Here is a 139,796-nt window from a genome sequence, read left to right on the forward strand (position 1 = left end):
AAGAAAAGAGTTTTTCTTTTAAGTTGCTTTTTAAAATATATATGCATATATATTTTTTAATATTGCACCTGTTTTGGTGTGAGGGCAAAGGCGAATGAAAGAAGGTGATGAGCCAGGAGGAGAGAGCACAGATGGCTTGGTGGTGGTATGGTGTGGTGAGTTGTGGGAAGGAGAGGGGGTCTGGTAGAGGTTGGGGGTGTGCTGAATGAGGACCCTGCTTTCCTCTTTCGTTTTGCTGTGGATGAAGGAGAGAGAGAAAGAGAGAAAAGGGGTGGGGAGAGAAGCGAGACAGATGGCAGAGTGGAGAGGCGGCAGCCAGTGCCGGCACTGCCCAGCCTGGGCGGACCCACCTACCCCCGCCTGCCAGCTTTCCAAATGCCACCCTTCCCCCATCCTCCCCTCTCCCCATCCCCCCAGCTTGGCACTGATCTCAGAGAGAGCGGGAGGGAGGCTGGGCAAAGAGCATCTGTTCCCTCCATTCTCCCGGCTCCATCGGCTGCCAACCTAGGGCCATCGGCTGCCTCCATCTCCCCTCCGCCCGCCCGCCTGCCCGCCGCCTACCCACCCGATCTCAAATGGGTGTTGGATCAGGTGCTGAATCTGGGTGACTCCTCGGGTATACCAGTCACTATGCATTGCTGTGTGTCTGCCACCGCTGCCTGGCACTCATGGGGCCATGTGTGTGTGTGTGCGTGTGTGTGTGCGCGCATGTACATGTATGCATAAGTGCGTGCTGTATGTGAGCCTCCTGGGCATGGGTGGGGGTTGAATAACTGCGGTTGCCAACCTAGTGTCCAACCAGAAGGACAGAGGGACGGAGGGGAAGGAGGGGAGAGGTGTGGGCCTGGGAGGGCGGAAGAGGAAACATGAGCTGCTTCATGCTGCCTGCTTACAGGCATTGGCATTACAGCTGCCACCCTTGTGCCCGAGGAGATGGAAGGAGGCGAGTGGGGAGGGAGCAGCGACGGGAGTCCTGGTGCTCTGGGAGGAAGGCTGGTGCCCGGGAGCCATTGGCATCACATCCATCAGGTTGGTGCCTCGAGCTGGGCCGTGGAAACGGGCCCCAGGAGGTGGGGAGGAGGGGCAGGGACATTGGCTGGTGTCCTCTACAGCTTAGCTCTGAGAAGCGGTTGGACGGTGGGGTAGTTAGTCCTCTTCTACGCTGGGAAGGTAAAGTGGTGGAGGGAAGCCAGGGAAGTGCCAAGAAAGCACCTAAGAGCCAGGAGAAGGGACTGCCATGGCTCCCCAGGGAGAGCCCATGGGGCTGGCAGTCTGGCCCTTTGTGAGAGCACTAAGAAGAGGCCAGGGGACCTGGGTATGAGGTGGGTGGATGCTGGCATTGCCCAAGGAGCCTGGCATGGCTCTGGCATTGTTAGGAATGGGGGACGGTGGCAGTGCCTCTTGCCAATCTGGTTAAGAGGGTTGTGCCAGAAGTGAGACGAGAGGAGGCGAGGTGTGTGCGCGCGCGTGTGCGTGTGAGTGTGTGTGTGTGTGTGTGTGTGTGTGTGTGTGTGACTTTTTTCTGCCAGGACCTCCTTCCCATTCCCTCTTAGGCATGGGGAGTGGGGCGACAGAAGGAGAGTGACGTGAGGACACAAAGGAGGAAGTGCGCCATTGCCAAGACCCCCAAGGAAGAAGGATGGAGAAGCTGGCAGTCCTGCCTGGCCCCCAGCCAGTTCCCGCTGAAGATGGCCAGACCCTCTTGCCCGGTCTGTATCTGTTACTGTGCGGGCGGGTGGGGGAGGGGAGGGGAGGGCTTGCTTGCTGAACTGGGGTCTAGAATGGGATGGGCACCTTTCTGTGGGTCCCATTGGGACTCTCCACTCTAACAAGTGAGGTGTCTGATTTTCTCTCTGGGGCCTTTCTCTCCTCCCACTCCCTTTACCTGACCCCTCTTTCATCACCCTGTCACCGCTTGAGTCTTATTGCTTGGCACCCAACCAACTAGATGCTGCCACGCTTGGCAGTGCTGCACTGGCACGTGAACAGTCTCAGATCCTGGCACTGCGGCAAACCCAAAGCCACCAAACATGCTCACAACCGCCACTTGGTGGCCGTGAAAGAGTGGGCAGCAAAGCCAGGCATTGGGTGGAGCTCTGCTGGGGCCTGGCATCGGAGGGCGATGCCCCATCGGGGGCTGAATCAGCACTCTCCAGCCCATCCCAACTCCGCCTTCCTCCAACTAGGCAGCCACGTCCTGCCTACCCTCACAGCCCCAAGAAAGGGGTTTAGGTGGTGCCACTCTTGGTTTAAACAGCTATTCCAATGGAAGCTGGAGCACAGAGGGACAAGGGCACAGGTGGAAGCCGTACCCCAGGCTGCAGGCCAGTGGGCTATCCATTTTTGGTCAGCAAGGTTAGAAGACAATCCTAGGAGGGCGAAGTGACGTCCTGGAGAGAGGCCAGCCCGCTGTTGTCACAGCGATGGCGCCAGAAGAGCGTGGAAGGGAGGACGCAGGAAGGAGAGACCCGCAGGCCTTGCTGTTGGGTGTGAGGTGGCTTGTTCCTACACGGATTTTGTTCTGCCCTGTGCTTTATGATTGGTTGAGCTGTGGTTGAGATGGACCAGTTCTTTCTCCCTTTTTCCAAGGCCCATATTCCATAACAGTCCTAGGAAGATGGAGAGGTGCTCTGGGTCTAGAGAGATAGGCAGGCGTTAGAATGACAAAGGCACCTCGGACTTCTCCTTCCAGAAAAACTGTTCAAGGAGATTTCGTGTTTAGGAATTTCTCAATGGAACCCCAATTAGAGTAATTATCACAGAAGACTCCCTTATGGAACTCTTTCAAAATGCCCTCTTCCCCTCACCCCAGATCCTGGTGGTTGGCTACTGTGCGTTTCTAAAACCTCACCATAAGAACCACGAGCGAGGAGTTACCAGGAAGCCGCTCTCCGGGATCTGGTCAGATTGGTGTGGATTCTGTGTCTCAGTACGGGACGGGTCCTGGTTACACTTCTCTCGCAGCAGGTCAGGGACCCGGTGTCGGAAGTAGGTGAGCATAGTGCTGGGCCTTGCCGATACTCAGCAAGTTGCAGATGATGCTGTGGTTTGAGCACTTGGTGGGCTGTCCAGGAGTGAGCACAGCGCGGCTCCTCCCAGTGGAGAAGACGTGGTGCGGGCAGAGGTGGGGCGGTGCGCAGCGCCCGCGTGCTTGTCCTGGCGTTGTAGCCATGGTTTGTGTAGGAATGTGTGTATGGTTGGGAAGGATTATGAGTCAATCTCAGGTCACCTCTCCCCCTCACCTTCTTTCTGGTCCACTGATAATCATCTGCTTCCCACTAGCTTCAAGCCAGGTAACCTCTCCCTGGCTAGGGAGCTGCAAGAAACACCGGGCTCACTGACGGAATATTGCCATTTACCCGTCTGTCATTTATGTGGAAGGCTTTCTGGGTCGTCTTTATGGAGCATACACACCACATATATGTTCTTCCCATAAAGTTAGTCTCTCCCTGGGCGTTCCCTGAGGATCACTTCCCATCTTTCTGAAAACTTTATGAGGGTAGTCTAGGTCTTTTACCCACATCCCCTCCCTTGCTTTTCTTTCATCTGAATCTTTTCACAATGTATCCAAGCTATAATGACCCTGAGGCTGGGTCTGTGCCTTTTTTTTTTTTTTTTAATATTTTTTATTATTAATTTCAGAGAGGAAGGGCAAGGGAGAGATGGAAACATCAGTGATGGAGAGAGAACATTGATCGGTTGCCTCCTGCATGCCACTACTACTGGGGATTGAGCCCGCAACCCGGGCATGTGCCTTTGGCTGGAATCAAACCTGGGAACCTTCAGTTTGCAGGCAGACTCTGTCCACCGAGCCAAACTGGCTAGGGCTGAGTCTATACCTTTGTTGTAGCAAGAGCTTTCTTGGTATTGGGGGCGTTTCTTCCTTACTCAGAACTCTAGAAATGTCATCCTCCTGGCTTACAAGTTTCTCACTATTGCTTCTCACTGGTGGTTTGAGCTCCTCACCACAACCTGGGGAGAAATGCTCCCCACTACCTGGCCCAGTTTATGTCAGTGTCGCATATAAGTTTTCCCCAAAGTTTCCTGATTTCTACATCCCTCTCCTCCCTAGTGTCACACTCCAAAGGAATGCAAGGTCCTTTCCCCATGTTCCACGTTCGGTTACTTTTCCTGGCATGTTACACTCCTTGTGTATAACCTTTTTCCTACCTACTGTTGTGTGAAGAAAATATGTACTGGGAGTGTTTCTACTTAGGGGAGCGTTGGTGATGGGTCTGGGACGTGTCCCTTGTGCCCTATACTTGCTACATTTGTGGGTATCCCTACAGCTCTCTCTGCACGGTTCTGCTATTTCTGAGGGTGTGCTTGCTTGTTTTGTTGGTGCAGTTATATATAGAGCTCTGTACTTCAGGTGGGAATATTATACAGGGGTGACTGAATGATTGCCTGAGTGAATGTCTCTCAAAGCAGATCAGGGTGGTGACGATTTTGGGAATCAGTGATCTGGTCTATAAGCCCTGAAAGTGGTTAAGGAACAAATACAAGGAAGTAAGGAGGTAGGTGCTGTTGTGCCCCAAATAATCGTTTTTTTCTGTTCTTGTGCATGCTTCATCTAGTCAGGAGCTAGAGGGGAGGGGAGGGGAAGAACAGGTGTCTTTTTGTGTTCTTATTGCAGACTGTGCCCCATTTGGCCACTGAGGCTTCAGATTTTCTCATGGTCTTCTGTAGACAGACTTTGATTTTGTTCCCACTTAAGAGTTGGGCACCTTAAGTCATCCCTACCCAGACTGATTTAGAGCAAAGACAGCCAAGATCATTTCCACCCCATCTTCTGGTACTGACTCTGGCAGTAAGTAGAGTGGACCAGAAGTTTGATGTTTTAGGACCCACTATATCAGAAACCCTAGGCCTATGCCCCAAGCCATGGAAGACCAATCTTAGGAACCACCAATTTAGGCTCACTTTAGGGCTGTGGCATTATCTACAAAATAGGTGTTGCTGTGTCAGGCACTTGAGCTGGGTTTACTACTGCACAGAAGCACCAGGTGTTCACCTCTAGCATTCTGTCCATCAGAATTGCTCACTGAGCTGCTCTGGAGTGGGAGCGCTGAGGCCTCCTGGGCTGAGGAAGGGTTGGGGGAATGCTTCCGGCCGCTGGGAACATGGAGTGGTGTACCCTCCAGAAGCATGTTGATCGACCCAAGTCAGCAGATGCAGCCAGGCTCTTGTCCCCCAAGTCACAGGTTCCTGGGAAGGACAGCTGCTCCTGACTACAGTTGTGAACGTCCCTGGTATGGCCAGGCCAGGGTATCTGGGTGTAAAAGATGATGTAATATAGCCAGAGGAGGAGGAATTTCTGGCTATATTAACTCCCGGTGAAAGCATTCCTGGTTCTAACTAAAGCCAAGCTATGCTGGCTGCAAATCCCTAAAATGCATGGCAGCACAACTCTGATCATCCCATACCCGGTGTTTGCCAAGGTTTTCTTTAAAATGTTTCCTTTTTTTCCTATTCTTCAAAAAAGATGTTTGGTTTGTTTTCAACTTTTATACACAAGTCACATTCCCAGAAAGCAAAGAGTGAAAAAAAGTTTCTTTCTTCATACACATGCTGCTAAGAAAATAGTTTTATACATAGAATTTCAACAGGAGAGAGAAAAGGGATAGGGAGGAAGGGAAGGATGTGAGAGAGGTGTTGACAGGTGAGAGAAGGTGGCAGCAAGACCACAGTAGGCCAGTTTCTATCCTCCTGCCTGTGTTTATAACTGGCATTTTTGGCATCATCAGAATAACTAATTCCACCCCACCCTGGTTTGTTAGAATTGGAGCTTTTAATTTGAGAAGTGAAGGGGACAGGGACTAGGGACAGCCACTTTCCTTCCTTCTCTCCCCTTCCATCTTTTCTGCATATAAGCCACTGCTTCGGTATTAACATGTCCACAGAGCGGAGTGACAGACTGGGAAATTCAGATACAGGGCTGGCTGAATGTGTGTGTGCATCTGAAACAGAGAATGGGAGTGGAGGAAGCCAGAAGCAGACTCTCTCCAAAGGGGAGTTCTTGGGGGCAAGGGTAGTAGGAGAAGGTTCTGGGGCTTTTCTGTGCTAAAATAAAATACCTGCTTCTCCGCCCCATTTCGCTTTAGCTGGGCTTTGGGGTTGCTGCATTTACCACCTGATTATTACAGAGACAATTAGGATAGAGTGGGAACCTGTCCCAGTTCATTCCTCTAGGTGACATCACCCTATCATAGATTCACCTGTGCTTTAGTCATTGTCCACCCATCACCCTGCGATCATGCTCTGGTCCCCATGGGGCTCACCAGACCCTGACTCCTTTTGGGGTGCTCCCAGCAGATGCTGCTTACTGGAGGAGCTGGGCTGAAGGGAACAGGCGCCAGGGCATACAACAAGGGGGAAGAATACAGGTGGGGAACAAGGCTCCCAAAGACAAGGAGGTTTAAGAAGTGACAACAACGTGAAGGGGCTAGTAGGGAGGGAAAAGGAGTAGGGGTTTATGAAAGTTGTGAATAAGAAATGGTGACTAGCTACATGAAAAGGAAGCATGCCCAAGACTCAGAAATCAAACTGTCCGTCCACCCCTTTCTTCCTGACACCACCAAGGCATTGCTGGCAGCACTGGCTTTTCTAACCCACATCTGGGGATGGGGATGTTACCTCTCCTGACAAATACGCAATTCAGGGGCAAGGATGTGTCTTCCCATCTCCAGGCTTCTCCCCATTACCGCGCCCCCACTCTGCACTGCTTTGTCCCCAGGGCCACTCACCGTACCAAGCAAGGACTTAAAGCCATTTGACCTTCCAAAGATGAGGTGCTTTAAAGAAACCCTTAAAATGGGGGAGGTGACACAAACAGGAGAAAAAAAAAAACACTTATTTGGTGGGAGAGTTTTCAGGTTTTTTTTTTTTTCTTTTTTTCTGTATTTTCCAAGTTTGTTTCTTCTTAGTTCATTCCTCTGGTCTCTCCATCTCTCACTCCTGTGCACATGTGTGCGCTCCCTCTTTTTTGGTTGTGTGTGTGTTTCAGTTTTTGTTTTGTTTTTTAAAGAACTTTGGATTTGCCGTTGGTGGGCAGCGCCGGTCCCAGAGGCTGGACCCCACATGGCAGGGCTGGGACAGGGGCAGGCCCACGGCTGCTGAGAGGATCTCTGTGTTTAAAGCCTTTGAGAATAAGTGACTGCAGTTCTCAGGGTGCAGGGTGGGGGTTGGCAGAGGGACCCCTGGTGGCAGCTTTCCCTAGAATCCAGGCCACGGGGCTCCCTGCCAGGAAGGTGGTGAGGATGTGAGGAGTGAGCCGGGAGCTCCCGGCCAACGTAAAGTTTGGTTAGTTTTGTGGGCTCCCTGCCCATCCCAGTCTCCAACATCGGGAGCCAGCTGGGCTTTTGGAAAGTTTTTGAGCAGCACCGCGCTCTAGACAGGGGGCAGGAAGGAGAAGGGGGAGCGACAGTTTATTTTCCTTCCCCCTTCTCTGTCTTGGGGTTTCCTTTTTCTTTCACCTTTTTTTTTTTTCTTTTCTTTTTTTGGTGTTTTCTCAGTCAGTGGAACAACACGGGAGAACATGTACTCGTGTGTGTTTACAGGAGTTGGGGTGTGACTGGGAATTCAGTGGGGGAAAAGTTGTGGGAAGGTAGATCAAGGACAGATTCTGGGAATGCTGAGCAGAGCAGACATGAGTGAATAACAAGGATGATAAGATGAGGATGTCTGTGAAGTCACAGGGCAAGGAGGAGTGGAGTGTGTGTGGGCAGGGGAGGAGGCAGGACTCTGCTGGAAGTGGGTGTGTGAAGCCCACTGAGGGTGGGAATTGAATCCCCAGGAGGTGGGCGCGCTAAAGGTTGGGGTGAGGGATTTGAGATCCCACGAAACACCCCTTGGGGTAAGAGAGGGAGCCCTGAGGCCCTCCCGCTCCCCAGATCTTGGTTTATCTTTTATCTTGTTTATAAAGCTAGAAGTGTAGAGGTAGTAGTAGTTTTTGGGTTGGAGTCCGTGTGAGGTAATCTTGCTTCCTCTTTGGCAAAAGCCGCGGCGGCGGTGGCGGCGGTGGTGGCGTTGGTGACGATGATGGATGGGCCCCCTGGGGGTGGGGCTGCCTTTCGCCTGTGGGCCGAGGAGCGCAGGTGGGAGGCCAGGGCTTCGCGCCCGCTCAGCAGCACCTCACACGCCAGGCAGTGGTAAGTGCAGATGGGCACCCGAAGTGGGGGGGGCGTGGAACCCCCAGAGCCCCGCCCAAAGAAGCAGAAGGCTCTCTGATGGGCAGTGGCTGGAGCCTCCCCGTCAAACGCCATCTTGCACTGGCGGCACAGGTAGCTGTGGGTCACGTCCACGGTGGAGATGCCAGGGCTGCCTGCCAGCAGCTCATCCGCCTCCCCGCTCTCCCCCTCCCCCGGAGCGGGCAGGTCAGGCGGCTTCGGAGGGGCCGCGGCTGTGGGCTCAGGGGGCTGGGGCGGTGGCTGGAGGAGGGCATTGGGGAGCAGTCCGATGAGGGTCTGAGGTATCACGGGGTTCATTGGAAACAGCCCCTTCTTCATGCCATAAAGCTGCTGGAAGTAGGCTCCTTGTAACTGGGGGCCAAAGACAGTCGGCGGTGTGGCCCCTCCTGCAGGGGGCAGTGGGAAGGGCAGGAACTGGCCCCCCAACAGGGCTGGGACAGTGGCCTTCAATGCTTTGAGGTTCTTGAGGGCATCGGTGGAGGAGTTGGTGGGGGCTGCAGTTGGTTTTCGCTCACCAGACACCTTGTCCCCAGAGGGCTCAGGAGGCGGGCCTGGGGCAGGGTCAGTGGTGCCTGCTGTGGAGGCGTTGATTTGGTCGGGCACAGATCTCTGAGGTAAGGGGCAGCCTGGGCCAGCGGTCTGGACCATTGTGGTAGCAGGCAGAACCGAAGTGGCGAGGCCGAGGAGGCCCGAGGAGGCTGCAGGGCCTAGGAAGATGAAAGGAATGATGAAGGATTAGCTACCTCCCGGCCCCTCCTCCTTCCCGCTCTAGGCCACCTCCAGCCTCACCCACCCATTCCCACAGCTAGCCTCCATGACCCCTTTCCTCCCTTCTTCCCCCCAAGAACCAGAAGCAAAGGAAGACCACAGGTGATTGGAGATGGGAAGTCAAGAAGGAAAAGGACATGTCATTAGAGGGAAATGCTCTCTGAATTCCAGCTCCTCCCAACCTTCCACTCACCTGAACTGAAAGGAGCTAAGCTGCCCAGTGGGGGCTGGGCCAGAGCCGGGCCAGGCAAGAGGACTGGGGCCATGCGAGGCAGGGCTGGGGCAGCCCCCAGGGGCACAGAGGCAGGTGTGGCAGGTGGGGCCTTGGGAGCAGGAGCTGCCTCAGGTGCCGGGACCAAGTCGTAGCACTTGCTTTCACTCTTCAGCTGGGCTTGGACCGCCTCCTTGAGTTTGGCCAGGTGCTGGCGGGAGAAGAGATGGCCTCGGCAGGAGACATAGAAATCGTACTTGACATCGCAGTAGGGGCAGTCAGTGCGCTGGGCTCCCGAGGGGCCCTCACTGCTGCCCCCGGCCCCGCCGACGGCTGCCCCCTGCAGTTTGGCCTTCTTTTCCTTGGCCCGAGCGTTCTGGAACCACACCTGGATGACTCTCTTGGGAAGCCCAATCTCCTCCCCCAGCACTTCACACTCCTGCATCGTGGGGGTGCGGTAGGCTTCATAACAGGCTTTCATGATCTTCAGCTGCAGGCTGCTCATCTGGGTCCGATAGCGCCGCTGCCCCATTCCATCTGGAACCCCAGCCCCACCTGGCCCCCCACTGGCCCCTCCAGCCCCAGGGGATTCTGGTTCGGCCAGGCTGGAAGCAGACGAATCGCTCAGATCACCTGCAGAGGGACTGCAAGCCTCACTCTCTGGAGAAGCTTTTGTGGGTTCCTCTGGGCCCTCATCCTCACTGGGGGGAAGGGGAGGAGGGGGAGGCAGAGGTGGCTCAGGTGGTGGGACGGTGGCCTCTTTCCCAGGAGGCAGGAAAGGCAGGGGCCCTGCAGCAGGGGTGACCGTGGGGAAGGGAAAAGCAGGTGCTTCTCTCTTGGGGGCCTCCCTCCCAGTCCCATCATCCACCTTGCCCAACAAGAGGTTGAACTTGGGGAAGGGCGCAGGGGTGGGTGTGAGGGGGGGCTTGGCCGCCGGATTGGGCACTCCCCCAGGGGTGCCTCGAAACTGGCCCTTCCTCTCCCGGGCCCTGGTATTCTGGAACCAGACCTGCACCACCCGCTTTTTGAGCCCCACCTCCTCGGAGATGCAGTCCAGCATCTTGCGCGTGGGGTTGGAGTCCTGCATGTACCAGCGGTACAGGATCTCCAGCTGCTCGGGCAGGATGGTGGTGCGCAGGCGCTTGTCCCTGGGGGGCTCGCCCTCCCCTCCTCCCCCCGCTTCACTGCCCGTGGGAGACAGGCTACCGTCCTCGTGCTTCCGTTTGAGGGGAGGCCCTGGCACTGGCGGAGTGCCTGCCCCCAGGGGGTTCCGCTCCCCAAACACCAGCAAGGGTAGATCTAGGAGGTGGGGGGCAGCACTGGGCTGCACGGATGGCGGGAAGTGCAGGCGGCGGTGGCTGGTCAGGAGGTCCTGGCTGGGGAAAGACGTGGTGCACTGGTCACAGGCGTGGGCTGGGGAAGGGGAGGGGGAAGCCCTCCCTCCGGGCTCTCTGCCCTCTGGCTTCGTGGCTTCTTCCTGGCTCAGCTCTTCCCTGTCTGGAGGTTCTGGTGATGGGCCCTTGGGACATTTGGGGGGTTCAGGGCCCTGTTCCTCCTCTGCATCTTCCTCCTCTACTTCCTCCTCCTCTTCCCCTCTCTCTGCCTCTTCCTCTTCCAGGGGCTGGTCATCATAGCATTTCTTAAGGTGTCGCACCAGCTCAAACACACAGGAGAAGGCGGTGTGGCAGCGCCTGCAGCCGGAGACTCCCCCGGTGCCTCCCGTGGTGGGTGCGGGCCCGCCCTCGCTGGCATTTTTGCGTGCTTTCTGGCGGGCATTCTGGAACCACACGACCACCACACGGCTGGCCAGGCCCAAGAGACTCGCGAGCCGCTCCACCTCTCCGTCCTTGGGGTAGGCACTGGTCTCAAAGAAAGACTGCAGGGCTTGGGTCTGGAACTCGGTGAACTTGGTTCTGGAGAATCGGCGGCCCGCGGGCGGCAGGGGAGGGGGAGGCCCTCTGGCGCTTTCCTCCTCCTCTGGGGGCCAGTGTCCTGTCCGGCTTCGTTCCTCGGGGGGCGGGGCCACCTCCGTCTCGGGGTCTGGCACCAGGAAGGGCAGCCCCCGCTGGGGAGCAGGTGAGTCCAGAGACCCCTCAGGAGGCTTGGGGGGCTCTGCAGAGGGCGGGTACAGGCTATCATAGCTCTTTCGAAACTGGGCAGCGTAACGGCTCAGGGCCTCGAAGGGCAGAAAGCGGCGGTGCACGTGCTCCTCGTGTGTCTTGAGGATGAGCATATTAGAGAAGAGCTTCCCACAGGTCCTGCAGGCCAGCTTGTCCCCTCCCCCCAGAGCCTCTGGTGGGGGTGGGGTGGGCGGAGGAGGCACGGCCTGCTTCCCTTCGTTGTACTGAATCACCAGCTCAAAACCGAAGTTTTCTAGAAGGGCTTTGGCGGCAGTGTGGGCTGCCTCGTTGGGTGCTGGTTCGGGGGGCGAGGCTGTCCCTGCCTCGGTTCCCTCTTCAGCTGTGGGGGGCCGCTCCCATTCGCGCTCAGCCAGCTCCGCCTTCGGGGGTGGGGGTTGGGGCGGAGGGGTGGCAGCTGGCAGGGACAGCAGGGGCGCAGGCCCAGCCAATGCCAGCTTGGGCCCCACCTTGAGGTCATGGAGGTAGAAGGGCAGGAGCAGCTGTTGCTGCTGGAGCTTAAGCAGTGACTCGGGCACCAAAGGGAAGGGGGGCAGGACCGGTGGGGTGAAGAGAGGGGCTGGGAATCGGTGCAGGTCCAAGGGAGGGGGAGGAGGGGACAGGAAGGGCAACCCAGATATGAAGCCGCCGGGGTCGGGGCCCTTCCTCTCAGCGCCCGCCTCCCCCTCAGTCTCGCCGTCTTTGGGCTCTTCCTGGCCGCGCTCTGGCCCCTCAGCCTTGGCGTCAGTCTTGGCCCCGCGCGAGCGAGTCTGGTGCAGCACTGAGCGCATGTGGATCTCCAGGGTGGAGCTCTGGTTGTAGGAGACCCTGCAGACTGTGCACTTAAAGGGCTTGTCTGTGGCCGCAGTGGTGGCGGGCGCGGAGCCAGCCTCTCCCCGGGCAGGGCCAGAGGGGTCAGCGGCAGCTTTCTTCATCTTGTGCAGGTGGGAGACGGAGTTATAATGGACCAGGAGGATATTCTTCTGTGTGAAGGACTCTTTACACACGGTGCACTTGTAGGGCCGGGCGGGGTCAAGGAACTTGTCCAGGGCGAAGTTGGTGGTCTTCCGGTAGGTCAGAGCGGGGCGCGAGTCCGCTGGAGCCGGCTCTGCAGGGCGGGGCTCCCCAGCAGCCCCCTCTTCCTCCTCAGCCATGGCGGGTAGAGGAGCCATTTCTTCAGCCTGGGCGTCAGGTTGAGGGGCAGGAGATGGGGCTAGAGAGGGGGGTTGGTCAGGGCTTCCTGCAGGCCTGTCTGGGGCCTCGGCCGAGGGCAGAGGAGGCTCAGGAAGAGGCCCGGGACTGGCTTCTGGAAGCGGGTGAGGGCCTTCTAGGGGAGAGAAGGGGTTGCAATGAGAAGGAAACTTTAAGTCAGACCCCACCCACTCAATATCAAGGGCAACTGTTCCCTCCGTTCCTTCAGACCTTCCTGGTCTGTGGAGCCCAGGTCCCCTTTCCTGCCACCTTGGGAGGTTTGCCATCCCCTTCCTTACCTGCTGCCTGGTCTCTGCCGGGTGCAGGCTCTGGCCCGGGAGCCAGGGGCCCGGGCCCATCCCCCAGAGGGCTTAGAGAGGGCCCGGGCAGCACTTTGGTCGCAAAGGTCATCTCTACAGTTGTGGCCTGTAATGGAAGAGACCCCAGTGACTTCCTTCGCGCCCTCTGGTACTGCCGTGCCTATGCCCAGCCCCCTGCGCGGCTCCAGTCTTGTCTCTGGAGAGACCTCCCACCTAAAGTCTGCTTTTCCCTCAGAGGAGAGGGCTGGCAGCCGGGCCTGCTGCTGAACAGCTCTTCTCAGGACCTAATGTGAGTGAAGGAAATGCTTAGCCTCCTCTCAGGCGAGTAAGGCAGCTAGATAAGCCCCACTAGGTTCCCTCCAACTCCAAAATCCACCTTCAAATCTGTGAAATGCTGTTTCCTTCACCAACACCCACCTCCCAACACACACACTTGCCCGGCACCCCTGCCTCTGCCTGCCCTCTGCCCCGCCCGACAGGACTCTCGGACGGGCCCTCACCCAACCTGTACTCACCACAAGCAGCAGCTTCTCAACACACTCGGGCACCACGTTGTGAAGGTGGCTAAGGTGGAAGTGCAGGGCAGGCCGGCCCACCAGCTGCTCCTGGCACAGCGGGCACCTGTACTTAGGCTGCACTGCATGCTGGGAGAGTGCATGAGCCCTCACCTGCTCGGACTCTGGGCTCAGGAAGCTGCAGTATGGACAGCAGTACACCTGGGGGCACATGGGCGGAGCGGGCGTCAGGCACAGGAGGGACCTGCCATCACTAAGCCTTTACGCTCCTGCACACAGCGCAGTCTCCACACCCAGCAAAGAAGCGAGCCCGAGGGGAAGGCATCACTGTGGACCCAGCCACAGTCCTGAAAGCTGGCTCCTCCCTGGTTTCCCACGGACTGGGACGAAGGCCTAAGCCTTCTTTCTTTGTCTTGCCCTCGTACTCCATCCTGGTCTCTGTCTTTCCTTGTCTCTGCTGCCTTACTCGGTTCTCCAGTTGACAGTACGGCCCTGTAGCTCCCTCCCTGGGATTCAGTTTCCTTACCCAGCCTCACACTGCCTGTATCTTCTCCCGGAAATGGTTCCCCTCCCCTCTGGCACTTCCTGCACCCAGAGTCCCCCTTGTCCTGGCCCACTGTGCTCCCCAAGATCCCTTAACTAAGTGTTTTCCCACCTGTCTGTCCAGAAGCCAACTCATTCTCCCTCGGAGGCTCAGCAGTTCCCACTTTCTTTTTTTATTTTTCTTCCCTTCTTAATGCAAACAAGAACCATAGCTTCCTCCGTGGCTCAGGAATTCTGGCTTGACTCTGTTAGTGCCTTCTTGCCCACACCTCTGGAGGACGGGACTGGGGAGCCCGGGGGCCTCTCTAGTTCCCCGAGTCACCGTGCGCCTGATCTCCAGCTTGCATTTGTCTCCCTGGCGCACGCCCTCTCCTGCCCCCTGTGCATCAGTCCAGGCCTGCACAGCAGGAAGGGGTGCTCATCTGGATGCCCCTAGGCCTAGGAGCAGACATCTGGAGTGGGTCTGTCGAGGGAGTAGGGTTAGGAGGAGGGGAAGCTGAGGACATAAGCCACTGCTGCAGCAGTTTGGAGTAAGGCAGTCATGATAAATACTGTATATTGCAGTCCAGTGTGGAGAGCTGTGAGGCATTCACAATCAATACTTTCAGGCCACAGAGCTAGACTACTGGGGCCTGCCTAGGTCAAGCCTGGGTCCAGAGACAGAGATTTGCAGAGCTTGCTGTCGGGATGAATCATCTAGGCTGGTGCCTCTCCCCTCGGGGAGAGGGTGCCAGGACACCCCTCCAGGCTCAGGGCTTCCCGTTGGAGATGAACAGCCATATCTAGTTGCCCTTCTGTTCATACAGAAATAAAGAGCCGGGCGGCAGCTAGTTTTTTGTCTTTGCCTTGCTTCGTTTCTTCACTTCTTTCCTCCCCTCCTCCCTCCACCTACCTCCAATCTTTCCTGCCCTCAGTACAGCTTCTCTCTTCACCTTTCCCTCAGATTCCTGCCACCCTTCCTGTCATCTCCCTCTGTGCTCCATCCTGGGCACCAGCTGTGCCCCCTGTTGGTCCAGAACATCCATAACTGGGCCCAAGTAGGATTTCTTAAATCATGTATTTTGAGTTAAATAAGTCACAAGCGTGACAAAATTAGGTCTACCCTTGGTCTGAAATCTCTGTCAAGCTCTGCTGATTAGAATGTCAGTGTTTAGAACATAAGCAGATCTCAGTAAAACTAGACACACACACACACACACACACACACACCCAGCTCTTCCCAGTTACCCCAGTTCTGACCGTGGTCTGGTTGGCACTGTCTCCAGGAGGCTCAGGCTTGCACTCTGCCTCTTCAGAAGCTGAAGATGAAAGGAGAGGAGATTAAGAGACTCCCCAGACCTCCCTCTGCCTTTCACAGACCCTCAGCTCTTAGGTGACCTGATTTGTAGAGAGAGCTTCCAGGGATGGGGCTGGGCTCCGGGGAAAGGTAGAAAGGGCAGGACCATACAGAGCTATACTGAGCACAGTGAGGGGAGGCTGGCTCAGCAGGGCTGAGCCAGGTCAGTGGGATGGCCAGGTTTGGATCCTCGAAGAGAACAGAAGCACCCAGCCCTCTGTGGCTCTGCCTCCCTCCCCTCTGATGTGTCCTTCCTTTGGTCACTTTGTCTCCTTTATCCCAAGCCTCGCAGGGTGTGTGGATACTGCAAACTCCCAAGAGCATCTCAAAATGTATTAGGATTAGGGATGGGGAGGGCAAGGGATGGAGGGAAATTAACCAGATGAGCAACTCACCTAATTGTTCTGTCTTGTTCTGGGCATCTTCCCCAGGAGTGGGTGGCTCAGTTAAGGGGGCAACAGGAGCCTTCCCTGTGTAGAGGGGAGAGTCAGCTTATAAAGATGAAGCATCAGGACAAGCAGCCAGGCAGTGAGGGAGGAAATGGATGGATGAATCAACAGGCAGGGGAGGACTAAAAAGAAATACAGAGGAGGAGAGCCTAGGAAATCATCCCTGGGAGTCCAGCCCCTGTCACTTGAAGATAAGCAAGCAAGTCCAGCGGTAGGTGATAGAAACAGGACCAAACTCAGCTCCTTGTCTTGACTGATCCTAGAAGCAAGGAGCCCAGAAATGTAGATGGAGGGGAGCTGAAGAAGGAAGGTGAGGTTGCACAGAAGCAGCTGCAGTGAGCAGGAGGCGGCAGGTCTAACTGGGAGAGGAGATTACCACTCAAGTCAGAATTGACAGATGTGTAGGAATTTATTTTCGGTGGCGGCCTAATTAAAGTGTTAAAGTTCCTTAACTCCATTCAGCCTAGCGCCAGGATCGTTAGCTATTGATCTGGGCCCCTCCGGCACTTAACTCCAGCCAGCATATTGGCAATTCAATTAGCACAGTCAATGCTGCCTGTTCCCGGTTCCTGCTGCCTGAGCCCCACCCTCGCCCACCACTGGTCTCTGAATCCCGGATGCTGTGCTCACCTCTGACAGCCCCTTGCAGGCCCCTCTCCTGCACCCTCTGGATCATTGGCACCGGGTGGGCCCCTCCCAGTTTCTGCAGTTACACCCTGCCAACAGCTGCCTTGGGGGACCCTCAGCCCAGCCTTCAGGCTGAAGGCCTTCTGGGAGACAGGAAAAGGCTGGGGAGCTTGTCAAGAGCTTCCCACTTAGGCTGCCTTCAGACATGCCCACAGCTCCATCAGTTTCCCTATGTCCTGGCCCATTCTGTTCTTTCTGCCTCTGCCCTTCCTGACCAGCTCCTGCCCTCGCCCCCTACCCAGCGGTGCTAGGACACTGGTCAGTACTTGGAACCACTGGGTGACTCCTCCTCGCCTCCCTTCCTGTTCTCTGTTTTTTAAATCCTCACCCGAGGACATTTTTCCATTGATTTTTAGAGAGAGGGAAGAAGTAAAGACAGAAATATCGATGTGAGAGAAACTTATAGATTGGTTGCCTCCTATACACACCCCGACTAGAGCCCGGGCTGGGGAGGAGCCTGCAACCAAGGTATGTGCCCCTTTGACCAGAATCAAACCCAGGACCCCTTGGTCCATAGTCTGACACTCCATCCACTGAGCAAACCAGCTAGGATTGTTCTCTGTTTTCCACTCAGCAAAGTCCCTGCCCTTCTCTGCCTCCTCCCTCCAACAGCCTCTTGTTCCCCGCTTCACTCGGCAGCCCCACTGTTCCTGAAATCTGGAGCAGACCTGTTCCCCCTTGTATCACTTTCTCATCAGCCCTCAGCTCCATGCCAGCTGCCCTCGCTGCCCAGCCCTACCGCCCATCCCCTCCGCCTCACCTGGAGTCCGGAGCTGCCCATGGCTGAAGCTAAGGATGCTCTGAAGAGCCGAGAGCCCTTCCTCGGCTGCCGGGCCACTCTGCAGCAGCTGCAGGCGCCGCTGGGCCTGGGCGTCGCGGTGGGCCGGTGCCCGCAGGTGCTGCAGCAGCGCCAGGCGGGAGGGCGTCTCCCAGGCACACAGCAGGCAGCGGAACAGTCCCAGCTCTGCCCCTGCCGCGGCCCCCTCCATCTCCAGAAGAAACTGGAAAAACGGAAAAAGGCGGCTCAGGCCCAGAAGGAACAGGTACCTTCAGATCTCCTTTATCTTCCCCAAGGGAGCCTCTCCGGAGCACCCCCACCAGCCCTTCCACCCTCCTGAGCTGCCCTATTCCTTCCTAAGGCCATCTGAGTATTACTGCCTTTTCTCCCCAGTCTCCTCTTCCTCCTTCCCACCCTGGGCTCTCCTGGTGTGTGAATGGAATCTGGTTCTGTTCTCAGACTTCTGGCAATAAGATGGGCAGAGTCCTCTCTCCAGCCCCAAACACCAGAAAAGCGGAGTAAAATATTGGATTCACTTTGTCCGACTGAGTCCACCATCCTTGGCCTCTTTCTCCGCATCTTTCTTTCCTAAACAATGTATTATCCTGTGCATGATACATGCTTTAAAAAATAACTTTTAATTTTTTTAAATTTTATTGACTTCAGAGAGGAAGGGAGAGGGAGAGATAGAAATATCAGTGATGAGGTAGAATCATTGATCCGTTGCCTCCTACACAACCCACTGGAGATGGAGCCCGCAATCTGGGCATGTGCCCTGAGGGAGAATCGAACCATGACCTCCTGGCTCATAGCTTGATGCTCAACCACTGAGCCATGCCCTTTTCTCCAGTTCTGCCACCTTGGGCTTTCCCCTCCCTCTCTACTTCCCTCTCCCCAAGGCAGCTGCTCTGCCCCTCACCTTGTAGACCTGGCTGTTCTCCTCGTGGGCTGCCCCCCGGGCATGCAGCTGCATCTTCTCCTTGCTGTTGGACTCAAAGTCACAGATGTTGCAGCGCAGGTGCAGGGGGGGCACAGACCCATAAGGAGTCCCATCTCCCAGGGGCATGGGCAAGGGAGTGCCCGTAGCCCCGCTGCCCTCCCTCAGGTGGGCTGCCAGCTGGTACTTCTGAGCATGCTTGTCGGTCTTGAGGTGGAGCTGGAAGTTGGCCTTGAGCTGGGTGCCGTAGCAGCAGAGCTTGCAGCGGTGGGTGTCACCGGCCACCTCCTTCCATTCGGCCTCCGGGAGGCTGCGGCCCACACTGCAGTGGTAGAGCAGCAGCTCCAGGCTGTCGGTGCTGAAGGCCTGGCACACCAGGCAGCGGAACACCTTCAGAGCCGGGCTGTCCTCGGGGGGCGGCGAGGTGGGCAGGCCCTCGGACAAGGAGCCCAGGAGCTGACTCTGAGGCAGGTGGGCGTCCGGGGAGAAGCCGCCAGGGGCTGTGTGGACAGAGACAGGTTAGTGGCCCAAGGAAGGAAGGGAGCAGGGTCAGTTTTGTCTATGGGAATGTGGGTAAAGGAGGATAATGCTGAGGGCGCTGGTGTTACCAAGGGGAGTGGGGGGTGGGGGTGGCCCTTGGGAGAGAGCAGGGAATCGAGTTTGACCTCCGAAGGGGAGTGGAGGGGAAGAGGAGCAGAGCCAGGGAGCTTACCAGGTGCGGGGAACTTCCGGGCAGGCGCTCCGAGGTGGTGGAAGCCGTTGAGAAGCAGCTGGGTTTCCAGGGGCTTGTCCGGCCTCAGCCCAGGGCCAGGCAAGGGAGCCTGCGGCTGCCCTAAGGCCTGCTGCCCGAAGTACTGGAAGAGATCAGGCGGAGTGGCAGGGGCGCCTGTGGGGGGCGGAGGGCTTGGCCCCACCAGCCCAGGCGGCAGGCCCAGCGGCAGCCCCTGGTGCAGCATGAGGACGTTCTGCATGTGCTTCTCGGAGGTCATGTGGATGCGCAGGTTGCGAGAGATGTTGGTCTCGTAGCTGCACACCTTGCACTGCCAGGACGACTTGGTCTTGGGTTCCTTGTCCCCAGAGCAGGGCGGGAGCGGTGCCTCCGGGGGGCTGCCCTGCCCCCCGGACCCAGCCTGGAAGCCCTGCAGGTTGGCCAGGTGCTTGTCGGACTGCATGTGGATGCTGAGGTTGCCCTTGGTGGTGGTGGAGTAGTTGCAGATGTCGCAGCGGTAGGGCTTGTAGCCACAGTTGTAGCTCTCGCCGCGCGCCAGGCGGGGGTGGGCGCCCCCTGCGCTGCAGTAGCTGCAGTGGCTGTTGCTCTCGGGGTGCTTCTCCCGCATGTGCACATCCAGGGTCTGCTGGTACTTGTAGTGCCAGTTGCACTTGGGACACTTGAGCGTCTTGCAGGAATTGCGCGAGTGAAGCAGAGACATGTGGCTGGACAGGCTGAGGCCCTGGAAGGCTGCAGGGGCCGGGGTGTAGTCCTCGGCTAGGCGGTAGGGCTGGGGTGGCTCACTGGGGTCTCCGGGGGAGCCCGCTGGGACGGGGAGAGCGCCGCCCTCCTTGCAGGTGGGTGAGCTTTGGTTAAGTGGGGGGCAGAGCCCTCCATCCTCTTCTTGCCCCTCGGGGAGCCAGTCTGGGCCTGCCTCCCCTGCTGCCCTCGATGATTCTTTGGCTTGGGCTGGGCTGGGATCCCAAGTGGCGGGGGTAGTGGGTGGGGAAGGCGGACTGAGGGGTAGGACGTCTTCTGCAGGCAGAACCGGGGCCTGGGTTTCTGCCTCCGGGCAGCCGCCCTCAGTCTGGACTACATTCGCCTCCAGGCTCCCTGTGCTGCTGTTGTCAGGAGGCATTTCTGAAGTGGGGCAAGCAGGAGGTTTTGGCTCCAGGAAGCTTAGGAGGGCTGTGCAGCCCTCATCCCCCTCCTGGAGCACAGCGGGGTTGCCTCTTAGGCCTTGGTGTTGAGCAGAGGTCAGCTTCACCCCATGAGACTGTGTATGGCCCGTGAAGGCCTGGGACTGGCTGAAACCCAGGCGGCATAGGAGGCAGAGCCAGAACAGTGCCCGGTGGTCTCCCCCCCTGCTCCCGATGGGGCCATCTTTGGGATCGCCGGGTGGGTTTGGTGCTAGCTGGTAGCTCCAGAAGGCTCCATCCCTTTCCTCACAGGTGGCCGGAGATGGCGCTGAGGTATCATGGGACAGAATTTGGTCAGAAGAGCTAAAGCCTTGGATTGGGTCAAAGCCATGTTGGATGTGAAGGGCAGTGAGGGGTGCAGGGGGCGGGAGGGGTAGGCGGGGCTCTTCCTTGGTGCCCGCCTCACCCCAGGGGAAGCCCTTTGGTAACAGCAGTTCACCGCTGCCTGGCAGGGACAGCTTGGCCACTAGGCAGGCCTCTCCGCCAGCTGTGAATAACAAATGGTTACTGAGGTCCACAGGAGGGAGCCCTCCTCCGTCCTCCTCCTGCTCCTTGTCCTCTTCCACCCCCAAGTCCTTTGGTGGGAAGCCGCCACAGCCAGGCCCCTCCTGGGGCTCCCCGATCTCCTTTGGTGGGATGAGGCCACAGCCCGAATCCAGAGGCTGTCCCCCTGGCTCTGAGGGCCTCATGCTCTCAGAGGTGCAGGGGGCAGCAGGGGGATCTTTGGTGACAAGGTCAGGGGGGATGCTGGGGGAGGAGGTGTCCAGAGGCGGGGGCGGGGCATTGTGCCCAGGGGGTGAGGTGGTGCCAGCAGTAGAGGATGAGCTAAGGGTGGCCATGGCAGACGGAGGAGTGCTGGGGGTTCATCTCAGCGTGACAGCCAGGACCCTGCAGGGGAAACAAAGAGAGCGGTGTTGTCAGGGAGCCGGGAAGAGCGCAGCTCACTCTCCTGCTCCTCCAGCCCCACCCTCTTCCCTGAGCACCAGACTCAGGTACCATGTGCCACTTAGTGTCCAACAGGCACTTCAAATTTAACATGTCTAAAATCAGAACTCCTTATTCCTTCCCTGAATGTATTCTTCCCCATCTTTCCTATCTCAGAATTTGGTACAACTATTTATCTGGTTGCTTAAGCTAAAAACCTAAAAATTTCTCTTGCTCCACAATATGCAATTGACAGCAACCTCTCAAACATGTGTCCCATCCCTCCATTTGTCTTCATCTACACCAGCACTCCCCGGCCCAGCCACCCTCACCTCTCTCCTGAGCTAATGCAATGATTCTACCACTGCCCCTCCAGTCCGATTTCCTCCCACCCAGCATCCAGGCGAGCTTTCATTTATTTCTCAATTATGAAAATGTCAAGTAGCCGGGACCGGTTTAGCTCAATGGATAGAGCGTTCGATTCCGGTCAAGGGCATGTACCTTGGTTGCGGGCATATCCCCAGTAGGGGGTATGCAAGAGGCAACTGATCGATGACTCTCTCTCATCGATGTTTCTAACTCTCTATCTCTCTCCCTTCCTCTCTGTACAAAATCAATAAAATATATTTAAAAAAAAGAAAAAGAAAATGTCAAGTAAACCAAACAGGATAAGAAACATCTTTGTACTCATCACGTAATGTCAACAGTCACCAACTCATGGCCCTCATGGCCAATCTTGTTTCATTTCTATCCTTACCCACTTCCCCCTTTTTCTGTATGATTTTAAAGCAAATTTCAGGCATCATAAAGAATTATCTTTTAAGATTTACATCATACTATATTCTACTTAAAATCCATCAATGATTTCTCACTGCTTTGTGAATAAAATCCAAACTCCTTTCCCTGATTTACAAAAGGGCCTATCTGATCTGACACCTGCTTGCCTGTCCTCCCTCCACTGCCTGGCTGGCCAGCTCCAGCCCAGTGGCCTTGCTTCTCAAACACACCGGGTTCATTCCTGCCCTAGAGCCTGCCTAAGCTGTATGCTCTGCCTGGAATGCTCTCCTGGTGGCTCCTTGTCACTCAGGTCTCTGCTTAAATACAGCCTCTGCCAACAGGTTTCTCTCTAGAAGCTAAACAACCCCCCCTGAAGAGGTTATGTCCCTGAGTTAAGGTCCTCTTGCCAGAGAGGCTTCGGTGAAGTTTCCATTGGCCCGTAAGCATCGTGCTGCTCGAAGATACCTTCCAGACCCATCTCTGGCCAGCTGGAAGACAGCAGCTTTTATCTGATTAGCCTCCTCCTCCCCAAAGAGATAAAAAGATAATAAAAAATAGTAGTAATCTTACTAATACCTAGTGATGGTCCTAGCACTGTGTTAAATGCTTTACATCATCTCATTTAATCTCATAACCTTATTTTACATATGCATCAGCCAAGAAACAGACTGAGCGAGCTGTTGATGGTCACGCAGCTCCAAGTGGTAAAACTAGAAAAGGACTGGAGGGCAGAGCTAGAGCCCAAAGCTGTGGCCTGGGCTCCTCCATCCAGTCAGACTGTCCCTCAGACACGGTACAGGCAAAATGGGCCCCCAGAGGTCTAGAAATCAGGATTCCTGGGCTCCCTCTAGCGGTCTAGAAGTACCAAGCCTCAGCATGCTGCTCCCAACCTTTTTATTTTGATACTACACCCCCCTCCCAAACTCACCAGTTCCCCACGCCTCACCATCCTATACTTCTCTCCTGTCCCAAGTGGCCTACAACCTCTCTGGTTCTTAATATCAGCAGATCTCTAATGATTAAACCTTTAGCTCTCAGGCCAGAGTACTTCAAGGAAGGGATGAGGTGTATGGCCTTCTCCGTCCTAGGGCCACCTCCAACCGTCACCTCCAGATTCCTGAGTTTGGAATGGGTCCTTGGTCATCAGCCTGCAGGCCCAATTCTGTCCCCCTCCTGGGGGGCTAGCCAGGCGTGAAGTCAAAGCCATTAAGGAGCTCCAAGTGGGGCTGGACCCGCATGCTAATGGAATGCAAATAAGCACCTGGGCAGGGGTGGAGAAATGGGGGCGGAGTGTGGAGAACCAAAAAGGAAGTAAAGGAATTAGATGGAGGGGAGTCTATCCTCCAGAAATGACCAGAAAGAAGCCCTAACATTGTAGGAGGAAGGCATTCTTCCTACAGAACCTGGGGGTGGGGGTGGGGGGTAAGTGTGTGAGGATCTGACACTGCATGTCCCACTCCCACAGTGGGGCCCAGTGCCATTCACTCACTGCCCCACCTAATGGGAAGGACGAGGCCAGGCAACAGGGGTCTCCCCGGGGCCCTGTCACCAAGGCCAGAACCAAATGCACCGTCTTCCCCTGGCCCACCTGCCTGTATCACATCGACCAGCTCCACTCCTTCTCCCTGGCCCCCGACTTAAACTCCAGATCCAACTTCAGAGGAGAGCTAGGAAGACCCAAGCCCCAAATGCTCTCACCAAAGATGCTACTTCCCAATACTGGGTGGGTGGTGGTTGTGGTGAGGGTGGTTCCTAGCTGATTCATAGCTAGAAAGCAAAGGAGCTTAGCTTTGGGTTAGCCTATGTGAGACTCAGATTGCCTAGGGTAGGTCGGCAGCTGTTTAAACTTGCAAATCTCTTCCCCCACCTCCCACCCTGCCCCTCCTCCTCTTCGGAAAATAATTTCAATTGCAAATTTATCTCTGTCTCAGTTCACACACACCCCCCCCCCACTCCTCCTCCCTCTTCCTTCTCTGTGCTCCTCCCATCACCCACTGTTTATTACAAACCTTTAACTGCAGCAATTATTTTTTCACTTTTTTCCCAACATTTCCCTCCTTCTCAGTCTTTCTTTCCTTCCCTCTCTGAATCTCCAAGTCCTTTTCTTTGCCCTTCGAACCTTGAACTCAGTTTTCATCTCTTTCTGGAGATGATGCAGACCCAGATGACAAGCCTAAGTCCCCCTCACACAGAATCCTGTTCTTCAGACCTCTGCATTCCTCTCTTACTTCTGGGCTTTCCTTAGGGCCTCTTCTCCCTCGGGGCACATCTTAGCAGGGAAAAGGGAAAAGGCAACCCCTCAAAGGCCCTGACATTCCTGCCTCTGGGAGGGAAGGAGGAAGAGGATGGATCAGGTGTAGGGTGGTGGTGGGGCAGTCAAAAGGAAAGCTGGGTAGAGGCAAGGGCTGGAGGGGGGGGGGGGGCAGGAGGAGAGAGTGAGGGGAGACGAGCAGGCAGTGGCGGCGGTGTGATTAGAACGGAGATTGATGTGAAGGGGCGCCACAGCCGGCAGAGAGAGTCAATAAAACGAGAGGATCACATTAGAGGCGACAGAGAGAGCTTTAAATTACAAGGCTGCTGCCACCGAGGGGGATGGGAGGAGGCAGGCCTGGAGCCAAGGGAGGGTGGAGAGTTCTGAGGGTGTAGTCATCCCCCAAGATGAATCTTCCAATCCTAACCTAAAAGGCCCTCGTCTCCAGAGCACCCTTGCTGTCCCTCCATTCCGTCTCCCTCCCCAATGCGCCCTCCCCTCATGGGGGAAGGGAGGAGAAAGCTATGGAGAAACAGAAGATACTTTTATTTTGCTTTGGTATATTCCCACTTCCAGATGGGAAGTATGGAAGGGCTACTTTCACTGAACTGCAAATATTCTTCTTTGGAGGTGGACAGAAAGGTACCCTGTAAAAAGCTGGTCGAGAATCCCTATTTCTTTTAAAAATTTTAAAAAAATTATGTTTATTGATTTAAGAGAGAGAGGAAGAGGGAAAGATAGAGAGAAACATCAATGATGAAAGAAAATACTCGGCTACCTCCTGCCTCCCCCGCCCCACCTCCCACCCCCACCCCACCCCTGGGATCAAGCCCACAACCCAAGCATGTGCCCTGACCAGAATCGAACTGACCTGGTTCATAGGTTGATGCTCAACACCGGCCGGGCTGAGAATCCCTATTTCTTGATATGCACGCCCTGTTCAGAAGGCAGATACACATTACTTAGAACAGGGGGAAACCAGGGAGTTACAAGGCTCCAAGATGCACAGCAGGACCCAGAAAGATACCAAAATAGAGCTGTTATGAGGTGGAGAGAAAGGCTCAATGTGTGGACAGCTGAAAGGCAGGCTCTGAGACCACACAAGCCTTGTGTGACTTCAGAACCAGATCACTGTGAGACTCCAGAACCAGAGAATCACAGAAGCCAAAGGGCAAAGGGCAAAGGGCAAAGGAAGGAGCCTGCCCCTCACATAAGAGGAGCCAGGGCGTGGGTTCAGGTTGGCCGGTAGAACAGGAGGCAAAACTGGAGCCCCAGTAAGCTCAGGACTATGGGTACAGCCCCCTCTCCTCCGGCAGCAGGGAGAGGAAAAACAGGAAAGGACAGGCCCATTGGGGACAGATGGGCTTTCTCCTCTTCAAACAAAAAACAAAACCCCCTTCCAAACCTGACAAGGCAAAGGCTTTCCCAGCAAAGTCTGCCTGAGGGCACCAGCACATTAGCTTAAAATTTGCACACAATGATTTCCACACCAGAGCCTTCCAAACATTTTTCTGCCTTTCACTTTTCCAACTGTTCATTCTATCCTCTTTCCCTAACGCAGAGCCAAATTTTAGGACCTTTCTCTATCCTCGCTGAAATTCTTGCCTGAGGACTGCTCTCCCCTTTCTGACCCAGCCTATTGCTTTCAAGAGGAGGCCACTGTGAAGAGGAAGGGGAGAGAAACAGAAGAGAATGTGCACACTGCGTAGGGGGGATTGCGTGGTGTAAAGAGCAAACAAACTCTAGCTAAATTAGCTATTTAAAAAAATATTTGTATATATATTTGAAATATATATATATATTTCAAATATATATATATATATATATATATTTGAAATATATATATATATATTTGAAATATATATATATTTCAAAAAGGAAGGGAGAGGGAGCAGAGAGAAAGATAGAAACATTGATTGGCTGCCTCCTGCACGGCCCACACTGGGGACCAAACCCACAACCTAGGCATGTGCCCTGACCTGGAATCAAACCCATGACCTCCTAGTTCATAGGTCAACACTAGCCACTGAGCCACACTGGCTGGGCTAAATGAGCTATATTTTTTGAGGTAGTGGATGAACGTGGGCTTTGGATTCATGCAAACTCAATCCTAGCTCCCCCACTCACCAGCTGTGCAACCTCAGTAAGTTGTTTAGTTCTGAGTCTCAGTTTCCTTATGTGGGAAAATGGGAATAAGGATGACTTCCTTAACCAGCTGTGGTGAAGACTACACTAGGCAACCTGTGAATGTGCACATACTGAATGTCAATCAGGTTAGTTCTCTTCCTTCTCTTTTGACTATCTCCTCCCACATAATGGAGCAAGGTGTTTGCAGGCAGGCTGACAGCTTTCCTTCGGCCTTGCCCTTCTTAATTGCTGCCTTTTTCTTTTTTTCTTTTTTTTTTTAGAAGTTGTCCCATTTTATTTTTATTTTATTTTTTAAATATATTTTATTGATTTTTTACAGAGAGGAAGGGAGAGAGATAGAGAGTTAGAAACATAGATGAGAGTCATCAATCAGCTGCCTCTTGCACATCCCCTATTGGGGATGTGCCCGCAACCAAGGTACGTGCCCTTGACCGGAATCGAACCCGGGACCCTTCAGTCCACAGGCCAACGCTCTATCCACTGAGCCAAACCGATTTCAGCTAATTGCTGCCTTTTTCAATCGAGGCAGATTCTTGGTTGGGCAGGATTGAAATCTAGTTTGCTGAGCAGCATAGTTCAGTTCTCACTTGGTCCTCCTGATTGCTGGACTTATAGACACCCCCATTATCCTAAAGCAGATTGAAAGCTTTGACCAAGCTCGCACTTTGCCTGGGTGCAGAAGCAGCTAACACTTTCATCAAAACTAGTATGACCTGGGCCCTGGCCGGGTAGTTCAGTTGGTTGAAGGGTAACCCAGATATATCACGGTTGTGGGTTCAATCTCCAGTCAGGGCACATACAAGAAACAACCAGAATCCAGGCCATGGTGGTCCAGTGGTTGAGCGTCGACTTATAAATCAGGAGATCATAGTTCGACTGCAGGTCAGAGCATATGCGATCATGAGGAGGCAGCCAATCAATGATTCTCATCATTGATGTTTCACTCTCCTTCTTCCTTCCTCTCTGCAATCATTATATATATATTGATTAATATATATATTGATTAATATATATATATATTACATATATATAGATAAATCATTAATATACCCTGTTTCCCCGAAAATAAGACAATGTCTTATATTAATTTTTGCTCCCAAAGATGCGCTAGGTCTTATTTTTAGGGGATGTCTTATTTTTCCATGAAGAAGAATACAGTACACATTTATTGTTAAATGAAAATAAAGGAAATTTATTACCTGTAATCAGTACGGTAGTACGGTAGTTGTCAACACAAACCAGACAAACTGTGAATCCTACAGTATCAAGAATTTACTCATTTATTCAATGACAATCATGTCATCATCTTCTGGAACATCATCATAACAATCCAATTCCTGAATTTCCTGGTGAATTTCTTGTGACTCCATTTCTTTCAGAATCAGTGGACCAAATCTCTCATGTTTAGCAATAGCATTCTGAGACAGAGCCCAGGGGGCCCTTATTTTCGGGAGATGCCTTATATTTCACTCAGAAGGAAACCTGTAAGTAGGTCTTATTTTTGGAGGATGTCTTATTTTCGGGGAAACGGTATAGATTAAAGGCCCAGTGCACAAAATTCGTGCATAGGAGGGGTAGGGCCCCCTCAGCCCAGCCTGCAACCTCTCCAATCCAGGACCCCTCGGGGGATGTCCAATTGCCGGTTTAGGCCCAATCCCGGAGATTGGGCTGAAACTGGGAGTCAGACATCTCCCTCACAATCCTGAACCTCTGGCTCCTAACCTCTCACCTACCTGCCTGCCTGAATGTCCTTAACTGCTCCCCCCCATCAGCCTAATCACCTCTAACCACCTCTGCCTGCTGGCCTGATCACCCCTAACTGCCCCCTCCCCCCCGCAGGCCTGATCACCCCTAACTGCCTCTGCCTGCCAGCCTGATCGCCCCCAACTGCCCCACCCTGACGGCCTGGTTGCCCCCAATTGGCCCACCTGCAGGCCTGATTGCCTCACACAACCTGCTGCTCCATCATTTGGTCACCCCTCACTAACCCCCCCTGCCAGCCTGGTTGCCCCACACAGCCTGTTCAGTCGTCCGTTTGGTTGCAATGGTTGCTTAGGCTTTTATATAGATAAAATATTAAAAAAGAAACAACCAATGAATGCATAAATAAGTGGAACAACAAACTGATGTTTCTTTCTCCCCTCCTCTAAAATCAATCAATCAATATTTTAAAAATATAGTATGACCTCTCCTTGCATTTAAGACTATCATTTTCTCTGACTAAATCTTACCTTCTATATTTAAAAGAAAACATAAGATAGTACTCCTATTCCTCCATTTTAATCTATCTATATCTTTCCTAGACCTCTTCCTCTCCCCACAAAATATTTGGGAAGTGCTTACTTTGTGTAAGATGAATTTTGTCCAAAAGAAAGAAAATGAAAATGGCAGGAAAGGAGTGTCACGGAGAGTAAAGAAAGACAAGGCAGAGAAGCGGGAGGAAGAGAGAGAGGTATGTAAGTGTGTGTGTATATGGAGGTTTGCTGGATCCTGATCTGCATATGTAACTACTGAATCTCACTGAAGCCTCCCTGCATTGGCACAAGCCTGGATGAGTTATCTGTCCCCAGTGAGAGGGATGGAGCAAGGGGGCTGTGTCTTACACCTTGCAAGATGCTTAAGGCATGAGGGAACTGGATGAGGTGTGAGAAGAGGCTGAGAGGAAGACGATAGGTGATGGGTAGGAAGTAGACAGGGAAGCAGACAAGGGTAAAAGGGAAGTATGGGCTAAAACCACAACCTGAGATCTGAACGTCCGTCCACATTTGCATGGCTTTGTTGAGGTATGCTCCAGGGAGGAGTGGAGAATCTTGCCCACGCATCTCCCTGGATGAGGTCAGCAGTATTAAGACAGCAGTGTAGAGCACTAGAGAGACGCAGGCTTAGACACCACCACAAAGCCAACTCTGAACCCTTCTTCATAAGCATTTGGGTGTGAGGGACAGGAAGTTGTACTCTTGAATTCAAATTCAGGATCTTATCTGATCCTGGCACAGGGACTTCTGTAGAAGACCTTGATCTCCCTGAGTTTCAAAGGCATCACATGCAATTCTAGAATTATTTGGAAGGATACCGTTGTAACTGACCGTGTATATAAATAAATCCTTCTGGTTCTTGGTCATTCTACATGACCTCTTGTGATGGTAATGACTCCACTTAAATATTTTACAACAATAACTAATATTAGTAATAAAATAACATCTTTAATTATCATATGCCAAGCACTATATCGAGCCCCCTGCAAGCATCATACACCTAATCCTCCAACACAATCTGATAAAAGTTATTCATTCCCATTTAAAAACATGGAAACAGACTTAGATGGGTTAAGTAATGTTGAAGTCTCACACTTGGAAAAAAATAGAGTTAAGAGTGGACTCAAGTTCAATTCCAGTCAAGGGCACATGCCTGGGTTATGGGCTTGATCCCCAGTTGGGGGGTGTGCAGGAGGCAGCCTATCAATGATTCTCTCTCATCGTTGATGTATCCATCTCTCCCTCTCCCTTCCTCTCTGGAATCAATAAAAATAAGATAAATTTAAAAACAAGATTGGACTAGAACAAAAATAAAAATATTGGACTCAGGTATCCTGACCCCAGGGCTCTGCTCTTGGGTTAATTTGTAAGCTTTTAAACTCTGGCTGGCATGCATTTTGAATGAAGACTTTGAGTTTGTTACTCTGCTCTTATGCATATGTACTGTCATGCTACTCTGAACTTGAAGGTGTTAGCTGGCAGTCTCCCTGTTAGTTTCTTAGTGTAAGTTTGGCCAGAACAGGCCCACCACTTTGTGCAACTCCAGTGGGCACTATCCTCATTACAATTCATGCCGGAGCCATCGTGTGCGTGCTTGTGTGCATGCATGTGTGTTAGGGTTGAGGTGAATAGAGATAGATACAAAAGATTGCGTTATTTAACTGATGATGCATATATTCATTTGTGATGTCTCTTAAAGCTGAAAGTCTACAGGTATGTATCCATAACAAAATATGAACCTCATCAAAGTGGTGTGGTAAAAAAACACACAGCCTTTAGGCCCTAGCCGGTTTGCTCAGAGCACACAGACTGAACGGTAGTGGGTTTGATTCCGGTCAAGGGCATATACGGCAGTTGCAGGGTCAATCCCTGGCCCTGGTCAGTGCACATGTAGAAGGCAACCATTGGATATGTCTTTCTCACATGGATGTTTCTCTTTGTCTTTGCTCTTCCCTTCCACTCTCTAGAAATCAAAGGGAAAAATATCCTCGGGTGAGAATTAACAAAAACAAAACAAAATTTTAAAAAACTACAGCCCTTAAGGGCCAGATAGATCTGGAATAAAATTTAGTTCTATTCTTTATTATGTAAATGACCTCGGGTAGGTTACTTAAAACCTGTTTCTTCATTTATAGAATGGGAAATAGTTCCTCGTGGAGCTGTGTCCACTAAGATGATCATTATTGAGACTGGCACGTTGTATGTGATTAATAAAAACAATAATTATCCAACCACATGCCTTATTTCCTGAGTTAGGGTGTCCGTGTATGTTTATTGCTTTTTGAGGGTGCCTGTGGCTGAGGGCCTGGGTGTAGCCCTGTCTGTACCTCTACCAGGTTAGGAAGGTGCTGTCTCTCAGACACGGGGCTGGGCCTCCCTCCGAAGGCCTGTTATACCCGCGTGGGCGCTGGGCTTCCGTTCAGCGGTGGGGGGCCCTGGGTGTCCCGTGTGAGTGTGCGGCCTAGCGCCTGTTTGTGCTCGGAGGCCCGGCTGGCGGGGGCGTGTTTGGGGTGGTGGTAATTACCGGGATGGCCCAGCCCTAATGAGTGTGATCTCGTTACACTCTCACTGCCTCTAATGGAGCTAACCTCATTTCACAGCCATTAGAGATGGAGATGAGGCCCCGCCCCCTGGCCCCGCCAGCTGCAGCTCTTTCAGCCTCGGCCACGTCCTTTCCCTCCCGCTTCCCCAGTCCCCCTCTTCTCCTTCCCCCTGTTCTTCTGCCCCTTCCAGGCTCCCCTCTCCTGCTCCCCATTGTTCTTTCCTCCTCCCTCCTCTGTCTGCGTCTCCCTTGTCTCTTCTCCTCCATCCCTCTTCCCTCTTCCCTTCACTCAGCACCTCCCTCTTCCCAGGCAGATCTGTCTGTCCTCCCCGTCTTCACCCCCGCCCCCGTCTCCTGCCCCTCCCCCTCCCCTCTCTGCGGCGGTCCCTCCCCACCCCCACGTTGCCCCGCCAAGCCAAAGGACAAATCTCAAGGGGGAAACCAGCAAAGACAAACAAGGAGCAGTGACTTCATTATTGTCGTTAATTTACCACTTCGGTTCCTCCCACAAAGGTCAAAGCCAGCACCGCTTGAACTCAGGACTGACAAGGAGGCCGAGACCACCGCCTGGCTTTGCCCCGTTAGGCCTCCCCCCAAACACAGGTCCTCCTCCTCCTGGTCTTCATTTCCCTGCAGGGGCTCAGGCTCTGGGACCCTCTCTTCCAGGGGTTCACAATCCTCACAGCCTCCCTTCCTTCTCCTTTCTCAATTAAATCGTGGCCTTCTCTCAGTCTCTCTCCCGCTGTAAGTCACGTGGCTTTTACCTTAAACTCCCTCTCTGTCATCCTCTGCGGGTCTGGCTTCTCCCACTCCTCTCTGCCCCATCCATCCCGAACCTCTTTCCTGGCCTTCCTTTTTCCCTCTCTGCTTAACCTCAGATGCACAGGATCATTCCAGTGGGTGGCCCTGCTGTAATTTCAAGGCTAGAAGCACCAGGATTTAACTCTAGATTTCAGAAACCTCATAGCCTGATAAAAAGCTAGAGATTGGAGGCATTTATAACCCAAGCAGGCCAGGGACTCGCAGAACATGGAAGTGGCTGGAGAGAAAGGAAAAAAACTGTGATGTCAGGGGAAGCAATGGAATCCAGACTCAGACAACTGCGACCCAAGCCTCTGGGCTCCAGATCAAACAGCTTCCCCACAGCCAGAGGGAAATGATGGAACCAGGGGGCCTTGGGCCTGAGGCTGAGGGGGGGGGGGCAGTCACCAACAAGACATCAGTTCCTCAGGGAAACACAATCCAACACTCCGATCCCACCCTCTACCCTCCTTCACTGAGAAGCCAAATGACTGGCAATTGACTCTTGACCTTCGGCCCAATCCCAGCCCCAGTGGGAGAAGCTGAGGGCTGTTGGCTGTGACTGGAGGAGGCACTAGGGAAATGTCCACACAGGAAGGAAAAACCTCTGCCCACGCCTATCTTGCCCCGCTGACGGCACATGCCACCCAGGACAGAAGCTGCATACTATAACCTCTCCTCTCTGAAGAGAGCTCTTGCTGCTTATGCCCTGCTAGTAAGGACCATTCCAGGGGGTGGCCCTGCTGTAATTTCGAGGCTGGAAGCATAATCCCATATCCCTGCCCAAATCGCAGGCAAGCTCCTGCTTTCTCATTTGACTTTGAAAAAAATATTTTGAGGGGTGCTGAAGGAATTAGAAAAAGATGTCTTCCTCCAGGTGTATGCAGCTCACATGCCAGGGGTACACCTTGGTGACAGGAGAGCAAGTGGACCTCTGCCCTGTCACCCTAAACAGCCATATACGGAAGCCCTGGCTCTGGACTAGTTCCTACATGAGGGGGACACTGAGAGCCAATGGCATTATCTCAGAGTGCCAGAAGGCACCTCTAAATCTTTTACTCCATTCTGACCAGCCTGGGGTGGAGGAAGAGGGGGCAGGTGGTCCCCTGGAGCTTTCCCCAGAGAAGAGCCTCTGGGAAAGTGAGTGGTGGGATGACTGAGAAGCCAGAGAAGAAAGATGGAAAAATCAATGAAATGAGTTTCTAACGGTGAGGTAAAGGACTGCAGTGTCGACAGCCTGTCGCCTGCTGCAAAATATGAGTTGCCTGAGTCCATGGTGGCCGCTGACAGTGCATCCAGCCGCCATTCTCCTCCCTTCAGGCCCCCAGCCCCCAGCCCCCAGCCCCTTCGCTAGCTGCCCCAGCTCGCTCTCTCTCTTCCTGCTTTTCCTAGAGTCCCCAACCCATTCAGGGTCTTTCTGACTCAACACCAGAGGAACAGGACCGGTTTTAACCCCCCACCCAGTGCAGCTCTCTCCTCTGTGGCTTCTGTTTATTTAGACTTCCCCTCTGTCTTCAGATTTCACCGAGTTGTGGAGAGTTCTACATTTCTTGTCTCCCCCTCTTCTAGATGCTTCTGCACTCATTCAACAACAGGCAGTCAGTGTCAAGGCAATCCCTCACAGGGTTCCTTATACCCCAGCCTGTGCCTCTTTCTGCCTTTTGGCCCACTTGGCCAATGCTGACTTCCTTGTAATTGCCTGGATTAGGACAGAGTGTTTTAGGGGGCTTAGCATTAATTTATGAACTCTTTATTTGTGACCAGTGTATAAATATGGCTATGGCTCATTCAACTGTGGTTCCATGATTGGGGATGGGTGGGGTGGGGATGCTACTCTGAATTCAAATTTGCCAACTCTGTCTTTGGAAATAACTCTCATCCTTTTCTGGAAACCACCTTCTTTTTCTGCCCTCCTCTGCATTCTTTCTCTTGGGCTCTTAAGACTGTTCATTCATGTTTCCTCCCATTATTTCTATAGAGACTCTCAGAGCAGCCCCTAGAGAACACTCTGGCTGCCTCCAACTGTATTCCTAACCCAGTCTGCCCTCAGATCTCACTGCTGCTCAGTTAGCTCTCCTCCAGCCCTTTCCTCAAGTTTCTGATTTCCCAACTTGCCTGTTTATGCAGACTTAGGCCTGAAGGGTGGGTTGAGAGGAAAGCAAGCAACTTTTTCCTTTAGCCTCGTCCTTTAACTCTATATTTGATCAACAGACATTTAAGCATCTTCCAGGTGACACCATGCTAGGTGCTGGAAAACCGGAAGAAACTAGACAGATGCAGCCCTGCTCATACTGCCATCAGGACTAACCCCGGGTCTCTCACCAGGCAGCTTTCTCTGACTCAGAGTCCCATTTTTTCCCCTTCTTTCTCCACAGTCAAATTCCACCAGAATCCTTCCCTTTTCTCTACTTCTGCATCAGTTTACACTCTCACACTGCTCTGATCCCTCCTCCTCTGCATTTCATTCCTAATCCCAAAGAGGTGCATTTTATATTTTTGATAAGCCTTCTCCTGCTCACAAAGCCCTGCTTTCACTTCTGTAACTGCCATTTCCAGTTTTCTTCCTTGCCTGCCTTTCAATCCTACTATCCCATTCTCCAAGGCCCCATCCCCACAGCAAACCTCAAGCACTCACAAACAAAACCTCATTCTGAGCTAGGAACAGTCTCCAGGAAGGCAAGGTCATGCTTCCAGACTCAGAAATCCTACAGATCTGACTCAGGCCCCAGCCCTGTCCATGTACAGCTCCCCAGCAAAGCAGCAAGTTGTTCCTCTTAGTGCCTTCAGATAACACCAGCCGCTCTGACATCATGGAGGGAGGAACCCTGTCAGGTTGTCAAGGCAACACCAGCAATTTATGACATCAGAGGCCTGAGGTCTTTGGTTCTCAGGGGGTTAGAAAGATTCAAGTTCCTGTCTGCTAAAGTAAATAGGAATTCTACTTTTCATCTCTTTGCTTGTGCTCCCCTGGCTTGGGAATGAAATGCAAAGGCCTTTGGTGGGGTCTGAATGATTTGGCCAAAGGAATAATGCTTGTGAGGCTCTGTTTCCCTTTCTCTTCACCGCACAGCTCTGTGTCCTCTCTCTCCCTCTCCTTTGGCATCTCTCTCTTTTGGGGCTTGGCCCAGTGGTATTTCTACTCAGCCCTTTTTTTCCAAATTACCCCTCCTGCAGTGCTCTCCTTGCATCCGTCATGCTGTGTCCTTCTCTCACCAGAAGCATGTTTCCTTTGATACCTCACCCTTTCCTCTTTCCTCCTACCAAGCTCTGTTCTGCTCCAGCAATCCTCCTTTGCCTTCCATTTACCTTCTTTGTACTACACTCATCTTATTCTCCAATTTCTCCCTTCCCCCACTTTACCATTGTATTCATTTCTTATTGCTTTTTTTTTCTGGTGACCTCCTCTTTAGGAATATTCTATCATTTCTCTCCCACTTTCCTTCTGTATTGCTATTAAATCATTTTTCATTTCATTCTCCTGGTTTTTCATTAATCATCCACTGGTTCCTCCCCTGCCCCTCATTCCACATGGATTTTCTTCTCTTCCTTTGCACATTCCTCATGGCATGCATTTTTCTACCCCACGCATTTATTGCAGCCAGCCTCGCCTTCCTTTCTGAAACTCTATTCATCTCTGAAAGCTTCCATTTTCTGTCCATATCTACCTTTTCCTTTTTTCCATCTAAGATCCTGATGTCTGGAAAACAATGATAGGCTTAACACAAGGTAAACTTTCCAGATTCTTTATCCACCTTTCCCATTCTTTAGGCTGAATGAACCTGGCCCTCTGCATAAGGGCTTTTGTCACACTAATGAAAATTGCCTCCAAAAGAAATCATGCTGAATCCAAACATGACCATAGCAGGGCTGCAGGATGAAGACAAACTGGAAAGTGAAGAAGCCACTAGAATAGACTGAAGGCTAAGGGGCAACCAAGCAGGGTGGAGCTCAGAGTCTCAGAGAATGTCCCCTGCCAAAATCGTAGTTGACAGTTAACAGACATAATAGCCCTGACTGGTGAAGGGGTTATATGCCCCTGGAAACCCATTAAATTGATTTCTTGGCCTGTTTATGTGCCTTCACAAGCCATGCTCCCAACCTCCAGACCCTTGCTCTCTGGTACCTTTTGCGGCTGGGATTTTTAAATGCTGGGTGAGAGGATAAGGGAAAAAAGGAACTTAAGAGTAACCAAGGAGAAACGATAGAAAGACCACAGATTATGGGAACAAAGGTGGAGAATAGGCAAGAGAGATCATGGGAGATGGAGAAGGAAAAAAAAAAAAAAAGGATGAACAAAATGAGGAAATGAAAAAACATACAATGGTAAAGTGAGGGTATGGAGGAAAACCAAGTCAGCAAGAAGAGGTTTGTGGTGGGGAGCGCCTGGAGAGGCAGCTGACAGGCCAGAGGTGAGGTCCTGACGGGAGACAGACACATGGCAAAGGGACAGTCAACAAGGCAAAAGCAAGTCCCAAAGCTTCCCAGGGAAGGCGGACATGGAGGCTGTTCTGGCCCTGCTGGAAGGAGTCCTTAGGGGAGATATGTCTGCTCCATCCCTTGCGCTTCTAGGCCCCTGGCCCGAGACTACCACAATCATGACTGATAAGCAAACTCTCAAGTAGCCTGAAAAGGCCAGAGAAATCCACAAGGACCCTGAAGGAGAGGGCATGGAGTCCTAAATGGGCAGAACAGCCAGGCAGCCAAGGCATGGCACATGGTGGCAGGGACGCACAGGGAGAGAGGATCACTTGGATGGGAAAAGCACATGCGGAGACAGTGACATACAGACCCAGAGATGGATGGGTGTGGAGAATGAATGAGGTGAAGAATGGCAAAATCAAGAGGTAGGGACACATGGACAGGGATCAGCTGTGCCTCAGGCACAGCGAGACAACGCGTGGTCAAGTGCTCAGAAATGATAGGGCTACTCAGAGAGAGGGGCAGCCAGAGCGATGGAGACTCAGAGGGCAGGAGAGGCACGCTTCACCTTGAATGTAGCAGTGGCCTCCCCTCACCTCGCACCTTTCCAAAAAAAAAAAACCCAAACCAAAACAAAACAAAAAAAAACCAACTCAACTTCAGGCAAAAAGGAAGATCAAAGATTAAGGGTATCTATGTCCCCTCCCACCCGCCCCCACCCACAGCGCGCTAGCCCATCCATCAGCCCACCCGCCGGCCACGCTTTCTCCCCCATCCTGCCGCCGGCGGGGGGCCGCCGAGGCCCCGGCCCCGCCGGGCTGACTGCTCCGCGCCCTCCACTCACCCGGCCTCCCCTGCCCTCAGGGATCCCTGCTCCCCACACTGCCCGGCGCGGTCCGTCTAGGCTCGGCTACCCTCCGTCTGTCCGGCCGGCTCCCAGTCCAGCCTCCACCTCTATGTCTTCCCCTTCCCCGTCTCTCCTCTACCCCTGCACCTCTCTCTTCCCCCATCCCCGCTCGCAAGCCTCTCCCGCCCACAACCCAGCTCCTTTTCCCCCTCAGGCTCTAGGTCTGTCTGTCCGTCCGTGTCCCCTCCCCCAGCCCCTTCCAGTCCCTCTCCGTGCCCTCCAGCGGCAGGGTCCGAGCGCCTCCTCTCTCCTCCGTCTCAAGCTTCCAAAGAGCAAGGAAGGGGAGAAGAGAGGGAGGAGGAAAAAAAAAAAAAAAAACCAACGGGGGAAAAAAAAAAAAAAAAAGAAAAACAACCAACCCAGCAGCATCGGAAATCGATGCACTTACACCTCAGCTGGAAGCAGGGACGGGAGTCGAACCGCGGCCGCCGAGCAGCGCGAGGCGGGGAGGGGAGGGGGCGGCTCTTGGAAGGGACTTCTCCGATGTGTTGATTCCTTTTCCCCCTCCTCCTCCCTCCCTCCAGCGCTCACTCCGGGGCGTCGGGGATGGAGATGGAAAAAATAAATAAATATATTCACGGCGGTGAGGGAAGTGAAGGAAAATAATCAATGCTATTTGGCTGCGGCTGAAGTGTTTTCCCGGCTTCGTGAGGGGGTTTCCATTGATTCACCCAGGGCACTCGCTCGTTCCCTGCCTCCTCCGCCTCCGCCTCCTCCTCCTCCTCGCCCACCTCCTCCTCCTCTTCGCCCTCACTCCTCCGCCTCATTCACTGGCTGGAGCGAGGCGTCCCACACAATGGAATAATCAATACCCAGGCTCCCAGGGCGACCCCACTGAGCAGGTGCAGCGGACCGCCCGCCGCGGTGGATGCCGGGAGTTGTAGTCCGCCCTCCCGCTAGCCCGGGCGGAATCCGTCCGCCTCGCTGAATCTTGGGAGGGAGCCCAGGCCCCAAGGCAAGGCCCGCCAGTGAGCCTGGCCACCTGCTGGACTCTGGCGCCAGGTCCTAGCCAGTGCCTGCAAAGAGGACAGGCTCCTTTAAACTCTTTTTCACCTTCTCTTCTTCTTTCCGGTTATGAAACCATATGTGTGTTTTGTTTTGTTTTGTTTTGTTTTGTTTTGTTTTGTTTTAAATCATCTCTAGAGCAAGCCCTGGCTTCTACCAGCTTCCCAGAACCGCCTGAGGCCTCTTTTTCCATTCCTTCTCCTGCCTTATTAGCCCCTCCCTTCCAACTGGATACCAGAACATCCTCTTCCGCAGCAATTACTCTGAAGTCTCTGAGAGCCCCCCCACCTCTCTCATCTCAGAGTCCCCAGAGTTATTATAATAACAATAATTGCTAAGATTTATGGAGTGCCAAGGACAGTTTCAAGCACCTTTCCATATATTAACTTATTTAATCCTCACAACTAGTCCCCATTTTACAGTTGAGGAAACAACGGCACAAACAAGTTAATTAGCTGGCCCCAGGTCACATGGTGGGTTACTAATGACAAGCGGTCTGGCTCCAGGGCCTGCCTTAGCTGCTACAGTCTACTCTTTAAAGAGCAAATAAAAACCCTGGAGTTTACAGGAGAAAACAAGGAGAAATTTAACATTCGGAATCTCAAACATGTGACAGTGTGTCAATGAATCCTCACACATAACTATGAGGCAGCCCACATTTTGCCAATGAGAAGCAGAGGTTTCGTGAGACAGAGTAGCTTGCCCAAAGCCAAACGCCTCGAAAGTGAAGCTGGCACCCTGGCTGGTGTTGCCAAATGATGAGAGTGTCTGCCTGACCACCAAAGTGTTGTGGGTTTGATTACTGGTCAATGGAATGTACCTGGGTTGCAGTTTCCATCCTCGGCCCGGTCCTCCGATGGTCAGGGGCAGTTGGGGTCAGTGCAGAAAGCAATCAATCAATTTGATTTGTCTCTCTCATATCCATGTCTCTTCCTCTCTCTCTCTCTTGCTCTCACTCTCGCTCGCTCTCTCCCTCCCTCTTTCTCTCTTTCCTCTCCCCCTTCCCTCCCTTCCATCTCCCTAAAAATCAATGGAAAGAGTATCATTGAGTGAAAATTAACAACAACAACAAAAAGTGAAGCTGGGAGTTTACTCCAGGTCTATCTGGCTCCCAAATATGATCGTTCTTTTCCGTTAAACTCCTCTGCCCACTGGGATTGGGTTTTATAATTCAGGGAAGAAATTAGAGCTTCTTCCCCTTGACAACAAAACTGAAAAGCAGCCAAAACCGGTTTGGCTCAGTGGTAGAGCGTTGGTCTGCAGACTGAAAGGTCCCGGGTTCAATTCCGGTCAAGGGCATGTACATTGGTTGCGGGCACATCCCCGGTAAGGGGTGTGCAAGAGGCAGCTGGTCGATGTTTCTCTCTCATCAACGTTTCTAGCTCTCTATCCCTCTCTCTTCCTCTCTGTAAAAAATCAATAAAATATATTAAAAACAAACAAACAAACAAAAAAACTGAAAAGCAAAGGACAGATGAAAAGCAGGCCAGTGAGAGGAGTTAGTGGCTGCGGGTCCTCCTCTCCCTGCCCATTGGTGCTTGTCATGGCAGGAGCGGGGGGGAGTCTGGGAGGTGGATGCATACAAGACATCCCAGATCAAAATACCGTGTTCGTAAACCAGTGTACTTACCAGGGTTCATGTGTTTTCAGAAGCATGCTGGGAGAGGACAGGTGTTGAGAACCTAGCACTTCTCACCAATCATAGAAGGAATCCAGGAGTTGGTAAGAGCCACTGTTCCTCAGCAAGCCACCACATCCAGGGGGTCCAGCATGCAGTTGACTCCTCCAGGTAACCACAGTCCTCACAGGGACTAGGGAGCAGGAGGGTTCATTTCCCAAAGCAGTCAAAGGGCCACCTCCATGTCTTCCTGTATTTTATTTTATTTTATTTTATTTTTAAAAATATATTTTATTCATTTTTTACAGAGAGGAAGGGAGAGGAATGGAGATAGAGCTAGAAACACACATCAGCTGCTTCCTGCACACCCCCTACTGGGAATGTGCCCACAACCAAGATACATGGAATCGAACCTGGGACCCTTCAGTCCACAGGCCGATGCTCTATCCACTGAGCCAAACCGGTTTCGGCTCTTCCTGTATTTTAAATGACCATGAGTGCTCTCCTGTTCCTGACAAAACCTGCTCAGTGTCCATTGGCAACTCAGTGACATACTCCTCACTCCGTCTGGCACTCAAAACCTTTTCCAACCTGCTCCACAACTTATTTCTAGCTTCATCTCCTTCCACACTGGCCAGGTGCTTTCCAGCTTTTGGGTCTTTGCTCAGGCTGTTCCTGTCTCCATCTGAGTCTCCAACTGTTGAAATCCCATTCCGTCTTTAATTCCCATCCAAAATATCACTTCCTCCTCAGACAGAAAGTTTCCCACCCACCCTTACCCTGGACATTCATGCTGCGGTATGAAAAACTCCAGAATAACTAAGCTTCTTAGTTATGCTTTATAAATAAACGAACAAACAAATAAATAATTTCAGAGGGGGGGGGGGAGATAGAAACATCAATGATTAGAGAGAATCCTTGATTGGCTGCCTCCCATACATCCTGAGCCCAACACCCAGGCATGTGCCCTTGACAAGACTCAAACCCAGGACCCTTCCGTCCACAGGCCAATGCTCTAGCCACTGAGCCAAACTAGCTAGGATTCTTAGTTATGCTTTTATCAGCCCACTGCCAGTGGCCTGCATTTAGTGTCCCCTCCTCATCCCCCCAACCTCCCGCAATAGTCAATATTATTAGTATGTCTGCTGGACAGTGTCTGAATGAGTGGCGTGTATTTCAGGCCCATCTGCTTATGGAGGGAGGGGTTTGGACACCAGACTGGGGCCTCAGCTCCTCCCACCCTACTCTCCCCATAGCCCTCATCAACTTTAGATAGTCTCCTTGGCACTATTCGCAGCCACCATAGCCACGGTGATGGGGGTGGTGGTGGGGACCAAGTCTCCTTTTGGAACTACATCTCCCATCATGCATCCAGGCCCCAGGATGCCAGGCTCGGCCTGAAGCGCGGACCGGGCCGTACCCCGGGATCCAGGAAAGGTCGGGGGTGAAGAGCAAGCGCAGGGGAACGGCCCGTTCCCTTCTCACTGCTGAGGTCCCGGCCCTTTAAACTCTAGCGGCCTCTCGGGCCGGCCTGCCCGTGGCACCACTACTTCGGCCTAATATGGCCGCTCGCGCGGGGACTGGTCCGGAGAGCAGAGCTGGGCCGAGGTCCAGGGCCAGGTTCTGTTCCCGGCATCCCTCGCGGCGTGGCGTGGGCTCTCGTCCCCACCTCCAGGTCCCGCGAGAGGGAGGCTTTCGGGCTCCGAAGTGACAGCCGAGGCTCTGTGGTTGGGGAGGGCTGGTCGGCGGGGTCACCCGGGTAGTGAGCCACCGGCCTGCAGGGTAAGGAGGTGTGTGGGGAGCGCTGAAGGGACACCGGCCATGCGCCTGCTTTTGAAGGAGCCCTTTGGCTTGAGGACATCTTCAGCCATGCAAGGGATCTTACTGGAGACCTGTCACTGTCAGTCTTAAAACATCAAACAGAGGGCGGGGGGGAAGGCGGGGCTTCCAGCACAGGGCGGGGAGAAAGGGCTGCAGCACCAGCAGAGATTCTGTGACAGTGTTGGTGTCTCACAAGTTCTTTCCAGGGTGGTGGTGGTGTGTGGGAAGTGGGGGTGGGGTGTCTTTTCTGAGCTGTCATGCTGCAAGGCAGAGCCCCCTTGGGAAGTCAGCAAATGATTAAAAAAAAAATTTTTTTTTTATTGACTGATTGCAGGTAGTAATGGCCCAGGGATTGATTGAGGTGGAGCGAAAGTTCGTTACTGGGCCTGAAACAGAAGGACGGCTGCAGGAGTTGGGGGGCACCCTGGAGCACCGGGTCACCTTCCGAGACATCTACTATGACACCCCTGAGCTGAACCTCATGCGGACCGACTACTGGCTGCGACAGCGAGAAAACAGTGGTTGGGAGCTCAAAATTCCCGGAATGGCAGGTGTCTCTGGACCCCACAATGTGTACTTGGAACTCACAGCTGAGCCTGAAATTGTGGCCCAGCTCTATAAGGTGCTGGGTGCTGAAGTCCTGGGGGCTGAAGGTGTGGCTGCTGTGCTGGGGCCACTAGGTCTGCAGGAAGTAGCTAGTTATGTGACTAATCGTAGTGTCTGGAAACTGGTGCTTTCCAGAGCTGATCAAGAGGAGCTTCCGCTCAGGGTGGACCTGGACACAGCCGACTTCGGCTATGCGGTGGGTGAAGTAGAGGCCCTGGTGCACAAGGAGGCCGAAGTCCCAGCGGCCCTAGAGAAGATCAACAAGCTCAGCAGCATGCTTGGTGAGGGAGGTGGAACCTTCTGTGCTTTCCCTGTTCCTTTCCTGGGTGTACCCATTAGGACAGTTCGCAGGGAGGGTTTTGGAGTTTTTTCTCTAATGGGAATTGTTTTAGCAACTTTCTAGGAGACTGAGTTTCCTTAGGTTTCTATCACATCCCCTTTCCTCTTTTGCATAGTGCTCTAATGATTTAATTCTGCCAAGTGTCTCTGACCTATCTCAGTCATTCTGATTTAGTTCTCAGACCTCTAGTCTTCAGTTCCATTTGTCAGTTCCTGCTTCAGTCCTTCAGTCCATCCTCCCATCTCCCAATTCCTATCTCCTCATTTTTACAACTATCTAGATCTTCACTGAATGTGTCCTGTTAGCTTTCAGAACAAAGCAATAATGTATTTCTGAGAGACTGGGGCAGGCACTGGCAGACTTGTTTTTCCTGTTCCTAAGCTTAGTGACCTTGTAGACAGCTTGTCCACGCAAGTATGGGGTTGCACATCCCATGGGGCCTTACAGCCCTTGAAAGCTGTTCTCACCATCTCAGCAAACATACACTGAGTTCTAGTTATGTGCCCAGTATGCCATCAGGTACTTGCAATAAGACACTGGCTTATGCCGAAACCGGTTTGGCTCAGTGGATAGAGCATTGGTCTGAGGACTGAAGGGTCCCAGGTTCAATTCCAATCAAGGGCATGTACATTGGTTGCAGGCACATCCCTGGTGGGGGTGTGCAGGAGGCAGCTGGTCGATGTATTTCTCTCATTGATGTTTCTAGCTCTCTATCCTTCTCCCTTCCTCTCTGTGAAAAAGCAATAAAATATATATAAAACACACACACACACACACACACACACACACACACACACACAAAAAAACAAAAAACAAAAAACAAAACAAAACAAAAAAAAACCCAAAAAAAACACTAGCTTATCATGGCTCCACCACAAAGAGGCTAAAAGTCTATGTGAGTCCCATCCCATGGCTATAGCTGCTTCTCTCTCTCTCTCTCTCTCTCTCTCTCTTTTAAATATATTTTATTGATTTTTTACAGAGAGGGAAAGAGATAGAGAGCTAGAAACGTCAATGAGAGAGAAACATCAACCAGCTGCTTCTTGCATACCCCCTACCGGGGATGCCTGCAACCAAGGTACATGCCCTTGACTGGAATCGAACCCGGGACCTTCCAGTCCACAGACCGACGCTCTACCACGGAGCCAAACCAGTTTCGGCTCTCTTTTTAATTTTAGAGAGGAAGGGAGAGGGTGAAGGAAAAACACTGACCAGTTGTCTTCCATATGCACCCTAACCTGGATATGTGCCCTGATCAGAATTGAACCTGTGACCCTTCCATGCACCAGACAGTGCTCCAGCCACACTGGCTAGGGCTCTCCTTTTCTTTCTACATCCCTCTGTTTCCCTCTCTACATGTGCCCCATTACCAAATTAACGAGTTTTTGCCTGTCTAGATGGACTTTAATCTTAATTGGGGGACAGGAGCCACATACTGAAATAGTTGATACTCAGGCCCCCTCTGTCTTCATGGTGCATAAGTGCCTCTTTACCATTTTTCCTTGCTGCCAGAAGTGGCCCTTTTGGGCCCCACTTCTAAACTCGGGGAGTGGGCTGTGGGTTCCGCAAGCTGGTTGGATGGCTGGCGTTCTTCATCCCAGGGCTGCCTTGGAGGCAACTTGGGGGTCCGGTTGCGTGGGCAGGGAATAGACTCAAAGCATTTGTAGCTCTTTCTGCTTCTCTTGTTCTCCTTTTGCCTATAGGTGTGTTGGCACAGGAGAGTGCACCCTCCAAGCTGATCGTGTACCTACAGCGTTTCCGGCCTCAGGACTACCAGTGCCTGCTAGAAGTATACGGCTCCAGAGAGAAGCCGGAGGGGACTAATGATGCTGACAGTGGCCTGGGCTAAGGTGTCACTTCCTCAACAACAGAGAAGAGAACTCTGAGCCTAATGGCGTTCATTCCTTTTCTCACTTGCCTGTTCTCCTGGCTTCCCTTTCCACCGTGACTCCTCTCACCAGCTCTGCCTGTTCCTTCACGCTACCCTCAGTTATCCTGTGGAGCCCTCCCAGGCTGCCTCCTCTCCCTCATCCGTCAGATGCAATCTGTGGGCCGCCCCTCTCCCCTGGCCGCTAAGCAGCCTCCATTGATTTCCGCTCGTGTTTATAGGATTTCCACTTAGCCGTGATCAGTAGTTAAGCACAGGAAAATCCCTTGCCACCCCCCTTCCCTTGGTCGATGCCATTGATTCTGCCAGCGGCTCCTAAACCACCTTACAGCTGAGTTAGAGATGAGGGGAGGCAGCAGGGATTTCCCTGCCTGGGGGCGTTGGGGAGTAGCGGCAGGTTGGGGAAAAGGGTGGGAATCCCTATTGGAAATCTAGAAATTCTGGTTTGATTTTGCCACTGTGCCCTGCTCTGGCCCAAAGGGTAAAGTGCCTCTGTAGGGTCAAATGTGTTCCCGAGCCAGAAAGAAAACGCTTCTTTGTTGAAACCGATTCCAAGGGTACATACTTCCGGTTAAGACTTTTTCTTTGCTGTTATTCATATATTTTCTACTTCAAATATATACAAATATAACTCACTCCCTCAGGCTTTATTGGACTTTCATTATTTGTCCAGGAGAAGGGCGGGCCCCTCCAGTTCTGGCAATGCAAGCACAGGACCAGAGCGCCACCTGCCGGTAGTCCTCAGATGTAGGTTCCAAGAACCTGGGAACCCAAGGGTCTGGGACGCAAGAGGATTTCAGGCTGAGTGGAAGCTGAGCTACTGCCATGTCTCCACAGGCAAGTTGTTCACCTCGAACACCTCCTGCACTGACTGGCCATAGTGGTTGTAGGTGAGGCGCAGCTTTAACCGCAAGGGGGCCTAGGAACAGGAGAGTGGAAACCAGGGTTAGCACAGGTGACTGCTCCCTTCCCTGGGTCTTATTCTCAGGAGACTCCTGAGCTCACCTTGTTAGGATTGAGGACTCGGAGGACCTGGGTCACTGGAAGGCCTCCCTGTGCTGGAACTGTGTCCCCACTGGGGGCCTGTAGCTGCAGCTGGAAACTCTGAACATGGGAGATCGGGCAGGTTCAGGCAAGCCCTGCACACCCAATAGTTTCAAACCCTCTTCCCATAACTCCCCAAGCGATCGTCTCTGCGTGGCACTCCCTTCTCGTCGCATTCTCTTTCCCATCCACCTCCTCCACTCATTGGCCTTTTCTCCTGGAGTGCCCAGGCCACCTCTGAATCCTGGTCTTCTACAAACCTTGGGCACAGCGGCCTGGCAGATGAAGTGGGTGACGTCACCCTCTGAGGCGTTGGTGGCAGTGACAGTGATTACGAGCAAAGTAGGGGTTCCAGGGGGTCTAACAAAAGACAGGTTCAGCTGCAGTCCTTCCCGCTCAAACACTTTAAGATTTGGGATGGGAGCTAGAGGAGGAAGAGAGAAGCAGCTTACTGTATGGACCAACGATGAGTTCATTCATTCTCCCATTCAACTAAGTTTAAGTGAGCTCCCACTGGTGCGGGGCACTGCTTGAGATGCTAGCGACAAAGTGGGCAAGGAGTTGGAGCTGACAGTCAGTCTAGTTTGGGGAGAGAATAAACAAGAAAAGCAAGATAATCACAAGAAGTTGGAGCTGACTGTCTAGTTGCGGGAAGAGAATAAACAAGAAAAGCAAGATAATCACAAACTATAATTGGTGCTAGAAGGAAATAAACTAGGCCAGAGTAACTGGGAGGAACCAACTAAACAGGAGTGGTAGGGGAAGCACCTGACATTTTAGCTGAGGCTTGAAGAGTAAGAATAAGCTAGTCATCTGAGGTGCTAGGGAAAGAATAGCCCATGGAAAAAGAACATGAATTGCCAAGGGCTTGAGGTGAGAGGGTCTGAGGAGCTAAGAGGGGTCAGTGGAGTGGGCAGGAGGGAAGTATATGAGATGGGCCAGGGAGGAAACAGAGTCTTCAGGCCAGGATAAGACATCTGGAACAAAGGGGAGACGTTGAAGGGTGTCTAGGAAGGGAGTACATGCCAGAACCCTGTTACCTACTAAGACGGGCACACAGCAGGGAAGAGGGTACTTGAACCTCAGTGCTTGGCTAAAGAGAAGAAACATCTCTCCCCCCACCCACCGCCCCGACATCTCCCTTTTACTGAGGCTTACCTGGGGCTAGGGGAGCACAGGGAAGGTCGAGCAGGTGTATTAAAGTGCCTTCTGCGGAGGGGTCCACAGGGGCAGGCTGCTGGGAATCCTCAGAGGGTCCATCCAGGAGATCTAACAGATCCAAGAGCTTTGAGGCCTGTGGGGAAAGGGCAGAAGGATCAGGGCTAGGTATGGAAGCCCCACTAAGTCCTCTCCCCCCTGGGCTCCCGCCTCCTTACCTGGGGCTCTGTGGGGACCGGGGCTGGTTCCAAAAGGCGGGTTGCTTCTTGGCTTTCCTTCACTTCCTCATCAGCCTGAGGGCCACCTCGTTCCACAAGAGGCATCTTTTCTAGGATGGCCGCCCTGTGAGGATGGAATGCAGGTTGTCCCTCTGGGTGGCCCTGCGCTTTTTACAAGAGGCGCGTGGCAGGAGGAGTAAGAACATGGAGCCCTGGACACATGGTGGGTTGGAAGGGGCCCTCTGACTTCCTGAGGTGGCACGCTATTGGTGGTTTCCAGATGAGCAAGGAGGGGTGGCAGCCAGCTCAGCCCCAATGAACTGGGAATGGAGGCTCTGGCTGGATGAGGATTGTGACCCTGGCACCCAGAAAGGGACTCTGGGAAGAGGGCATTTGGGGAGAGGGCAGGGACGTGGGCTCTATGCTGGGGCGGGCCGCCAGCCGCACCTCATGTGGTCGTACTTCCGGAAGAGGGTGTTGTACTCCACAGCCCGCTGCTGCAGCTCCACGTCCAGGCAGCTCCCGTAGATGGACACCACCTGGCGGATGCGGCTGGGCCAGAGGGTGGCGTGTGAGTGGGCACGGCCGTCTGCCTTGCCCTGCAACTCCAGGACGTGGCAGGGAAGGGAGAGGCCCCACAGAGCGGGGCGAGGCCCGTGATACTTGGCTCAAAAGGAAGAACCTAAGAATTGGGGGTAATGGGGAGGGGTGTGCCTGGAGAGGAACCAGAAACTGGTGGGCACAGTGAAGGGACTGTCACTGGAGGCACCAAGAAGAGGTCTCTGGGAGAGGCTGGGACCCCTGCTTACTTGTTGTCCCCACGAAGCCGGGTGCTAAGCTTCATGAGGGCCGTGAGGGCGTATCCTCGGGTGGCTGGCAGGGACATATGGGACTGCAGCACCCTCTCCAGTAATGCCAGCACTTCTTCTTCTTCCACCTTTGCAGGCGGGAGGGGCACAGGTAGTGACCCTGGGCCAGCCCTGCCTTCCCCGACAAGTCCCCTCCTCAGTGTACCCTCAATGCAGGTCTCACCTGAAGCGGCTCAGTCTCCTCACAGCTCCCCTCCAGCAGAAGGTCCCCGTATTCCCCAATGCACCAGGCTGCCACTTGCACCAGCGGTTGCTGTGTAGGATAAGAAACATGCTGGGTCAGTGTCTGGGTCCCCCCCCCCTCACTTCCAACCCTGTGACTTCCCTTTAGGTTGGGAGGGATGGGTAAAGGAAAGGGCCTTGGCACAAGGAAGTTATGTTAGTTTGTTCCCCCACTGCCCTGGTTCCTGGGCTTCCTCTGCCCTCTGGTGGCCAGGAGTCAGAACTACATGGTCTGACCACAAAGGGCGCAGCAAGGATGAAGTGAGGGTCCCTACTTAATGTATGGAAAGAGGGCTATGGATACTGACTGGCATCCATTAATTCACTCAGCATTTAATTAATAAAAAAAAAAACCCAAATACATGCAGAAAGAGCTTTTATTGATCTCATTTGATCCCCAAGACAGTTCCGGGAGGGGGGCAGGGTAGAAAGCTGAGTGTGCCAAGCGTAAAGAAGGTTACATTAGAAGGTTACAGCCAGTAGGTACCAGAACCAGGACAGAAATCCAGGTGTTCTTACTAAAAGCAGGGCCCTGCCCTTGAGGAAGTCCTCCACTAAGTAGAAAGTTATGGCTTTGCCCTAGCCGGCGTGGCTCAGTGGATAGAGCATCAGCCTGCAGACGGAGGGTCCCAGGTTTGATTTCCGCCAGGGGCACATGCCTGAGCTGCAGGCTCGATCCTCAGTAGGGACCATGCAGGAGGCAGCTGACCCATGATTCTCTCTCATCATTGATGCTTCTATCTCTTTCTCCTTCCTTCCTCTCTGAAATCAATAAAGAAATATATATATTTTTAAAAGTTATGACTTTGCCAAAACCGGTTTGGCTCAGTGGTAGAGCGTTGGTCTGCAGAATGAAAGGTCCCGGGTTCGATTCCGGTCAAGGGCATGTACATTGGTTGCGGGCACATCCCTGGTAGGGGGTGTGCAAGAGGCAGCTGGTCGATGTTTCTCTCTCATCGACATTTCTAGCTCTCTATCTCTCTCCCTTTCTCTCTGTAAAAAAATCAATAAAACATATTTTTTTAAAAAAAGTTATGACTTTGAGGGGAAAACCATTGGGAACCAGGTGTAAGTAGTTGGCTAAGGAGGGCCTGGGAGGGTTGGGCAGCCTGGGGTCTGGGTGGGGGAAACATTACCTGGGAGATGTCCTGTGCCAGGGCACTGTAGAGGCGGCGCACAGAGTAGGCGTGGAGCTCCTGGGCCCCGCCAATCAGCTGGGTCAGGTTGGCCACCGCATCATCCCGAACATGGGTGCCCGCCTAGAGCAGCATACATGGCCCAGTCAGTGTGCAAGCCCTGCCTGCTCCTGCCCAGCTCTCTCAGACCCGACCCTGCCTCACCATTGTTAGCACTCGCAGGATGGTGTCTATGTGCCATCGCTTGGTCGGGGCAAACCTAGGGGACAGATGGCATTTCAGTCCCAGCACTGACCCACCCTCTCTGCCTCCTGGGCACCGGTCACCTCACCTCTCTGCGGCCAGCAGGATCCCTGAGGCACAGTCTGCCCGCAGGTCAAGGGGGCAGGTCTCCAGGAAGCCCTGAAGCTCTTGTGTCATGGCTCGCACGTTGGAGCTGTTCACCAGAGCCAGGCTCAGTTCCAGGGCCCGCCTGCCGGGACGAAGATGTGTCTCTACGAGTCACTTAGGCCCTCCTCTTCCCCAAGCACCTGTCTTAGTCCCCTTCCTCCAGCTGCTCTGAGCTGGTCCACCAGAGCTGGGCCTTCTGTCTTGCTCACCGGCTGAGAGAGGCGTCAGGTTCCCGAAGACATTCCACCACAGTGGGCCGGTGGCGCTGCACCGCGCTGTGATCGGACTGCACCAGCCGCAGCAACGATGTCAGGGCCACGTATCTGAACAGAATGGGAGAGGCCCCATCGCGCCATGGCCAGCAGCCCTCCTCCCCGCACCATCCTGCCCTGGGTGCAGGCATCAGAATGAATTGGGAGTCTACGGCCATACCACCCTGAACGCGCCCGATCTCGTCTGATCTCGGAAGCTAAGCAGGGTCGGGCCTGGTTAGTACTTGGATGGGAGAATGAATTGGGAGAGTCTGGGAGGAGCAGGGCAGAGGGCCAGGGTTCAGTGGCACAACCCAGCCAGGCACATGGCATTTTTACCTAATATTCTTGTCACTGTTGAGCAAGAAGCGGCCAAGGATGTTGACAGCTAGAACCTATGGAGGCAGAGGTCAGGGACAATTAGGGAAGGAGCAACCTGCTCCTTCAGGAGTGGGGACCGGCTGCCACGGGAACCTGTCTTCCTGGCTGGGGTGGGTGGGGCAGGTAGAGGAGAGGGTACCCGCAGGCCAGCTGCAGAGCGGATGTCCACGATGGTGAGCACCGTCTCAAACAGGACCGCGCTGCCTGCATTTCGGCTGGTGTCTGTGTTAGTGGCCACCTGAATGGGTGGGACAGAAGGTGCATGTAAAATGGGCCCTGTCCTCTCCTCAAGCCGCTGGAAGGTTCTCCACAATGCCACTCAGTCCTCAACCAGCTAACAAAGTTCCCTACGCCCCACACACTACGTGCCAGACTGAGGCAGGCTGTGTCCCTCATGGATATCGCAGTCTGGAGGGAAACGGTGATTATATGGCCACCTCATGGTGAGTTCCCAGCTGCCCAGCTGGGATCACAGAGCAGCATACTTAACCAGCGCCCCTCCCCGTCCCCCACCTGGGCCAGCAAGTCATTCATGCTCTCACTGCTCTCCTCGTGGTTCCGGCCCAGAATCCGAAGCAGACGAAGTATCTGGACCTGCGTTTGGGTCAAAGGTGGAGAAGTTCTTAGGGTAAGGAGCCAAGGGGCTGAGGAGAAAAATCGGACATCGAGGAGAGCGCTGGGAGGGTCTGGCGGATTTTCTATAGCCTCTGTCCCTCTGCCTCGGCGCCCCGGGTCCCGTAGGCCCTGGGAGGGACCCAGAGACATGTGAGGCCAGGGGATTTGGGGACAGGCTGTTTTTTTTACTTGTTAGTAAACTGGATTTTCTGACCTTTAGGCATCCCTTCCCTGCACTGGTCCTCGGGTGACCTGGGCAGTCCTGTGCCTGCCACCCTACCCTGCCCAAGACACTGACTGAGCCAAAGTGTTCTCCGGGAGGTGACCACTGCCACGCCCTCTGTTCCAGGGACACCGCCGAGAAGCTCAGCCCACCTGTAGGAAGGGGTCACTGACTCCAGATATGCTGTGTTCGGCGGAGTATCCCGTCGTCGACACCAGAGTCCGGAGGATCTGCACCAGCTGGGGCACCACCTGGAGGGAGGCACAGCCTTATCTGGGCAGTCTTCCTCGTCTTCTCAGCCATCAGCCCCATCCCAGCCCCACTGCCCCTCTTTTCCTGGCCCAGGGCCTGTCCCTTCACCAGCCCACCTTTCGAAAGTGCTTGAGGGCTGCAGGGCTTCGTTCGCAGAGCTCTGTGATCAGCGTGATGGTGCCCAGCAGGACGCCTGGTGTCGGGGCAGGGGAAGTGAATGGTGGGCCAGGGGCACAGGAGAGTCTGCTGTGTGTGTGTGCACATACTACCCTTCTCCAGGGAGCTACGGTTCCTGTCCCACTTTCCGCCTCTGGCCACAAGCCAGAGCTGAGGAGGGGATGGGGAGCCCCAGGGTCTTACCGTGGTGACGTTCGTGGAGCAGTTTGGCACAAACTGGGAGGAAGGTGTCGGAGAGCTCAGGGACTTTTCGGATCATGTGCACTGCAGTCAGCACAGCCTGCAGAGGTCAGGGGGCTCAGAGAGGACAGGGGTCTGCCAGGAGGGGCCCCCACCTCTGCAAACAGGACAGTTTCCGGAGGGACAAGTCTCTAGAGTCCCGCCATCTCACCTTCTTACGCAAGTAGGGGCTTCGCTCCAGGAGCAGTTTCTCCACCTCGGTGGCCAGGTCCCGGCACATCTCGGCAGAGCCCATGGTGCTCAGAGTGCACAGGGCCAGGCCTTGCACGGCCTGAATACCCTGGCTCAGGTCGCTGCAGAGTTTTGGGAGGACCGTCAGTCCTTCCCTACCTACAACAGGCAGCGCCCAGGGAGCCCCCAGATCCCCTCTCCCCCATCTCCCTGGTCCCAAGTGCTTCCCAGAAGCTCTCACTTCTTGATGCTGTTGGTAATGAGCAGGTGGGCATCCTGCCTCTCATCCAGGAGCAGCATGGCCCCCAGGTAGCCCACCCTCTTGTCTATGAACCTGGGGGAGGCGATCAGTTTCAGGCACTCCATCTATGGGGAAAGAGGCAGACCCGGAAGGGACAGGAGTGAAACTGGAGGCACCAACATCCCTTTTCTAGCTTCCTCCTCAACACCAGGTTAAGTTCTCAGGGCACCAGGTCCCATCACCCTCCCTTCAGCAAAAGGAGAGGCTCAGAACATTCCGAGTTGGTGGGTAGCTTCAAGAAAAGGAAGTTGAGGAGAATGGGAGAAGAGAGGAGGTGCCCCGAATGAGGCTGGCCAGAGAATGCAGGGTTCGGTCCACCTGATGACCAACAGGGGCTGCAACTGGGGAAGGGGGTCGGTGCTGCATGCTGTGAGGGCTTGGCACATTGCAGAATTAAAAAAACAGGGGCAGCACAAATAGGCGAGCAGGCCCAAGGCCCTATCCCACCAGCCGCCCTCCTCAAACGCAGGAGGCAGGCACCCCGGGGCGGTACCTGTCCAAAGTGGGCGGGGTAGCCCAGCATGTGGACATAGAGCAGTTTGGCCAGCTGGCGGTGCCGGTGCAGGGGGTCCCCATCGCGGAAGGAGGCCCGGATGTGGGCGCACTCCTTCTGGATCACTTCCCGCTCCTGCGCCTGCGTCTTGGCCCCTCGAATCTCCTCGATCAGATCCTGAAGCTTCAGCGAAGACATCACCATCCTGGGCGCGGCGTGGGGGGAGCATAGCCCGGGGAGGGAGAGGGCTGTCACCGCCTCCGGCCTTCCTGCCCAGGCTTGCCGGGTGCCAAGACCCCGAAGGCCGGGGGGTCCCCCAAGTCCCCTAAAACTGAGGCTCTCTGCACCTTTCCCCGCGGAAGCCTCCAAGCTCCGCCCCCTTCTCCCCGCGGAGGCGACCCCCACTACGCATGCGTCCCCGCCCCGCCCCGCCCCGCCCCGCACGCGCCCCGACTGAGCATGCGGGGGAGACCCGCCTGTTCGCTCCCCTCCGCCCCGCCGGGCGCCCCATCCCCGGCTCAGCCGGGCCTTTCCTCCCGGGGCTCCGCGCTGCTGCCCCCGCGGGGTTCCTCCCGGCGCTCCATCCAGGGCCCCGGCTCCCCGCACGGACGCCAGCCTCACCTGGCTGCGGGCTCCGCTCGCTCGCTCCGCTCCCCCCGGCGTTTCCTGGTGCAGCGCCGGGCGGGGCTGGGTGCTCCGCCTGGTCCTCCCCTCTCCCCGCCCCCACCGCGGGACCGCCCCCCTCGCGGAGCCGTCTTGGGGACTCTGACCTCGGGCTTGGAGGTTAGGGGAAGAACTCTAAGCTGCACAGGCTCCTTGAGGCTGCCCACAGGCCTGAGGCTCCCCCAGGGGGCCCCACGCGGGGACCCTCAGGGAGCTTAGGTTTGAACACATCGCACCCCAAAGGAGACGTCAGTCCCCCCCTTTTTTGAACTTTTTTATTAATATATTTTTTTTGTTAAATTTCTTTGTATTTTTTTTTTTTCCTGCAAGACTTGGTGTTGGCGGCACTGTTTGTAGTTTAACGTCAATCCCAAATTCCATGAAGTAGAAACCAGAAGTCAAGGTTGAGGGGGAAGGAAGGAAGGTGGCAGGCCAAGGAGTCAACAGAGTTTGACTAGAAAAAACAGAAGAGAAGTGTGTGTGTGTGTGTGTGTGTGTGTGTGTGTGTGTGTGTGTGGTGGGCATTCCCAGGCAAGGCCATTCCTTGAGGGAGTTGTTTGGCAGGCAGCTTGCCTCTGCCTCATGCAGGGGAGGGAGGAAAGATCCCCTGGGGACCACAGTCCCCTCTGCCTAGGGCTTCCTGCCCCCAGGGGAGAAGTTAGTACCAGGGATCTGCCACATCCTCAAACAGGGCTCTCCGCCCACCTCTGCCCTGCCTGGAAAAGCGTATGATACATCGGCTTCCTGTGATCCCCTTTTCTGTTTACCCATTTCACAAGATTCTGATATGATGCAGGAAGATATATAACCTACTTAGAGATAAAGCTTGTCACAACTTTTGCTGCCCTGTGAGTTCCCGTCAACTGGTCGCGCTCCATTCCCCAAAACTGCCTCCCCCAACACAACTGCCGGAGTTGGGGAGTGGTGTCCTTGCTCAAGTGCCTCTAACCGTCTACATGTCTTCTTCAGGCCCCTTAGACATTTCATCAAAGGCCACAAGTGAGTCCAGACCAACCAAATAAACTCAGGGGAGGGAGAGGGTGGGAGAGGTCAGTGGGTGGACTTGGCTGCATTGGGCTCTTCCCTTCCCTCACACGTTGCTCTTGACGCGGCATGCCACCCAGGGGGTTGAGGAAAGAAAGTGGGAGATGCTAGGGAGTCATGCCTCTTCATTTCCCTTCACATCTCTTTTTCAGGGAAGGGTGGAACTAGGGAAGAACCTATCTGAGTGCTTGGAGGGGAGATAGGATCCTCCAAAGTCAGAGGTGGTGACTGTACCTCCTCCAGCTTTTTCATGAGGCCTCAGAGGGGCATCAGGGCCCTGGGTTAGGGAGCCACAGAACTCGATCAGTGCCTTGACCAGTATAGTCCCTCCTCCCTTTTCTTCCTCCTTTCCACTCACCTTCCCGGAGACTCCTCAGGACACCAAAACCCCACCCCCATCCAAGCTCAGGTCTAAAGAAAAGATGGGCAGGGTGTGGGGCAATGGTCTGACTTAGATTTGTGTGTCTCAGAGAAGAGAGAAACTCTGAGCAAGAAAAGCCCTTCATATGTAAACAATCTAGAGAAAGAAAGAGTTGGGGTGGGACCGGGATTGAGGAAGATAGAGACAGATCCAGAATAAATGAGAGAATCTGAAAGGAGAGCAGAAAAGGAAAAAAAAGCAAGAGATAAAAACAAAGGAAAACAGAAAAGGGAAGGGAGAAGAGGGGGAAAAAATATAGGAGAAAACACAAGCAGGAGGAGGAAAAGGAAAAAAAAAAAAAAAAAAAAGGCAGATCAAAGGAGTGAAGAGGCAGCAACCGAAGCCAGAATTAGGCCAGGCAGGAGCCTTAGGTGAGGAGCTGGGAGAACAGGAACGCCAGGCTGAGGTCCAGGAGGGCCACGGCTCCCACCACCAGGGGGTTGGCAGCTCCCTAGAGAGACAGGGAAAATGCAGCTCAGGCCCTGGGCACCAGGTCCAGTGACCCGTCTCACCTTCCTGCCCTGGCCAAGGTGGCAAAGCAGAAGGGCCCCAGACCCCTCTCCTTAGAGGCCAGAGCACAGAGATCATCAACTTTTGTCTTGGATTACAAAACACTCCTCTGCTCCCAGCCAGGGCCCCGCCTTCCTTCTGGCTCCTTTAAGTCAGGAATAACCCTCCCTCCCTCCTCCTTCCACTCTACTCCCACCAGCATGTCACATGGCCCAGGCAGAAGGTGTCTGGCCTTGGTAGCATACATTGGCAGCAGCAGCTGGTACTGCAGTAAAGCAGAAAGGGATGAGGATGTGGTTGCTAGGAAACAGAAGGCCTGGAGCCCAATCAGAGTAGAGGGTTCTGGGGAAACTCCACCCCTCCTCATTTTCTGCCTTTTTTTCCTATTTCCCTTCTTCCCAGAAGAGGGAGGGAGAGTTGGGGCAGGGAGGGAACAAACTTTTCCTTTTTTATTTCTGGGCAGCACCAAAGAGAGAAAGTGTGGAGGTGGGGTGGGGGTGGAGTGGGAAACTGGGAGCTGGAAATGAGATGGAAAGAGAACAGGGAAAGACGTTCTGGCTCTACCGTTAATTGTTCGTTTGTAACCTTGGGCTGGTTACTTTAAGTGCTCTGTGACTCAGTTTCCCCTTCTGTCAAAAGAGGGAGTTAGGCATGATGGTCTGTCTCTAAGGTTTCTGCCAGCTCTCAAGTTTTTAAATATGTCTGAAGCGGGATATAGTGTAAGACTGGGCAGGCACAGGGAAAGCTGGAGCCAAGGCTGTGAGAAGAGGGTCAGAAAGTGAGACTCAGGGCGCAGAGCGGGGCGGGGCGGGGGGGGGGGGGGGGAGGGTGTCTGTCTCACCGGCTGGGCTGGCCTCTCGGTGGCAGGGGGCTCCTCAAGCTCTTCCATCAGGCATCCAGCTTCAGGACTCCTCGAGGAGGGGCCCCGCGGGGCTGGCGTGGCCAGAGGCTCAGGCTCCGAGGCCCCGAGGGTCCTTAGGAGAGGCAAGGGCTCTTCGTCTTCCCCCTCCTCCTCGCGGAGACTTCCGGAACTGTCACTGCAGCCTCCACGGAGGGAGGAACCGTCTCTGGGCCCTGGGCCCTGGATCCCAGCCTCATCCTCGGCCTCATAGCCAGCCAGTTCCTCTGCCTGCCCGCCCGGGCCGCCCCACTCCTCGGGCCAAGTTTTAGGGCTGGAGAAGGGACCCCGGTCCCTCCCAGGAGGCAGTGGGTTCCGGCAGGCTGGGGGTCTCCAGGGCTGGCGGCAGGAGGCAGGGCTGCTGGGCAGTTCAGGGGAGCCCTCGGAGGGGGTCAGTCCATTCTCGTACACTCCAGGGCTGTCCTCGTCCAGGGGCTCTGTGTCCGAACCTTCCGAGTCCTGCCTGGGTCTGCGGCCTGGGGCGGGGAGAGCTGAGAATCAGAGGGGCCAACGTGCCTTGGGCTGCAAAAGCTTTATCCCTCCAGGGGGCACCTCCCAGGACTTTGGGATCCCCAAACTTACAGCCAATCATTGCAAGACTCAACTCCTTGTCCTTATTACCCTATTTCACCAATTCTCAGTTCTGTTCCCAACCCTACCGCCCTCTGTCCTCTCAAACCCTCATATCTGGGCTTTCCCATCCCCAGTCTCCTGTGGGGATTCCCTTCCTTTTTCCCTTCCAGCGCCCCAGGGGGCCCACCCCCACCCCCAGCTGCCCATGCCTCACCTGGGGCCTCTAACATGGGTTGCAGGTCCTGGGCTATCAGTTTGGCCATTCGAGCAGCCTCCACAGCCTTCTCGGCCACACTGCTGGCTGCTACTGCCTTCAGAAGGGCGTCTGCTGCCCTGTCAGGTTCCGGGGACAGGGATTTAGCAGTTCTGCTCAGATGTTCCAGCCCCCGGCCCATGTCCCCACCACAGCACATCCCCTGTCCTTTGGTTTCCTCTCCTAGACCTGGGCTGTGCCTGCTGTCATCATACCCTCCTGGCCCTCTCACCCTCCCACCATGACATTCTGTAGTAACACTTCCCTCCTCAAGCTACAGGCCGGGCCAGGCTCTCCCCTACTGCCCTCAACCCTATTATTCCATTCCTGTCCTGCTCCCTTCCTACTGAGAACTGAGACCTTACTCTTTCAGCACACCCCTTTGCAGTCCCACCTGCTTGGTGCTTACAAGCTCTGCCTGCCTGCCCTCTTTACTATTGCTCCCTCATGTTGTTATAAACTCCCCTCACACTCCCTGGGATCATACATCTTTTTGTGGGGTCCAGGACGTTTTTCTGTATCTCACCTCTGTCCTTCTAACAGCGTTGCCCTCCCCACACCTAGCCTTTACTCTAAGCCAGGGGTCGCCAACCTTTTGGGCCATGGACCACTACCAGTTGGCGGCCGCTGCTCTCAGCCACCCTCTCCCTGTGTTAGGAGCCTTTACCCCCCTCCCCCACCACTGCTAGTCCTTATTGAGGCCTGCCTCTCCTTGCAGATTTCCTGACATGAGAATCTCACATCTTGCTTTTCCGCAGCCTCTTCATTGATTACATTGTTCTCTGCTTCCTCACTGCCACTGCTCCCCCCCTCTCCTTCCCCCACCTCTTGCCCCATCTCATCCTTTCTGCATCTGGAAGTGGAGTAAGGGTGGGTCCCCCCTTTTGCTATTATCTATTCTCTCTTCCTGCCAACAGGCATGCTTTCTCACCGCTGGGTAATTCTGCCTTCTGGGTCAGCTCCTGGTCTCCCTTCTACAGACCCCCTCCCATCCCACCCTGCTCCTTAGGTACCGGGTACCTGGAAGCATTATCAATCTGTTCCCTGCTGATGTTGCCCAGTTCTCGCTCTGATTGATATCAGACACTTTTTAAAAATTTTCCATTCCCGTTCACCCTCTGTCGTTAAGGGTACATGCCTTGTAATCATTAAATCAGTTCTGTAATTCTGACTGATATACTTGCCATGGGTTTGAATAGGTCAAGACCCATGATTCCCTCTTGCCCCAGGCCCCTTTAATCTGGCCTAGGAAGACAGTCTAAGTCTGGGAGTAGGGAGAAGGATGGTGGTGTCCACTGCAGACTCAGGTCCACCTGCTCTGCCTGTCCCTTGGAAAATATGGTCAGCAAACCTGGTGGGTCAAGGACCTTAAGAGCCTGCTTGGAGGGACCTCAGACAATGCTATTTGTCCATCTCGTCCATCTCAGGGCTTTCAGACTCTATATAGCCAGTCCTGTCCTAAAACTGAGCTGGTCTCAGGGTTTAGGGCAGGGGGTGAGGATATCAGTTACATTGAGTTCTGTTGGTGGTAAAAAAACAAAAACAAAAACACCCTCCCTACCCCCCGCAGCAAAGCTGACTATGTTTTTGACTGGGGAGGGTGTGGATGATCAAGTCCAGGCAGCAGACCCAGTCTGTGCTTTGGCATCAGGCCAGGCTCAGGCTACCTGGCAAAGGCATTTGGTGCTAAGGCTCTGCTGTTTCCATGGCAGCTCACAGCCAATCAGGTTTGTCAGGCCTGTTGCTGGGGAGACCAACCAGCCTCCTCCCACTGCTTGATCTTCCAGCTACTGAGATCCGTTGATTTTCCCTGCACATGCCCACTCCCCATCTAACCTGAAGTGCTCCTTGGTGCTCTGCCTTCCCCCTCCCCTGGCTCACACACGTATACAGAGAGACATTCTTTGGCTCAGGCACCTACTCTGGATATGACATGTACACACACATCCCTTGTCACTCATTATACAAATCCACTGAAGTATATTTAGACATATCTTGATCTCTGATCCTCTGGAACAGTCTCAAAATTAAACAAAATCCTTCAACTGTGCCCTCCCCTTTAAATAAAATCCAATATATAAAAACTCATGTGTGAGCTGCATATATCAGGGGCCTGTAGATTTCATTACAAATGGATTTTTGGCTCTCTTTAGATCTGGGCTACCTACTGCAGTCATCACAAGTCATATGTAGCTATTAAACACTTAAAACATGGCTAACCTGAATTGAAATGATGTGCTATAGGTGTAAAATACATACTAGATGGCAAAGATTTAGTAAAAAAGGGGAGGGGATGTAAAATATCTCATTTATAATTATATATTGACCATGGGTTCAAGAGGTAATATTTTGGATATATTGGTCTAAATAAAAACATATTATTTAAGCTCACCTAATCTGTTTCTTTTTCATATGGTATTAGAAGACTAAAAATCATGTATTTGCTTTACATTGTAGAGCCAGACAGCTCTGCTTTAAAGAACAAGGTTCCCGAGGGATGAAAATGTAATCTGATTTGCAGGAAAGAAATTCATTTAGCAGCAAGCCTCCTCCCTTCAAATCTTTATCAGTGGGAAAAGAACGGGAGGCAGAGGAGGCAAAGTTTAGAGGGACTTGGAACATGTAGTCCTTGTAGGTGGGTGGGTCAGCGTACAGACTAGACCTTCCCAAGGCCCCAGGGGGATGCTATGGGACTGCGGGCAGGCTGAAGTGTGGTGAGGAATGCCTGCTCTGTCTCCTTGCCCAGGGCTGCTGCTCACCATCTGAGGCCTGAAGGCTAGATTAGCTGCAAGAAGAGGAAGACTAGGAACATTTCTGAGTTCCAGGGAGGTTCCTGGGCCTGCCCAAGGCAGTGCTCATTGCTAATCCCACACACAGTGACACGTGTCCTCACAAAAGACACTGAGACACACTCACATTCTAACACGGCTTCCCTCAAATTCCCAGCCACCCACAGTCACACCCACATCCACCTGTAGCCTCAGAAAGAAACACTCCCAACACCCAGCGCTACAAAGGCCTGGCCCTAGGCCTGCTCTTCCCCCACTAGGCCCCAGGCCACGCGTCTGGGTCCTCCTTTAGGCGCCAATCCCCTTCCCCGTCCCCAGGGTACCTTCTCCCCTTAGCCCAGCTTTGGCCTCTGCACCCGGTGCCCACCTGGCAGCGGCAATCTCCTGGCGCTGGCGGGCAGCACTCACTGCTCGACGGGCGCCCTCGACGGCCCTGTCCACCTTCTCCTTGATCTTGCCCCGCCGCAGGGCCAGCGGCAGGAGGCTGCGCACGCGACCCCCGTGCACCAGCCGGTTGCGCTTGTACTTGCCCTCCTCACGGGAGCCGTCGGGGCGGGTGGTGCGCCCGTAGCCGTGCCGCCGGTTGCCCAGCCACTCGCCCTCGTAGCGCAGCCCGTTGGAGCGCTGGCTCACGCCATAGCCACTGCGCCGGTCCGCGCGCCATTCGCCCGCGTACACCTCGGTGGCGGAGCCCTCGATGAGGGCGGGTGGCGCCGGGGCCAGGGACCCGCTGGCCTCAGAGCCCGGGGGCCCCGTGCTGCCCACCTCGCTGCTCACCTCGCTGCGCAGGGAGCCCCGCTTGCTGCCCAGGGAGCCGCGGCGCCCGCCCGCGCGGAGCCCGCCGAGCAGCAGCGAGCGGCGGAAGAAGCCGCCGGCCACGGGGGTGCGCTTGCGGGAGGACGCGCGGTCGGCGTCCCCGGGCCCGGCCAGCACGAAGCCGCCCCGGGAGCCGGAGGCCGGGCTGCCGCCCTCGTCGCCGGGCAGGGGCAGGGGCGGGGGAGGCGTCGGGGGGTCGCTGTGGCCGGAGTCCAGGGAGGTGCGGCGGGGCGAGCGCAGCAGCGCCGCCTGGTGGTAGGGCACGCTCTGGCGCACCCCGTAGCCGTGGCGCTTCCCGGCCTGCCACTGGCCCTGGTAGGTGCCTGCGGGCGGGGTGGGAGCGGGAGAGCGAATCAGGACCTGCTGCTCCCCGGACCCCGGGCCCCAAGCACCCCTGGAAGCCTTAGCGTGGAGGCGAGGGAAGGGCACTCGGGCTGGGGACAGGCCGGGCTGGGTCGGAAGGCCTGGGGAAGCGCAGTGGAGGCCGCCCAGCCGCAGAGGTGTGAATCTTGGCAGTGTGGGCAGGCAAGGGAAAGGGCGAGGCGCAGGCAGGCCGTGGTGTGTACTGGAGGACAGACAGTCGGAGGGTGTAGGGGACAGGCGGACGGAGCAGCCATGTGACAAGCAAACAGGACGAGGAGGGGCAAGCCGAGCAAGGCAATGTGCGGGGCCAGGCAGAGCAGGGTGCTAGGGACAGGCAGGTGGAGAGGGGAGTGTGTGGCACATGCAGGGAGGAGTGTGAGGGCTGGCAGGTGGGGAAATGAGGGTCAGGTAGACGGAGGGGTGCGGGGAGAGGGATGAACAGGTAGGTTGGGGAGAGGGAAGAGCAGGCAGGGGGCTGACAAACGAGTAGGGCGTGTGCGATGGGGGAGGAGAGGACGGAGCGATGGGTGCAGAGGTGCCTGTGGATAGGGATGGGGATGTGGATGGGGATGGGAATGGGGATTGGATGAGGATTGGGATGGGGATGGGAAGGGAGCCGGGCGTAGGGGTGGGGAGCTATGGCAGGGGGAGGCATACGCGGGCCAGACCGCCTTGGGGGCGCGGACGGACGAGCAGACAGACAGACGCAGGGGCCGGGCCCGCACCTCCGTCGGAGTAGGTCTCGGTGCCGTAGCCGTCCTGGAAGCCGTCCTTCCAGAGCCCGGCGTAGCGCAGGCCGGACGCGCTCTCCCACACGCCGCTGCGCCCCTTCAGCCCGCCCTGCCACTCGCCGCGGTAGGTCCAGCGGCTCTTGCGCTCCACGCCCAGCCCTTCGCGCTTGCCCTGCTGCCAGTGGCCCTGGTAGCTGTGCCCGCCGGGCCCCGTGAAGACGCCCAGCGACTCGAAGCCGTGCGCCCAGCAGCCGCTGTACTCGCCCTGGGCGCCGGGCCCGGTGCACACGCCGTAGCCATGTGCCCGCCCCGCCTCCCAGCCCCCCACGTAGCAGCCCCCGTCGTCAAAGTCGAACTTGCCCCCGGGGGACATGCATGTAGTTGGCGCGGCCTCAGCCCCCCGGCGGCGGCGGCTCAGCGCATCCCGGGGCCGGAGAGCCGGCTGGGGGCCTGGGAGCCGGGCGAGGCCTGGGGGCGGGGGCAGCTAGACTGGGGCCGGGCGGGGGGGCCCCGGCGCGGGCTGGCAGGGCCGGACCCTCATCCTGAGTGGCTGCGGAGAAAGGGGGGGGGGGAGTGGTGAGCGAGGCCCCTCCTCTTTGCCCGCGGGTCTCTGGCCCAGTGGCTCGGGGGCATTAGCGCCGCCCCCACCCCCCACCCTCGGGAGCATCTCACAGCAGCTCCTAAGCTTTGGAGGCGCGGGGGGGCCCCCTCACCTCCCTGTTCCTGGAGGGGACCGACCCCTCCCATGACTTTGGGTCCCAACCCCGAGCGGGAGTCCCTCTTCTCCAATCTAGAACCCCAACGTGTCCAGGGTGGAGGGCAGTTTTGGGGAGCAGGGTCCTGAGAGGGGGGCTGGGCAGAGTCTCAGGCCCCGAGCTGACTGGGCTGCTGCCAGGACCTATCTGTCTGGTTCTCTGGTTCCCAGGCAAAGGGGCGGTGTGGCGGAGGAGGTCTGAGCAGGGTGGGCGGAGGGTTTGGTGGGGAAAAGGGTAGGGATGGGGAGGCTCTGCAGGGCAAACTCGAGGGTGGGGTGGGCAGACCGGCAGGAGGGAGCGGGTAGGTTACTCACCGTGTGGGCTGGGGATCAGCCTGCCTCCCGGGCGCGGCGTCCATGGCTGGGTACCTCCACGCCGACCTCGCCGGGACACACCAAGCCCCCTCCCCTTCCGGAGAGACTGCTCCAACCCGGAGAGCAAAGGTGGGGGAGCCCAGCGGGAAGACCAGGCGGGGTGTGCGTGTGTGTGTGTGGGGGGGGGGGGGGAGAGGAGGGATGGCGAGGGAAGGGGGGAGAATAGTGTAGGGGGGAAATTCTGCCTCGGAAGGAGATAGGGAAGAGAAGCTGCGAGCTGGGTGGGAAGGGAGAGGGGGCTACCTAGAAGGGGTGTTTTTATTATGTTTTTTTTTTTCTTCTTATGGTTGGGAGAGGGGGGGAAAATATCAAAATACCGATTCCATCCCAGCACAAATCAATGTTTGCTCCATCCCAGCATCACGGGGGAGGCTGGGCCAGGCAGATTTAAAGGGGCAGGGAGAAGAGAGGGGAGGGGAGGGTGAGGAGAGGAGATGGAAGAAGAGATAGCGGCGGCGACGGTAGCGGTGGTAGGAGAAGCGCCGGCAGAAAAGGATGGATGCCCGATAAACCTGCCGTGAGGAGGCGGCAGGGAGACCCTAGAATGAGAGGCACGGAGACCCCCACGGTGGAACCCCCCACCCCCTGAGATTCTGGCCGGCAGTGGGGCGAGGCCGAGGGGAGGGGAGAGGAGTAAGGGGGAGGAGATTAGCTGAAGATGGGGAGGCTGGGGGGAGGCCGAAGCCTGGCAGGGGAGGAGAGATGCTGGCAAGGAGGGCAAGGCGCTGAGAGGGCAAGAGGAATACAAAGGGAGAGGTGCAGGGGTGAGAGCTGAAGAGGAGGATGCTGGCGGAGAGAGAGGAAGGGAGGGAGACCCATTCTGGGGCTGGTGAAGGAGGGGGAGGAGGAGAGGAGAGAATCAGGGGAGGAGAAGGAGGGAGAAAAAGGAAAATTTACATATATATATATATATATATATATAGAGAGAGAGAGAGAGAGAGAGAGAGAGAGAGAGAGAGAGAGAGAGAGAGAACGGTTGTGATGGAGAGGGAAAGCTCTGCAGGGAAGGGCAGAGGGGAAGCATGGAATCCAGGAGGAAGAGCCTGACCCCAGGCTGGAGGGCTGAAGGGGTGTTGTGGGGTCTGGGGAGAAGGATGAACCTGCCAGCTGCTTGGACTGAAGCCAGGAAGCCTGTGATGTCTGTGTCCCCCGAGTCCGCTGTCCTCCCTAAGGAACCACTGCAGGGGGACCCGGAGGCTCCCCACAGCACCTGCTGAGGAAACTTGCTATGGGGCCCTGCCAGGAAGCCTGGCACCACCAGGGCTTTTCCAGACCTCGACATTCTTCACCCCACCAACTATTCCTCTCGGGCAGTGCCTCTGAAGGCGAGGGCTGGCATGAGAGTGCATTGCTTTTGAATGGGGACCAGGGGGTCATGCTTGGTGGTGGTGCCTTGAAGGTGCTGGGGCTTCAGTCTCCTTTCTGCAAACCTAGAGGCAAAGGCACCTAGGCATGGTTGGGGGGCCCTTACTGACGAGGGGTGTGTCCCCCCCCCCCCCACAGCCTACCACCCTTCTCTGACCACTTTCCAGAGGGGTGGGTGGTGCATCGTGGGCCTCACTGTTCACAGCTGGAATAGGCACATGTTGTCTTCCCTGGCCCCTCGGCTCACTTAGATGCTGTATCTGGGCTGCCCCTGAGCATCTAGGAAGAGGACATCGTCTAGTTACACCCATCCGCATGCATAGTGAGGCGCACTCAATTGTCTTCATTTTCGTACCAGGTCACCCCATTATTTTACAAAGAAGAGAACTGAGGCCCAGAGGGGGAAGTCACTCACTGGAGGTCACACAGCAGAGGTGGCAGAGCTAGGATTAGAACATGAGACTTCAGACCTTTTCAGTCCCGTAATCCCTCCCAGAATTCTGTGTGCTCAAGAATCTCCTTTAGATTCAGGAGCTCCATTTAAAAAAATATATTTTACTGATTTTAGAGAGGAAGGGAGAGGGAAAGAGAGAGATAGAAACATCAATGATGAAAGAGAATCAGTGATTGGCTGCCTCCTGCACGCCCCCTACTGGAGATCGAGCCCGCAACTCAGCATGTGCCCTTGGCCGGAATCGAACCTGGGACCCCTCAGTCCGCAGGCTGACGTTCTATCCATTGAGCCAAACAAGCTAGGGCAGGAGCTCCATTTTTAATACTTTGGTAAAATACAGAGTATGAGGTTGGGAATCAACAGGACTTTCCTTACATTTGTTTTCCTGAAGGTGGATATGAGGTTGGAGAAACGTACATTTTAAGCCTCTAGGGCAGGGACTACATCTTAGTGCTTAGTGTGAAACAAGGCAGCTGCGGGTCCATTTGGGACAAGACTGGAGGTGAAGGGGTGCCCTTCTTTCCTTTCTTCCTTCCTCCCTCCCTCCTTCCTCTTCCCTCCCTTCCTTCCTCCCTTCCTTCCTTCCTTCCTTCCTTCCTTCCTTCCTTCCTTCCTTCCTTCCTTCCTTCCTTCCTTCCTTCCTTCCTTCCTTCCTTCCTCAAACATTTACGTTGTTTACTGTGTACCAGGCACATTGCCGGGGACTAGAGCGATACCGTGGTGAACACTGGTGCTTGCTCTCTAGCAGTTTACTATCTAGTAGAGAAGGCAGACAACTAACAAGCAATTCTAGTGCAGTTAGTGCTGTGATGGGTTCAAGGGCTGGTAATAGGGCCCAGGGATGCAACCTAAGTTAGGCGGGCTCCTCAGGGCAAGAGGCGTTTAAGATGAATCCAGAGGGCTCTCTGGGGCAGGTCCCACTGCATCACATCCCTTACCCCTATGTGTTCAAGCCCTCCTTCTTCACACAGTGCCTTGTCTTGTTCAGTCCTCAATATTCTGCTTTTCTCCAAGAAAAGGGAAAAACAAGGAGGAAAAAAAAGACCAGTTTATCAGGCTGGTGAAACCTGTGCCTTTAGAAAAAAAAAATTAAAAAAATATATTTTAAATAAATATATTTTATTGATTTTTTACAGAGAGGAAGGGAGAGGGATAGAGAGCTAGAAACATTGATGAGAGAGAAACATCAAGCAGCTGCCTCCTGCACACTCCCTACTGGAGATGTGCCCGCAACCAAGGTACATGCCCTTGACCAGAATCGAACCAGTTCACGGGGCCTATACTCTATCCACTGAGCCAAAAGCTGGTTAGGTGTTCCCTGTTCTTTAGGGAGGAAGGGTGGCTGGGTAAGTGGAAGGTGGAGTGATGCCTTGCTGGTAGAGTAACTCTATAGTGAATCACCAGCTGCAAATCAAGGTGTGGGGTCTGATGACTCCCTGAGTAAGTAACTGTCAGAACTGTGTTGGAACTTGTGGAGCACACAGTCCCAGGCCCCATGGCTCCCTGAGTAAGGTAGCCTTTCAGCTCCTCTTTCATCTGTTCCTACAGGTCCTGTAATCTCTTCTTCTTCTCCTTCTTCTTCTTCCTCTTCTGCTGCTGCTTCTTCTTCTTCTTCTTCTTCTTCTTCTTCTTCTTCTTCTTAATTTTAATTTTGTTAATCCTCACCAGAGGATTATTTTTAAAGACAGTGTAAGGAAGAATGAGAGACAGAAAGAAACATCGATGTGAGAAACATTGATTGGTTGCCTCTCACATGCAACCTGATCAGGCTGGGGATTGAGCCGGCAACAGAGGTACATGCCCTTGACTGGAATCAAACCCGAGACACTTTGGCCCACAAACTGACACTCTATCCACTGAGCTAAACTGGCTAAGGCTTCTTCCCCCCCCCCCCCTCACCTGAGGAGACATTTTTATTAATTTTGAGAGAGAGAGAGAGACATGGATTGGTTGATTGCTGTATGCGCCCTGACTAGGGATCAAACTCACAACCTAGGAATATGCCAGGACTGGGAATCAAACTCGCAACCTATTGGGGTACAGGATGACACTCCAACCAACTGAGCCACCCAGCCAGGGCTATAATTTTTCCTTTTTGAGCAGAATCCCCTTTTTTCCTGAGAGTATATTGGTTTGTTTTGGCACTATTTACCAATGCACAGTGGTCATGGAAAAGGTAGGCAACACTAAGCGGAACAGCTCTGTGCTTGGAACCAGGCACTGTGTGTGGCACTCCGCCTACATGCCTTCGCTCAGTCCTCACAACAAAGCTGTACCCATAGCTGGGCTTTCAAAGATGGCCAGACCTATGCCTGAGCACTGTTTGAGTTGTGGTTTGTATACTTTTTTTTTTAATGTATTTTATTGATTTTTTTTTACAGAGAGGAAGAGAAAGGGATAGAGAGCTAGAAACATTGATGAGAGAGAAACATCGATCAGCTGCCTCTTGCACTCCCCCCACTGGGGATGTGCCCGCAACCAATGCACATGCCCTTGGCTGGAATGGAACCTGGAACCCCTCAGTCCGCAGACCGATGCTTTATCCACTAAGCCAAACCGGTTAAAGCTGGTTTGTATACTTTTAAGGCGGGAATACTAAAGTTCCTCCAGAGCTTATTGTGAGGATTGAGATGCTCGTGTGAGAGTAGTATGTGTGCTAATAGATTGGGGGCGGAGGGCAGTTAACAACTTGGCATGGTGCCTGCCTAGTGCCTAGTAACTGTCCAGTATATGGTGGCATGAAAAATAAGATGGCATCATGCTAGTTTTATTTATTTATTTATTTTAAAAAATATATTTTATTGATTTTTTACAGAGAGGAAGAGAGAGGGATAGAGAGTTAGAAACATTGATGAGAGAGAAACATCAATCAGCTGCCTCTTGCACACCCCCTTCTGGGGTTGTGCCCGCAGCCAAGGTACATGCCCTTGACTGGAATCGAACCTGGACCTTTCAGTCCACAGGCTGACGCTCTATCCACTGAGCCCAACCAGTTTTGGCAACATGCCAGTTTTACAGTTGGGGAATCTGAGACCTAGAAGTTAGTTAATTTGCTCAGTGTTGCACAGCTAATATGTGACAGTCTTTGGTTTTGAATATATATCAGATTTCTATGTTAGTATTACTTTAACAAACGCAACTTATTGAGTCTATTTATAAAAGTAAGACGCTAATTGTAGAATTAGGAAAATAAAGCACGATATTAAGAATAAAAATCACCCATAGTCTCATTGCATTAAAAAAAAAAAAAAACCCACCACTTTAGTGTGTTTTTATATCCTGGTAATCTTCACTTGTATGTACTTTTTACTTAATACAATTAGTTAAATGCTGCATATACAATTTGTATTCTACTTATTCACTTTGCATTACACTGTAAATGTTTTTCTGTCATTAAAATATCCTTGAATATTGTAACAACTGCATAATATTCCACTATTTGAATGCAGCATAATTCGTTTAACCATTCTAGCATAGCACGTTTATACCATTTGCACAGTTTTTGCTAATATTAAAAATTGATATCTTTTATACAGATCTCTGCATATCTGATGCTTTCCTTTAAAAAAAAAGGAGAGTTGCCCTGATGACAGCAAAGTGGGAGAAGAAAACTGAAGGCTATGCAAGGGACTGAGGTGCCAACATGGAGTCATCTGAAGAAATTAAAGACTGAACTGGAAGCTACTTCTTTAATCATGTTCCTGCTCATGCTAGCATCTGTTAGCTTCCAGTGTTCTGCAAAGTCTTGTGCAGCAAATCCAAGGACTCTGAGTAAATCTACACCAGCAACAAAAGAGACTCATTTAGTAGCTAAAATATTAATATGTCCATAAAAAAGGTTTTATCATGGAAATTTCAAACATATGCCAGAATAGACAAAAAATAGAACAAAGAACTCCCATGTAGCCATTCCCTAGCTTCAGCAATGATCACTTTTGGCTAACCTTGTTTTCTCTTCTGCCATTTACTTCAGATTCCAGGTACAACCCTCTTTCAGTCTATTGATGTCTTAAAGTTGGATTCTTAACAGCAGAATTACTGGGTCAGAGGATAGAAACACTTTGTAAGATTTTGGATTTACTTTGCTAGAACCACTTCCAGAATGGGTGTGCAAATTTGTGCTCTCACCAATGTGCATGAGAGTGCTAGTCTTATTGAGTTCTGACCTGCCTTTTATTATTTATTTTATTTTTAAAATATTTTTATTGATTTCAGAGAGAAAGGGAGAGGCAGAGAGAGACAGAAACATCAACGATGAGAGAGAATCACTGATTGGCTGCCTCCTGCAGGCCCCACACTGGGGACTGAGCCCAAAACCTAGGCATGCGCCCTGACCGTGACCACCTAGTTCGACACCCAACCACTGAGTCACACTGGCTGGACTTAATTTTTATTTGAAAAAATTAAACATTTTTAAGAATTACAGTTGACATACAACATAAGTTTTAGGTGTACAGCATAGTATGGAACTTCCAAAGTGATGCCCCCGATAAGTCTAGTATCCATCCATCTGACAGCATACACAGCTACTACAATGTTATTGACTATATTTCCTGTGCTGCACTTCACATCCTGACTTTTTATCACCCTGATCTTTAGTTGTAACAACACATGCGCGCACACACACACACACACACACACACACATAAACACACACTTTTTGTCAACTTGACAGGTTAAAAAAATGCTTTCTATGTACACGGGTTTGATTGATTGCTGCACTTACACTGAAAAGGCGTCTGGTGACTGCAGTGGAATGAACCCTCCTGGGGACCCTTGCTGGGACCTGTGGGGGTGGGAGTTCATCTTCCCGAAGGGCTGGGACCAGCTGGCTTCCCCTCAGCTCTGGAGCAGGGAGGGGCTTGGGGAGATCTCCCGCCTCATCCCGTGGGCAGCCACCAGGGGTCAGGATGGGCCAGAGATCCAGATGGTGGGAGAGAGGGTAAGAATGGCTGGCAGCCAGACACTCCATTTCCTCTGTCTGGCCTCTGCTGACTGGACACAGCTCCCTTCCACTAATCAGATCGTGACTCCAGGATGTTCTGATGGCTCTCTTTCCCTGCCCCTCCCCGGCCCCTCACTGCTCCCAGGTTTGGCTTGCTGAAAAGGAAAGGGTGTTTGGGAACTCGGTTCCGCTTTTTTCACTACCCTTTCTGTGGGACCAGGTCCACTGTGGAGCAGGGGTTTTGTTATTATTGTTAATCCTCACAGGAGGATATTTTTTTTCCCATTGATTTTTAAAGCATATTTTAAAAAAATATTTCAGAGAGGAAGGGAGGAGAGAGAGATAGAAATATCAATGATGAGAGAGAATCATTGATTGGCTGCCTCCTGCACACCCCCTACTGGAGATCGAACCCCCAGGCATGTGCCCTTGATCAGAATTGAACATAAGATCTTTCATTCTGCAGGCCCATGCTCTATCCACTGAGCCAAACCCGGTAGGGCTTTTCCATTGATTTTTAGAGAGAGTGGAAGGGTCGGGGAGAGACAGAGAAAGAGAGAACCACCCATGTGAAAGAGATACATGGATTGGTTGCCTCCTGCTTGCATTCCTGACCCGGGCTGGGGATTGAGCCTGCAACGGAGGTATGTGCCCTTGACCAGAATCAAACCTGAGACCCTTCATTCTGCAGGCTAATGCTCCAACCACTGAGCCAAACTAGGGCAGGAACAGGGATTTTTAACCTGAGGTTCATGGACTGAGGGACCCAAAGATGGGCCTTAGGGACTCTGAATCCTCAGAAAATGTGGCATAGATGTCCATTCTTCACCCGGCGGGGGAGGGAAGGACAATAGCTTTGTGAGATTCTGAAAGGGGTGGGTATCCATGACCCTCAAAGTTCAGCATCTTCTGATGCCCCCTACTCCCTCCTAAGCTCGTTTGCTTCCTATGGTTGCTGGTGATTGAAACCGGTGGTTTGGGGGTTAAGCTAAGGGGTTGGGCCTTCTCCATCATCCAATGGAGGTGAGGGAAAGAGCCTGGGTGCTCCCTGGGGTGGGATAGGGGGGGAAATACACTATCCACCGGGGAAGGTATGGGGCTGTACCAGATTTATGCACTGAGGTACCCTGCCTCACACAGATGAGCTTATTTGTGTGCTTTAAGGGACTGGTAAGGGGAGCAGAAGGTCAGGGGATCAGGGGGAGAGAGGCTGATCCCAGGCCAGTGTCTAGGAGCACATACCTTTGAGCCATGGGTGACGGCAGGGGTAAGATGTTCAAGAGGTAGAGACCCAGCCAGGTTACTTTCAGCTAGGGCACTGCTGCAAGTCTATTTTATCACAACTTGCTCTAAGTCATAGCCCCTGTGCACATGTGGGTGGGAGGTGGGGTTAGGACCCCGAGATTTTTCAAGCAGTGTAGGCTGGCCCTGCAGCAGAACATGGAGCTGGGGATTGGGGTGGCTGAGAGTCAAGGCCAGAGTCGTCCAGAACATCAGATATGAAGAAACAAAGCTGATCATGTCTAAATTCCACACGACTACTCTGTCTCATCTCGAAGTAATGGTTTGTATTTGTACAAAAAGATAACTGGAGGATACAGCAAATTGGGAACATTACCCACACCCCTGTTTGAAAGCTGCTGGTCAAGACCTAATGGTTAAGCTACAGCTACATGATGTATGTAAATACAGGACATTCAGCTTTACGCCTCTCCATTTCTCATGCTGACTCTGGACGTAGTAGCTTACCCATTTTCTTTTCCAGGGAGGAATTTCACCTCCTGAAGCTGTAATTGCTAATTATCACAGAGCTTCCTTATTAAAGGGGAAATTAGCATGTGTTAAAGACAGATTAAGATCAAGTTGACTGTGCCTGATGAAAACAGAAAAATTGAAAAAATATTTAAAAAGTGACATCTTTGAAGAAAAACAGGAATGATAGTTCAAAATTCTATGTGCTACCCTAGCTGGTTTGGCTCAATGGATAGAGTGTCGGCCTGGGGACTGAAGGGTTCTGCGTTCAATTCCTGTCAAGGGCACATGCCCAGCGTGCAGGCTCGATCCCCAGTAGGGAGCGTGCAGGAGGCAGCTGATCAATGATTCTTTCTCATCATTGATGTTTCTATCTCCCCCCCCCACTTCCTCTCTGAAATAAATTAAAAATATTTTAAAACAATTCTGAAAGGAAGATAAACAACCCAATTAAAAAAAAAAAAAAAAGGGCAACGAACCTAAATAGATACTTTTCAAAAGAGGACATACAGCAGGCCAAGAGACATATGAAAACATTCTCAAAGTCACTAATCATCTGAGAGATGCAAATCAAAACAACAATGAGGTACCATCTCACACTGTCAGAAGGCTATCATCAACAAATCAACAAAGGACAAGTGCTGGAGAGGATTCAGAGAAAAGGGAACTTTTGTGCACTGCTGGTGCAGCCACTGTGGAGCACAGTATGGAATTTCCTCAAAAAACTAAAAATGGAACTCCCATTTGACCCAATGATCCCACTTCTAGGGATATATTCCAAAAACACCCATCAGAAAGTATATATGCACCCCTATGTTCATAGAGGCACAATTTATGATAGCTAAAAGTTAGAAACAGCCTCAGTGGCCATCAGCAAATGAGTGGATTAAAAAACTGTGGTAGAGCCCTAACCGGTTTGGCTCAGTGGATAGAACGTTGGCTTGTGGACTGAAGGGTCCCAGGTTCAATTCCAGTCAAGGGCATGTAGGAGGCAGCTGATTCTAACTCTCTATCCCTCTCCCTTCCTCTCTGTAAAAATCAATAAAATATATTTTTTTAAAAAAACCACAAAAAACTGGTACATATACACAATGGAACACTATGCTGCTGTAAAAAGGAAGGAACTCTTACCATTTGCAACAGCATGGATGGACCTGGATACATTATGCTAAGTGAAATAAGTCCATCAGAGAAAGATAAATATCACATGATCTCATTCACTTATGGAATGTAATGAACAACATAAACTGATGAACAGAAACAGATCCAGAGACAGAGAAGCATCGATCAGACCATCAAACCTCAGAGGGAAGGTAGGGGAGGGTGGAGTAAGGGGGAGAGATCAACCAAAGAACTTGTGTTCATGCATATAAGCCCAACCAATGGCCAGAGACACCAGTGGGGTGAGGGTATGAGCAGGGAAGGGGGGGACGACAGTGGGGGGATAAGGACACATACATAATACCTTAATCAATAAAGAAAATTAAAAAAAAAAAATGAAAATAATTCTGTGTGCCAAGAAAAAATGCAGGGAGGTTTTTGTATTCACAAAATTCATTTTCAGGGAAAGAGGCTTCTCCACCTGCCCCAGGGACCAGCAGGTGCTTCACCCTCTCCCCCTAGCTCCTGCGCTATGCCTCCTTCCAGACACGGCAACACAGCTTCACTGCTATTTACACTCCGGTCCTCCTGGGCAAGGCTGCTCTTGGTAACCATAGAGACCAGAACGTGCCCCTGCACAACGTTAGGTGGAGAAAGAAGAGCGTTCACAGCAAGACGTTAGCCCCCGTGGGCTCTGTGTTTGCACAGGTCTCTGTCTGCACAGGCGCACTTGCCTGTCCAATCTATTCCTGGGTCATAGCTTTCCAACAGCCCTGGGACAGGTAGTGGGGGTGGGACACAGAGAAGTCGAGGTCCATTTCTCTCTGCAGTTTAGACTGAGCAGCCAACGTGTCCCTGCTCATGGTGTGGGACAAACACAGGGAAGCTTTAACCGGGCACCTTCACACAGATGGTAGTTCCCACTGAGGCCTGAAATGAGGTACCTCCTGGCACCGCCCCCCTCCTTGGCTACACAGTGAGCACCCCCTGTCCCCACAGGGGCAGGTACACCTGGTATCTGCCTATCAACACTGGGCTGCTTCACAAATGACACTGACTAGGTGGCCCCGAAGAGGGCAACACTAGGTCCCGGATTCTTTTGTTTTACAGATTAAATGGGATATAACAGTAATAATGACTGACCTTCACGAAAGCTTACTCTGTACCAAGCCCTGTGCTAAGTTCTGTATTTGCAGTGTCTCTCTTTTTAAAAAAAAGAAAATATGTATTTATTAATTTCAAAGAGGAAGGGAAAGGGAGAGAGAGAGAGAGATAGAAACATCATTGATGAGAGAGAATCATCAAACAGCTGCCTCCTGCATGCCCCCTACTGGGGATTGAGTCCAAAACTTGGGCAGGGGCCCTGATCCTGAATAGAACAGTGTCCTCCTGGCTCATGCGTCAACACTCAACCACTGAGTCACACTGGCTAGCTGCAGTGTCTCTTTTAATCCTCACAGTAGCCCTATGAGGTAAGCACTATTGTCTCGTTTTATAGATGGGAACACTGCGCATTGGAATGGTTGGTGACTATGTCCCAGATGAGTGGTTCTCACATGTTAGCATGCTGGAGAGTCACTGGAGAGCTGATCCCACATACTATGCAGGACCTCACCTCCGGAGTGAGATTCTGATGTCTGGGGTGGGGCCCAGGAATTCGCATTTCTGTAAATCCCCAGGCAAGGCTGCTGCTCCTGGACCAAGGACCACACTTTGAGAACCACCGCCAGAGGCCACACAGCTACTAAGTGAAGAGTTATGCTTTTAGAGCAATTCATTTGGCCCCTAAAGCCTGTACTTTCTTTATCCACTGCACCTATTGCCTCAGTACAGACTTTTCCATGGAGATTCCCTGAACCCTGACTGGGAGGGAGTGAACTGCGTGAGGTAGGCAGCCAGCCTCTCTCTATTCACCCAAATCACACCCACAGCTTTCTCCCCACCAGGAAAGACTTGTCCCAGCCTCCCAGCTCCTTTTCCTCAGAGCTCTCTCACCCTGTCAGGACTATCTGCCAACCAACACCACTCCACCTTCTCCTCTGCCCTTCATTCTGGGGCTGACCTGGTCCTATGCAGAGGACGGGTGGAGCAGTGGCTGTCATTTGCTAGTTTGACTTCAAGGCAAGGTGACTGCTGGCCTTGCTGTGGTCCTTGTTGCTGGGATGGGGGAGGGTGCATTTCACACGTCCAGGCCTGACCCTAGCTTCATGCTCCAGAACAAGCAGTGACTGAGGATCCTGCCCCGAGGTCCCCATGGAGAGACCACTCACGTGCTGACTTCCCGATCACTGGGACTTGGTGGGCTCCTGCCTGCGTGGGCAGCATCTTGTTATGCTAAGGCAGGAGCTGCCCTGATATGTTCTGAGTGACTGACATTCATCTCCCAGGGTACACACTGAGTGGCCAGATTATTATGCGTTCAGAGATCATAATAATCTGGCCACTCATGTATATCTAAGGTCAGAATCCCACCCTTGGAGATGGGCTTCCTTTCACCTCAGCTACCACTGAGATGCTTGTGCTGATACGCTACAGGGAAAGGGGGAAAGTTGACTTGTATGGCACAAATATTTTGTGGTGATGCTAGTGCCTCCTCCCCACCAGAATAATGTCTTGGGTAGGCATGAAGGGTATCGTGATCCTGTTGTGAGCAGAGAGCACCAGGTAGGGAGCACATGAATGTTGGACACACATACCACATCCAGCAGCTGCTGTTTCATCTGTAATGAATCAAGCATTGGGTAAAGTACATCCGCAGGCCAAGTAGCTCGTTTCTCTTGCTGGACTTCAGACATCCATGCCAGGGGTGGCCTCAGGCTGTGGACAGGAGGGTGGTTTTAAGGAAGGGTGGCAATGGGACGGGCCTCTGTTCAGGAGACCTCCGAAAAACCTGGGAAAGACAGACAGTTTCACCTTTATCATCGACACACCAGGCCTCTGGTCCTTGCCCTCAGTTCAGATGTGGTTTCTGGGCTCATGTCTGCATCAGGTTACCCTTGGACATACTTCCCCTCACCCCCTTACATTCTCCCTGGCTTCTGGATCACTTTTGTTGTTGTTAGTTAACCTCACCCAAGGATATTTATCCCCACTGACTTTTAGAGAAAATGAAAGGGAGGAAGGGAGGGAGGGAGAGGGAGGGGGAGGGGGAGGAGGACAGGGGGAGGGAGGGGAAGGGGGAGGGGAGGGACAGGAGGAGGGGGAGGGGGAGGGGGAGGGGGAGAGGGTGGAGGAGTGGGAGGGGGAGGGGAGGGACAGGAGGAGGGGGAGGGGGAGGGGAGGGGGAGAGGGTGGGGGAGGGGGAGGGAAAGAGGGAGGGGGGAAGGGGAGGGGAGGGGGAGGGAAAGAGGGAGGGGAAGGGAGGGGGAGGGGGAAGGGGAGGGGGAGGGAAAGGGGAAGAGGGAGGGGGAAGGGAGGGAAAGGGGAAGAGGGAGGGGGAGGAGAGAGAAACATTGATATCAGAGAGGCACGTCAATTGGTTTCCTCCCACATGTACCTGACCCAGACTGGGGCTCAAACCTGCAACCCAGGTCCATGCCCTTGATCTGGAATTGAAACTGAGACCCTCCCATGTGTGGGCCAACACTCTAACCATTTTGCATCACTGGTCAGGGTTCTGGATCACTTTTTAAGCAGCACATAGACTCAGGGCCTGGGAGAGTTCTGGAAAAGCCTGACAAGTAACAGTCAGAAACTGAAGATTGCCACACGACCCCGGGGCTGCTGGCCTCTTTTCAGGCCCCACTGGACTACCAGAGCACTGGGTTTCTATGTTTGTTCTAAAATTTCAAATCTACTCCAGCCAAATCACTAGCCTAGACAGGAGACAGGCAGGGAGAAGGAAGATGGTGTGTGGGGGCACTACAGAACTGTGGTGGGAGCTGAGGACTGTCCCTTATGCCAGGCTTCAGAGGCGTGGGATGGAGAGGAAATGTTGGTGGGAGGGGAAAAAAGACGCCCGAAGCCCTGGAGGCTGGAACAGGCCTCCAGCAGCTGTGGGAAAGAGACCTCTGGTAGTCCACACTGGGCTGAGTCCACTCTCCCTTTGAAACAAATTCATGTTCATTAATACTACTATCAGATGGGTTTGGGATCTGACAGGCCTTTGGATGGGAAGGGCAGAAGGCTGGGGCCCCTGAAGAGGGGAGTGAAATCACTTGACATTCAGCTTTCCAGTAACCATCTTCTCACCACAGATGCGACTTAGGCCCGGGTTTGTCCACAGGCTCCACACAAGTGCTCGGGGCATTGAAGAGGCTGAGGTGGCCCTTCCCTGGTAGCATGGGCGTCTGAGCAGGCTCTGGAGTCTGGAGTCTGTGTGTCTCTGGGAAAGTTGCATAACCTCTTCAACTCAGTTTTCTTATCTGTTGAATCGGGCGTAATCTTGCCTCACGGGTTATTAGAATTACGTTGTACCATGGGAGAGAGCCTGGCAGAGTGTGCGCCACCAGGACTGGCCCAGTCACTCTTGGGTCTGGCCTGCTTCTCCTCTCCTTTCTCTAGGTCAGGGAGCTCCTCGAGGCTCTCTGTCACAGTTTCTGGGCCAGGGGCCTCGTCCACAGCCACTGTGACCTCTCTGAGCTGTGAATACCCACATCACATGTGGTATAGGGTTCAGGCACTGGAGAAGGGGCTGCACACAAATGAAAGAGATGAGACATGAAATAATAATTTGGAAATATTGGGGGCCAGGTGGGCAAGCCCAATTCAAAGGGAAGGACTTCCACTGGTGCTCAGGCCTCGCCAACTTTTTATTCAATTTTGGATACACATCTAGCCCTTTGTCAGGCAGGTAATTGCGGTAACAGACAGACTATCCTAAGGGTCAGTAAATATTAGAAAGATTTACTCTGAGACGATGTGGTCAGGAAATAGTTTGAACCCCCATTGTCTGGGCTAATCAATCAGTGCATAGCTCTGGCCCTTGCCGTGGGCTCAAGGGTCACCAGCATTCTGGGGTTCTTGTTTACACTTCTCTGATAGTGAAGACAGTGGGTGGCTTTCCACACTGAGCCTTCTGCTGTTTGTGTCTAGTCCCCAGGTCTCTGCCCGGCTCTGGAGCAGGAGGCTGGACACTGAGCCATAGGCCCGGTGGGAATCCTCAAGACTGGCATCTCCAAGCTCGGGAAGAGGAGGAAGGGACCTGCTTCTGCCTCTGCAGGGCTGGTGGTGGCTCAAGACCCTGTCCTGACTCAGCTACTTCAGGGTTTCATTCTTTCTGGACCCAAGGCCACACAGGGCCCCTCTTCTTCATTACCCACCGTGGAAGGGCACGGGAATTGCTGTGAGGCCCTCCAGCTTGGTCCTTGCTCTGATCAGGTAGGGCCTGAGCTTGCCAGGAAAGAAAGGGCTCTGTGTGGAGGGGAGGCGGGGAGGATTTAAAGAAGACTCCTCGACTCCCTACACGATTCTCCTCAGTCCTGGCCCTGATTGCTTTCATTCGTGTGCAGACTGAGACTAGATTGCCAGTCTTGACCCAAAGCGAGTCCAGTGATTCTTGGTTCTAGAGAAGACCTTTGTCTGGCAGGATATGTGTCCTATACAGCTTCATACGTAGGAAATCCACCGAGAGTGCAGCTGTGAGGGGTGAAAGAAAGCCCTCAGTTGGAGGATAAACAGAAGGGGCTCACAAGAGAGATTTGTGCCAATAGCAGAAGTAGCTCACCAGGCGCAATTAACAAAAGATTCAAGTATCACGTTCTTATCGGAGACACTCCCATGGCACTCTTTATTGTTTTACACATGGTAGTTGCTGAATTAATGACAGTGTATCAGGCACTGCCAAAGGAGAAGGGAAACCCCTGGGAGAAAGCACCTGTGGCGGGAACAGGCCCATGTGCAGCCTGGGCTCCAGAGTAGGGGGAAGCATTTTATTTTTTAAAAATATATAGTTTTCTGATTTTTACAGAGAGGAAGGGAGAGGGATAGAGAGCCAGAAACATTGATGAGAGAGAAACATTGACCAGCTGCACCCTGCACGCCCCCTACCGGAGATGTGCCTGCAGCCAACATGCATGCCCTTGACCAGAATCGAACCTGAAACCCCTCCCCAGTCCGCACACTAATGCTCTATCCACTGAGCCAAACCGGTTTTTTGCCGGGAGAAGCATTTTAAACCTAAGGCAGCTGCATGCCAGAAGGTCCCGTATATGCCAAACATGGCACAGAGTAGGGTTCCAGTCTCTGCATGTCAGATGGCTACCAACATATTCCAGGATTATCTGGCTTTTCGGTTTGTCATATGGCATCACACTAATTCATGCTTAGGGTGTGTTCCACTCTGACCTACAGCTTTTCTTCTTTAATTCTTGTACCCATAAAGTTGAACACTAGCCTGTATTTGTAGGGTTTTATTTTCTATCCCTTTTTATAGCAACATTGTTCTAAGAATGGAGGGCTCACTTGGGCCCCCCTACAGTTTCTTCTCTATACAGTAGTCACAGTAAACCTTTTATAGTGAAAATCAAATGTGTCACTTCTCTGCTCAGACTGCAGAGCAACAGCTAAGCCCTCGTGGTGGTCTGGAAGCCTGACCTTCTCTGACTCAATTCCAGTCTTTCCATTCGGCTATACTGGTCTCCTGGTTGTTCCCTGAGCTACACTAAATGGCCTCTGACCTTGCTTTTTTCCACCTCTGGGAGTATTCTTTATTCCGTCACTTCCTTCTAGCCTCTGCCTCTCTAACCTGGCCCTGTTCAAAACAAGCAATCCATAGCATACTCCCTGGACACTTCACCTTGCTGCGATTTTCTTTGGAGCATCTGTCAGCTCCTGCCCTTTTATGTGTCCTTGTTGATAATCTGTCTCCCCCCACAGAAATGTAAGGTCCTTGAAGGCACAGACTTTTTTTACTCACTGCTGTATCTCCAGAGCGGTGTCTGGCATATGAAAGGTGCTGAACAAACATTTGTTGAATTAACAGTCAGGAAGGCTTTGGAAGCACCTACAGCCCTCTGCACCTGCAATGCCATCTCTTGCAGGGGTGTCCTTGGCTGTTGTGCTCTGTCAGTCCTTTGCAGGGGCTGAGGAGGTGACTGGTGGTGATCCACCCATGCTTGCCAAACTGTGAGGGCCAAGTCTATCAGGAGGCAATCTGCAGGAGCAGGGAACCTCAGCCTGATGCCCAGATGGGTTCTGTGGTCAGAGGCAGGGCTGGGGTGGGTTATTGGAGGAGGGAAGGTGGCTATTCCATGCATTTGCCAGAGAGGATGTGACCAACCATCCTGACATGGGCACAATTGTCTAATCTCTCTGCTATGGGTAAGGGGCCCAGGCACTTCACCAGACCCTGCCCTCAGGCTGCCTGCCCTTTACATTCTCACAAGAGGAGGCTGCATGCACTCCAGCTCACTCCTGGCCCCGCCATCCCGGGGGGCTGCCTCTGGAAGGTCACAGTGTTCTTCCTGCTCTGATCCTCAGCTTCTTCTCAGGCTGCCTCCTACCCCAGCAGTGACTGCTGCTCACCAGGCCCTCCTTCGTGACCCTCTTTTCCCTTCAGTTTCAAGACACTCCTGGTTTGCCTCCCATCTCTCTGTGACTCCTTTACTGCTTCCTTTTCTCACCTCTAAAACGGAAGAGTTCAGCTAGGAGAGGGAGCCCATGGAAAGCATTCCGAACACCATGGGTGTGTGCAGGGAATGGGGTGCCAGGTATGGCATCTACAGGAGGCACTGCTCCCCCAGGGCTGGAGGAACAGAGAAGGACAGTGTCACCAGAGCCTCCGGGCTCAGAGGAGCCCCCTGGCTCCTGCTCAGTCCTCTGAGTGGGGACGCACTAAGTGGCGGATGTGAGGGCCTCTGGGATGGGCACTGCATGACTGGCGCTGGCATCTCCGAAGAAGTGAACTTCAGCCCAAAGGATCAGGAGGCGGAGCAGGGTCAGCTACAGTCTGTAGGCCAAGTCCAGCTGCCACCTGTTTCTCTATTAACAGTAAGCTAACGATGTTATTAAAAATAAATAAATAAATAAATAGATAAATTTTATTGATTTCAGAGAGGAAGGGGGAGGGAGAGAGAGCTAGAAACATTAGTGATGAAAGAGAATCATTGATTGGCTGCCTCCTGCACATCTCTCCCTGGGGATCAAGCCCACCACCCGGGCATAAACAAGTCCTCCAGGTTTATAGTCAATGCTCAACCACTGAGCCATGCAGGCAAGCACAATGTTGTTTTTACATTTTAAATGGTTGATAAAAAAATTTATGACATAAAAATTATCTTTAAAAATCCAGACTTCAGTGTCCATAAATAAAGCTTTATTGGAACACAGTCACACTTGATCACTGTGTATTGTCTGCGGCTGCATTCACGCTGCAATGCAGAGCTGAGTGGTTGTAACAGAGACCACGTAGTCCACAGCCTAAACTATTTAATATCCGGTCTTCACAGGAAGGGCTTGCTGGCTTCTGGGCTAGAGCCACCCTGGAGGGCCACTGACCAGGAGCCAGACACAGGATGGCAGTTTCTTCTTTCACCTGACATCCCTCCAATCACACCAGTGCCTTTCATTAGTAGAATTTAATAGGAAGCCAGCTGTCAAGACTCTGGGAAAGGTTGTTTTCAGACTTTCAACCCCAACATCACAGAATAGGGTAGCCGTGGTTCTGAGAGACAGCAGGTAAATAACAGTACAACTTCCAAGCATCTGACCTTGGCCTTCTCTTCTGTCTGTGTACCTGCTTCTTAGCAATGCCACCCACATCTGTGGCTTCAATAATCACATCTCTGTAGACAACACCCAAATCCATAGCCCCATGCAGGACTTCTCAGTCTGCTCTGCCTTCTGATCCTTTGGGCTAAATTTCACCTCTTTGGAGATAACAGCCTGAAAAAGGCCCTGGCTGTATGTTTGACATATCCTGGGAGACTGCAGGGGGAAGTTGCTTTTCTGGAAACTGGGAATTGGAGCAGGGTGAGACCATTGGAGAGCCAGCTCTGAGGCAGCCCATTTTCACAAACCAGTATTGAGTGCCACAGAAAAAGAAGGCTAAAGCAGCCAAAGAGACTGGGAAGTCAATCCAGAAACACTGCCACCTAGGGGCTGAATCACAAACTGACTTTTTAAAAATTATTATTTTTATTTTATTTAATAAAAAATAAAGGAATAAACGGTACCACAGACCTGGCACCAACAAACCAACACCCAGCTTTCCCCAAATGGGACAGAGGCCCAGCCACTACCCCAGAGAGAACAATACCCTACCTAATTGCAGTCAATGCTGCCAAGACCCCATGTTGTAAAATGTGGCCCACAGCCCAGCCTGAAAATGGTTGCTGTGGGCGCTGGGTAATGATGTCACATAGCAACGCCTGGCTTCTTCTCTTTAGCAACTAGCCTCCTTGGAGTTCCTTCAGCTCAGAAACCCAACTTACTTTATAACCAGGTGCAAATGTTTTACAGTTTAACCAAATGTTTGTGGAGCATTTTCCCATACCTCATCTCATTTGATCCTCACAGAAATCCTGGAGTAGATAGATAGGAGACTTGGTGGAACCCTATTTATTTATTTTTCACTAGCAAGACACAAATAGTGATATTAAAATATTTCTTCTAATTAATTTCCTTTCAATGTGCACGAATCCATGCACCAGAACACTAGTAGAAATATAAAAACTTCAGGGGCAAGCTGACTTAATCCTTGCACTTAGACCTGAAAACTCAGGAAGAAGCAGCAGGTGGGGGGGGGGGGGCAGGGGAGATAAACATGGAGGATGAGCAGAGATCTTGGAATGTCTGTATATGTATATATTGTGAAATGGACACCTTCCCAGTTCCTAGAAAAATAATTCATGACTTGGCAACAGTTTGTTGAGTCAATACCTAAGATCAAAAGAATATTCTTCAGAAAAAAATGGGGTGGGGTGGACATAAAGGATCATCAGTATTTGGAAGACATGCCTCAATCTTTCCATTAACAACTTGTAATTACCAGGAGTCTGACCTGTACTCAACTGGGAGGCCTTGGGTATAGATAGGGATCGTTAGACTTCAGGCAACCATTGATCTGATTTCTATCACTATATATTAGTTTGATCTATTCTATAACTTTATATAAATTGTACTTTCCTTTAGACTTTGCTTAAATAGTTTTTCTTCCCCATACAGAAATAAAAAGAATTATTGTAGCTTTTATGGTTTCATTTTTTTACATTTAAATCTTTGATCCATTTGAAATTTATTTTGATATGTGAAACATCTAATTTAATTTCTTTTCCTTCAGAAAGCTGCCCAGATGTCTCCACATCATTTATTGATAAATCTATCTTTTTTGTCACTGATTAGAAATTTCACCTTTATCATATATTAAATTCTCCAGTGCGTATCTATTTCTGAATCTTCCCTTCTGCTCCTTTGATTTGATTGTTCATGTATAAGTACAACTGTTTTAATTATGACTTCATTATTTTTTTAAATCTTGTATTTTAGGATTTTCTGCTCTATCTCTTCAATGAGCTAATTTTCTGAGTTTCTTATAGTATTAGTTATCTATTACCATATAACAAGTTACCCAAACACTTAACAGTTTGACAATTTATTATCTCACAGTTTTGGAGGTAAGGACTGAGAGCAGTGTAGCTAGGTGGTTCTGGCTCAAGCTGTCTCATGATGCTGTGGCTCAGCTGCAGGGTGGGGTTGTAGTCATCCCAGGTTTGGGCTAGGCTGGCAGGTTTGCCTCCAGGCTCATTCACGTGGTTGTTGCCAGCACATGGGCCTCGCCATAGGGGCGCTCACAACCTGGCAGCCAGGAGCCATCCATGAGAGAAGGATCGCTATTTTGACTGTCCTCTCTTTCCACCTTATTCACTTTCTTGGGATACCTTGTCCATTTGATGAGGCTGCCTCCACCTATGCCCAATAATTTCCAGATCATTCTACAGATTGCTAACTTTGAATGCACCCAAAAAAGTAAAGTTTTAATTTCTATTGTAAATATTGACAGATATAACTCACATTTAAAGAAAAGTGAGGACTCTTTGGAATCCTCAGTAACTTTTAGGAACATATAGGGGTCCCAAGACAGATGAGTTTGAGAACTCTGCCAGCCCCTTTTTAACTGCTTCTCTGTTGATGGGCATTTCAATGAATTAGAATAAGTATTTTAATATCACTATTTGCCATTTTTCTATAATAGGAGTGTCAGAGATGAAAGAAAATTAGTAAAATGCATATGAATTTTATTTATTCATATTTAATGCATATTAACTATTATTTCAATTAAAATAATATATAAATTGATTAATAATTAAACAATAACAACATGATATAGCAACAAAGACATGATATAAAAGCAACATTGATAAAAACAATGACTGATAAATTGATTAAACTTATTCTAATATCTCCCTGTATACCACATTAAGAGCAAAAACACTTTCTCGAGTGCTTGACTAATGTCCCTTGTGATGAAGTATTTACAACTTTAACTTTAACATCACACTCTCTTTGAACTCAAGAGAAAGCAACATATAACTGACTATGTCTGAAAACGGGTTTAGGTAGGAATATTCCTATTCTGTCTAGACTTTGTCCTTGTGATTTATTGTTAGTCATTCCAAATACTGGCATCATGGGAAACTATCTCCCATCATGGGAGGCCAGTGTCAGGCGGGGACAAATCAATTCTTGGAATCAGAACAATCGAGAGCTTTATATGTATCACGCATGTGCAAGTCAACATTTATTTTTAAATTGCCAGTGCGTATCATATGTCTGGCAGGCTGGACAGTCAGGCAGATGGTTGGTCACTTAGCCTTTTATACACACACACACACACACACACACACACACAGATTCTTTTGGTCTATCTTGGTCTATCCACTTTGAGTGAATCTTTCATTCGTGTATAATTTTGTAATACCATGCATTGGTCATCTGGAACATTTTAGTTCATTCAGCTACACAGATCCTTCAAATATTGACAAATTTCATTGCACAATAAAAAAACATTTATTAATACCAACATTGATCTTATTGGGAAAATCTTACAATGTCAAGCAATTGTCAGACTCAAGATGGCAAATACAGACTTTCCACAATTCTAATTTGTGCTGGAAAGTTCAAATTTTATCAATGGGAGCAAATATTGTCAGTTATTTTCCTTTAACTGACAGTCTCCTTTGTTCTTCTTGAGAAAATATATGTCAAATTTATAAAATCATAGTTTGTCAGTCATCCTTTCCAGTTAAAAGTGTCACATGGAAAAGCAGATAGTTCAGCTCTCATCTCCAACCATCGCACCAGTGCTTTTTCTTGCGGTCCCTTCATTCTTCAGTGTGTGGCAGAAACATGTTATGTCTACTTCCCATTTCTTCACCAAGAATGTTAAGAATATGTATTCTCAAGGATCAAGGTTTGTACAGGGCCCCTTGGGAATGCACATGGATGACCTTTAATTATCATCAGCTGAACTCAAGGCATAGGCAGAGCCACGCCCTGGGAACATGTTTCCCCAAAATGTGGGAGACTGTTATCAGTACCGATTTCTTATCTTTATCCACGTGTTGGAATGAGGAACGAATAGGACCTTGACTTACCCAGGTCTTGATATGCTAAATCCTAGGAATGAGGGAATGAATAGGACCTGGGCACAACCAAAACTTCTTTGACCTTAAACCCCCCCTTTGGAAATAAATAAATACTTTGTGTTGTCTGTGGTGGGGGTTGACTCCATCAGAGTGGAAGCCCCCAACGCAAGCCCCCGCTTGTCTCTATTTCTGTGTCTTGGTCTCTTTTTTTCTTTAATTTCTTAATCCCAGGCTCCTCCACTCAGGAACCTGTTGTTTTCCGTGTGGGTTGCAGAAAACAGAGAAACAGCCCCCCACAAAGGTTTCATGAAATAGTCTTAAATGAAACTGGCTTTTTTTTTTTTTTTTTTTTTTTAATAAAAAAAGCTGCAGGTCTGTGACTGAAAAATATGACTGCTTGAATGTGTTGGTGCTGCTGTCTTCCTTGTACTAAGTGCCAGCTGCTTTACCCACTATTACTTTCTTTGTCTTCAGTGGAAACACCAAAACTATTGTTTCAGAAGAAACCATGAGATTCAAAACAGTTAGTCAACACTGAAAATCTCACCACCACCTGTATTTGCCACTACGTGCTCACAAGAGAAGATCTTTAACAACTAGTTGGTGCTGACACAGGATAAATAGAAGATGACAGCATATTCCCCCCATTTGCTTCATTCATTTATGAGGCAGAAGGACAGTTTTTCAGACAAGAGATTACCCCATCTTCATGTCTGCAGCTGACCCTTTAATGGGACGAGTGCTGTACTGCTGCAAAGTGGCAGTGCCCAGGATGGCTCTCCCCGACTTTCCAGCCAGCAGGCCCTCGGCAGTGTGTGAGGCTTCAGTGTCTCCCAGCTGCTGTGTGCACTTCTCTGGCTGATGCCATGCAATAACTTACCCTGCAAGATGCTTCCGTAACCTTTTCATCTCTACCTTGAAAAGCTGCAAGGATCATGTTTTAGTTCTTAAAGAGCTCACCCCGTGTACATTTAAAATAGGCAGTTACTTTTTCTCTGAATTCTGAATGATTGGTCTCAAAATTATGCTGCAACTTACCTACTGCTACAATGCTATTCAAAATGTTCTGTTGCATCAGATATAATAAGATAAACTATTAATATCTACCCAGTTGAGTGAAATATAGATTTCATCACATTTTTGTTTCTCATCTAGTTTTGCACAGTTTCTCTGGAGTATACCCTTCCTTTCTGCTAGTCAGAGAACTCTCATATGCTGGTTTCCTCTTTTTTTACTATTTTTAGACACAGATGCTGCAGTTGAGGGTGAAGGAACCAAGTCTTCTATCTTTCTTTCTTTTCTTTTTTTAAAAAAATATATTTTATTGATTTTTTACAGAGAGGAAGCGAGAGGGTCAGAGAGTTAGAAACATCGATGAGAGAGCATCATCGATCAGCTGCCTCTTGCACAGCCCCCACCAGGGATGTGCTCACAACCAAGGTACATACCCTTGACCGGAATCAAACCTGGGACCTTTCAGTCTGTAGGCCGACATTCTATCCACTGAGCCAAACCGGTTTCGGTTTCTTCTATCTTTCTTAAGCTAGTGGTGAATCCTTGACTATACAAAGAAAAATATTGTTAAATAATCTTAACGTGTTAGAATAAAATATTGTTAAATTTTAAAATACCAATTTTAGATACAATTACAACATTTAGAAAGATTTTTGAAAAAATGTAAAATATCATTGCAAAACAAGATAAAGCATGATTATATCTCACATATATGCAAGGAAAACTTATTGAACAACTAGAGGCCCGGTGCACAAATTTGTGCATGGGTGGGGTCTGGTCGGCCCACCCTGATGGGCCTCCATTGAGCTAGGCCAGCAAGGGGAAGGGGCTGCAGGCAGTTGGCTGGCCAACCCCGCTCCGGATTGGGGTGTTCAGGAGTGATTGGGGACTGGGTGGAGGGGGGGCCATTAGGGCCCAGATCAGGCTGGTTGGCTGCTGCAGTGCACGTCATAGCCATTGGTCAATCTGGTCAGTCCACTGTTCTGATTGCTGGGCTTATATATATATAGATTAGAGGCCCAGTGCAAAAAATTCATGCACAGGGGCGGGGGGGGGGGTGTCCCTCAGCCCAGCCTGCACACTCTTCAATCTGGGACCCCTCGAGGGATGTCCGACTATCCATTTAGGCCCAATCCCAGGCAGTCGAACATCCCTCTCACAATCCAGGACTGCTGGCTTCCAACTGCTCACCTGCCTGCCTTCCTGATTTCATCTAACCACTTTGCCTGCCAGCCTGATTACCCTAACCACTCCCATGCCAGCCTGATTGATGTTTAACTGCTCCCTGGCCAGCCTGTTTGCCCCCAACTTTCCTCCTCTGCTGGCCTGGCCACCCCTAACTGCCCTTTCCTGTAGGGTTGATCGCCTCCAACTGCCTTTCCTTGTAGGCCTGGTCCCTCTTAACTGCCCTCCATTGCAGGCCTGGTCCCTCCCAACTACCCTCCCCTGCTGGCTATCTTGTAGTGGCCATCTTGTGTCCACATGGGGGTAGGATCTTTGACTATATGGGGACAGCCATATTGTGTGTTGGAGTGATGGTCAATCTGCATATTACTCATTTATTAGATAGAATAGAGGCCTGGTGCACTAATGGGGGCCAGCTGGTTTGCCCTGAAGGATGTCCAGGATCAGGGTGGGGTTCTCTTGGGGTGTGGGGCAGCCTGGGAGAGGGGCCTGTGGTGGTTTGCAGTCCAGCCATGCCCCCTGGTGACCCAAGCAGAGGCCCTGGTATCTGGAATTTATTTACTTTCTACAATTGAAACTTTGTATCCTTTAGTGGAGGCCTGGGCTAGCCAAGGTGTGTAGAAAGCTTGGCTTCCTCCATTGCCAGGGAAACCCAAGCCTCCCTCCTGGTAGCTATCTTGGTTGGGTTTATTTGCATACTTGATCTGATTGGCTGGTGGGTGTGGCCGTGGCTGGTGGGTGTAGCAGTGATGGTTAATTTGCATGTTACTCTTTTATTAGGTAGGATAATGCTGAAATTATAGTAAGTATAACGTAAGACAGAAAGAATACAGTAGGAATCCAAGAACAGAGTTAATCTCTTGAAAATGCACATATTTATACTCTAAATGTGCTCCTCTAGAACATTTTGGAAAACAGAAGAAATATAGCTACACATCTCATTAGCTGTCAGAGCAATGACATCATCACAGATGGAGCCTCTGAAAAACTCCACTGTACATTTGTGAGAGAGTGAGGGTGTAAAGCAATGTTTTAATTATTATTATGAAAGTAATTTTGACCTCAGAGACCCATTGAAATTGTCTGCTAAGGATTCCCAGACTGCACTTTGAGAACTGCTAAACTAGGGTAATGTGTATTCTGTGGAATATTCTGCAGCTTTTAAAAACAATGAGGTGGATCTATATACACTGCTACATAACAAGATGCAGAACAATGGGATAGTGTTTGCAATACAATATGAACACACTAAACAAATTTACATATTTTATACTTACCTATATGCATGCAAACACATATATTCTAGAAGAATTGTGGTTAATTTTAGGAAGGTGAGTTGGTTGTTTAATAATGGAGAATGTTTGCTTTATCTGTATTTGAAACAATGATCACAAGGAGGTTGTATACATGAATTGCTGGTGTCATTAAAATAAATAGCTTGTCTTCATCTTTCTCCTGGGTGATGTGCAAAATTTATACAATTCTGATTTTTTTCAGAATGATTAATAAGCTGCAGTTGTCAGTGTTCTATGGAGAATCATCACCACTAGGGTAAAAGGATATGGCTGCTAGATAAAATACATGATGCCCAGATAAGTTTGAATTTCAAATAAACCAGGAATACTTTTTTTAGTATAAGTATGTTCCATGCAATATTTGGGACATACTTGTACTAAAAAAATTGTCATTTATCTGAAATTCAAATTTAGCAAATAAAAAACAAACAATCCAGGATACACAGATATTGGGAGCAAAGTCATATTGGCAAACTGGCTTTTCTCCCGATAAACGTCTCTGCAGCTTGTCACGGTGGTGAGATGTTGTGGTGAAAGGGCTAAGCAGGGTGAACTGGAGGGAGGCTATAAAATGTTGCAAGGGGGATTTCTGTGTTTGTTTTAAAACACATAGATAAGGCTTCCACAAAATGCAGTCTTTGGAGTTAGGCTTGCATAACTCTCCTGTAAGCCACCATGTGGCTGGGACCATTTCCTGTAGTTCTGACTCTAGGCAGTCTCTGCCTTTCTACTACGTTACTCTGAGGGGACAAAGACCATGGATACAAAGGGCCTTTTTTGAGAAGGTGAAAGGCCATTGCCAGAACTTTCTTCTCCATCATCTTTTCTTCCCCTTCAGGGGAATGTATCTACACCACTTCCTCATTTCTTTTCCCCACTTTATGTCTTAAGTTTCACTATGGCCAATATCTTCTTCAAATGTACAAATCTTTAGAGTTTCCCCTTCTTTTCCTCCGTCTTTCAGATTTTTCCCTAGAAATCTCTCTCGCTCTTTTCATTTCCCCAATCTGTGAACCAGCCAACCTTCCAAACCAATCAACCAAAGTACTACAGCAACTGACTCAACCGCCTGTCTTGGTCTGCTCAGGCAGTGGCACCACGCTGCCATAGCCTTGATGGCTTAAACAACAAACGTGTGTTTCTCACAGTTCTGGAGGCTGTGAAGTCTGTACAAGGCACCGGCAGACTGGATGTCAGGTGAGGGCCGGCTTCCTGGTTCTCGGCTGCCGTTTTCTTGCCATGTCCTCACAGGGGCAGAGGGCAAAGACACCTCTCTGGAGTCTCTTTTATAAAAGCACGAATCCCACCCTCAGGACCTAATCCCCTCTCAAGGCCCCACCTCCAAATACCATCACTTTGGGGATTAGGTTTCTATTACATGAATTTTAGGGGAATACAAACTTTCAGTTTATAGTACCACCCCAGAAATAAAGATTGGAGGAGGCTTCAACCTGCTATAGAGGCCAAAGCAAAGAGATGCTGTGCTTCCTGTGAACCGCAACTCTGAGAAGATGGTCTTTCATTCTGCAAAAAGTCAGCTTTGAAACATCTGTGCCCAGGAGAGGCTGGGAAGGCTCACAACTGGGGGGAAAGGGGTTGGGTCTAGGTCAGGGTCCAGGGCTATCCATTCTCGTGGAGAAATCTTATGTATTTTCTTAAGACATCAGACCTACTGGTATTTGCCCTCAGTTTGTCCTTTTCTTTTTAAAATAAACTCTATTGAAGTACACTGTAGATACAATCAAATGCATACAGTTTAAGTGTCCAGTTCCTGGAATTTTGACAAATGTATGTATCTACAACCATTGAGCTGATCTTTATCACTATACTTGAGGCCCAGTGCACCGATCGTGCATGGATGGGGTCCCGCTGGGCCCAAATCAGGGCTGCGCCTGTCAGGGGGAGACAGAGGCATGTTGGCTGGAGGGCCTGATCAGGGCCTGGTGGCTGGGGGAAGGGGCTGCAGGCGGGACCTGCCCCTGATGGGTGTGTGTGTGGGGGGGGAGGGGGGAATTGGAGGAGGTGGGGCGGAGCTGTGGGCTGTGGGCCTGCCAGCCTTACCCCCAATTGGTGGGTGTGTGGGGAGTGATAGGGGCGGAGCTGGCTGGGGGAGGGGCTGCAGGCTGATGGGAGTGGTGGGAACTGGTTGGGGATGGGGCCGGCCACGGGGAGAAACTGTGGCGGAGGGCCAGCTGGCCCTGCCCCTGATTGGAGTGGGGGAGGGGGAGGCTGATCAGGGGCAGAGCTGACTAGAGGGAGGGGTTGTAGGCTTATCAGGGGTGGTAGGTGCCCATTGAGGGTGGAGCAGGCAGGCCAATTTCCTAAAGCCCCTTCCCCCCTGGCCAACCCCACCCCTTGTTGGGGCAGGGGGGCAATCGGGGGTGGAGCTGGCTAGGGGGAGGGGCCTCAGGCCGATCAGGTTGGTGGGGGCCACTGAGGGCGACACCCCTGGATCCAGCCCATTTGCTGGTTGCAGTGGGCTTCATAGCAACTGGTTGTTCCAGTCATTACTGTGTTCGGTAGCTGACTTTTTATATATTTATATATTAGTTTTATCTATTCTATAACTTTATATATATTGTACTTTTCTTTAAACTTTGCTTAGGTAGTTTTCTTTCCCCATGTAGAAATAAAAAGAATTATTGTAGTTTTTATGGTTGCATTTTTTACATTTAAGTCTTTTTTTTTCTTTTTAAGAAATCTTTATTGTTCAGATTATTACAAATGTGTTCCTCTCCCCCCCCCCTTCAATTGCTCCCCTCCACCAGGTTCCCACCCCACCCTCTGTTCTTTCCCCATCCCCCATTGTCCTCATCCATAGGTGCACAGTTTTTGTTCAGTCTCTTCCCGCACCCCCACTCCCCTTTCCCCAAGAATCGTCAGTCCACTCCCCTTCCATACCTCTGATTCTATTATATTCACCAGTTAAAATTGTTCATCAGATTTTTTAATTCCCTTGGTTTTTAGATTCACCTGTTGATAGTTACGTATTTGTTATTTGTAATTTTTATCTTTATCTTCTTCTTCTTCCTAAATAACCCCCTTTAGCAATTCATATAATTCTGGTTTGGCAGTGATGAACTCCTTTACCTTTTTTTTTTTAATTATTATTATTAGTGAAGTTCTTTAACTGGCCTTCGATTCTGAGTGACAGCTTTGCTGGGTAGAGTATTTTTGGCTGTAGGTTCTTGCTATTCATCACTTTGAATATTTCTTGCCAATCCCGTCTGGCCTGCATGGTTTCTGTTGAGAAATCAGCTGACAATCGTATGGGTGCTCCTTTATAGGTAACTACCTGCTTTGCTCTTGCTGCTTTTAATATTCTCTCTTTGTCTTTTGCTCTTGGAATTTTAATTATGATGTGTCTTGGTGTGGTCCTCTTTGGATTCCTTTTGTTTGGGGTTCTGTGTGCTTCCTGGACTTGTAAGTCTAATTCTTTCACCAGATTGGGGAAGTTTTCTGTCACTATTTCTTTCAGTATGGTTTCGATATCTTGCTCTCTCTCTTCTTCTGGGACACCCATAATTCTGATGTTGGTTTGCTTGAAGTTGTCCCAGAGGTTTCTTACATTATCTTCAACTTTCTGGATTCTCTTATCTTCTTGCTTCTGTGGAGGAGTGTCCTCTGGCTCTTTGTGTTGTAAATCTTTGTCTTAATTCTTGTGATCTTCTAGTCTGTTTTTAGGACTCTGTGTAATATTTTTTATTTCAGACAATGTTTTCTTCACTTCTAGTTGATCTCTTATTATTTCTAGTTGCTCCCTTTTCATATCCTCATAGGTCTCATTTATTTTATCGGCCTTTTTAAAGATATCCTTGAATAACCTTATAATTGTAGTTTTGAACTCAATGTCCAATCTTTTCTTTTCCTCCATTTCCTTCCTCTTGTCTGCATTTTAGTTGTTTCCCTGATTTGATGGAATAGTTTTTTGTTTTTTTATTAAAAATATATTTTATTGAATTTTTTATAGAGAGGAAGGGAGAGAGACAGAGAACCAGAAACGTCAATGAGAGAGAAACATCAACGAGCCGCCTCCTGCACATCCCCTATAGGGGATGTGCCCGCAGCCAACGTACATGCCCTTGACCGGAATCGAACCCGGGACCCTTCAGTCCGCAGACCGACACTCTACCACTGAGCCAAACCGGTTTTGGTATAGTTTGTTTTTTTGTTGTTTTTAAAAAATATATATTTTATTGATTTTTTACAAAGAGGAAGGGAGAGAGATAGAGAGCTAGAAATGTCGATGAGAGAGAAACATCGACCAGCTGCCCTGCACACCCCCTACCGGGGATGTGCCTGCAACCACGTACATGCCCTTGACCGGAATTGAACCTGAGACCTCTCAGTCCGCAGACAGACACTCTACCGCTGAGCCAAACCGGTTTTGACTGATGGAATAGTTTTGTGTGCTAGGTGTTCTGGTAGAGCCCAGTAGCACAGCCTTCCCCATTATCTGTGGTGGATAGTCTTGGTGTAGCCCTTTGTGGGCTGTGTGTGCAGTCTTGTTGCTAAACCTTGCTTATTGTTGGTATCACTGGGAAGCGTTGATCTCCAAGCCAATTGGCTGTGAGGATCAGCAATGTCTCAGCTAGGAGGGCTTCTGTACTCTGCTTGGAAGGGGTGGAGTCTTGGGGTGGCACAGACAATCTTTGGTTACCTGTCAGTCTCGCCTTAGAAAAGTCCTGTTTGCGCAGTGAGTTTCAGAAGATTGGTTGCAGGCGCGTGCATCTCTTTGGTAAAGGTGCAGACAAGCTTTGGATTTCGGTCAGTCCCTCCTTAGAGAAAGCCAGCCTCTGGGAGAGCTTCTGTGGTCAGCTTGGATGGGGTGGAGTCTCGGGTTGGTGCAGACAAGCTTTGTTTTTCCTTTGGCTCCTCCCCAAGTCCCGCAGTAATGGCCTCTGGCTTCACACACCTCTGAGAGATCTCTGCCCACTGCCTGACTGGGGCCGTCTATCAGAGCAATAGGGTGATTCTGTTTTCCTCTTGAACAAGAAAGCCAGCCAAGCATTAGCTGTCCACCCTCTCTGCACGCCAGGAGTAAGCCAGTAGCGAACTCAGCCTGACCCGCCCTCTCCATGCACCGGGACTACGCTAGCCATCCGATGCTTCAGGGCAGTGCCTCCCCTGTTTTCCAGTTCTAAATTCAAATTTGTTGTGGTAGGCTGCATTCGGGTGTCTACCCTATGCCACCATCTTGGTTTCCCACATTTAAGTCTTTGACCCATTTGCAATTTATTTTGATGTGTGGTGTGAAAGGCTCAGATCTAATTTATAAAAATTTCTTTATTGATTAAGGTATTACATATGTGTCCTTATTCTCCCATTACCCTCCACCTCCCATTCATGACTCCACCCCCCTGTGGCACAGATCTAATTTAATTTTCTTTTCCTCAGAGAGCTACCCAGTTGTCTCAACATCATTTATTGATAAATCTATTTTTTTTTGTCACTGATTAGAAATGCTGCCCTAGCCGGTTTGGCTCAGTAGTTAGTTGGTCTGCAGACTGAAAGGCTGTGGGTTTGATTCCCATCAAAAGCATGTACCTCGGTTGCAGGTTCAATCCCCAACCCTGGTTGGGGCATGTGCGGGAGGCAACCAATCGATGTGTCTCTCTCACATCAATATTTCTCTCTCTCAGTCTCTAACACCCCCCCCCCCCCCTCTTCAACTGTCTTTCTAAAAAAAAGAAAAAAATATATACTTGGGTGAGGATTAATAACAAAAAAAAAAAAAAAAAAAGAAATGCCACCTTTATTAAATTCTCAATTGTGTTTGTATCTATTTCTAAATATTTTTTTCTGCTCCTTTGATTTGTTTGTTCATGTATCAGTACAACTGTTTTAATATGACTTCATTATTTTTAAAAATCTTGTATTTTAGGGTTTTCTGCTCTATCTCTTCAATGAGCTAATTTTCTGAGTTTATTGTAGTACTAGTTATCTATTGCCATATAACAAGTCACCCTAACACTTAGCAGTTTGACAATTTATTATCTCACAGTTTTGGAGGTAAGGACTGAGAGCAGTGTAGCTAGGTGCTTCTGGCTCAGGCTGTCTCATGAGGCTGTGGCTCAGCTGCAGGTTGGGGTTGTGGTCATCTCAGGCTTGTGCGGTAGCTGGCAGGTTTGCCTCCAGCTCATTCACATGGTTGTTGCCAAGCACATGGGCCTTGCCATCCGGGCACTCACAACCTGGCAGCCAGGAGCGATCCAAGAGAGAAGGAAAGAGACAGCAAGGGCCCAAGATGGGACAGTCAGTTTTCTATATTCTAACCTCAGAAGTGACACCCATTATTTCTGCCAACCCTGTTATGATGAGGGAGGGGATCTACCCAGGGTGTGAATGCCAGCTCACTGGGATCACGGGGACCACCTTAGAGGCTGGCTACCCCACTTGCCATTTTGACACTCCTTTCTTTCTTTCTTTCTTTCTTTCTTTCTTTCTTTCTTTCTTTCTTTTTATGCTTATAAATACTTTAATGAAATACAGAAAGATCTGTTAAAGTACTTGAAAACCACAAAATTACACATATATCTCAACTCAGAAATACCTTCTTTAAAAATAACTGAGCCGAGACCGGTTTGGCTCAATGGATAGAGCGTCGGCTTGGGGACTGAAGGGTCCCAGGTTCGATTCCGGTCAAGGGCATGTACCTTGGTTGCGGGCATATCCCCAGTAGGGGGTGTGCAAGAGGCAGCTGATCGATGACTCTCTCTCATCGATGTTTCTAACTCTCTTATCTCTCTCCCTTCCTCTCTGTACAAAATCAATAAAATATATTTTAAAAAATAACTGAAAGATACGTATAAATATATTTTAAAACGTAGATCACAGGCATGCAGATGATCAGCAAGTGTTTGTTGCTATGAGTCAGCCTTTTTGCTGCTGTTGTTCCAATTTTTGTATATTTTCCAAATTTCGGGGATGAAAATTATCTTCTTTCCAGGTAGGAAAAAATATTAAGGCCTTACTGTTTTAAAAATATTCTTGATAAATGTTTGAAAGAGATTTCAGAGAAAAAAAAAATCCAGAAGCAAATTGTTAAAAAAAAAAAATAAAAAAATAGTGGGAGCTTGCTAAGAAACTCTTGGAATTGGTAGTGTTCTCAGGGCTGGGTCCCAGCATACACCGAGAAGACGGTACAGAGGATGAGAAAAATGGCATGAAGGGTCCTATCACACGACAAACTCGGTGAGTAACTATGGAGTCCTTCCTGTCCTGATGCTCGCACAAAAAGCAGGCAATTCTTCCTTCCAAAGGACCTTCTAGAAAGATCCTCTAATCCTGCTCCCTTGTTTTGCAAACGAAGAGAAGACACAGCACATTTTTATTATTAAATGTTAAATTATTAAATTATTAAACAGGAGTTCCCTCCACCCTAGAACAGCTGTGTCCTTCAGACAGAGGGGACCCAGGTGGGGTGGAGGAGCCTGGATGCTGAGCTCCCTGGCTTCCGGTCCTGGTCCTGCCACAGGCCACTTGTACTTGCCGTTTCCCCAACAGAAATCAGCCAGAGTCGTACAGCCGCTAGCTCCTCAGCCAGCCCTGAGGCGGCTCTGAAATGTTGTCGGCTACAAGACACCGACAAGAGAAGCCTTCTGCAGATGGGAGGACCCTGGGTCTTGGCCAGGAGCAGGCCTGGCCCTCCAGGGGCCCTCCGGAAGCAAGGGCATGAAACTCTCCTCTCTTTCCACCTTATTCACTTTCTTGGAATATCTTGTCCATTTGATAAGGCAGCTTCCAACTATGCCCAGTAATTTCCAGATGATTCTACAGATTGCTAACGGGCTCTCCTGAGTGCCAGAACGATTTATCCAACTGCCTGCGCAACTCCTCTGAAATGTCCCATACGCATCTCCATGTGGCTTGCCCATGCTCACCTCGGATGCCCCCCCACCCCTCCTCCCCCGCCTCAAAACCACTTTCCTTTTGACATGCAGCACCCTGCACTCCCCCGTTACACCATAAGCTCATTGAGGGTGGGAACTGCACTTTCATTATTTTGCTGTTCACGGTACTTAACACAGAGCCCAGCATGAAGTAGGTTATCAAATATTGGGCCCAGGTGACAGGCAGGGTGGCAGGTGGACACCTGGACGCAGAAGGGGCCTGGAACTCTAGTCTTGTATTGTGCCAGGGGGCTGATCCAGCGGGGTGGGGATGTTTCACTGGCTTTGGACTTTTGTTGTGGGTAGAAATATCTTTGTGGCTTTGTACCCAGCTCTGCTTCCCCAGCCACATGACCCGCAGGCTGCCTGCCCTGCCCACCCCTTCTTCCACAGTGAGGGGTCTGAGGCATGCTCGAACCCGTGGGTCTGTCTGTTTCTGTGGTATACGGGGGCCTGGTGAAAGCTGGCTGACAGGAATGGGTTCCTGGTAAGAGCTTTGTGCAGCATTCTGCAGAGGATTATTCAGACAAGTCGAGCACTGTCCCCCGGGCCTCCCTCACACCTCTGCAGCTGTGGGGGCCTTTTCTAATCACCTTTCTTAATTCTAAAACTGTACATTTCAGGAATCTTTGAGTTTTTTTTATTTTAAATATGTTTTTATTTATTTCAGAGAGAGGAAGGAGAGCGAGAGAGAATGATGAGAGTCATTGATTGGCACGCCCCCTACTGGTGATCTAGCCCAAAACTTAGGCCTTTGCTGAGACCAGGAATTGAGCCACAACCTCCTGGTTCATGGTGGATGCTCCACCACTGAGCTACACTGGCAGGGCCAGGAATCTGAGTTTTTCAGATAGAATCAGCAGATCCCGAGACCCCGCCTCTGCCTATTCATATCCTCACGCTCAGCTGCAGCCTCCACGGCAAAGGGGCTCCTGAACCACACTCAGGAGAGACAGCTGCCAAGCCTGGTGAGGCCGAGCCCGCACCACCTCAGCCCAGGGCAAGGCCAGGCTGCCAGGTCAGGGTCCCTGACCCTGGGACCACTGACTTTCACTCCTTTTTACCTTTTGTGCTGATGCTCCTTTCCCCTTGTCTCTGTCTGCAACTCAGTCTTTATTTCTCCCCTGATTCTCATAACAAGGCTCTTGGGGCTGTCAGAGCCCATAGGACCTTCCAACTCAGTTCTTCATCTTACACAGGTGCAGATGGAGCCAGAGAGGGGAACAGACTTGTCCAAGATCACTCCGCTTCTGATGACCTCTCCCAAATCCTCCTTTCCTGATTTTCAGTATTTCTTAAAAAAAAAAAAAAAAAAAAAAATATATATATATATATATATATATATATATATATATATATATATATATATTTTTTTTTTTTTAAATTGATTTCAGAGAGGAAGGGAGAGAGACAGAAACGTCAAAGATGAGATAGAATCATCTTTCGGTTGCCTCCTGCACACCCCCTGCTGGGAGTTGAGCTCGGAAACCCAGGAATGCGCCCTGACTGGAATCAAACCCGGGACCCTTCAGTCAGCAGCAAACGCTCTATCCACTGAGCAAGCCAACTAGGGAGGTTTTCAGTATTTCTAACTATTCCAGGTCTCTCAATCTCGCCCTTTCCTTTTTTTTTTTTTTTCATTCTCTTATCTCTTCAGACTCAGTGGTGAAGGCATGATGGGAGTAGATTGACGATGTGTTCATTTGGCTTCCCCACCTCCTCAGTTGGGCATCTGGATGGTTCAGCATGGAGAGGGGGATCAGAGTGGGCAGCGCCAGGCTCAGAGGCCAGTCTAAGCTCCCTGGCCCTGTGCCCGCCCCTGGCCCAGCTGGCTCAGCTGATTGATTCAGAGTAAAACTCAACTGAGAATGAGGGGAGAGTGAGCCTGAGTCTGGGCCCTTGGAAGCTGCTCAATCTCAGGCTCTGGGAAAGAGGGGCCTTGAATGGGAAGGGGAACCTCATCTCTGATGATGCCTGACCAGTCACATCACAGTTTACCTGCAACAGGCCAGAGCTGCTTCTCCTTACAAGCAGGGCAGCTTTCTTAAGCAAGCCACCTTGTGCAAAATTTAGACAAGACAGGGCTTGGTAAGAACTGCTGGCGGCCTGACTGGGGACAGCCACAGACTTACTGAGATGGGAACAGCTTCTCAGAAGTGCTATAACTCGAGCTTTCCAGCAGGGGGTGTCCTGTCTTTACAAAAGATGAGACCTCTTTTGTCCCGCTGCCCTTCCCAGCCTAGGAGACCAATTCCCCTGACAACTTGACAGGGTTAATCTGAGCTTTAGCTGAGGGGAGAGGAGGCCGCCAGGGGTCATAACAGTGGTTAGAATTTGGTGTCCTCTTTAGGAAAGCTAGAACAATTAGAAGTGGAAACCTATCTGATCCCCTTGAAATGAAAGGCAGTAGATATGACCTTGCAGAAAGGAGAGAGCGTGGGCGAGGGAGAGAGTGAGCAGTGAAAACAGTGGGATGAAAAGGTGAGGAAGTCTAGGACCTGAAAAGGATGCTTTGTAAATATGGTTATCAGAAGTGACACAAATTGGAAATCAAAGCTGTCCCTCCCAATGTGGAGCATGTGGTCACCTTCATTATGACACTGATACAGACTAGTATTTAATATGAAATTTCTCCACCTTTCCTGAGCAGCTTCCATCCACTTATCATTTACAGACACCAGCTCTTAACTCGGAGCTGGGTTGTGCAAGGGTTGCTAAGGAACGGAGAGAGATGCAGTAGGTATGGCAGGGGTTGCTTAGTAACCAGGAGTCCCTTGGTGATGGAGTGGCCAGAGCAGGTCTGGAACTGATGAGGGTCTGTGGACAAAGTCAGCCCACACCTGAGCCTCCTGAAAGTGCCTATCTGTTGGTCGTTTTGCCCAGAGCTGCCAGAGCCTGCCTCTTTAATTCCCTGGCACTTCTCAGGAGAAGTGCACCCCAAGTCTTCCAGTGTCCTCTATAAGCCCTTGCTCCAACTGTTCCTTCCCCACCCCCCTTCGCCGGAATCTGATCAGATTCCTGGACTCGGGACCAGTCAGGGCTCCTGAGCAAGCAAGTAGGAATCTCATACTGGGGAGGCAGGAGACTCAGGCCTCACAGTGATGTAGAGCTGGGAAATCTGAGACAAGCATCAATGATGTCTTTTCAATTTATGGGAAATGTCTTCATATCTGAGTCTCCCATGCCAGGCAGGCCCTCATCCTGCCTTTGGACCTGTGTGTGTCTACAGGGTGCACTCCACACTCTCCTTTCTCAGGAGGCTGGGTCTCCACCCTGCCCCTGGCTTGGGGCTGGTATGGCCCACCCAGGCTCCTCCCAGCCTCCCCTCAGGTGGCTTCATTTCAGCACAGCCTGGTGGAGACATAATGCAAGTGTTCAGAGCCTCAGTCACAAGTGCCCCATTCTCTGCACTCCAAGCACTGACCTCCTGCTCCCTCCCAGACACCCTGGGCAGTCACACCCCTCTGCTCCTCTCCGTCGGAGCCGGTCCCCAAAGACTAGAACACCTATTCCACTGCTTCCTCTGGCAGACCCTCCATTTTCTAGGTCCTTTCTATCTGCAACTTCCCCAGTGGTGACTCCCACAGCCCAATCAGAACAAGCTGCGCACCCCTTCCTCTACTGGCCTCGCTGAGCACATCTTGTCTTGGGGCTCCGGTCCCTGAGAAGGAGAGCGTGGAGCTGCTCTCTGATCCACTGCTTCCTCTATGTATGCCGGACGCACCCTTTGTGAATTGAGTGTTTATACACAAACAACATTGTTTTAAAGGAAGCCCTTTACGTAGAACATCTCTGACAAAGTAGGAATCTCATACTGGGGAGGCAGGAGACTCAAGCCTCACAGTGATGTAGAGCTGGGAAATCTGAGACAAGCATCAATGGGAAGTTTGTCTCTGAGGACAGAACTGAGAGATTGAGTTTTTGAACTACCTTCAAAGTGTTTGAAATTTTAAAATTCACCATGAGCAGGTAATCTTTACCTTTAAACACTTTAAAAAGTATATTTTTTATTGATTTTTTACAGAGAGGAAGAGAGTTAGAAACATCGATGAGAGAGAAACATCGATCAGCTGCCCCTTGCACACCCCCTACTGGGGATGTGCCCGCAGCCAAGGTACATGCCCTTGACAGCAATCGAACCTGGGACCTTTCAGTCTGCAGGCCGACACTCTATCCACTGAGCCAAACCAGTTTCAGCCCTTTAAATACTTTTTTGTGCAATATAACACATACATAAAAAGTATATAAATACACACACACACACACATACAGATACATGTACATACATACACATATAAAACATACATATTTGAATGGATACCATGTAACTATGTCAGTCATAAAGCAGAACACAGCCAGTACCCCAGAAACCCGTCATCATAACCCCCAGAAACACTCTCCTGGCTTTTGTGATAATTACTGCTATTCTCTTATCACTTCTTAGCCTGTTTTTGAAACTTATATATGTGGAGTCACATAGTAATGTATTCTTTGTGTCTGGCTTCTTTCCCTCAACAATACCTTTTTAAGATTTACTTATGTTGTGCAGTATAGCTTCACTTTATTCATTTTCATTGCTGCCTAGTAATCCATTATACCAAGGCAGCACAATTGGTTTGTCCATCCTGCCATCAATAGACATCTGGGCCTGTTTTCATTTTGAGGTTGTTACAGAGAATGCTGCCGTGGACGCTCATGTCCAGCTCGGGATGCGCACACAGCGGCCTCCTATGGGCTGGGAAACCACAGTGGAGGCCGTGGACTCTGCTTCCCTGGAAAACCTCAAACCGTGAGAGTTTCTGTTGATTTCTACTGTCTCAGCTAGAAGCAACTCATTCAAATTAAGAATGGGTGTAATTGTTTGTTGGGTGTCTGACATACTTTCTCCACTGGGAAGCTCCACTGGTGGGGGTCAAAGGCCTTAGTTCAGCAGGGTACCCTGGCATCCGCTGCCCAGTTCTGACATGTTGCAAGTGCTTGATGCTTGTTTATGGGGTGAACGGGAAATAATGCTATCTATTGAATGTTGTATCTCACATGCTAACTTGTCTGTTTTATAAATAGAGAATTTTCATGGCGAGGTTCCTGTGTTTGAAATTCACCCTGAGTGGCCGGACTCTAGGCCACCATCAGCTGCTGGCCTTGTCTGTGTGGAGGGGTTGGGGGTAGGTTACAGCGAGCTCACCGAGGGCAGCAGTGATTAGTGAGGTCGATTCTTTCCCCCGGGGCCCGAGTTCCACAGGAAGCCGACTGGGCACGACCTCCTCCTCCGTGCTCTCAGAAGCAGCCTAGGGGGACTGGGGCTGATTTCCAACCAGTGCTAGGCTCTCTCTGGGAATGAGCAGCCATGGGGCAGAACAAAAGGGCATTCTGGCCAATCAGCAAGCTGTGGGTCTTGACCCCTCCAGGAACCATGGCTTCCACAGAAGGGCTTCAGGGCTGTAGAATAGGACACAGACTTGTAGATTTTCAGGGTCGGGTGGAGGGAGGACGGTGGTGAGTGGCTGAGGACGTTCCTTCATCTCTGCCCACAGGACCGGCTTGCTGTGGCCAGGTGTCTGGCCCAGGTTGGGACTCACGTGGTGGTCAGCAGCCCGAAGCAGCGACAGGGGGACCCGCCAGTGGCAGTGCTGCAGGGGGAGGAGTGGAACTTGACGGGCACTGGTTGCCCACATGGGGAAGGAGAGGAGTGGGAGCGGCTGGTGGCCCAGTGAGGGGTCAGTGGGATGGAAGGACACAGGGAGAAGAACACACAGAACCTTTTCCTCACTGCTCAGCCCTGGGAAGAGAAGAGACCAGGTAAGGGCCTGGAGGCCTTAGAACACGCCCTAAAATCATGATTGCTCACTGTCTAACTGGGCAGACACTAGCTCTCTGGAAAGTGGTCTGTTCATGAGAGGGCCCCCACACCTTCCCCTTTCCCCCACACCCTGCGAGAACTGTGGTTGAGAAGGAGTCTAAAGGAATTTCCCCTTCCCTAGCCTCCAGAGGGAATCCTAGAGAAGAACCTGCACAGAGAGAATGGGTGTAATTGTTTGTTGGGATGCTTGTTTATGGGGTGAACGGGAAATAATGCTATCTATTGAATGTTGTAAGTAGTAATTATCACAAAAGCCATACTCCCTGCACAGAGAGCCAGCCCCTGACCTCTCCAGGGTGCCTACCTTCACCAAGAGTGTGGTTCTCACAGGTGCCTTGTCACCATTCATGGTCAAGATAGTATCTACTCTGCAAGCTGCCTCAGTGCACCAAGCCCCTGGGCTGCTTTCCTCAGGCCATCTCCACACTCACTCCGCCCTCCCTCCCTCCAGCCCCCACTTCATGTCATTCCTCCCCTCAGGCCCTGGAGCTCAGGGGAGTATTGACTTCTTGGTGTCTAACTGCTGCAGCCAACCCCTCCCCCCTTGGTGGGGAATACTTTGGGGACCAGTGAGGAGGTTTGGGACAAGGTGAGAGGCTGCTGGGAGCTGGCTGAGGGCTGATGTGGGGCTCCAGAAGGTCCCGCCCCCACAGAGACTCTCCCTTACCCTCCCAACTTTATTGTAAATACAGGCACTGGGGGCAGGCTGGACCACTTTCCACCCCCGCCCCCCCCAATACCATGTTCCCTGTATTGTATTGTTGTTTTAATTTTTATTTTTTGTTAGTCCTCACTTGAGGATATTTTTTCCATTGATTTTTTAAAAAAAAAAAGAGAGTAGAAGGAATGGGGGAGGGAAGGAAGGAAGAGGAAAGAGAGAGAGAGAGAGAGAGAGAGAGAGAGAGAGAGAGAGAGAGAGAGAGAGAGAGAGAGACATTGATGTGAGAGACACATCAATTGGTTGTCTCCCACACTCTCCCAACCAGGGCCAGAGATCTAGCCTGCAACCAAGATACATGCCCTTGACTGGAATAGGGCCCTTCAGTCCAACAGCTAACATCATTCTAATCACTGAGCCAAACCAGCTAGGGCAGGTTTGTGTGTTTTTAAAGCTAGTTCCTATACTTTTTTTTGCTTTCTTTTCTCTTCTCATCCCTTTTGCATTTATTGATTCAGCAAATATTTAGTAAGGGCTTGCTATGTGCCACGCATGTTCCAGGCTCTGGGAAGAGAGCTGTGGGAGTAAGTCTCTGCTCTTGGCAGAACTCATGAATCTAAGGTCTCTGCTTTCTGTCAGCAATTCAAGATCTTAATCCTTCTGTGGGACTTCTGCTGGTGATGGTGCTCCTCTTTGGTGACTCATACATGCCACTGAGATTCTCTGCCTTTTCTAGACCAGGCTCCTCACTCACCCACAGATGTACCTGCTCTACCTGTTAGGCCTGGATCCACCCAACATCTGCTATGGGATCAGATGTCCCAACTTGATATGAGTTCACTTAACAATCCTGCCACTTGGTGCATAGGATCCAGGAGAGACCTTGTAAAATGCCTTGAGGTCCATCTCGGGCCTCATTACTCTCCCATGACTTCTGTTCCGTTCCTCCTGTGTTTTGTTCCCTTGTCCCACTGACAGACAAGATGCACTTCTTGCCATTGTTAGCATTTTCTTCTGCTTTCCCCAGCTCTCTCTGAGCATGCTCTCAGGCCAGCCCCTCCTGCTATCTGCCCATGTCCTTCTCTCCTTCTCAGGGATGACCTGAAATCCGAGCTCCCTGCAGCTGCTACCAGCAGCCTCCAGGCTGTCTAGCTTCCTTAGTGCCTCTGCAGGCTCATTTGCGATGGGATAGCTGGGATTTCATTGCTGATAGTCTCTTAACCTTCCTGACTCATTTGCCTTGTTAGTTCTCAGTTCATGGGCTCACGACTTTTTCTCAGAGCTGTTTGAAATCTTCCCTCCTAAAGATGGGTGCTCTGGCTAACAGCTGGCCTTACTTTCTCTGCCCCTCCCCTATCAATCAAAGACTTGCTATTGCACACTCAGCTCCCCACCCCTGGACAGAAATCATCCCCCAGTTATACCTGCCACCACCTTGAAGGTGAGATAGTCACAAAGCATGATTAGCATTTACACAATACTATGCTTTTATCTGAATGCATTTTCAGTAGGAGTGTGTGAGAGGAATTTCTCCTCTATCATCTTATCCTTGGGCCAGTCTGAGCACCACCCCAGACAGACCTCCATTCCGTCCAGCAGGCTGGAAAATCTCTCATCGATCCTCTTGTTCCCCTTCTTTCTCCTCCTTCCCTTCTCAAGAACTCTCCAGCTTGCAATCACTTCAGCTCATGGTCCCTACTTAAGACTTGATGACACACAGAACTCCTCTTCCTTCTTTGCTAACAGGGCAGTTTCCTTCAGCAAGGGTGGGACTCTCACCTTTCCCCTGGCTCACATCTGGCTCCTAAGTCTGGGAGGGGTCCCGTCTCAGCCTGTCATCTATGGAACTGACACACATGGAGCTTAGGGCAGACACCCTGTGGGTGGTGGGGCTCTGTTTTGAGCCTAACTCTCAATTTCTTCCTCTGGGGAACTTCGTGCTGGCCCTCCTTTAGACATCTGAACCTTCTTGTAGTTCTGGGGATCAACCCTACACTGAATACCTGGCATCACAGACAGTACCATGAAACATCAGATGGGCCTCAGCTGTACCCAGCTGAAGAATTTCCTCTGCACACATCCAAGGGGATGAGTGGGAAAAACAATGGAAGGGCCTGGTTAGTTACAGATGTGCAGTCTCATTCCTTAGAGGCGCAGGGCACAGTTGACCTCATTCTGCTTCCCTCATCCTGAGCAGCTATAGCTTCTAATTCTAGTGGCTTCAGGATGAGGGTGACGTTCCGGGGTGTTGGCCTTGACAACAGCAGGCTTGGGAAGAGGCTGTGCTTTATCTTCTTAACTCTGTGGGCGGTTCCTCCACACCCTCACCTGTCTGGATCTGTCACAGCTGGACAATCCCTTTTCACCAACTTACAACCCATGACAGGGTTTGCCCCACTTCTGTCTACAATGAGAAGCCAGACCAGGCCCCTCCTCATTCTCTAATTCTTGGTCTCCGGGGATGCTGCCACTGTTCCAGACCCTGCATATCTTGACTGCACTTTACACATGTCCCCAGTGTGTGTCTCATGACAGGTCAGGGACATGGGCCACCACCTCCCTTGGGATAGATCTGCTTCTCTGGCTTCTCCTTGTAGACACATCCTTTGGGAACTGGCTGGGGACTGTCTTGGAGAGAAGAAAAGGTTCCTGTCATTCCGTGTCTCCTCCTGGTGCATCCGCTTCTCAGAGGTGGCTCATTGATAGGCATTTCCCATCAGCCCTGGTGCCTCTTCACCAAGCCCACTCTGCCCTCTTCCCCATGCACCCGGATTTCTGCTCATCTCTTTCCCTGAAAGAGGCAGAAGAGTATAATGGTTCTGAGCATGGACATTGGGTCAGAGAGATAGGGTTGGCATCCCAGCTCTGCCATATACAATAATATCTGTGTTACTAACCCTCTCTGAGCCTCAGTTTCCTCGGCTGTGAAATAGGGATAATAGTAGGACCTGTGTGAGGAGGGCATTAGTCAATGGCTGCATTGTAGCACCTCAATCTATGTTGACTTACTAGCTTCCTCTCTCTTCTGTGACTGTCTCCTCCCAGGAGGGGTGCTGTTCTCCTGATCTTCCCCATTTCAGCTTATATGCCACAGGTGGTAAGTGCTGGTTGGGAGGGAGTGAGTGGTTCCCTAGAGTCCCATGGGGTCATTGCCTTGAACAAACCTCACTACTCCTTCTGCCCTGGGCTGACCCGGTGCCCCTGTGGCTGCTGGGTTCCTCAGACTCAGCTTCTGTTCTAAAATTAGGTGTGGGAGTATGTCTAAGCCTTGGGCTTGGGCCAGGTGTAATCCTCTCTAGGTGAGAAATCCAACTATACTAATACTTTCCTCTACATTCTCATATCCTCCTAATCACTTAATCCCAGCTCAGGGGTTGGGTGCCTACAATGTCAGTAAGACAGCCCTGCTACGTCTCACCAGGACTCTGGCCCCCAAGGACATCCAGGTGAACTTCCTGGTTCTGAGACTTGCCTAGTTCAGCCAAGTGGTGAGCACTGAGGCTTATTCCCTGTTCCCCAGTGGGCTCAGTGGAAACCCCTCCCAATGACTAAAGGATAAAGGGGATCAGCATCCTGACAGCGGAGGCCCTCACCGTCCTCTGGCCTCAGCCATGACCCAGTCCATCAGGACTTGGAAAGGCAAACCTGCCATGTGACTACCTTGGGACCCTGCCATCTTCTTTTCTCCGCACTGACTCTTGAATCTCTTCCCTTGAATCTCTTGAATCAGTTGCCTAAGAAGGAGGCTTTCTGAAAAACCAATGGAAATCATCCTTTGAAAAATATATGGGGGAAAAAAGTATCAGGGTAATAGAAAATTCTAGGGTATCCAGGGATGGCCACAGGTGAGGATACTTATAAACGGGGTGATGCCATTCCAGCTTGAGGTTTCTCTGTCTTATGACCACCCTAGGGTTCTCAACAGTGTTTGGATGTTGTGACCTCAGGAATAACAAGTGGCACAAGTTCTATCTAGCCCCTGGCCCAGTTTTCATTTGTTTGTTAGTTCCAGCCCACTATGGTGTTGGGTGCCTTGTCCCAGCACAGTGTAGCACTCACTTCTACATTAACACCTCCAGCTGCCTCTGCCCAGCTCTCATTTGAATGTCCAGGCTCACGGGCAGGAGGGTAGATTGAGGGGCAGTGTCAGGGCAGGGGGTCCTGGTGCTGCGTTGGAGCAGGAGGGGTGGTCCCAGGATGGCCTGAAGCAGTATAGCTGGGCTGAAGAGTCAAACGTGGGGTTTCATGGAGGCAGGGTTCTGTGAGGACAAAAACGGTGAATGCTCAAGGCTCTGTTTATTCACCTCTGATTTCACCAGTGAAGATCCTGGGTCTGATTTTACCAAGAAGATGACCAGCCTTTCTATTTAAAGCAAATAGTCTTTCTATTTAAAGCAAATTAAACACTGTAGTAAATATTAGTTGATTAACAGAAAGAGTGGGAATAGAATGGAAATGGAGGAAAGGTGTAAACAGAACTAAGCCTACAGGCACTTAGTGTGCCCTCGGGTTTCCTTACCTGTAGGCTGGGAGCCTGGGTAGAAGCAGTGGGGGCACTGAAAGAGCTGTGCAGGGCAGCACTGAACTGTGTGCCTTGGGTCATTGGATTCAAGTTTAGTTTCTGTCTCTTTAGCTCTTAAAGACCAAAAGATGCTATTCCCTCTGCAGGAAGGGTTCTTACAAGTCCCAGTGAGTAAAATGTTCCCTTTCCTGATCATTTTATCAGCAACCTTTGATGTTTTTTCATTGCCCCAGAGAAATAACGTGTCTACATGTATGCAACTTGTAAGAAGCAAGGTTGATTTTTTTTTTTTTTGACAAAGGTACTTGGACATTTTAATGGAACTTCCCTCCACGTAGCTTCAAGCTACCAGGACACAGGCCCCACCAACACCCTTAATCTTCTCCTCTGCTCTTCTGCTGAAGAACTTGGCCTTCACAATGACAGGCTGCTTTGGGAGCTTTCCCTTCCCCAGAACTTTGTAGTAGCCCGATCACACCACATCAATGATGGGAGCAACTCCAGTCTTGCTTTTGGCAGCATTTACCCGCGTCTGCTCACTGACCAGGGCCCACAATTTATCAAGGTTGACAGTCGGGCAGAAGCTCTGGTTCCTCTTTAAGTAGAAATGCCTCATACCAACTTTCCCAAAGTAACCTGGGTGATATTTGTCGAAGGTCATCCTGTGATGATGCAAGCCACCAGCATTACCGTGGCCCCCTGGGTGCTTCCTGTGCTTGCCGATGTGGCCGTGACCGTGGCTCATGTGGCCCCGAAGTTTTTGTGTCTTCCTGTGTCTGGATGGCATGTCCGTGGCCGAGCTGCAAGAGCGCAAGGTTGATTTTAAAAATATATATATATTTTATTGATTTTTTACAGAGAGGAAGGGAGGGAGGAGGGAGATAGAGAGCTAGAAACGTCGATGAGAGAGAAATATCAACCAGCTGCCTCTTGCACACCCCCTACCAGGGATGTGCCCGCAACCAACGTACATGCCCCTGACAGGAATCGAACCTGGGACCTTTCAGTCCGCAGACCCATGCTCTACCACTGAGCCTAACTGGTTTCAGCAAGGTTGATTTTTTTTTTTAATTTTATTTATTGATTTTTTTTTACAGAGAGGGATAGAGATTCAGAAACATCGATGAAAGAGAGAAATCAATCAGCTGCCTCTTCCACCCCTCCCTCCCCCCCACTGGGGATGTGCCCGAAACCAAAGTACATGCCCCTGACTGGAATCGAACCTGGGACCTTTCAGTCCATAGGCTGATGCTCTGTCCACTGAGCCAAACCAGTTTCCGCCAAGGCTGATTTTTTAATCCACATCTTGTAGGAGCCCCTTTCACATCCCATGTGGTTCAGGGTTCCAGTTCAGGGTTCGGGTTTTGGAGAAGGCCACAAACAAATGAAAAGAGACTAGGAAAATATTAATTTGGCCATATTGAGGGCCAGGCGGGAGCTCACCTCTAATGGGAGGACTACACACTGCTCTGGCCATGTTATCCCTTTTATTGAGGCTATGGGAAACACCCATAGTGCTTAGGTGGGAAAGAACAGAAATTTACATTAGATAAACAAGGTGGGGGCTGCTTCAGCTAACAATGTCTTAACTAAACAGTGAGTGGTTAGAGCAATTAAGGTTGTTGACCTGCCTTCCTGGCTTCCTGTCTACATCTCTCTATTACTGAAACAGTGATTGGTTTCCGGCAACATCTGTCTCTCAACCACCCTCCATGAACAAAGTAATAACTGGGCTCTATCAGCCATGTTCTCTCTGGCAGGTCTGTCTTAGTTTGGTTTCCCTTCAGAGCATAGCCTAACACAAGAGTTTCTGGACATGAGATGTGAGGGAGCAGAAACGAGGGAGCGAGCAGGGAAGGCCAATATGGGGGTGTGTAGGGAGGGTGCCAGTGCCTGCAACTGGCTTCATTTAGGATTTCCCAAGTGGAGTATGGAATGCCTCTCAGACACAAAGTCCCCCGCTAGGGGTGGCAGATGGAGCATTTATTCCTGTGCCCTCATCTCTTATCCATCCAGAGAGTGTTCCTGGGGTGATTAACTCCCCCACACTTCCAATCAACGAGAAGATACTGTCCACAATGCAATGAGTCAAAGCTTATAAGAAAGAGGGTGTGAGTCAGGGCATCAAAAGTGTCTACTATAAGGTCTTTAGGAAGTAACAGTCCATGATCTCAAATATGTTTATGAGACAAAACAGTCAACTCATAGCTCCTGTGAGACCCCTGGGAGAAACACAATCTCTCCTCTTCCCAAAATGACAGTTAGTCCACTTCCCTTAAGGGATAGCCTTCAGAAATTTTCATTGGCTGCTTTGAAGTCGCCAGATCTTAGAACTCTGTGGTTAATGGTCTGAGTGGTCCCCATGGCTGTCCCACGGGGTTCCCAGAAGAAACCAGAGAATTGAAAGGATGGGAAAGCAGGAAAGGAACAAGTTTTCTTTCACACACAAAAAATCACACACAAAAAGAACTGGGGTCTTGCCGAAACTGGTTTGGCTCAGTGGATAGAGCGTCAGCCTGGGGACTGAAAGGTTCCGGGTTCGATTCCGGTCAAGGGCATGTACCTTGGTTGCAGGCACATCCCCAGTAGGGGGTGTGCAGGAGGCAGCTGATCAATGTTTCTCTCTCATCGATGTTTCTGACTCTCTATTCCTCTATCCCTCTCTCTTCCTCTCTGTAAAAAATCAATAAAAATATATTAAAAAAAAACTGGGGTCTTTAAAAAACTGAGTGTTCTATTGTCAAAAAAAATTTGAATATTTTGAAGGCAATACTTAATACCATAAAATGTATGTATTAATTTTAAAACTCCCTTCACTTTTCTTTAAGTAAAATTCAGGGCAATGTTAGAATGTGAGGACTTGAGAAGGGATCAATACAGGGCCTCCTTTTGTCCCATTTCTTTCTGGTGACCTCAGTGACACAATTAACAAAAGACACTGGTAGTAAGATGAATCCTTATTGACCTGAAGCACCCCAGGTGTGGGCCTGAGATGTTGACCTTGAGGGTTTAGTGACTAGATATTAAGTAGTAAGCTCCTCCAGAGCACAAGGCTTTTTTGTTGTTGTTGTTGTTAATCCTCAACCAAGGATATTTTTCCATTGATTTTTAGAGTGGAAGGGAGGGGGAGAGACACACAGAGAGAAACATCAATGTGAGAGAGACACATCTATTGGTTGCTTCCTGCACAAGCCCTGACTGTGGCCAGGGACCAAGCCTGCAACCAAGGTATGTGCCCTTGACTATAATTGAATCGGTAACCCTTCAGTCCTCAGGCCGATGGTGTACCCGCTGAGCCAAGCTGGCTAGGGCTTTCCCCCCACTTAAAATAAGGGCTCAAATATACTATTTTTTTTCTTTTCTTTTTTTTAAAAAAACCTGTTTTTAGAGCGAGGGAAAAGGGATAGAGAGAGAGTGAAAAAAGATCAATGTGAGAGTAAAACATCTATTGGCTGCCTTCTGCATGGCTCCTACTGGGAATCTACAACCAAGGCATGAGTCCTGAATCAACCAGCAACCTTCCAGTGCACAAGACGACGCCCAACCAACAGCCACAGTGGCCAGGGCGCACAAGGCATTTTGTGTCTTGAAAGTCCTGGGTCAGATTTTACCAAGAATATGACTATTCTTCTATCTAAAGCAGATGATCCATTGGCCAATTAAACAGCCTACTGAGAACACAGTTGTCCTGCATCTGGAGAGTTTCTTTTAACAAGCAAAAGGAGGGAGTAAGGGATGCCAAGCAGAAGGAAACATCACCCTCCCCACTGATCTTCAAAACAGACCCCAACAGCACACATGAGATAGAGCCATTCTAAAATCTCTCACTCCTTTCTTCTCTTCCCCATCCTCCTAAAGTTTATCAGCTAACTCCATGCAAAACCTTTCAAGAATGCTCAGTGCCTCTCCTTGTTTCACTTATGGGAGGTTAAGAATTGACATAGTGTGAGGAGGTGTGGCGCCTCTTAGGATTTGTAGGATCCAAGCCCACTTGCTTGTCATGGATTCTGTTTTTCCTGCCAATTTTGCTAGTTTCTCTCCAGTGCACCTGTTCTCTAGTCTTTTCCAAAAGTGGTTGAAACCTGCTCATTCCCTGCCTGGGAGGGGGGGGGGGGGGGGGGGGGGGGGGGGCAGCTATTCCTATAATCTAGAAAAGATTATACAAAAGGCCTGGTTTTATCCCACTTTTTCTCTCCTCCGCCATTTTACAGATGAGGAAACTAAGGCCTGTGGAGGGGAAGAGACTTGATGCAGAGGTGAGCTGGTAGGAAAAATGGTCCAGAAATCAGGTTCCCTGATCCTCAGTCTCAGCTTGTCACAAGAAAGCCCTGTGCCAGGTTCCCCGGGCCCATTACCTCCTGCATTGATGACCTCCTCAGAAGTTCTCTTTTCAGAAGCTTCTTCTTCTTTTTTAAAAAACATATTTTTTATTGATTTCAGAGAGAAAGGGAGAGGGAGAGAGAGAAAGAAACATCAATAATGAGAGAGAATCACTGATCGACTGCCTCCTGCATTTCCCACACTGGGGATTGAGCCCACAACCCGGGCATATGCCATGACCTGGAATCCAACGGTGACCCCCTGGTTCATAGGTTGACACTCAGCCATGCTGCCTAGGCAAGAGCTTCTGGGTTTAAATAGGGAGCGCTGTGGACTGAAAGTGTAATACCCACCCTCTCCTCCCCCACCCCATCCTCAAATTCAAATCCTAATCCCCAGTGTGATGGTATTTGGAGATGGGGAATTTGGTAGGTATTTGGGTTAGATGAGCTCATAAGATGGATCCTACATGACTGAATTAGTTCTCTTATAAAAGAGATGATATCTTGCTTGCTCTCTGCCACATGGGGACACATCAAGAAGATGACCACCTGTAAACCAGGAGGAGTGCCCTTACCAGAACCTGACCATGTTGGCACTCTGTGTAGGACTTCAAGGCTCCAGATTGTGAAAAATAAATTTCTGTAGTTAAACCACCTAGTCTATGGTACTTTTGTTATAACAGCCCAACCTGACTAAGACTATGGAGCTGTCATTAACCACTGTCCTAATGATTTCTCTGTGGTGTTGATGAGTCAAAGAGCCTGGCCATTTATCCCAGACATCTATTGACCCATTTCTAGAGCCCTGGAGTTTTATAATATATTCTATTAAAGGACTCTGGTATATCACAAAAAGTTGCTGAAGTGATCTTTACTTAGCATTGAATCCATATATATTTTTTAAACTAGCTCAATCTCTGTATTTCTCAAGCAGTATGGTAAAAGTAAGCAATTGAATTAATATCTGTGTTCCTTAGTTGGAAAGACACTGGAAAAGAGAAAAGTTGCCCCTGGCAACCAGAAGCTAACCAGGCACTGTTAGCCCGGTCTTGTTGCTAGTAGGAGCTGACCTGGCCACACAGCGAGGAGAAGCTATTTAGTTTACCGTAGACAGTTTTGGGAAATACCAACATTAGACAAGTTCACTCTGTTAACTTGAGGCTAAAGACAAAAACAAGATCACTCTGGGTGGGATGGAGGAAGGGAGGTAGAAGAGGATAAGGGTGGAAAATTGATGCTGCAAGGAGACTATATTAGGGGTGGTGAACACACAATATTATATGCAGATGATGTTTTATTGAATTGTAAATCTGAAACCTAAATAATTTTATTAACCAATGTCACCCAATAAATCAATTTAAAAGGGAAAAAATATCACTTTCTGATCATGTCTGAAAATAAACAAAAGAAAATTATTGTCAAAACTACAAAAATGACTGAACTCAGGATCCACCCTCCATCCTGAGTAACAAGAGTGACAGCTGCTGCTTTGTCAATGGCACCCTTAGCTTTGCTCCTCTCTTCTCTCCTTCTACCCTTGTTTCCCCGAAAATAAGACATCCTCCGAAAATAAGACCTAGCGCATGGAAAGATAAGACATTCCCTGAAAATAAGACCCAGAGCAACTTTGGGAGAAAAAATTAATATAAGACACTGTCTTATTTTCGGGGAAACAGGGTAGACACAAATTAAGATACTTATGATCGGGTTCCTTCTCTCTCTTTCTCCGCCATCGAGGTGCGCTCTTGCCTCTCCCTCACCATGTCTTCCCACAAGACTTTCAGGATCAAGAGGTTCCTGGCCAAGAAACAGAAGCAGAACCAGCTCATTCCCCAATGGATTCGGATGAAAACTGGTAATAAAATCAGGTACAACTCGAAGAGGAGACATTGGAGGAGAACCAAACTGGGCCTATGAGAACTCACTCATGACAGATGACTCACATATTTATGGTGTATCCAGGTTGCCTACACCTTTAAATGATTGAAAAGATACTACCATCTGGACAGTTGGAGCATTTTAATTGGAGAATTAATGGACTTGTGATTTTGCTCTATTGATTTTTTCCCCCTTCTGCAATAGTAGGATGGTTCAGTAATAAATGTGTGAGATCTTTAAAAAAAAAAAAGATACTTATGATCGGGATGCTAGTCATATAATTACCCCAGCACCCAATTCAGAGCAAAGCCTTGCTTCCTGAATCCTCCTCAAAATCACCTAACACAAGCCCAAGCCGCTAAGTCCTTTCCAATACTCTGACTGAGGCACCCACCCTTCCCCATGGTGTGTGTTCACTCTCATTGCTGGGCATCAAAAAAATCAATTTTGTTTGATTATAGTTGTGGTCCTGGTGGTCTTTGGTCCAAGGTATTGACAGCACTTACATTTATTTAAAAAATATTTTAAACTAACCCCGTAACATATTGAAGTACAGTTGACCTTTGAACAATGACAGGGCTAAGGATGCCAATAATCTGCACAATTAAATTTTTGTTTATAATTTTAAAAATATTTTTATTGATTTTAGTGAGGAAGGGAGAAAGAAAGAGAGATAGAAACATCAATGATGAGAGAGAATTACTGATTGGCTGCCTCTTGCACGCCCCCCACCGGGGACCGAGCCCATAACCTGGACATTTGCTCTGCCCTGGAATCGAATCGGTGACCTCTTGGTTGCTGGATTGACTCTCAACTGCTGAGCTACACCCGGCTGGGCTGTTTATAGTTTTTGACTCCCTCAAAATTTAACTACTATTAGCCTACCATTGCTTGGAAGCCTTACCAGTAACATAAACAGTTAACAAATTTTTCATGTTATTTTTATTATATACTGTATTTTTAAAATAAGTTAAAGAAAAGAAAATGTTAAGATTGATTGTAAGGATGAGAATATATATTAAATGTGCTTATTGAAAAAAAAAAAATCCCCACGTAAGATGAAACCTATTGTTCAAGGGTCAATTGTACTTCAAAAGGGTGCAAAGTAAAAGGTAAAGCTCCCTTCCACACTTGAGCACTAGAATCTGGTTCCCTTCCCCAGAGGCAATCACTGTTCACAAAGACAGTCTATGCACATACAAGCATATTTGCATATTCACTGATTAAGATGCTGATCTCATTTATCATTATCATCATTGTTTGTCCTTCCTTTCATTTCAATCTCAATATTGACTGTACCTGGAATTCCACAGTGCTATGAACTTTCTCCATTATGAAGGAGCCTCAGGACAGTGTGTGGGCCATTTCTCATTAAGTAAAGGCAGGAAGAAAGGTTTGGGTGGCTGGTGGTGTTTTAAGCAGTTCCAGCCGGAATTCAGTGTTTTCTCAGTGGATCCAAGTGGAGCTGATCCCTGTTGCCCACATCAGGGACCTCTGAGCCTGTCTTCCCGTTCCCTCACTCCTGTGTCCCAAGATTACATCCCAAAAGATTCACCTGTCTTAGGCTCTGCTTGTGGAGGAACTTAAATGAAAATAGTTACACAGTGAAATAAGTGGCCAGGCTGGGACTTGACCTGAGGCATCTGATAAAGACCTTGATAATGATTTGTTTTTAGGAATGAAAAGTCCCAGGAGAAACCCAGGGTCTCTAAGAGGTGAGAAGGAGGAGGCAGGTTTGGGTGCTGCTGCCCATTGCAGGTGGCTCTATTAGATGTGATGGTGGGCTCAGGCTGGATTCTAGTGCTGCTATGAAGGAGACAGTGACATTGGCAGTGAAGGTAAAGACCCCTATGGTGATGCCACACGTAGCATTAGTTTAACTGGATTTTATGAGAAACCACATTCCTTGGCTTTAGAAACAGAAGCAAAAACAAAGCAAACTCCATTTATCGTTTAAGGGAGTCAGCACCTGCATACAAGCGCTTAGGAGAGAAGATCCACATAGCTTCTCTCTCTCTCTCTCTCTCTCTCTCTCTCTCTCTCTCTCTCTCTCTCTCTCTCTCTCTCTCTTTTAAAGAGTTAAATCCAAACTATTCTTGTACCACTCTCCTTTGAACTGATGCCTGGAATTCCACATAGGAACTCCTTCCTTACATTTAATTTCTGATCTCCCTTAGAAAATGCACTTTAGTCTGCTATTAGTCACATTCAGGTGAACGGGTTTCTGATCCTTGTGTGAAAACAAGTATTGGTGGGAGGGAAGGGGGCTGTGGAACAACTGAGGTGGGTGGGGCAATGGTTGCTGCCTGGGAGGCAGAGGCAGAAAGGGCTATCTCTCTTAACCTAGCTCAGTCTGATTCCAGGTGTGCAAGTATTGGCTTAGAAAGGGACTGGGAGTTTCAAAGAACGCTAAATGGCCTCCCTGCAGTACTGTGAGCTTGAATGGTACAAAAGCCAAGACTCATGGTATGAAAGGCAGAAGAGAAAGACATACTCGGGGCAGAGAAATGTCTCCCAAAGACTTCAGTGGCAATGTTCGTTTTTGTTTTGGTTTTGTTTTTGTTTTTTTGTTTCAAAGATCCCGTGATAACACACTAATATTTTGGGGGGAGGCATTGTTTTCAGTTGCTCACACCTTGACAGGAAGGAGTGGACCCAAGGTCCTGTTAGATGAGAGACTGGAGGAGAGCAGAGAGGGACCAGGAGGAGCAGGTTGGGCAGGGGCACTGGCTGTGGAGCACTAATGGCCAGTGTTCCGTATCTCAACCGTACTCTCCTGACTGCAGTGTGTTCGAGTGCAACCAGGAGTCTAGAGTTGGCACACTCTACGACTGGAGGGTAGACAGGGATGATGGTACCACCGATAGAAATCTGGGCTTCCCGGGTTGGTGCAATGGCTTAGGAACTGCATCTCTATGAGGGGAATCTTTCCTGATCCCCCAAGAGGAACTCATTTCCCAGGAGTGTTCCTGTGAGTTAATTTACAAGGCCAGTGTCATTTCTCCACAGATTCTTTTTATTGCCATGGAAACAGTCTGCTGCTCTGTCCAATGAAGAGTCTGAGCAGCAGGCACCATGACAACCTGTGGGGGTTGGAAGGACAGCTCCAAAGCACCTCAGAGACCAGAGCAAGGACAGGGGCCTAGGGACATTGTCATGAGTGCAGTTGATGAAAGGGAGATAACTAGATTCTTCACTGCCTCTCTCTGAGCAGCCCTGGGGGGTGGGGGGGTGGGGGAGAGATGGGGAAGAGATGGTGAGCATGAGGCTGAGGCTGGTGGCCATGGTGAAAAACAGCGGGTGGAAAGAGGTACAGTAGGGGACGTGCAGATTCAGCCCTTCATGAGGGGTTTAGTCATTTCTAACATTGGCATCTAGGACAACAACATGTGTAGTTCTGCTTAGGGCATAAAACAAAAGGATAGCAGATGTGTCCGAGATGTTCTTGGTTGGTAGGAACTCACATAGTCTAATCCAGAGCCTTGCCAATCAAAGGGTGGTCTAATGACCAGCAATTGGGCATGACCTGGGAGCTTGCTGGAGATGCAGAATCCGAGAGCTCACTAGAGCTGCTGAATGCAAATCTGCATTTAACAAGATCCCAAATGATTTGTGTAGCTGTTAGTGTTTGATCAGTGCCATTCCAGTGCACCCCAGGTGTCGGGTGAGGAACCCATTAGAATTGTGGTCTTGATTAAGAGCTGTATTAAAGGGTTGCCGCATTAGAAAGGTTGAGAACCAATGGTCTATAGGCTTAATGTTGGGCTCCCTCTGCGCCAGCATAATCAGGAGTCAGAGCTCAGCATTGCATGGGCTGCGACCTCAGCTCTGGTATTTTCCCTTCAGTTTGGGGAGCCAGAGGAATGTGAGGGATCGTGCCCTTCCTGTGTTCCTCAGATGCCAGCTACATCACCAGGGAGAACATCGTGGTGGCCCACTTCTCCCCTAAGCTGTGAAGCAGGTGGGGTAAGAGAGTGGGGCCATGGTACCTGGTGGGAAATGGGAACTTGGTGGGGAAACACGGAGGTGGGAAGCTTGAGGGTTCAGGGCCATATAGGAAAACTTGCTTGGGAAATGAGAAGGAAAGCAACATGTTTGGAACTTTTCATATGGAAATACATGTGTCTGGAAACTTTTAATCTGGATCCATCCCTAATTGGGTAGTGAATATGGGCCATTCCCTTGATTATCTCTGGATTAGTCCCTTCCTTTATCACAGTCCCCCTCCCATCCTCGAGACTTCTACCTCTCCCTCCCTTCTTTCAGTCCTGTGCCATGAAATTGGAAATGAGGCCGCTTTCCATCTGTTCCTCTAGATGCACCCTCTCTACCCTTCTCTATTCTGTGTTCTGGGAGGCTGAGCTGGAGGGACTGCTTCAACAGGTTTCCTTGACTTCTGGCTATGGTTCGGTTTGGTCAGTAGGAGGGACTAGGGAGATTGAATGGGAGGAGAGTGAGGTCAGGGGGTGTATTTCTTAAGTCAGCGTTTTTCAACCGCTGTTCCGCAGCACACTAGTGTGCCGCGAGATGTTGCCTGGTGTGCCGTAGGTGCAGACAAGACAAGAATTTTATAATTTTTCACTATTTTGTTTACTTAATATTTCATAATAAAGTAATTATAAAATACTTTCTTTGTGTTTATTTGATTCCTATTCAAGAGAATTACTTTATATATAGTCAATATAGGCACAGAGTTAAATTTTTTAACATTTTCTAATGGTGGTGTGCCTCGTGATTTTTTTCATGAAACAAGTGTGCCTTTGCCCAAAAAAGGTTGAAAAACACTGTCTTAAGTTTTCTTCCTGTCTGTTTGCCACATTGGGTTGTTCTCTCCACCAAAGCCTTCATTCAGGCAACACCTTCCAGACAGCTCGGTTTCTATAAGTCTTCTCTCTTCTTGTGCCTCAGGCCTAGGAGTGGTAATGGCTGCTTACTGTTGCTGGCCCAGTAAGGAGCACTGCATCATCTTGTTCATGTTCTAAACTATGCCCACTCTTTTGTAAATTAAATTTTAATTAAAACCGCCCTGGTTATCCCTTTGAGAATATGCACATTATCATATCTTTTCTTTTGCAGGCTATTTAGTTAATCAGTTATTATTAACTGATTAAACATCCATATGATAAAACATCCATTTCAAGCAAACGTTTTTTGCATGTTAATTATTTTTTACATTCTTAAAATACAGAACTTTTCCATTGCCTCCAAAAGTCTCCCAGGGCTCCAGCCAAGGCAACTATTAAGGTGTGTTCTGTCACTTTGGATTTGTTTGTTTTCTAAAGTTTTATATAAATAGAATTATACAAAGAAAATAGAAAAATAGAATTATATAGTATATGTAATCTTTATGTCTGACTTATTTTGCTTAGCGTAAAGCTTTTGAGATTTGTCTTTGGTTTGCATATCCACAGTTGATTCCATTATATTGTTAAGTAGTATTTCATTGTATGAATAAAGCACAACAGAATAATATTCCATTGATCGATGGTATCACAGTTTATTCGCTCACCTACTGAAGAGCAACTTGGTTACTTCTAAGTTTTGGCAATTATGAATAAAGCTGCTATAAACATGTGTGTATTCTCTCTTCTCCTTATGGGACTCTAGTTACATGTATGTTATAACATTTCATGTTGTCCCACAGGCTACTGAAGCTCTGTTAACCTTTTCCAGGCTTTTTTCTTGCTGTGCTTCATTTTCTTGCTGTTGTTATGCCTTCAAGTTTACTGGTCTTTCCTTTTTCAGTGCCTAACTTGCTATCAATATTTACATTTAAGATTTTGTATTTTTTAATCTTCAGAAGTTTTTAGCCATATCTAACTTTAAGGAGGGCTGGGAAATATATACTGTGCCCAGGAAGAAAAGGAAAAGAGGTTTTGGTAAAGCTATGAATCTCTGCCACAATGGTCCAGCCTGAATTCGCTCATCTCTCAAGTCTTCCATAGTCTGGTCTCTGTTTCCCTCTTCTACCACATCCTCCTTCATTCACCAAGCTCTAGTCAAAATGGCTTTCTTACTGTTCTCAAACGGCATATTTTCACATGTTTTTCCTTTGCTCACAACAGTCTCCTTAGCACACCTGTTTTCCGTTTTGCTTTTTGTTTGTGTTTCAGGTCTCAGATCGAACAGAACCTTCTCTGACCCGTGACTACTCTAATGAATATTGCTCCCACCCCAGTCACTTTCTATGACATTATCTTTTGTGTGTGGCTTTTTTAACCCCTATGAACGCTGCAAAGATAAGAGGAATTCAACAAATATTTATTGAATGAATTAACTGCCATTTTCCATTCTGGCTCAATGATTCGTCTGTTCCTGTTTCCTACTGAGGAGATCTTATTAATTGAATAGAGGTCATTTTAGAGAATATCACAAATAGATGAAACACTCTCAGTTCTGGATTGGAGATTTTTTCTATTATGCTCCACTGTCCTCTTGACTTCATACATGCATGCATGCATTCATCATTTAACAAATATTCTGCAGTTCCACTACATGCCTGGCATTTTCTATGTAGAACTGAGAACAAAGTGGTAAATTACAAATATATGTTCTCTAGGTACCATAATCGAGCTTATGCTCATGTGGATTCAGGAGCACCACATTCTCCTATTTACACCATATTGCTCCCCACCCAGTCCTCCTTTGCGGTTATACATAAATGTCTACTCACAGATTCATACCTTTTAGCCTTCAACCTCTCCTTGTCTGCATCCTCCATTTCCTCACCAGAGTGTGAACACATCCGCTGGAGGGCCATCAGGATCACAGGGATCATTTGTGTTAATTTGTGCTGTGTCCCTGGAATCCTGGATTCTGGATCATGGTAAGTGCTCCATAAATGTTTGCTGAATGACAGGCCTGCTGCCATTCCCATCATTCCTGGAACACTGGCTCACAAGATTCCTATTTTCTCCAAGTCCTACCCTCAATCTGGGTGATTTCATCATTCCCTTAGTTCAACATTTAACCTTAAAATTCTTTGACATCTCTAGCTCTAGTGACCTTCAGCTCAACTTTATTTCAGCCACTCTCAAGAACAGTGATACATTTGTCATCATCCAAGTCTTTCCCATCTTGAAATATTAAATGTATATGTCCTACCCTCTGGACACAAATTCCTGTTCTTCTACCTTTTTCTGCTCTGATTCCTCTTAATGTCAGTTTTTCAGTATTATAGATTGGAACCCCTATTCCCTGACCCCTTTGTATTGTCCTATCAATCGCACCATCTTTATTTTCTCATCTGTATAGTCTAGATTGTGTAATATTTCACTTAAATCTCTTTCTTTTAAGCACCCTCAGCTTTTTCCACTGTTTTTCCATTGTACTCCTTTGGGAGATCCCTTGTGCTAAATCTATCCAAATGTGTATTTTTTGGTTGTTTTTAAGTATAGCTGAGTTGTTGTGGAAAACTGGAAAAATTAAAGCTTCTAATATAATTTGACTTTTAATATCACCTGGTCCTGTTTAGGACTCTCTCCCTTTCCCCTTAGCATGTACTTAAATCTTCAATTGTATTGGTGCACTACAGCTAGAGATACCATAGACTAAGTGACTTAAGAGATATTTATTTTCTTACAGTTCAGGAGTTTAGAAGCCTGAGAGCAAGGTGTCAGCAGAGTTAATTTCTTCCACTGCCTCTTTCCTTGGCTTCAAGATGCTGCCTCCTCCCTCTGTCTTTACATGGTCTTTCTTCTGTGCATGTCTTTGTCCTAGCTCCTCTTCTTATAAAGACACCAGTCATTGAATTAGGGTTCACTCTAATGACATAATTTTACCTTAATCACCTCTTTAAAGATCCTCGCCTTCTGAGGTGCTAGGGTTAGGACTTCACCATATGAATTTGAGGGAGTGGACACAGTTCAGCCTGTAACACCAATCTTCTCAAGCCCAGTTCCTCGCCACCTCCCCCTCCATCTTCACACAGGAGGCAGGAAAATGATCTGGGAACTCCCACTACCTTATGAATCTGTCTGTGAGGGGTTCTTTCTTTTCTTCACTCTCTCCCATCAGTGAATGGTGCCCTTGACCATTTCACTATAGTCTGAAAGGCCTCTCACCTCTGCTCTAGCTGAGTTTATCTTCCGACCTTTTTGAGGTCCTTGAGCCATCAGTTATTTCTTTTTTGTTTCTTTAATACCTCCAGTGGCAAAGTTAAGCCAGAACAATTGATCTACCACATCTGGCCCCATCAATCTCAAAGAGCCTGTGCAACCAGGTCTTTTTCATGCTGTTTTCTATTTGGGATTCTGCTGTTGGCTGTAGGCTCCTTGCCTGGGGCAGGTGTTTCCTAAGCATCTTGGAGAGAAAGGAGGCTCACCTGATGGCTTCTCCCTCTAAGTTCCTATATCCCTGTTTCTTTTGGAGACAGAGGCAGGCTTGGCAGGCCAAATGGGACAGTTCTGTAAGTACTGGCTCACTCCTAGTTTGGGAGGCTGCTGGCACAGTCACCTGTGTTCCTGAACCAAGAGAAAGAGTTGTAGGCTCCCAGACCTGTTTTCTGACTTTCTGGCTCCCTCATTTTTATTTTTACTTTTTAAATAAGTCTTTATTGTTCAAATTATTACAGTTGTTCCTCTTTTTCCTCCCCCATGGCTCCCCTCCACCCGGTTCCCAACCCACCCTTTGCCCTAACAACCCCCCACTCCCCGCCACTATCCTCATCCATGGGTGTACGATTTTTGTCCACTCTCCGTTTGGTTTTTACTTGCATGAGAGTCACAATATTTTTAAATTATACTTAAACACTGATTTGTTTTATTAGACTTTGCAGTATAACCACTTTTATTAATTATGCTGCTGCACTTCTTTCTTTTTATTATTTGTTTACCTTTCACATGAAAAATTGTTTAAATTATCATTTAGAAAGAGAAGGCACTCCAGTAATCTTTTATCATTCTGCAGCTGCCACATTATACTCTTTTTCTTTGACAAAGTTGTTTTAAAAGTTATCTAAGTTGCCTAAAGAGTTGTTTCAAACCAAATGTCTAAGGCAATACATGAAAAAACATTATTGAATATGCAACATTAGTGGTAGAGAGGTGTAAAAGTTGCATGCCTATGGGAGGCAATTACAATGACAAGAAAGGAGTTCATTATGTTTTCCTATTGAGTTAACTTCCCCACAAAGGTTTGACCTCTGCCTGGCACTTTCAGAATCTTCACTGACCCTTTACCTCAATCAGCTTTTTTACCTCTCAAAGTAGGTGAAAGTTTCCAGCTGCAATGCCTCCACACAGACTTTCTCTTACATCACCATGGAAACAAGTCCTCACTGTGGAAAAAAAAAATCACTTTATAATGAGGAAGACTACTGTAAAATATGGAACAGTGAACAGAGTGGAACTTGCAATAGACTGAATAACAGCCAGGGCAGTTGGAGGAAAGAGAGAGGGTGTTTTGCTGGCCTCAGAAAGAGAGACAAAGTGTAGAGTCTAATTCTTATCTTAGGAGCCTGAGTTCTTCATGCCACGCTGCCTGGCTAGAGACTCCTGCTATGGTGATGCAGCAGCGATAACAAGCAAATACTAATGTCTCCAAGTTGCTTCTGCATAATATTTGGGGATATTCAGCAAAAATGACATTTAGTAAGTGTTATGGACTGAAAGTTTGTGATACCTCCAAATTCATATGTTAAAATCTAATCTCCAGTGTGATGGGTATTTAGAGATAAGCCTGTGGGAGGAAATTAGGTCATGGGGTGGAGTCCCATGATGGGATTAGTGCCCTCTAAGAAAGACCAGACAGGGGTTGGTTCTCTTCCCACTCTGGGAAGATACAATGAGAAATCATCCGTCTTCAACCCCAAAGAGAGTTTTCATCAGACCTTTGACCATGGTAGCACCCTAGTCTCAGACTTGCAGCCTCCAGAAATGTGAGAAATAAAATTATCTACTATCTACTCTATGGTACTTTGTTATGGCAGTCCCAACAAAGAGATTGTGCAAATTGATAAGAAAAATATTAATATCTATGTAGATAGATGGGCAAAATTTATGAAAAACAATTCATAATAAAGAAATCTAAGTGGCCAATAAACATGAAAAAGTTCAATTTAATAATCAATAAACTATAAATGAAATCAACAATGCCTTACCATTTTACCCATCAAGATGACAAATATTGAGGGAGGATCCAAGATGGCTGCTCAGGTAAACACCTAACTGCAGCAGCACACAACAATTTCAATGGAATACAACTAAAATATAAAATGGACATTGCCCAAAGCTATAGGTAGTCAACTGACTGAAAATTCTACAATAAGAAGGAAAGAGAAAACCAGAAGGAAAATCAGAGGAGCTGGAAAAGCCTAAGGTACGGAGACATACTGCGCACACGCAGAGAGGACGGAGCCGGAGAGGAGGAGAAGGCTGGGTGCCTGCCTGGCGTTCCCTAGCAGGAAGGAAATAAAAGCCCTGGACTGGGCTGACCCCCCGAACCGGCAGTGCTGAGCCCCAGTTCTGGGCCAGACCCTGGGGACCCAGGCTCAGGCAGGGGGAGATGGGGCTGTGAGGTGGAATCCCAGGGGAGCGGCAAAAAGCGGAGCCCCCGGAGTCGCGCACATTGCGCGCAGAGGACGGAATGTTGACTCTGATGCTGGATTGCCCTGGTGGGAAGAAACAAAACCTCCGGCTGTGCTGAGCCCCAGTCCCGACTGCTCTGAACCCCAGTTCTAGGCCAATCCCTGGGGACCCAGGCTCAAGCAGAGGGAGACGGGGCTGTGAGGCGGAATCCCAGGGGAGCGGCGAAAGGCGGAGCCCCCGGAGTCATGCACATTGCGCGCTAAGGAAGGAATGTTGACTCTGATGCTGGATTGCCCTGGCGGGAAGGAAACAAAACCTCCGGCTGTGCTGAGCTCCAGTTCCAACTGCTCTGAACCCCCGTTCTAGGCCAATCCTTGGGGACCCAGGCTCAAAGAGAGGGAGACGGGGCTGTGAGACGGAGTCCCAGGGGAACGGCGAGGGGCAGAGCCTCTGGAGTCGCACACATTGCGCACAGAGGACAGTCTGCTGACTCTGATGCTAGACTCCCCTAGCGGGAAGGAGAAAAAAAGCTCCAGATTGGGAGGAATGCGATGAGGAGCAGGAGCCCCTGCCGGACACTGGCCAGCCGGGCGCCAACAAGGAGCAGGGCGACGGGGCCCCCAGGGGGGGGAGGGGTGCCGCTGGGCCCTCGACTGCTGAGCGCGGGCCACGGAGCCAAGGCCGGGGGCTGCTTCCTGGGCAGCGCTGACCCCGGCAACAGGCTGAAGCCACGCAGGACCCTGTGGAGAACAAAGGGGTGCCACAGGCCAACCTGCTGAGCTTCCAGGACAAGGAGGAAGAAACCGAAGAAGTTTTCAATGTGAAGAAATCAAGTTATAGCAAAAGATAGTAAAATTACTTAAGAAAGAACACAAAGAAGATCTTGAAAAATCGAAGACTAAGTCAGAACTCAACTCAGCAGCCAACATTGCAACATAAATGCGTTTTTTAAAAAAAGACAGAATGTTGGAACAGCGGCGGCCAGGCCCAGAGCAGCCAGGTCGGGAGCAGCCAGGCCCAGAACAGCAGCAGCCAAGCCCAGAGCATCCAGGCCGGGAGCTGCCAGGCCCAGAACGGCCAGGCCCGGAGCAGCCGGACCCAGAGCAGCAGGGGTCGGGTGCAGCCAGGCCAGGAGCGGCAGTGGCCAGACCTGGAGCAGCTGGTTGTGGAACGGACCATAGCAACAGAGGCCAGGCCAGAGCAGCCAGGCCTGGAACAGCTCGCTCCTCGCCTGCCCCCGCCCCAAGGCTGCCTTTCAGACATGGCTGGAAACTTTTGGGGGAACTTGAGAGTCTGCTGAATCAAGTGATGAAGGCTTAGATCTGGATGTGTTGAGTTAGTATAGCGCTGGGGTGTTGATCTGTGAGTGCCTTGTGTGGGGCCTGGATGAGGTTGGTTGATCTATTGGGAAATGTCTTTTGTGTGAAGTGTATCCTTGGGCATGTGGAGGTACTATTGATTTAAGAAAATGCTAAGTAACTGATTTACTGTCTGAAAAATTTAAAGTTCTGAAAGTATAAGGTCTCTTGCCAAAAAGAGGTTTTAAAGCTAACACCTTAATTTTAATGGAGAAAGGGGAAGACAAGCCCTTCCCACCCAGAACAGGTAATCCAATTCCAACCAGCAGCTATCTTTAAACCACATGTGTCAAACACAAGGCCCGCGGGCCAAATCTGTCCCGCCAGGCCTTGCAATGTGGCCCGCACCGCGCTGTCATCACTGCACTCCGCTGCGTTTCCATCACAATGACAGTTTATGACTGTTCAGTAAACCATTCGGCCCGCGATTTAGGCTGGATTTTAGATTTTGGCCCCTTCTCTGATTGAGTTCGACACCCCTACTTTAAACAATGTGTCCGTTTACACTTGAATGGCTACACCTTTTGATAGCCTAAGGGCAAGTTTACATGTAAACAAGTTTGCTTCTCAGTTCCCAGGGCAGAAAAAACAAACAAACAAGGTTTAAAATTATTAGATTTTAAAATGTATTCTTAGAAGTGTAAAAGTTTATTAATTAAAAAAAAAAGGAGATTGAAAAACCTGATGAACAATGTTAGCTGTTGATTGTAATAGAATCGGCAATATGAGAGGGGAGTGGACTGAATGTTCTCGGGGAAAGGGGGAGTGGTGAATGGGGGAAGAGACTGCACATAAACTGTGCACCTATGGATGAGGACAATGGGGGGTGGGGAGAGGGTGGAGGGTGGGGTGGGAACCTGGTGGAGGGGGAAGAAATGAGGAACCTTTGTACTAATATGAACAGTAAAGATTGATCTAAAAATAAATAAATAAATAAAAATAAATTTTAAAAAAGATGACAAATATTTTATTTTTTCTATTTTATATTGATTTTAGAGAGGGAAAAGGAAAGGGAGAGAGAAAGAGAGACATTAATCAATTGATCAGTTGCCTCCCACACATGCCCACATCGTGGGTAGAGCTCTGACTGGGAATTGAACCTGCCACCTTTTGGTGTATGGGACAATGCTCCAGCCAACTGAGCCATAACAGCCAGGGAAAGATGACAAAGATTTTAAAGGAACAATACTTACAATGGTGATAAGGGATGTGATGAATACATTCATACATTTTTGGTGGAAGTGGAAACTCTACAATTTTTCAGGAAATCAACTTGGCATTATGAGTCAAGAACTTCATTTAATCCAGGAATTCCAGTGGTAAGAGTAAAAATTAAAGAAATAATTTATAAAATATCAAATGCAAAATTATTTATAAAATCAAACATTGGAAATAGCCTGAATGCTCCTAAATAAGAAAATTGTAAATTATGTGTAACCTGCCAGTCTCACCTTGCTCACCTCACTTCAACCATGTTGTTCTCTGTGCTTTTACCTGAGTGAGCCAGGCTTGTTTCTGCATCAGGACAAACGTACTACTGTTCTCTCTCCTTGGAATATACTCTCACTCTAGATGCCTACATCATTTGCAATCTTACATCATCTAGGTCTTTACTCAAATGTCACCTTTTTAGGGATGCCTTTTATAAAACTACAACCCTCTACCATATTCCTCTTCCTGGCTTCATTTTTCTTCCTAGCCCTTATCACCGTCTAACATTTTATGCAGGACCTCGATTACAAGTCAATCTATCCACGAAGTTCATCATTGTCTAGTTGCCTTGAAAAAGGTTTTAAATTTTAAAGCCTAATTAAATTCTACAGTTCATTGCACTGCAAGTTATTTCATGTTTCTAAAAATAAGACAAAAAGAAGGACCTGTGAATCAAATCGAGATTTAAAAGGGTAAAGACTCCAAAATATGAAATTAGCTGAGTGAGAAGCTAATTATTATTTGATAGTGACGTAGCTGGTTAAACTCTTCCTATTGCAGCTTAGCTGTCTCAGACCAAATGTCTGTTGAAGCTGGAGTTTTAGGAGATGTGGTAGAAAAATGCCAGGATGTTAGAAGATACTGGCTAGTTCCTAGGCTTTTAGGAAGGTCTTACAAAGCAGAGACAAACTTTGTTCTGAGCTGATCTGGCTGAAAACAGAATGGGGACAACATATGGCAATTATAGGGGCCTAAATCAGGGCCTTTTGTAACCTAACTCAATTCACCTTGAGGTCTAGGGATTGACACCCCTGGAGTCTTGAAATGCATGACAGTGGCAGTGCTGCAGGGTGAGGGGCTGAGTGTGATGGGCACCTTGAAACATATGCAAAGACCTGGAGTGGCTCGTGGCCCTGGTGAGGGAGCAGAGGTGAGAGCACACAGACCCAGCCCAGGGTAGAAGGGCAAGCAAAACACTTAAAAAATATCCTTGGATATCTACTGTGTGTCAGACATATAGTAATGCTCTAGCACATTATTATGTGAGAAGCTCAATGTTGTCATAACAGCTTTATGGTGTGAAACAGACCTAGAGAGGCCAGGTGGAAGGATGATTTTGAACTGAGGTTTGCCTGACTCCCAAAACCCATGTTCTTAACCTTCATCCTACTCCTGGCAGTTCCCTGCAGGGAATAGACACCCAGAGCTCGAACAAGAGAAGCTGGGACAATGCCCGTAGCAGGGGCAGCCCTGTGGACGGGAGCAGGGGAGATGCCAGGTTGGAAAGCCCATCATGGTCACAGTGAGAGTAGGTGCTGCTCAGCGGCTTTCAGGGAAAGGCCATTTCTGAAGACAGTCTTGAAGGAGAGTGGGAATCTGCCAGATATGTTTTTCAGAAAAGAGACTCCAGGTATGCAGGACTTAAAGAGTGAAGACTCCCAGTAAGGAGGCAGCACCAGGAGGAGGGTTGTACCTGGCAGAAGAAGGGGAGAAAGAAGGAGAGAGCCCAGCAGGACTGGAAACTCTGAGTTCAGGTGAGATGTAAGCACATGTCTTATGCACTGTCCAGTTTTCTCCCAGGTGACTCTTAGGGTGAGAGAATTAAGCATGAGGCCCTGGTGATTGACACTGGCAGGAAATGTTGTTCAGTGTTTCAAGACACACATGGCAGGGATCTCTGATGGGGTAAGCCCTGGCAGATGACTGTGGAAGGAGGAGGAGGCTCCTGGTTTACAGTTTGATCTCTTCCTCGCTCTCCGTGCTGCCTCCACCTCCTCCAACTGCCAACCCTAGAGCCCTATGGGGGGCTTCCTGGTGTGCAACTCTGTGGTCATCCCCTGGCAGGAGCACCCAGGGGCCAGTGAGTGGGTGTGAGACAGGTAAGAACCTGGGAGCACAGAGCTGTGAGGTTCTCAGTTTCCCATCTCTAATCACATACTTGCCTGTATTCCCAGCTGCTCCCACCCCCTTACCTTTGAGCCACCGCCCTGGTTCCGTTGGGTAGAGCACACTTGGATTAGTCTGCTCAGGTGGCTAATGATACTGCAGAACTTCTCTCCTTCAGCCCTATTCCAAACTCCAGATGTGAGGGACTCATCCAGCTCTGAGCCACATCTTCTCTCTCAGCTCACGCTTCTGAAGCTATTGCAGTCTGGACTCACTGGCACCTACTCCTACCCTGTAGTTTGGGATGTCCCATGGATGCCTCTCCTTCCACAGGCAGCAGAGAGAACGGACCTCCATCCAGGCCCACCATCTAGGCCAGACCCCACCAGGCACTATGGGGCTTCAGCTGCCACTGGTGTCCTGAGGGCCCCTTGAGAGGGATCAGCAAAGTCCTGACCCTCCCCACCACCATGTCAGCAGATGTGGGTCCTGTGGTCAGGGTGAGCCATTCCTTCCTTACATAGGCTTCCTCTACTGACCACCCTCCCTTCTCTCCTTGCAGACCCTGTCCCACTTATTAATGTTTGTTTTCACATTCCTTGGCCTTCCCAGCCCAGCTCTGCCCCATTCCTCCCCTGACCAGCTAATGGCTTTCATAGGACACTCAAATTTCAGCATCTGCTCTTGAGCTTTGTCCCACACAACCCTGGTGTTTACAGTGCCATGCAAATTCTCACCTCTACTCATTAATATAGATGCCAAGACACTAGCTTTTCTAATGTCCTTTCCCGGTTTGATTATCACTGACCTTCTTTTCTGGAGTGTAGTATGTGCTGTGGAGAGTCTGGGCAGCGAAGGACAGTGGAGGGAGTTTTTATTTTTATTTTTTTTTAAATAAATCTTTATTGTTCATATTATTACAAGTGTTCCTCATTTTGTTCTCCTCCATTGCTCCCCTCCACCAGGTTCCCACCCCACCCTCTGCCCTTTCCCTACCCCCATTGTCCTCATCCATAGGTGCACAGTTTTTGTTCAGGCTCTTCCCACACTCCCCACTCCCCTTTTCCCCGAGAATCCTCAGTTCACTCCCCTTCCATACCTCTGATTCTATTATATTCAACAGTTAATATTGATCATCAGGTTTTTTAATTCCCTTGGCTTTTAGTTTCACTTGTTGATAGTTACGTATTTGTTGATCATAATTTTTATCTATATCTTCTTCCTCTTCCTAAAGAACCCCTTTCAGCAATTCATATAATTCTGGTTTGGCGGTGATGAACTCCTTTAGCTTTTTTTAAAATTATTATTATTAGTGAAGTTCTTTATCTGGCCTTTGATTCTGAGTGATAGCTTTGCTGGGTAGAGTATTTTTGGCTGTAGGTTCTTGCTATTCATCACCTTGAATATTTCTTGCCATTCCTGTCTGGCCTGCATGGTTTCTGTTGAGAAATCAGCTGACAATTATATGGGTGCTCCTTTATAGGTAACTACCTGCTTTGCTCTTGCTGTTTTTAATATTCTCTCTTTGTCTTTTGCTCTTGGAATTTTAATTATGATGTGTCGTGGTGTGGTCCTCTTTGGATTCCTTTTGTTTGGGGTTCTGTGTGCTTCCTGGACTTGTAAGTCTATTTCTTTCCCCAGGTGGGGGAAGTTTTCTGTCATTATTTCTTCCAGTATTCTTTCGGTATCTTGCTCTCTCTCTTCTTCTGGGACCCCCATAATTCTGATGTTGGTTCGTTTGAAATTGTCCCAGAGGTTTCTTACACTATCTTCAACTTTCTGGATTCTCTTGTCTTCTTGCTTCTGTGGAGGCGTGTCCTCTGGCTCTTTATGTTCCAAATCTTTGACTTGATTCTTGCGATCTTCCATTCTGTTTTTAGGACTCTGTATAATATTTTTTTATTTCAGACAATATATTCTTTATTTCTAGTTGATCCCTTTTCATATCCTCATAGGTCTCATTTATTTTATCAGCCTTTTCTAGGAAATTCTTGAAAAACCTTATAAGTGTGGTTTTGAACTCTATATCCAGTTGCTTCTTGTCCTCCATTTCTTTTGTTGTGATCTGTTTCCTTGTCTCTGCATTTTCACAGCTTCCCTGAGTTGGTCGGGTGGTTTTGTGTGCTAAGATGTCCTATATGGTTTAGTGAGTCAGCCTCCCAGGTACCTGAGGTGGACAGTCTTGGTGTAACCCTTTGTGAGCTGTGTGTGCAGTCTTGTTGTTAAGCCTTGCTTGTTGTTGGTATCACTGGGAAACATTGATCTCCAAGCCAATTGGCTATGAGGATCAGAAGTGTCTCAGCTAGGAGGGTTTCTGTATTCCACTTGAATGGGGCGGAGTCTCGAGGTGGCACAGACAAGCTTTGTTGAATCCCGCACAATTGGTTGCAGGTGCAAGCAACTCTTTGGTATAGACGCAGACAAGCTTTAGATTCCTGTCTGTCACTCCCTAGGAGAGTCCCATTCACTGCGAACGAGAAAGCTAGCCCCTGAAAGGGCTTCTGTGCTCCACTTGGATGGGGCGAAGTCTCAGGTGATGCAGACAAGCTTTGGTTAGCCCCTCCCTACAAGGGTCTGGTTTCTGAGTCCCACAGTAATGGCCGCTGGCTTCACACACCTCCGAGAGATCTCTGCCCACTGCCTGACAGTCTGGCCTCTCCCTGTCTGGGGCTGTCTATCAGTGAAATAGGATGGTTCTGTTTTCCTCCCGAACAAGAAAGCCAGCCTCGCATTAGCTGTCCACCCTCTCTGCGCTCCGCAAGCAAGCCAGCATCAAAGTCTGGTGGCCGCCTTTTTGCGTGTACAGTCCTCTGTACCTTCACAGTTTCTGAGGTTCAGTGTGCCTTCTCTCTCCTTCCCAGATGGTAGAGCCTCCTCTCAGCCAGCCATCCGGTGCTTCAGGGCGATGTTTCCCCTGTTTTTCAGTTCTAAATTCAAATTTGTTGTGGTAGGCTGCATTCAGGTGTCTACCCTATGCCGCCATCTTGGTTTAGGAGGGAGTTTTTAAACTAAGTATTTCCGGAAGGCAGGGCATATCCCTTAGATCCCTTTTCTGCCACAACTCTGGAGCCACACTCTGGGAGAAGAGCAGCACAGACCCCCAGCTCCTCCCTACAGGACTTCAGGCCCTCCAGGGACCTTATAATCCCCCTGCCCCCACCCTCTATGATTTCAGAATAGGGCCCTAATGTTGAGCCAGCTGTTGCTCCATGAAGAAGAGGGCCCTGAGGCCATGGAGTTGGGATGACTCTGCCTTGTTCTCTATGCCAAGGGGACACTCAGGGAAGGCCCTCAAATGGAATATCCCAAGCAGAGCAGGTAGGGGTATGCTCCTGATGCTAGGATCTCTCTCCTGTTGTTTCCTGAACCACATCTTTAGGCTAGTTGATCTCCAGGGGATGTGACCAACACAGTGAAAGGGAACATTTGAAGGCAATGTGGCTAACAGATTGCAAACCCACAGAGAAGTCTTGATTACCTCCGATGTGCTCTGTCCTTGAGAATGTCAGGGTAGCTGCAAGGGATGGGGCCTGGTGTTGTAACCCAGAGTGCCTAACCCCTTCAAAGAGGCCAGAGAAAGACCCTCTGTTCCTCCCGTGTGCCTCTGCAATCTCTCACAGCCGAATTTCTCCCCACTTTTGCTTTTCTTCTCATCTGAGTCAGCAACCAGTTCCAGCTCCTGCTCTAGAGTTAGATTTATAACTCAGCTGACTATAAATGCATTTTTCTCCCAAAGGAGTAGCCACACACACACACACACACACACACACACCACAGGGTGGAAACCACTGCTGCAACCAGGGATCCAGCCATGATTGGCCCTGCACATGTGACTGGTTTCCCAACACCACCACCCCTTTTCCTTCTTCTCCTCATGATCCAGTTCTGTCTCCTCATCACTTAGAAATACCCATTTTCTGGAAGCACCTGGCTTCTCAGTTGTGCTCACCTTCCACCTTGTTATGTCTGTCTTTCTCCTCCCAGAGACAGCTCTGATGTCATGGCTGTGTCTGTGTGCATCAAACAGTGAGTGGTGAGCTTCAGAATGGGGCAGTGGAGCAGATACCAGGGTGTGGGAGAAGCGAATATTGATCCCCTGTGATAATTAATCCAAGCACACAAAATTGTACACCTGTCCTATCCACATTTAAAACCTCATTCAGTACCCACAACCTAATTCAGTCCCCCCAGAGCTGCTGTGTATGGTTGTACAGGTTGGTCACTGAACAAGGGGACCCAGTCCAGGGACTTTGGGAGCTAAAATCAGTCTATGTTCTGCTTGCCACGCCATGCACCCTGGGGTGGGACTATATTCTCCTAAAGGAAGAGGTGGCATTAACATTTGCATTTACCAGGAAAAACCAAGATGGTGCATGGGTGCACACCTAAACTGCTGCCTCGCACAATAATTTCAAAACTACAGCTAAAAGACAGAACGGACATCATTCAGAACTACAGGAAAGCTGGCTGAGTGGAAATTCTACAACTAGAAGGAAAGAGAGGGGGCACACGGAGACTCAAAGGAGCTGTAAAAGGCTGAGGTACGGAGACACACACATGGAGAGGACAGGCAGCGGCTGAGTGCCTGGCTGGCTTTCTCTAGAATAGGGGTGTCGAACTCAATCAGAGAAGGGGCCAAAATCTAAAATCCAGCCTAAATCGCGGGCCGAATGGTTTACTGAACAGTCATAAACTGTCATTGTGATGGAAACGCAGCGGAGTGCAGTGATGACAGCGCGGTGCGGGCCACATTGCAAGGCCTGGCGGGACGGATTTGGCCCGCGGGCCTTGTGTTTGACACATGTGCTCTAGAAGGAGAGAGACAGAAGCTCCTGCCCAGTTCCAACTGCACTGAACCCCAGTTATAGGAAAGATCCTGGGGAGTCAGACCCATGTGGGGGAGTCTGGACTGTTAGGAAAAGAAAGGAGTGCATGGAAACTCAGGGGAGCCGCAAAGGCAGAGGTCTGGAAGCACATGCGCGAGTGCATGCAGAGAGGACTGACTGCTGAGTGTGCTGCTGGCTTTTGCTAGCAGGAGGAAGATGGAAACTCCTGACTGCACTGAACTCCAGTTCCAACTGCACCGAACCCTAGTTTTGGGTAAGACCCTGGGGGACTCATATGGGGGAGTCTGGACTGTCGGGGAAAGAGAGGAGCACACAGAAACTCAGGGGAGCAGCAAAAGGCAGAGGTTTGGAGGTGTGTGCACGAGTGTGCAGAGAGGACTGCAGCCATTACTGAGGAACACTGAGACCCAGGGGCCTCATAGGGTAGGGCTTATAGGAAGCCAAGGCTGTCTGCTCAGCCCTGAGATTCTGCCCCATCCAAGCTGAGTACAGAGACTTTTACAATTTTGCAAGTCTTGTCTCATAAGGCTGTCTCCAGCACAGAAGTTCTCCTGGCACAGGCACAGCTGATCCTCACAGCCAATTGGCCTGGAGGTCAATTCCTCCCATGATACCTAAAACAATCAAGACTTAACTACAACAAGGTTGTACACACAGTTCACAAAGGGGTGCACCAAGAGTGTCCACCTCAGGTCACTGGGGAGGCTGAGCCACTGGGCCATATATGACACCTAGCACACAAAGCTACTCTACAAACTCAGGGAAACAGCAAAAATGAGGAGACAAAGAAACAGATCACAAATGAGAGAAATGGAAAAGAACAAACAGCTGGATATAGAGTTCAAAACCATGGTTATAAGGTTTTTCAAGAATTTCCTAGAAAAGGTTGGTAAATTTATTGAGACCCACAAGGATATAAAAAAGGACCAACTAGAAATTAAACATACATTGACTGAAATAAAAAATATTATACAGAGACCTAACAGCAGACTAGAGGACCGCAAGATTTAAGTCAAATATTTGAAATACAAAGAAGCAAAAAACACTCAACTAGAAAAGCAAAAAGGAAAAGAATCCAAAAATTTGAAGATATTGTAAGGACAACCTCAAGCGTACCAACATCAGAATTATGGGGGTGCCAGAAGAAGAGAGAGAGCAAGATACTGAAAACCTATTTGAAGAAATAATGACTGAAAACTTCCCCCACCTGGTGAAAGAAATAGACTTACAAGTCCAGGAAGCGCACAGGACCCCAAACAGGAGGAATCCAAAGAGGACCACACCAAGACACATCATAATTAAAGTTCCAAGAGCAAAAGACAGAGAGAGAATATTAAGAGCAGCAAGAGAAAAACAGTTAATTACCTACAAGGGAGTACCCCATATGACTGTCAGCTGATTTCTCAACAGAAACTATGTAGGCCAGAAGGGAGTGGCAAGAAATATTCAAAGTGATGAATAGCAAGAACTTACAATCAAGATTACTCAACTCAGCAAAGCTATCATTCAGAATTGAAGGTCAGATAAAGAGCTTCATAGATAAGAAAAAGCTAAAGGAATTCATCACCACCAAACCAGTATTATATGAAATGCTGAAAGGTACTCTTTAAGAAGAGGAAGAAGAAGAAAAAGGTAAAGATAAAAATTATGAACAACAAATACATATCTATCAATAAGTGAATCTAAAAATCAAGTGAATTAAAAATCTGATGAACAGAATAAACTGATGAATATAATAGAATCAGTGGCATAGAAAGGGAGTGGACTGACAATTCTCAGGGGGAAACGGGTTTGGGGGGTTTGGGAAGAGACTGGACAAAAATCATACACCTATGGATGAGGACAGTAGCGGCAGGGAAGTAAGGGCAGAGGTGGGGTTGGAACCGGGTGAAGGGGAGCCATGAGGGAAAAAAGAGGAACAATTGTAATAATCTAAACAATAAAGATTTATTAAATTAAACACACACACACACACACACACACACACACACACACACACACACATTTGCATTTACCAAGCCAGGCACCCATAGGGCTGTATCAGCTCCATGGGAGTTTTTGCTTTTTTATTGTTCACACCAGAGGGCAGTACAGGCTATCAGCATCCCTGTATGACATTCTTGTGACTATCACTAGGCAGAGCTTATAGACTCCACATGGCAGATGAAGCAATTGAAACCGAGAGATCTTAACTGACTTGGTCAAGGTCAACCAGTTCAGGATATAACAGCAACCTGGCCTTGGGTCTCTTCAGTCCAGTTCCTTGAACTTGTACCTAAGCTCTTCTCTCTGGGTCTGCATCGGGCAAACATAGCCTCTGCCTTCCTGACTCTTCTTTAAGCCCGGCTCCATCCTGCTCCTGCTCAGATTTTATTCCTTGGTGATTCCCAGGGATGCAGTGAAAGAAATGTCTGAAAAGCTTAAAAGTGAGCATATTCATCCTCCTCAGCCCCCGGGGCCTCGCAAGAGTCCCTCCTCTCTTCTGCAGTGAACTTTTCTGTTTCATTTTCTTTCTTTGATGCTGGGAGCCTACACTACGAGCAAAACTGCCTGCTGGGACTTATGGGGTCCCTGACTGTGTGGGTGGCATCAAAGAGCATCAGATAAACTGCCTGCTCCTGGCATGGTGAGGATTCAGCTCCTGGCTGCTCCCAAGCCAACCACCCTGAGCTTCCCCAGCCCAGCCCAGCCCAGCTGCCTCTGGCCCCTCACACAGCAGCCCTGGCCTACAGCCTCTGAGACCAACAGCCTCTTATTTCTCTATCATAGAATTAGGGCCCCATCCTCTGTGGGGACTGTCCAGTGCATCCCCAGCCCTGGCATTGAACAGGGCTATCTTCCACAAAGGCACAGGTCAGCCAAGAGCAGCCTCTCTTTTGCCCCTTCACAATCTTATCTAGCACTGACCTTGTGAATTTTTTCTGGTTGAAGATAATATTGCATTTTTAAATTCTTTTATAATTATCTGTGAATAGCAGTGGTAGGTGATCTCCCAGAGAAGACAGACTGTGACTGTGTACTCATTTATCAGTCCTTCCTCTCACCCCATCTAGGTTGCACAACTCAGGAGCTGGCAGCTGGAGAGCAGAGGGACCCTACCATATCCCTGGAGAGGCCTAGAAAGTAGGATCTTGGTGTAGAGATGTGCTGGGCCCTCCAGCCAGGTCAGTAAGGCCATATGTCAGAGTTCATTACTGCATGGACTGAGACCTCAGTTCTGTCCTCCTTTCATGCAGGGCAGGGAGGCCAGAGGACTGTGTAGGACTCAAGTCCATCCATGCTCTCCAAACCCAGCTACCTCTCCAAGAGAACGTCGTGGTGCCACTTTTCCTCAGGGCTCTGAAATTCACTGCCAGGCCTGAGGGCTGCTGCTCTGGGGGTAGATACCACACTTACCCTGGGAAGTGGACAGTGATGAGATAGGAGAACAAAGGTCAGGCTCATAGAAGGTGTCAGATGCACCAGGTGCTGGCTGATAGAATTCTAAGATATAGTGTAGGGCATGGCAAGAAACAGGACAGAGTTACTGCTGAACTGATAAACTTATTTAGAAACTCCTAACCTTGCCTTCTTTGTGAAGAAGGCCAGTATGATCAGGCACTTTGCCTACAAAGACCATCCCCACATTAGTGGTCCATTTCCTCACCACTGCCCCCATCCTCAGGACAGCCTCCCTCCACATTTGTCACTTGAGCATCCTGAGATGCAAGAAAAGAGGAAGTGTTTGCCTGGGGGGCTAGGGATGTGGTGAATAAATGTCATGCCCAATAGCCCAGGAGCACGGCCAGGAGCCAGTCCCTCAGAAGCCCATGGGCTCTAAGAAGAGATTCATTCAGTTGGGAGCCATGGAAATAATCCTAAACTAGGAATGATTGATCTTTGGAGTCTCTCTTCTGCTGCTCTCCTTACTTTTCTGGGCCTCCATTTCCTCAGCTGTTAAATAAGGGGATGGATTCATAATCACCTCACCTTCCTCTGGCTTTCTGTGAGATTCACCCAGTGTTTTCAGACCATCTGACCCCCAGGACACAATGTTCTTGGTGTTCCAGTTCCTGTCAGCACGTGCCACTCTGAGACATCACAAAGTGGTGGCCTCACTCCTAACCAGGTTCCTATTAGGGAGTAAAGAAAGCTAGGGAAATCTCGGGCCCTCAAGGAGTGAGTGGCAACTCACACCCCCAGCTTCACCCGACATGGGGTGAGTGAGCCCTTCCAGTCCCATCACAGTCATGTCCCAGTCCTTGTCCACCTGTTCCTCTGTGCTCACACCAGCTCCACAGCTTCACCAATACCACACCGTGTCCCCTCCTTCACTCCCCTCGCTTGGCTGGCCCAGTCCCCGGGTCCCTCACTAGTTTGCAACACTGCCACCAACCACTCTCTTCGCACAGCTTCCCTTCTGTTCTCTCTAAGCAATGACCTGGCTGCATACTTCACAGAGTGAACAACGGCAATAAGATGGTACTCATCAACTTTCCCCACTCTGATCCCAAACTCACTCACGTTTGCTGCTATTTAAAAAATATATTTTTTATTGATTTTTAACAGAGAGAAAGGGAGAGAGATAGAGAGCTAGAAATGTCAATGAGAGAGAAACATCGACCAGCTGCCTCCTGCACACCCTCCACCGGGGATGTGCCCGCAACCAAGGTACATGCCCTTGTCTGGAATCGAACCCGGTCCGCAGACTGACGCTCTACCACTGAGCCAAACCGGCCTCGGCACGTTTGCTGCTATTTTTACCAGAAGGTTCTCAGTGAGAGCCATGTATCTTCCTTCTCCAGGGGAACCCTTTCACGTCCACTTAGGATCTTATTTTCTTCCGCCCTCTGGGCACCTCAGTTCCATGATCCATATTTTATTTGTAGCTTCAACTTGTTCAGAGCCCTTTAAACATAAAACAAATCACCCAACAAATAAAACTCGAACTCTTGTATCTCCAATTGCCTTGCAGGGGTCTTCATGCGGCCCGCAGAGGAGTCTGATCCGGCCCGCCAGGTTTTTTGGGCAGTGAGCGCAGCCGAGGTGTTACAGTAGGAATTAGTAGTTCATATAGTCCGGCCCTCCAGCTCTCTGAGGGACGGTGATCTGGCCCCCACTTTAAAAAGTTTGAGGACACCTGCTTAGAGCCACCATGTTATTTAGCACCTTCCTGTATTAGTCCCTCTCTCCTGTATCTTCTGCAGGTTTTCCCATTGCCAATGCACTTGCTGAGGTTTTACTTTCCTGCCTTTAGGGTGTTTAGGAACTTAACATGCAGATCCTTGCTGCTCTCCACATACTCAGAAACTCAGTAGAGTCTTTGAGGATTTTTTCCTAGTCACAGAGGTAAGTCTCTGAGCCTATGGCTCTCTTATTGTTGTTGGTGTTTTCTTTTCTGTCTCAGAAATTGACCACTTCTTCTAGTACTATGTGGCTGCCACCATGGGCTTCATTGTCTGCCCAATTGCCTATTCGATCATTTCAGTCCTGCTCCAAGGAAATTTTTCTAGCTCTCTGGAGAATGGGGGAGCAGATATCGGTCATGGATTTTCTTTCAGGTTCTGAAACAAGTTAGTGTCCACAAATGAGCTTCCAGGACACTGTCATGACCCTTCTCAAGAGAGTTTAATGCGCCATCCCCTCGGACAGCTCACAGAAGAACTGGTAGATAATGATTAAATGTCATGCCAATGTCTCACTGCCTGACATTTTGGGGCCTCAGTGGTCCATCCCAAGGCTCCAACCAGGCAAAAAAGTGTTTTCTTCTCCTCTTGTTGGTATCTCAGGGCTCATGAAGTGATATTCTGTGAGGGTTAAGAGAGAGTTGCAAAATCGTTGAAGCAAGAGATGGAAACAGATTACAATACGTGAGAAAGGCATGGATCTACTGGAGAAATAAAATCAAATACCTAGGAGTTTGGAAAAGCTTGTAGGCCAGGGGAGGAAATGGAGGGGAGAAGGGAGGAAATGGAGAGGCAAGAGAGAGTTAACATAGGTGGTGAATATGTAAGAAAATACAGTTATGTGGAACTTGAAGGTTGTTTGGGGCCCAGAGAGTGAGCAAATTTGCATAAGGAGCCCAGAGAGAAGAAATAAGACTCATATCCCTCTTGATTGCCTTAAAAAACATCAGGTGTGGTGGGGGGGTTGGGTGTGGGGGGGGGGGGGGAGGAGAAAGAAGAGGCAACTTGACCAAGTCCCAGTAAAGCTTTAGCATATAATATAGGAGAATATGTCCATGACTTTCTGGTAAGAAAATATTTCTTTAACAGGATACAAGAATACCAGCTGTAGAGGAAAGATTAATACATTTGACTACATTAAAATTATGAGCTTCTTTCTTTATTAAAGACACTATTAAAAGTGTTGTAAAGTAAGCCACGGAGTGGGAGAAAATACAACCAATGAACAAATGT

The 139,796-nt window shown here is 50.0% G+C and overlaps 5 protein-coding genes and 1 pseudogene across 13 annotated transcripts; 2 read left to right on the forward strand and 4 right to left on the reverse strand.

The window, feature by feature from the left end:
- Positions 1-915: 915 nt before the first annotated feature.
- Positions 916-44,887, forward strand: THTPA (thiamine triphosphatase). Of its 5 annotated transcripts, none has more exons than XM_036449337.2 (4): positions 916-1,029; positions 1,554-1,709; positions 41,752-42,039; positions 44,067-44,887. In XM_036449337.2, the coding sequence occupies exons 1-4, from the start codon at positions 934-936 to the stop codon at positions 44,100-44,102; spliced, it is 576 nt and encodes a 191-aa protein (XP_036305230.1). In that variant the 5' UTR covers positions 916-933; the 3' UTR covers positions 44,103-44,887. The 5 variants fall into 5 exon arrangements, with proteins under 5 accessions (XP_036305230.1, XP_045440674.1, XP_045440661.1 ...); XM_045584718.1 differs by having other exon boundaries at positions 917-1,029; positions 41,752-41,968; XM_045584705.1 differs by lacking the exon at positions 916-1,029 and having other exon boundaries at positions 1,088-1,709; positions 41,752-42,304.
- On the reverse strand, positions 6,772-37,487 carry ZFHX2 (zinc finger homeobox 2). Of its 2 annotated transcripts, XM_036449267.2 has the most exons (10): positions 37,362-37,487; positions 18,754-20,837; positions 18,024-18,541; positions 17,087-17,327; positions 15,586-15,660; positions 15,094-15,152; positions 13,312-13,512; positions 12,776-12,902; positions 9,151-12,612; positions 6,772-8,896 (listed from the first exon to the last, which is right to left on the reverse strand). In XM_036449267.2, the coding sequence occupies exons 2-10, from the start codon at positions 20,786-20,788 to the stop codon at positions 7,917-7,919; spliced, it is 7,698 nt and encodes a 2,565-aa protein (XP_036305160.1). In that variant the 5' UTR covers positions 20,789-20,837; positions 37,362-37,487; the 3' UTR covers positions 6,772-7,916. The 2 variants fall into 2 exon arrangements, with proteins under 2 accessions (XP_036305160.1, XP_036305170.1); XM_036449277.2 differs by lacking the exon at positions 15,586-15,660.
- On the reverse strand, positions 44,823-53,147 carry AP1G2 (adaptor related protein complex 1 subunit gamma 2). Its single transcript, XM_036449291.2, has 22 exons — positions 53,014-53,147; positions 52,393-52,597; positions 51,840-51,964; positions 51,579-51,720; positions 51,371-51,467; positions 51,127-51,203; positions 50,911-51,009; positions 50,434-50,514; positions 50,060-50,158; positions 49,879-49,934; positions 49,498-49,611; positions 49,230-49,370; positions 49,103-49,157; positions 48,899-49,021; positions 47,704-47,793; positions 47,481-47,608; positions 47,119-47,223; positions 46,672-46,795; positions 46,454-46,589; positions 45,556-45,719; positions 45,257-45,355; positions 44,823-45,170 (listed from the first exon to the last, which is right to left on the reverse strand). Exons 2-22 carry the CDS (start codon positions 52,594-52,596, stop codon positions 45,069-45,071), a joined length of 2,361 nt encoding a protein of 786 aa, XP_036305184.1. The 5' UTR covers position 52,597; positions 53,014-53,147; the 3' UTR covers positions 44,823-45,068.
- Positions 53,148-53,313: 166 nt separating this feature from the next.
- On the reverse strand, positions 53,314-62,726 carry JPH4 (junctophilin 4). Of its 2 annotated transcripts, XM_036449313.2 has the most exons (6): positions 62,523-62,725; positions 61,448-62,003; positions 59,911-60,682; positions 56,716-56,834; positions 55,872-56,404; positions 53,314-54,971 (listed from the first exon to the last, which is right to left on the reverse strand). In XM_036449313.2, exons 2-6 carry the CDS (start codon positions 61,824-61,826, stop codon positions 54,888-54,890), a joined length of 1,887 nt encoding a protein of 628 aa, XP_036305206.1. In that variant the 5' UTR covers positions 61,827-62,003; positions 62,523-62,725; the 3' UTR covers positions 53,314-54,887. The 2 variants fall into 2 exon arrangements, with proteins under 2 accessions (XP_036305206.1, XP_045440654.1); XM_045584698.1 differs by lacking the exons at positions 53,314-54,971; positions 55,872-56,404; positions 56,716-56,834 and adding an exon at positions 59,167-59,539 and having other exon boundaries at positions 62,523-62,726.
- Positions 62,727-107,429: 44,703 nt separating this feature from the next.
- On the reverse strand, positions 107,430-107,941 carry LOC118725468 (annotated as a pseudogene).
- Positions 107,942-113,172: 5,231 nt separating this feature from the next.
- On the forward strand, positions 113,173-136,716 carry LOC118725473 (60S ribosomal protein L39-like). Of its 3 annotated transcripts, none has more exons than XR_004990007.2 (4): positions 113,173-113,433; positions 127,270-127,274; positions 133,268-133,271; positions 136,706-136,716. XR_004990007.2 is itself a non-coding variant. In XM_045584740.1 (1 exon), exon 1 carries the CDS (start codon positions 113,233-113,235, stop codon positions 113,386-113,388), a length of 156 nt encoding a protein of 51 aa, XP_045440696.1. In that variant the 5' UTR covers positions 113,173-113,232; the 3' UTR covers positions 113,389-113,603. The 3 variants fall into 3 exon arrangements, 1 of the variants encoding a protein (XP_045440696.1); XR_004990026.1 differs by having other exon boundaries at positions 113,219-113,326; XM_045584740.1 differs by lacking the exons at positions 127,270-127,274; positions 133,268-133,271; positions 136,706-136,716 and having other exon boundaries at positions 113,173-113,603.
- The last annotated feature ends 3,080 nt before the right edge of the window (positions 136,717-139,796 follow it).

This window comes from Pipistrellus kuhlii, unplaced genomic scaffold, assembly GCF_014108245.1.
Source record: "Pipistrellus kuhlii isolate mPipKuh1 unplaced genomic scaffold, mPipKuh1.p scaffold_m20_p_1, whole genome shotgun sequence".
Taxonomy (NCBI): Eukaryota; Metazoa; Chordata; class Mammalia; order Chiroptera; family Vespertilionidae; genus Pipistrellus; species Pipistrellus kuhlii.

Coding starts and splice junctions, on each gene's coding strand:
- THTPA (XM_045584705.1), top strand. CDS start 1,689: ATGGCCAGACCCTCTTGCCCG. Junction 1,710..41,751: donor TGGCCAGACCCTCTTGCCCG/GTCTGTATCTGT, acceptor GACTGATTGCAG/GTAGTAATGGCCCAGGGATT. Junction 42,305..44,066: donor CAAGCTCAGCAGCATGCTTG/GTGAGGGAGGTG, acceptor TTTTGCCTATAG/GTGTGTTGGCACAGGAGAGT.
- ZFHX2 (XM_036449267.2), bottom strand. CDS start 20,788: ATGGCCACCCTTAGCTCATCCTCTACTGCTGGCACCACCTCACCCCCT. Junction 13,513..15,093: donor ACAGTGCCAACCAGACCACG/GTCAGAACTGGG, acceptor ATGTGCCCCCAG/GTGTACTGCTGTCCATACTG. Junction 12,903..13,311: donor TTGAGAAGCTGCTGCTTGTG/GTGAGTACAGGT, acceptor CTTCCATTACAG/GCCACAACTGTAGAGATGAC.
- AP1G2 (XM_036449291.2), bottom strand. CDS start 52,596: ATGGTGATGTCTTCGCTGAAGCTTCAGGATCTGATCGAGGAGATTCGA. Junction 51,965..52,392: donor ACCCCGCCCACTTTGGACAG/GTACCGCCCCGG, acceptor CTTTCCCCATAG/ATGGAGTGCCTGAAACTGAT. Junction 49,158..49,229: donor ATCCTGCTGGCCGCAGAGAG/GTGAGGTGACCG, acceptor TCTGTCCCCTAG/GTTTGCCCCGACCAAGCGAT.
- JPH4 (XM_036449313.2), bottom strand. CDS start 61,826: ATGTCCCCCGGGGGCAAGTTCGACTTTGACGACGGGGGCTGCTACGTG. Junction 60,683..61,447: donor CGAGACCTACTCCGACGGAG/GTGCGGGCCCGG, acceptor CCCCGCCCGCAG/GCACCTACCAGGGCCAGTGG. Junction 54,972..55,871: donor CCGAGAGGCCAGCCCAGCCG/GTGAGACAGACA, acceptor CTGTCTCTCTAG/GGAGCTGCCAACCCCCTGGT.
- LOC118725473 (XM_045584740.1), top strand. CDS start 113,233: ATGTCTTCCCACAAGACTTTCAGGATCAAGAGGTTCCTGGCCAAGAAA.